At 38.3% G+C, this 144179-nt stretch overlaps 6 protein-coding genes, 1 non-coding gene and 1 pseudogene across 14 annotated transcripts; 6 read left to right on the top strand and 2 right to left on the bottom strand.

Annotated features, from left to right (window-relative positions):
* Positions 1-5473: 5473 nt before the first annotated feature.
* On the top strand, positions 5474-14633 carry LOC103331016 (TMV resistance protein N-like). 4 transcript variants are annotated; one of them, XM_008233624.3, is made up of 7 exons: positions 5474-8367; positions 8501-9623; positions 9736-10014; positions 10141-11220; positions 11316-12711; positions 13893-13949; positions 14054-14633. In XM_008233624.3, exons 1-5 carry the CDS (start codon positions 7856-7858, stop codon positions 12030-12032), a joined length of 3711 nt encoding a protein of 1236 aa, XP_008231846.2. In that variant the 5' UTR covers positions 5474-7855; the 3' UTR covers positions 12033-12711; positions 13893-13949; positions 14054-14633. The 4 variants fall into 4 exon arrangements, with proteins under 4 accessions (XP_008231846.2, XP_016650064.2, XP_008231845.2 ...); XM_016794578.2 differs by having other exon boundaries at positions 14038-14633; XM_008233623.3 differs by having other exon boundaries at positions 13850-13949.
* An 18505-nt stretch (positions 14634-33138) lies between these two features.
* On the bottom strand, positions 33139-37397 carry LOC103331017 (ABC transporter I family member 6, chloroplastic-like). 2 transcript variants are annotated; one of them, XM_016794581.2, is made up of 4 exons: positions 36828-37397; positions 36469-36690; positions 36190-36312; positions 33139-33826 (listed from the first exon to the last, which is right to left on the bottom strand). In XM_016794581.2, exons 1-4 carry the CDS (start codon positions 37263-37265, stop codon positions 33527-33529), a joined length of 1083 nt encoding a protein of 360 aa, XP_016650067.2. In that variant the 5' UTR covers positions 37266-37397; the 3' UTR covers positions 33139-33526. The 2 variants fall into 2 exon arrangements, with proteins under 2 accessions (XP_016650067.2, XP_008231847.2); XM_008233625.3 differs by lacking the exon at positions 33139-33826 and adding an exon at positions 35709-35955 and having other exon boundaries at positions 36828-37395.
* A 7101-nt stretch (positions 37398-44498) lies between these two features.
* On the top strand, positions 44499-45044 carry LOC148916851 (uncharacterized). Its single transcript, XM_089052303.1, has one exon. It carries the CDS (start codon positions 44499-44501, stop codon positions 45042-45044), a length of 546 nt encoding a protein of 181 aa, XP_088908429.1.
* A 25893-nt stretch (positions 45045-70937) lies between these two features.
* On the top strand, positions 70938-73792 carry LOC103331019 (uncharacterized). 3 transcript variants are annotated; one of them, XM_089053519.1, is made up of 4 exons: positions 70938-71112; positions 71725-71808; positions 72394-72758; positions 73173-73792. In XM_089053519.1, exons 3-4 carry the CDS (start codon positions 72426-72428, stop codon positions 73641-73643), a joined length of 804 nt encoding a protein of 267 aa, XP_088909645.1. In that variant the 5' UTR covers positions 70938-71112; positions 71725-71808; positions 72394-72425; the 3' UTR covers positions 73644-73792. The 3 variants fall into 3 exon arrangements, with proteins under 3 accessions (XP_088909645.1, XP_088909644.1, XP_088909643.1); XM_089053518.1 differs by lacking the exon at positions 71725-71808 and adding an exon at positions 71611-71662 and having other exon boundaries at positions 70938-71114; XM_089053517.1 differs by lacking the exon at positions 71725-71808.
* A 26913-nt stretch (positions 73793-100705) lies between these two features.
* LOC148916850 (small nucleolar RNA R71) lies at positions 100706-100812 on the bottom strand. The gene has a single exon (XR_016127616.1). It is a non-coding gene; the product is annotated as a small nucleolar RNA R71 (small nucleolar RNA).
* A 342-nt stretch (positions 100813-101154) lies between these two features.
* LOC148916849 (uncharacterized) lies at positions 101155-102572 on the top strand (annotated as a pseudogene).
* Positions 102573-118542: 15970 nt separating this feature from the next.
* On the top strand, positions 118543-135491 carry LOC103331020 (ubiquitin C-terminal hydrolase 13-like). Of its 2 annotated transcripts, none has more exons than XM_008233628.3 (32): positions 118543-118702; positions 118819-118903; positions 119694-119838; positions 119923-120080; positions 121397-121662; positions 121742-121960; positions 122051-122159; positions 122250-122365; positions 122615-122713; positions 123878-123987; positions 124547-124621; positions 125900-125978; positions 126067-126213; positions 126328-126408; positions 126528-126647; positions 127317-127439; positions 128915-128992; positions 129117-129205; positions 129278-129386; positions 129526-129594; positions 129873-129983; positions 130938-130993; positions 131086-131263; positions 131361-131462; positions 131547-131618; positions 131751-131816; positions 133148-133213; positions 133331-133414; positions 133642-133755; positions 133885-133959; positions 134045-134131; positions 135039-135491. In XM_008233628.3, exons 1-32 carry the CDS (start codon positions 118673-118675, stop codon positions 135078-135080), a joined length of 3360 nt encoding a protein of 1119 aa, XP_008231850.1. In that variant the 5' UTR covers positions 118543-118672; the 3' UTR covers positions 135081-135491. The 2 variants fall into 2 exon arrangements, with proteins under 2 accessions (XP_008231850.1, XP_008231851.1); XM_008233629.2 differs by having other exon boundaries at positions 118548-118702; positions 118822-118903.
* Positions 135492-136487: 996 nt separating this feature from the next.
* On the top strand, positions 136488-138008 carry LOC103331022 (uncharacterized). Its single transcript, XM_008233630.3, has 2 exons — positions 136488-136962; positions 137365-138008. The coding sequence occupies exons 1-2, from the start codon at positions 136630-136632 to the stop codon at positions 137833-137835; spliced, it is 804 nt and encodes a 267-aa protein (XP_008231852.2). The 5' UTR covers positions 136488-136629; the 3' UTR covers positions 137836-138008.
* Positions 138009-144179: the final 6171 nt, after the last annotated feature.

Genomic DNA, 144179 nt, shown 5'->3' with positions numbered 1-144179 from the left:
AGCATTATGCTTAGCATATGTGAATTGTTAAAGGGAAAAGGTTGTTGAGTTATGAGTCTTAAGAACCGAGTGAGTACAAAAAAATGGGTTTGTTGTTCATGGGCTGAGATATTACAATTTTATTTAAAGGGAAAAGATGATTCTAAAATTAACTTGTTGGTATTACTGAAGATAAATGTATGTTATCTGGTTTGGATTATTGATCGAAGAACTATGTGTGACTTGATCCCTCAGTAAAGGTACGTAGGTAGCCTGGGGTCTCACCAAGGTGCAGCTGCGAGATAAATTATAATTTTGGACTTTAATTTGATCATTGGGATCAAATCCTATTTATTAGATTTGTAAGTTTGGTTTTGAATTTGTTGGTGACCTGAAGCTCGATTGAAACTTAGGCGAGATTAAATGTCTGTTTATATTCCAGTTTTTACTAGAGGGATGTGGTTAAAACATGTTTGTGGTTGTGTCTATGCTAAAACCTGTTTTAGATTGATGAATGATTGTGGATTGAGTCTTTAGAACTACTTATGACTGTGCCTGGAGGGTAGAATGTGCATGCTGAAGTTTGAGAGTCTTAAAATGTGTTTTTGATCGGTTAAAAAATTTGACCAAGTCCGTTTTTTAGGGGAGACTCTACTGAAATTTCAGTAGAAGTCTCGGCCCTCTTTTCCTTTGTTTTTTGAGAAGAGGATGTTTAAAATTTGTAAGTTGGCCTGGCATTGGTTGGATGTCGGAAAAATCCACAAGATCCGTCACGAAATAAAATTAGAGATATTTAGTAATATACCCATTCTTAGCACTAAAACTATAAATAAACCCTACACCATTTAATTTCTATAAACAAACCCAAAAAAAATCCGAAAAATGATAGCTAGCCTATTGAATTTAATTTTGATTATCAAATTACTTTGATGCCCTATTGAGTGTTTTGAGCTTTTTTATGAGGTTTTGGGGTTGAGTTTGTTTTAAGAAGTCAATTGTAACAACCCAAACCTAAAATTAATATTTAACTATTAATTTATTTGAGAAAAAGACTAAAATACCCCTAGAATATTTTATTAGTTTAAAAGTTGACTTTTTGATCGGGAAGGAATTTGGGGATTTTAGTTGTACCGTTGCATAGAGCGCGACGAAACGAGTTCGTAGACTTGTAGTGGACTCAAATCGGAATTGTAACGAAGGAGTTACGATCAAAAGAAGTTCAGTGGCATAACCGTAAATATTTCGAAGTTCAGTTTTATAAACCCAGATTTTTCTGGGTTTCGGGCAGAGGAGGAGCCGACTTTCTGAGCTGATTCCTCTCAGCTCGGACCCCCGATTCAGGCAATACCAGTGCCAAATGAACCACGAAACTTCCCTCTTCCAACCCCAGCCCATCTCAGTCTCGATCTGCCGTCGTGGTAGCCGGAAACCGCCACGAAACAGGGTGGTTTGGACAGTTTTTGACGGAATTTCGTGGAGCTCGTTCTCCCTCCTCCGGCCATCGTTTCAGACGAGTGAGGTATGTTTTTCTAGCTATTTTTCATGCTCTAGCTGCTGGTTGGGTAGGATTTCAGAAATTTCTAGCGTAAATAGCTCGATTTACGAGTTAGGTTTCAGCCGGTTTTCGAGTCACTGTTCCGGCCATTTCCGGCCACTTTTTGGGGTTGGTCCAAGAACAAAAGTGGCTCCAAATAGGGTGTTTTACCTAGGATAGGAGTCTTGAGCCGAGATGTTGAGATTTTCCGGCGAAGCGTTATCGCTTTATGCACCACGCGCTGCCAGCGCGTGTGGCGGCGCGTGGGCAGTAAGATGGGGACCACAGTCAGTCCTAGAATGATCTCCTAGTCCTCACGAGCGCGTAGGATTTCGCGGATCTTAATTCGGATATCGTTTGAACCCCGAACGGATCTCGCCTACTGTGCGATTTCCGGGTTCACTATGTTTGAACCGTTTGATCGTAGTTATTTTCAAGTATGTTGATCTAGGTAATTCCAGGATCGTATAGTATTTGACGGATCGTAAAACGGAGTCCCGGATACTCCAGAAATGTCAGTCCTAGAGTGAGGTTTACAGAAACAAACCAGCTTATAGGTCCGGAAGGAGGAAAGAACTACGTGTGGCTTGATCCTCGAGAAAGTGCGAGGCAGCCTGATTACAGGCGCAGCCACGAGATAGGCCCTAGAGTTTGTGTTATCGCCTAGGCATTTTGGTCATTTACGACCCACAGGCACTAGGTGGCGATTTGACAGATTCAACCCGAATTCCAAAGTGGAATTTGGGTCGTCGTTCAATTGGTATCGAGCATTAGGTTAACTTCCTGTAGACACTGCATTACTTTTGCATCCGTATTTTCAGAATTGCTGGACAATTATTAGGTTGTTTTATTCCAATTGTTATTTTATTATGTTATTTTATTTTATTGCATTGGTGTGACTGAGAAAACAGATATCCAGAAGGATTTGAAAAATTTGTTGAGGTTGAAAAAAAATTGTTATACACGTTATTATATGCTTATATGTTGAGAACTGAGGTTTAGCAAGATCAGTATTTAATTATCGGTTTATTCATCACCTTTATATTTGTTTATGTGATTAATTGTGTTGTAAGGGTATAAATTTTTTATTGGAATGATATGCTCAGCAGAGAGTAAGGTGGTTAACCAACTAGCTAAGTAATTGATGCATAGATTCAGGAGTTGAAAAGGAAGAAATTTAATTTTTGGTTTTCATCAGATTTTGGTGTGTGTGTGTATCTATATATATATATATGGATATATTTTATGTTCAGTGGAAAACCAGTTTATTGAAAGTTTATGTAAATAACATATTATGGTTTTCAAACCCACCATAGGATACCCCCAGTTGCCTTGAGACAGTTATTTTGCTCCACGAGTTCGGGACGCCTGAACCGTGTGATGCCGATGTCTGATCGATTATTTTGCCCCACGAGTTCGGGACGCCTGACCGTGTGGTGTCGGAGTTGCGGCTCGGATTGAGAGGTTGTCTCCGAGACACGCCAGCTTATGATCAGGTGACTACGGTCCCCGAGTCCCGCCGGCGGCTTGGTTGACTTTGTGTCACCGAGACGCCAGGAATTGACGGATATCGATTGCGGCTCGGGTTGATTTTGTATCCTCGAGACCGCCAGGAATTGAGCTATCGTGAATTGATGGATATCGAATTGTGGATCGATTATGGGGTATGCCTAGGTGGAGAGAATTTCAGTTTTGAGATGTTTTAAACTAAATTAAGGATTTTATACAGTTACCACTATTTGCTTCAGTATCACAATTGTTTTACAAACATATATATATATATACACATATATGTTTATTTATAAATCTTAAGTGAGGTCGATATAAAGATATTCAGAGCTTGCCTATTTTCTCTTAATCCAGTTTGTTTTAATTTATCTATGATTTTAATTGTTATTATTGGATATGGTATTAAATATGTTGCCCCACGAATCTTACAGTTATCCAGACCGTGGGAGCTAGAATTGCGGATCGGTTGACGGATGTCTCGAGTCCAGAATTACAGAACATGAGGAGTTATATATTCAGTATTTTTCAGTAGAATTATTATTTGATAAGTCATGCATGAATAAGAATGCACAAGTTAGCATGTTGAATTGCCAGAGTATCTTTGTTGATCATGAAGTTGAGATGAATTTTATTAGCAGATTGATTTATTGGAATTGTTGTGGCCTGAGGCCAAAATATTCTGATGCTTGATTATTTGGATATGATTTAATGCATGCTGGCAGATGAGTTATATATATATATATATATATATATCCTTGTTTTACAGCCGAATATTTTGGGAATGCTCGATTTAGGAGACGAATTTTGGTAGAAGTCGCACTTGCATTTCAGATTAATTACGATTAAGAAGGGCAAATTAGTCTTTTGTGCCCAACGTTAGCAGTGTCGATACTCGAGGAGGAAAAAGGGGTTTTAGTTGATTATCAGTTAAGAGCGTGAGTTTTAAGTCTAATGAAATTTAGTAAATTAGCAGATCTTTTGAGTTTTATATTTCCTTAAGCCAGCTCAGGTATTCAGATATAAATGTATGACCCTCAGATTTTATTGATTACCCTATAGATACTGATTATTGAGATGCAAGTAGTGAGTACAAGATTAGAGGGACAGCTTGAGAACCCTGCAATGTAGTAGGCTTAGTACCCTTACCCCCTCCGTTAGAGGGAAAGTAAATTTCGAGGACGAAATTTTATAAGGGGGGAAGATTGTAACAACCCAAACCTAAAATTAATATTTAACTATTAATTTATTTGAGAAAAAGACTAAAATACCCCTAGAATATTTTATTAGTTTAAAAGTTGACTTTTTGATCGGGAAGGAATTTGGGGATTTTAGTTGTACCGTTGCGTAGAGCGCGACGAAACGAGTTCGTAGACTTGTAGTGGACTCAAATCGGAATTGTAACGAATGAGTTATGATCAAAAGAAGTTCAGTGGCATAACCGTAAATATTTCGAAGTTCAGTTTTATAAACCCAGATTTTTCTGGGTTTCGGGCAGAGGAGGAGCCGACTTTCTGAGCTGATTCCTCTCAGCTCGGACCCCCGATTCAGGCAATACCAGTGCCAAATGAACCACGAAACTTCCCTCTTCCAACCCCAGCCCATCTCAGTCTCGATCTGCCGTCGTGGTAGCCGGAAACCGCCACGAAACAGGGTGGTTTGGACAGTTTTGATGGAATTTCGTGGAGCTCGTTCTCCCTCCTCCGGCCATCGTTTCAGACGAGTGAGGTATGTTTTTCTAGCTATTTTTCATGCTCTAGCTGCTGGTTGGGTAGGATTTCAGAAATTTCTAGCGTAAATAGCTCGATTTACGAGTTAGGTTTCAGCCAGTTTTGAGTCACTGTTCCGGCCATTTTCGGCCACTTTTTGGGGTTGGTCCAAGAACAAAAGTGGCTCCAAATAGGGTGTTTTACCTAGGATAGGAGTTTTGAGCCGAGATGTTGAGATTTTCCGGCGAAGCGTTGTCACTTTATGCACCACGCGCTGCCCGCGTGTGGCGGCGCGTGGGCAGTAAGATGGGGACCACAGTCAGTCCTAGAATGATCTCCTAGTCCTCACGAGCGCGTAGGATTTCGCGGATCTTAATTCGGATATCGTTTGAACCCCAAACGGATCTCGCCTACTGTGCGATTTCCGAGTTCACTATGTTTGAACCGTTTGATCGTAGTTATTTTCAAGTATGTTGATCTAGGTAATTCCAGGATCGTATAGTATTTGACGGATCGTAAAACGGAGTCCCGGATACTCAGAAATGTCAGCCCTAGAGTGGGGTTTACAATAGAAACAAACCATTATAGGTCCGAACAGAGGAAAGAACTACGTGTGGCTTGATCCCTCGAAAGGGTATGTAGGCAGCCTACGATTACGAGCACACCACGAGATAGGGCCCTAGAGTTTGTGTTATCGCCGGGCATTTTGGTCATTTACGACCCACAGGCACTAGGTGTCGATTTTGAGATTCAACCCGGATTCCAAAGTGGAATTTGGGTCAGGTCGTTTCAATGACAGTTTTGTAATTTAATAGAAGTTAAAAGCCTTTTTGTTATGTAGATGGGCTTTGAGTGTGTTTATAAAGTCCATTTTATATAGGATATTTTTATAATTTGGGCTCCTATATTGGGTATAATAGTGAATCTCCCATAAAATTAATCCCATTTAAATAGTGGTTTCCCTTGGGTTGCCCTTGACAATGGGTGGAAACACAACTATTCATGTGAATAGTGCCTACCCTTACTTGCCCTTGCCCTTTGCCATGGCACCATGGGTGGAAATGCTCTTAATGGCTTGTGCTATGGTGATGATAGTTATACATTCTTATTGACTTTGATTCCAATTGAACACGTAGTTTTCCATCTCTCTTTGTCTTTCTCTCTCTCTTCCATTATTTCCTTTCCTATGTCCCTTACACTACTTTCATTATCTGTATTGTGTTTTTGACGAAGTATTTATGAATTTGTGCTAAAATAAACATTTTAAAAAGAGGAGAATGAATTTAGCATTAAAGAGAGAGAGGAAGCAAAGCAGTCATGAGTTTAGCATTAAAGAGAGAGAGAGGGTTGTGAGTTCCTAGGAGAAACAGGGGTTTCAAAGTAGAGGAGAATGAATTTTAAGAGGGTTCGTTGAAGAGAGAGAGGTGGGGGAAGAACAATGGCTGTGTTGAGTAATTTCCGGCAGCTTGACGAAAGTTTTGTCAAGCTCTGGAATATCATAAGAGAAAATGGGAGGAGATGGAGAAATAGGGCTCGAAATTGCAGGGTTTCAAGGATGAGAGATGATGCTTGCTCTCTGGATGTATGTTGTAGCTAGTGGTGAAGTAGTGGGTATGGTTGTGTTTAATGGGTAGGAGGTACCCCCTTTTATAGCCACTGGAAGCTCCTCCTTCCCAAGAAACCCTAGTTGGTTCTCTTCAATTTTGCTAAGTCTTCTCCTTCATTTCTCTTCTCTTCCTTCGATTCAACATCTTTTGTGAAATTTTCCTCCGTCCAAATACTCAAAGACAAGATTTTTGGAGGCTCTATAGCCTTCCTGCAGATGTTCTAGTGGCAATCTCCTATCTTTGGTTACCATATCTCTTTCTTTCCTCCCCTATTCATGGCAAGAGCAACGTTGGTCTGAAGGGTGCTGCGCACGCTAATATCCTTTGGTTCTTCAAGTGGTTTGCCTTGGGTTTGTTTCTTGGCCATGTGCTGGAGACTGCTAGCAGTCCACCTTCGTGAGTGGCTTTTGGCTTCTGTTGTTGTTTTGTCTCCAGCCATGTGCTGGAGACTTTCAAATATTTTATTGGCCATTTGGCCCTTCCTAAGGTGATGGGTTAGTGTACTATAGGAATGGGCCAACCTCCTAAAGTGACGGACCATTTTTATTAGGGTGATATGCCAATTTTCTAAAGTAATGGGCTTCCTATTTCTCTCCTTATGCTTACACACATATTTGGGCTCAAGAAATGGGCTCAAGTTTTTGGGCTCTCAAGCAACCCAAAACTTCCATTTCTCGGCTCATCAATGGGCCTCATGAATGCTTGTTACCATCCATACCACAACCCACTCAGCAAGCCCCGAGCATTTGCATGGATTGAGCCCACTTAAGTTTGTAGCGTGGCTAGGTGTAAAAATAATGATTTTTCACTTGGCATTGCATATCGATTGACGTGCTTGAATTTTTTCGTCTTTGAAAAGGGATATGATGCTTGATGGGATAATTAGTATGGGCTTGTAGAGTCAGTGCCTTTTATAGGCTCATTTCAATTCTTAGTGTGACAGATTGCATATTTATTTGGCAAATTGGCATGGCACGTGGTCGTGGCTCGTGCAAGCGTGCATGACGAATTTCGCGTTCTCCAAACCAGGTTTTTTCTTAATGAGATGTAACACTGAGCCGGAAATTTATTTGGGCCAAACCCTGGATTTTTTGGGCCTCAACACCATGTTAGCTAGAGGTGTGAAAGCATTTAATGACATCGGGGTCATACTTGACTTGTGGAGGCTGCTGCAGACTTGTGGAGGCTGTTAGGTCGTGTGAAAGCAATAAATGTTGGACTTGGAGGTGTGAACACAAGAAATATTCGTTTGTGTGTTGGACTTGTGGAGGTTGCTGCTGCAAGTTATGGCCGACCTTCTTAGGTTGGGAGGAAAAGTTGTGTAATTAATGGCTTGGAGGATACGGTTCCTCCTTGTATAAATCTGCTAAGGTGAATGGAGAAGTTGAAAACCAGAAAACTCATTCTCTCATTCTCTCATACACTCAAATTTCTCATATTTTATCACACTATACCATCTTCTTCTTCTATGTTTCTACCGAGTGTGTTCAAAGCCAGATTTTGAGGAACCGTCTTTTCCAATGGCCTTGAGCACCCAAAGAGCCTCTGCATCTCTTTCGGCTGAATCGGCTCCTCCTCGATGGAAACATGATGTTTTTCAGAGTTTCAGGGGTGCAGACACTCGCAGGGGTTTTATGTCTCATTTAGACAACGAACTGCGGTACCGGCAAACAATTAAAACTTTCAAGGACGACCAAGACCTTGAAATAGGAGCAACTATTTCTCCGGAGCTGTTGACGGCAATCGAAGAATCACATCTTGCCATCATTGTTCTCTCCCCAAATTACGCTTCTTCCACTTGGTGCTTGGATGAGCTCTCAAAGATTCTTGAATGCATGGAAGACACCAAGAGAATTCTGCCAATCTTTTATGACGTGGATCCTTCCGATGTACAAAACCAAAAGGGGAGATTTGCGGAAGCATTCACTAAGCATGAAGAAAGGTTTACTGAAGAAGCAGAGAAGGTGAAGCGGTGGAGAGCTGCTTTAAGAAAAGTTGCCAATCTCTCTGGCTTAGATTCAAAGAATTATAAGTAAGAATGCATGCATGAACAACTAATTTCTTGTGTCTTAACAAGAATCCTACTTGGATTAGTTCTTGCTTTAATGCAACAGCCTTGGATGTTGTATTTATGGATTAATGGTTATTTTATTTCTTCCTTATAGGTCGGAAGCAGAGCTTATCAAAGATATTGTCAAATGTGTGTGGAGGAAAGTGCATCCAACATTCATGTTGTCAGGTTCTCCAGAAAATTTAGTCGGAATTGATTTTGCACTTAAACAACTACATTTGCAATTAGCTCCTGAAGAAAATGACGTTCGCTTTATAGGGATATGGGGGATGGGCGGGGTAGGCAAAACAACCCTTGCTAAGCTAGTTTTTGAGAGAATTTCCCATCATTTTGAACTTAGTTCGTTTCTATCTGATGTGAGTGAGGTTTCTGCAAAACATGGTACACTAGTTGCTCTACAAAGACAACTTCTTTTCCCAATCTTGAAGGTAGAAAATATTATCCAAGTTTGGGATGAAGAGTCGGGAATATTGTTCACTAAGAAATGTTTATGGAATAAAAAGGTTCTTCTCATCCTTGACGATGTGGATCAATTAAATCAGCTAGAAAAACTGGTTGGAGAGAAAACTTGGTTTGGTGTAGGGAGTAGAATTATCATCACAACTAGAAATGAACGTCTACTAGTTCAGCATGATATAGCGATACGACATAAGGTTGAGGTTTTAAACAATGGACAAGCTCTTAAGCTCTTTAGTCGACACGCCTTTAAGAAAAAACAGCCTGCCGAAGGTTTTCTAAAACTGTCTCAGCGTGTCCTACATTGTGCCAAAGGCCTTCCATTAGCTCTTAAAACTTTGGGGTCTTTTTTGTATTCAAGAGATCAAGATGCATGGAATAGTGTGCTGCATAATCTAGAGAAAATTCCTGATCCAACAGTTTTTCATTCACTCAAAGTAAGTTATGATGGACTAGAAGAGATGGAGAAGAAAATTTTTCTCCATGTTGCATGTTTCCATAAAGGGAAGGCTAAAGAGAAAGTAATTGAAATACTAGACAGTATCTGGGACATTTCTAGTCTTATTGGGATGGATATTCTTATTGACAAATCTCTCATAACTATTCAGAAACTCCACTTTCGTAGCAACGTTGTTGAGATGCATGATTTGATACAAGAAATGGCATGGGAAATTGTTCGTCAAGAGTCTGTCGATGAGCCTGGTAAACGCAGTTGTTTGTGGCATCCCAACAACATTTCTCCTGTATTCATGAACAATACGGTAGGAACGTATGTTAAAATACTAAGTTTAGAAGATAATATATGTCATTTATTTTAAAACGACATTATAAACTTGAATGTGCAATTAATTTTTCCGTTTTTCTTAATTACAGGGAACATCCGCAATTGAAGCCATAGTCTTACGTTTGCCGAAATTAGAAGTGGTGCACTGGAATTGTAATAAAGCCTTCTCTAAGATGCGCGAATTGAGGCATCTTGAATTTGACAATGTAATCTTTTCTTCAGGCCCCAAAGTTCTTCCAAATTCGTTAAGAATTATTCGTTGGAGCTGGTATCTTCCCAAATCACTCACAACAAAATTTCACCCACGCTTCCTTGTTAAACTAGAGATGCGTCATAGCAAACTTTTCCAGCTTTGGGATGGAGCAAAGGTAAGATTATGGAAATATAGCATTTTATAATTCTTTTTTTAAAGTATTTTGAATATAATTGTAACTGGTTTAGTTTGTAAGGTTTTTATTATACTAATCATGTTACAACTTTTATGTACTGTACAGGACTTCCCAAAGTTGAAATACATTGATCTTAGTTACTCTGATAAATTGACCAGTACGCCAGATTTCACACTCGTTCCTAATCTTGAGGAATTGAAGCTGAAAATTTGTACGAATTTAATTGAGGTCCACACGTCTATTGCAGTTCTCAAAAGGTTGAAACGTTTGGACCTTAGTGACTGTAAAAGTATCAAGAGTCTCCCAAGTAAAGTGGAAATGGATTCTCTTGAATATTTCAGTCTTTGGGGCTGCTCAAAAGTGAAAAGGCTTCCAGAATTTGAGGGACATATGAAAAATTTGTTCAAGCTCATTTTAAAAGGTACTGCTGTTGAGAAAATTCCTTCATCAATTGAAGGTCTGGTTGGCCTCGCTATATTATACTCTGGGGGGCCCTTATACAAAAATCCCCAAAGTCCCGAAGGTCTCTCTGGTCAAATACTTTATATGCAAAGATCCTCAAAACTTGTGAAACTGCCAGGGGTGTTGGAGTGTTTAGAGGAGCTTGAATTAAGTGAAAGTGCTATGAGAGAGCTGCTTGTTGTTATGAAAAATACCAAATATCTATCCCTTCTTCGATCATCAACTTCAAAGGATGGCAGTGCGTGGTTTAGAATTAGAAAGAGTCACCCTGACCCTGCACCTGACCCTTTGGGTTTGGTGTTGTCTTCTCTAAATCGTTTATGCTCTTTGACAAGTTTAGAACTAAGTGATTGTAATATTGGTGAAGGAGTCATTCCTGATTATATTGGCTGCTGCTTTTATTCTTTAGAACATTTAATACTTAGTGGAAACAACTTCGTTAGCCTTCCCGCGAGCATTAGATTCCTTTCTAAGCTTTGTTATCTTGATTTGAGTTTGTGCGAAAGGCTTCAGCAAGTGCCAGATCTCCCGTCAAGCGAATTCTTATACGTAAATGTAAATGATTGTACTTCCTTGAAGAGGTTGTCAGATCCATCAAATTTGAGGGGAGCCAATATGTATGATTTTATTTTCAATTGTCTAAATTGCTTGAGATTGGTTGAAGAAGAAGGCTGGATTAATAGAATATTTGCAATGATAATGAGATTGGCCCTTAACTCTGAGGTACTCTCTCTCTCTCTCTCTCGTTGAATGAATACATATCATGATTTTCATTTTCTATAAAAAATAAATATAATATGGTAATTCTTTGGGTACAGATAATCCGTCCAAGAAGTGATGGTAAGTGTATTGTATGGCCTGGAAGTGAAATTCCAGAGTGGTTCAGTAATCGAAGTATGGGAGATTCAATAACTGTGGAGCTGCCTGTACCTTCACCTCCACAATCATCATGTAGCAGCGACTGGCTTGGGATTGCTTTATGTGTTGTTTTTGAAGATTCTGAGTACTTGGAAAATCCAGCCGCCCTTGTTGGATATGATTATTTCCAAATTAAATGTTTTCCGATTGAGTCTGAGATTTTCAGAGTGGGGTATCTTAGGTCACAACACCTTTGGGTTTTCTATTTGCCTCGCAGTCATCGTAGCCTCTGGAATGCCTCAAGCAGTCATCGGTTTTCATTCGAAGCGCATTATGTTCGACTTGAATCTTTGTTTAACAAAATGGGGAGCAACATGCTCAAAACAAGCTCGAATATAAAGGAATGTGGGGCACGTTTGGTGTACAAGAGAGATTTGGAAGAATTCAGCGGAATACTGAAAATCCCCAAGAGAAACCAGTTCTGGCGACAAAAATTCTGCCGAAAAAGATTTTTTCGTTTTGCCGAGACAAAAATTTTCAGTTTGTTGCCAGAGGCAGGCCCAGTTGGTAGTGGACTGTGGAAGTGGTATGATGACAAAAGGTATGCAGGAAGTGAGCACGCTGATGAGGCCGATAAACCAGGAAGCGATAGCTGTGATGACAACCATGATCCATGAAGTGGTAGTGTTGATTTTGGTATAAAAACGTTTATGCAGAGGAGGAAAGGAAAAAACCAGAGAGTATATGAATGTTCAGTATTCTTCTCTATTCAAGACTGAGCAAAGCATGCTCAAATACATGACATATGCTGCCAAAACCAGGATCCTAAATTTTAGGATACAAGGACTCATCTCCTACCATTCATAATGATTGGAGGCTACGATTCTTACACCTAGGCTAGAATCTGTTATCACAGTACAGCTTAGAAAAAGACAAAAAAGACAGCTGTAGGAATTATCCCAAATTAGAATAGAGCAGATACCGGCTACTTCCTAGAAAGGAAGGTTCTTCATTTCTTCAATCTTCTCAGCACTAATCTGCAGGATTGTCATCTGCAGTTTGTATTAAGCTCAGTAAGTAGCTTAACTCTCAACAGGTAGCTCTGATGACGACAATGAACCAGGAAGTGATAGCTCTGATGACGACGATGAACCAATCAGCAAAAGATTCAAGAAAGTCTAAATTATTTTGTGCTTGGTTCAATCATTCAATGAGGTCTCAAACTAAGACTATCTATCCAGAGTTTCTGCCACAGTGCTGATGATTTTAAGGGCATTATGTGCTGTTTGCTTGAATCTTTAATAGGTGGAGGCTGCTCTTCTTGCTCAAAAGTCTCTTCTTTTACTGCTTGTTCAGGTACTACGTTAATCAATCCCAAAAGTCTCTTCTTGAAACTCCTACATTTATGCAATTGAATTATGAGGAATTCCTTTTCTGGTAATTTTTTATGCACAATAGTTTGAAGAATACTTTTGTTAATTGATTGTTGCCCATAAACAAGCGTGTGGGGTGGGGAGGGGGGTTTAGGTGTGGGGCCCGCTTAGGTTTCAATTAGGATTTTTGGATGGAGTGATTCCAAATGAAATCGACAATTTATAGACTTTTAGGACCCATCCAATATAAGGTTAAAATGTTTTTTTAAGACTAACAATTGCTTCCTTGCATGTAGTTATTTCAATTTTATTTTGAAAGCATCACATCTAGTTATATCAAATTTATTCAATCTTTTCTAGTTTTTGTATTTAGCCTTTTTGTCAAATCCGAATCCTTTCTTCAAATTACTCCGTCCAATTGGAGCCTTAGGATAACAGAGTTGAAATCCCTGTCTAACAGAGCATAATAGCTCTACCGAGGTTAGGGGGCTAGCATTTTCAAATTTCAATAACTAAATACGGTAAGCCCTCTTAATTTATATCCTTAGTGGAAATGAATATAAGACTTATCAAATCTAAGTGTTCTATTCAAGTAGCTTCCTTGAAAATTTGTCAAACATAGAAATTTTCTAGATTGAGGATATGTATGATAATACGGGCTACTGGTGAAGTAAATGTTCCTGTAGAATTATATCTTTCCTTTTTCTTTCTTATATAAAGCTTTCAAATTGAACTGTTTTCTTTTCCAAAATTGAAGCATTGATTTCTCTTAAAAACGTATCATAGGTGCTTCATTTCTGCTGAAGCAAATTAATTTTGTCGAGCAAGTATGTTTGGCTTCATTCTTATGGAAGTAATTTGTTACATGCTCTAGTGGTGATGGGTTTAGCTTCATCTTAGTTATAGTAAGAAAACTAGTATTCAGATGATCTTACTCTCTAAACATGTATTGTTTGATCTTCCTGAAGAAAAATTACTCTCTCTATTTGTAGTTCATTTTCTCTTCGTTTTTTCTATTTTCTGTTAGCATTGAAAAACGCTTATTTTTCTAAGTATTACCATTCTGTGATTACGTAGATAGACATAAGCAAGTCCTAACAGTCCATCTTCTTTCGTTTTAGTTCTCTTCACTAGCTGATGAGGAACTTTTCTGCTTGCTTTCAGTGGAGATTTCTGTGAAAACTCAGTGAGAACATATCAGAGGAGAGAACGACATTCTGGGTATTTATAAAAGTTTGAATTTTTAGATTTCCTTCTTTTATTGTTTTTTATATGTTCATGGTATGGGGGATGCAAAGTGATAGGGCAGTGCGACTGCATTTCAGGTTTTCACACAATCGCAGCAACAACAACTCTGGCAAAAGACACGAACGACTCAAGACTTCTGCTCTCTCTCATAAACTATTTCAGCTCTCTCTTTATGATGAGATTAGGTTTAGAGAATGTGTCTGGCAAGAGCAGAGTCTTAAGCTTATATAGGGCTAGGTCAAGTCATCTCTACTCATCACCAAGGGCCAACTTGACTAACACTCTAAGCCCATCAAGCAACGGTTCACGCAAAAGGAAATAAATAGGACTCCTTTAATTGGCTTCAAAACTTTCCTTATTTCACAAGGTTTTGGGATATAACTTAGTATCTAGTGCACCGATCTAAATATGAATATAACATTCTCCCATTAGATCAAGCACTAAGCTTTTGTATTGCAAATGTTTGATAATCTTTATTGGCCATGAGTTTAAAACAGTTAAGGGTCGTTTGGTACATCGGACTGTTATGGGCTGGACTAAATCCTGAGACTATCTTGGATTAGTTTGGATTGGCCTAAGCTGGATTAGTATTGACCTATGTTTGGTGTTGCGTCAGACTAAGAAGCTGGATTGTAAAAATAGTGAAGACTTATGTTTGGTGTTGTGTCAGACTAAAAAATAATTATTTAAATATTTAAATTTAAAGATTTTTAGATAATTAAATGTAATTTAATAAGATCTTAAAACTATGAACATATTTTCTAGATACCAAATTTACAAGTAGATGTCAAAGTCAGAATTTCTCCAAAAAGTCATAACAAATCAACAAAGAGAGCATTCCAAAAATGCCATCAAGCCCACTCATAGCAATTTATGAATGCCACTATATGTAAATTTCAACACCCATTCAAGAATAAATAATAAAAATCAATACCCATGAACGAAAATTTCATTTCAAGTGGAATACATAAATTTACTCTCATTTGTCCATACAAACTACTAATTCTTGGGCCAAATTGTAACTAGCATAAATCTAGTATTTTGCTAGTTCTCTTCAGAAGTCATGATCCAAAAGTTTCATTCATTGACAAAATATAAGTGCAAGCAATGTAAGCCCTTGATGTCTTCTTCAATCACAAAAAGCCACCTACCAAAGTTAAAATAAAATAAAATAAAATAAAAATCTTTCTTAAGTATGTGATTACATTTCATCAGGCAAAGCTAACAATATAAATTAGAAATAACCTAGCCAATGATGACCGTCCATGGAAAGTAATTGAATACTGAACATAACAAGATAAAACTTTACTTCTTATAGCTTTGATCTTCAGTCAGGATACCAAACAATCAAAATACCTGAATCCGGATTGTAAGAGACCAAACAATCAAAATCAACAAACTCATGTAGACATAGACACCACATCCTGCTGCTTAGCCAATTATAAGAGGCACTTCCAGCATCCAACAAAAAATGGCCTTTACACTGAAGCAAGCAGCTAAGCTAACCAACTATGATTACACCATCAGCTTAAACTCTGAAATTATGCATGGCTGCCTACCCAAGTTGTTTTGACCTCCAAACAAGGGAAAATCTCTCAAGACTGCAAGTACACATAAACATCTCAAGTCTCATAAAATAGAACTTTACACTTAAACGAATAATATAATATGTTTTTCGTTCCAAGAGATGACAAAAATAATGCATACATTCTTCAAACATCCAATTGTTGGAAAAATTAAATTAAATTAAATTTGGACCATGAAATAAAATTTGGCACCATGAGATACATGAAAAATTCAGAAATTTGGTCTTGCATCTATTTATTACAAAACAAGGGACAAGTTATCTAATAGATAAGCTAGACTACTCAACACAACTGCAAAAAAGACTAAAATTTGGCATGTTTTGGTGTCAAAGCAATGACTAAGCATGTCAGTAGTCCTCCAATGAAGCAACTCTTGAGAAACTCACCACTACCTTTGTCTCGAATGCCCATGTGGTAGCCAAGATCAAAATCAAGAATTACATTACAGCCCCATTGCATAACCCAACTGAGCTCCACATTTTAGCAAATAGTTGGAGTGCATGTTGCGCTATGGACTCTTGCACAACACTAGAAGCATTAAGCCCCCAAACCCAATTCTTCAAAGATTAAAACCTATTAATCTTATGAACAAAACCAATGGACTCTGACCTAGCAATAATGGCAACAAAATAAGACAAAGAAACAAGCACACCTTTCGTGCATTTGGGTTCAGGAATCTGCAGTGTTGTTGGTATCCACGATTGAAAACCCACAAAGCCCACTTCAAGTACAAACAGAGTCATTCAATTGGTTCATGACCATGTAGTTCACAACATTCATAGGCTCTGTAATTTCACTCTTGCAATCAAGATCCACATGTTTCATAAATTCGTAACCCTAGAAAACATAGTGAACTTTATGTTCGGGATTGAAAAAATATGAGTCAACTGTGAGTTGTGGCACACCAAATTGAGAAGTAACGGTGTTTTGGGTGAAGTGTTACTTTCACTACTACAAAAAGTAAAAAAGACGACAAAAAAAAAACGACAGTTTAACGGAAAGCCGTCGTTGTTTTTTAAAAGACAATGGTTTTATAAAACTGCCGTGTAAGAATAACTTAAACACCTAAAAAATGGGGAATCCAATGGTTGTTTTTAAAACACGACACACCTATTTTAAAAAGCGACGTCTTATTGAAAAAGGTTTTCTATATAGTAAACTCAAAGCAAACAAACAACAGCAGAAGGTATGAATCCACCGATGTAGAAAGTAAAGACGATGATTTAAAGAAACAGCCGCCGTCTTTTCTCCGAAATAACCACGACCAAGTTTTCGTATCCGGCGTCGCATAATTTCAAAAGAATCCACGGCGGTATATTACAAAATACTACCGCCTTAAATACATGTACAATGACGTAAAATATAATTTTATCGACTTATTTCATGTTCCATATTACAACGGTATGGTATCTTTAACTCTAACCACGTTGCTTTGTTCAATTAACGCCGTGTAATAAAATTTACTACGTCGTGAAGTTAAAATTACCGTCGTATTTATTCACTTTATACGTCTACCCTTATACCTAAACGGTCGTCTTAATTACATTATTTTTTACTATTTATTTCTTGGATTTTGGTATCCTACGACGGTAGACCAACTTAATGACAAGGATTGAGAATAACCACGATGGTTTATATAGAAAACCGTCGACAGAATAGATTTTTCTGAGATCCAAGATATACGTCATGAAGTTAAAATTACCGTTGTATTTATTAACTTTATACATCCAACCTTATATGTAAATCGTCGTCTTAATTGTAATTTTATTTATTTATTTATTCTTGAATTTTGTCATCCTACGTCTGTGGATCAACTTAATGTCAAGAATTGAGAATAACCACGACGGTTTATATAGAAAACAGCAGACATAATTAGATCTGAGATCTCAAGTGTTACGAAATCTTACCAGATGGAACTCTGTTCCTCATCATAATCGGACCACAAAAAGGCAATATTTTAGAGGTTGATGATGTATGTGTCTTCGTGTCTTTGAGACACACAAAGGCACATACACATCAATATCCAAAAATTTGCCTCTAAAATTTGACGACGACAGCCACAGATTTGCATTTAGAAAGGCAATTTTTTGGAAGTTGATGATGTGTGTGCGTTTGTGTATCTACACAAACGCACACACACATCAACATCCAAGCAATTGCCTCTAAAATTTGACGACGGCAGTCACAGATTTGCATTCAGAGAGACAATATTTTAGAGATTGATGATGTATGTGTATTTGTGACACAAATACACACACATCAACATCCAAAACAATTGCCTCCTAAGAGGTGAGACAGAGGGCAAGAAGAAATTGGAACCCTAATTGAAAACTGAAACTGAAAGAAATCATGGAAAAAAACTCAATTTATACAAAAAATTTCATCCCCACGTCGGTTACATTTAAAATAACGTCGTTTCATAACGAATCAACTTCGGTTCTGTAAAAAAGTAGGACGTATTAAACATACAAACAACGTTGGTTATTAAAATTAAGTCAACGAGGTGTTTGAAAACCACGTCGGTGTAATATAAAAAATGACATGGTAACTTATAATATTACTTATTTAAAAGTAAACATAGACGTCTGTTAACAATAAAGTGAGGTCATATAAACATAATTAACCACGACGCTATATGAAAAAACCGACATTGAAGATAATATCGTCATGGAATTATATATAAACACGGCATTTTATGAAAACCAAGGGTCGTTAAAAAAATTTACTAGGGTGGTGGAAACATATACCGACGTCTAATATATAATACAAGGGCACTTTCTATTAATCGCGTCGTTTTATGAAACGGTATGTGAATATATTCAACTTTTCATCTACCTGACTTGCACTATTTCCAAACCCGAGAAAAAATTTCAATCTCCGAGAGAAAACTTTTCTTCTTTTTTCCTTCTCAGAGCACTGTCGGTGTATCTCATTGTCTTCCTCTCGTCTTCATCGTCGTCTCTGAGCTTAAACATCAAACTCCGAGAGAAAGCTTTCATTGCACACAAAAGGTAAGCATTTCTCACTATTTTTGTTGCTGTTTTGCATGCTCTTACGGTTTTTGTTTTGAAAATCTTTTTACCTTTTTTTTTGGCCAAAATCATTTTAATTCTTTCCAAGTTTGATAAAATATACAGACAAAGAGGGAAAGTTTCCAACTTTGAATACAACTTTGTTTATTCTACTTCAACTAAATAAGATGACGGTAGCTTCTTATTTACGTGGTTAGATTTATAGACCACGACAGTTCGTCAGTCGTCCTAGCGTCGTCTGAAAGTTGTTCTAAGTTGTTTTTAAAATGACCGTCATTTTTTTGTTTGATTTCTCTGAACCATGGTTTTTGCGTTTCCTAATTTGATAAAATACAAAGACAAAGAAAGAAGGGTTTGGAACAACTTCACTGTTTTTGTTTTCCATCTTATATAAACGACGGTATCTTATTATTCACGTCGTGTGAATTTTCATACCACGACGTTATATTAATATTAACGTCGTTTGAATTTCAATATCACAACGAAATATAAATATTGCCGTAATAAAGTCTTATTACGTCTTCTGTTATATTGTTACGTTGTGTGAATAGAAGTACTACATCCAAATTTTTTTTAAAACGTCGTTGTTTGAAATGAAAATCTAAAATATTTTCACCTGAATGTTTGAATCTGGAATCACTTCTCTGCTTTTTGTAATTATATTATAAGACGTCGGTGGTTTAATATTGATGTCGCTTTAACGTATTAACCACGTCATTTTTTAAGTACCATCGTTTTAAAGATTTATTATGTCTGATGTTATGTTATTGCATCGTGTGAAATGTTATCATACGTCGTGTTTTATAAATAACCGTCGTTTGTTTTCTTAATTTTTTCCTGAAATATTTTCACTTGCAGGTTTGATTTGTCTGTAACCATGGTTTCTCAAGACCAAAGTAAGGACTCTGGCTCGAAAAAAAATGGAGGTAAGGAGCTTAGATTGGTAAATCCTCAAGACAAGTCCTTGAAGAAGATGAAGTTTGTTTCATCTGCTGAGACAGAACCAAGCAGCACGACAACATATTCTGAGGAGCCAAAGTCAGGTCGATGTATAAGCACAATGCCTCGTGTTGTGAAGAGAAAATATCATAAAATCAAGCCAGTTGTTGAGTACAATAAGAGGGGGAAAGCATGTGGCCCTGTACATACTGAGATGCAGTCCTACATTGGTGTGTTGGCACACTCCAGAGTCTCACTTGTGGACAAGAAATGGGCTGAAATCCCCAAGGAAATAAAAGAGCAGATTTGGGAAGCCGTTGACATGGCTTTTGTGGTAGGTCAAGGGGGCAAGAAACTGGTGTTATCTTCTGCTGCCAAGAAATGGAAGGATTTCAAGTCTACACTAACGAGGCATCATATCCTTCCATTCATCAAGGAGAAGGAGAAATTAAGCCAACCCCCTGAACTATATAAATTCATAGAGAAAGCAGAATGGGATGCCTTTGTAGCTTCAAGTTTATCCGAACAATTTGTGTCTGTGCATTTTGAACAATCACAGAGGAGGGAGAAACTTGAGTACAATCATCGATTGTCTCGAAAAGGATATGCTGGTTTGGAGGAAACCATGCCCGGGGTAGAAATTGATTGATCTACCTTATGGAAGAAAGCTAGACAAGACAAACATGGTAACATCCCGGATCCAAAGGTGGCAGAGAAAGCAAAATTAATTGTAAGCCTACTCACTCTGTTTTAAATTTTTATTAGGTATTGCCCTGATAATTCTTATTACGTCTTATGTTATATTTTTGCGTCGTGTGAATGATATTACTACGTCGAGATGTTTTAAAAACGTCATTAAAGGTCTAAATCTGGAATCACTACCATGTTTTTTTTGTAATCATAGCATAAGACGTCGGTGGTTTATTTATAGCGTTGTTTGAAACTTCAACCACATCGATAGTTAAGTATGTATGATGACGTCAATTGCTATGTTATTGCGTCGTGTGAAATGTTATAATACGTCGTTTTTATTAAATTTTTATTCAACTGTGTATTGCCGTGATAATTCTTATTACGTCTTCTGTTATATTTTTGCGTCGTGTGAATAATATTACTACGTCTAAATGTTTTAAAAAATGTCGTTAAAGGTCTGAATCTGGAATCACTACTCTGTTTTTTGTAATTATAGCATAAGACGTCGGTGGTTTATTTATGGCGTTGTTTGAAACTTCTAACCACGTCATTAGTTAAGTACCGTCGTGATAAATTTATGATGACATCGATTGCTATGTTATTGCGTCGTGTGAAATTATATAATACGTCGTTTTTGTATAAATAACCGTCGTGTGTTTTCTTGTGCTGACCTTTTTATATATCTTTGTTTTAGGATGAATTGTAAAAACAAGTCTCTGAAGGCGGTCTTACTGTATCTGGCAGTAATGATGTGTTGACAATGGCTTTGGGTCCCGAGCATCCAGGGAGAGTTAGAGGGGTAGGTGCTGGGACTTCCCCTAGGCAATACTTCAATTTACCAAGACAACAGAGGGTAAAGTTTGCTGATCAATTAAAGGAAAGTATAAGACTTGTCCTTCAAGAAGAGACTTTGAAGATGGAAGCTAGATCAAGGGAAGAGACTTTAAAGATGGAGGCCAGAACCAAGCAATTGGTAGAGGCTGAGATGGAAAATTTTCTGAGTCAGCTTTCCCAACTCATCCCCAATTTTGATCCAAGCATGCTTAAACCGAAAACTAGCCCCTATCAAAACCAAGGTCAAGAGCAAAGTCCCAAAAATCCAATGTCGGACAAAGCAAGTTGGTCTGGGGCTCTTGATGGGAGATCCCTACATTTTGAGGATGATATTGCCAAGAATGGGGAAAAGCAGGATGAAATGGTAACATCTCTGAACTTTGACTTCTCTGTTTTTTAAACAAGCTATTAGACGTCGTTATTGTGAATCAAACCGTCGTTTGAAATAGATACCACGACGATTTTATTAATAAACCGTCGTTTGGGTTTCAATACCACGTCGTATTTAGTTTACTTGTTCTACACGCCGTTAGACATAGTTATTTTTGAAAACTTTTATGGTGATTTAGACGACGGTTTTAGTCCTTACCGACGTAATAGATAAATCCCCACGACGTTTATTATTTACCATCGTTTAATGATTTTAAGGCATCCGTAATTCTTACATACCGTCTTATGTTATGCCTTACCACGACGTTTAATTTAAATTTTTTACTTTTTGTACAATCTGTCTTATATATATATATATATATTTCTTTATTTCTTAAAACAGAAACCTAGGGATTTAGAAAAGGAAGATGAAGAAAAGAAAGATGAAAAGCAAGATGAAAAGGTAAATTCTCATAACTTTGCCTTTTTTATTTGTTTTTCAAATTTCAGACGTCGATATTTTCTTTAAACCGTCATTTGTTTTAAATTTCCACGACAGTTTTTTTTAATTGAATTTTTAAATTGTTGTACAAGCTTTCTTATATATCTCTCTTTATTTATTAAAACAGAAATCTAGTGGTGGAGAAAAGGAAATTGTGGTAAATTCATTATCTATGAATTTTGCATTTTAATTAGATGTCGGAATTTGTTTTCTATGACGTAATAAATTATTCACCACGACGGTGTTTTGTTACCGTTATTTAAATTATTTATCAGACGACGTTGTTTTCTTTAAACCGTCGTTTTTATTGAATTACCACGTCATTTTATTTTGCTTTATTTCTTTAAACAGAATATTAAAGTAGTTGATTATTCAAAGCTGGAGGTGCCATCTTCTTTACAATCCCTTTGTCGTTATGTGGAAACGACACTAAATCCTCATGAGAAGATTGTGACCTTTACAATTGAGAAGAAGGTGTTTGGTGAAGATCGTAGTACCTTCGTCTTGCATGAAGATATTACACAGTTTGCAGGCATGGAAGAAATTGGGCCTACTGTGGTTGCAGTATATATGAGCTTTGTCCTTATCAAATATTTATTTCACACTCTCCTTTCTATTGAAAAAAAAAAAAAGTCATGTGATCATTTCATATATATATTTAGGTGCCTATTTGATAATTTGAAAGCTGCAAATATGTTGAACATGGTTGGCTTTATCGACCCTGCTCAAGTTAGTGCCAACGCTGGGTCATTAACTGAGAGATCACGTTTGGTACCTAATCGACTTCAACAGACAGATGCTGAACAAATTTTCATGATGCCTTACAATCCAGGGTTAGTCTCCTCAACAGGATTTTGTTTGTATGATGCACTGCGTATAAAACTATTTAACCTTTGTATTAATTTTGTGCAGCTGTCATTGGGTCTTGTTCGTTGTGAGAGCAAAGAAGGAAACTGTCTATTTTCTGGATCCTCTACCCGGAAATCGAGTGGTTGATGAGGAGGCCAAAAACATATTGAACAGTGCTATCAAAATGTATAATTCACACATAGGCAGACAAAGTCGTAAAGCAACCATTTGGAAAACTCTACCAAGCACACCAAAGCAACCAAGCAGTGTAGAATGCGGCTATTATGTCATGCGCTTCATGAGAGACATCATCATGGATCCTTCCCTGGAGTTTGAGAAGACGGTAAGAAGAAAATTTTCATATTTATTTTATGTGGTTTTTTGTATTATCAACGACGGTCCTTTAAAATTACCATCGTTGAATCGATATACTACGTCGGTTATGAAAAATAGCGTCGTTTGTGATTGAATTTCTATTTATTTATAAAGCTTAATAATCATTATTTATGGATTGCAGTTTGCGAAGGGAAAAGATCAAGCACCATACCCTCAAGCAGCCATTGATGAAGTTAGGAAAGAATGGGCAGAGTTTGTTTGCCTTCATATGGAGTAGAGGATTTTTAGAACACTTGACATTTTTATATAATGTACACATTTTGTTAGAATTAGTAAAGTTTTTGTACAAATTTTGTTAGAATTAGACAAGTTTTTGTACAAATTTTGTCTATAATATACGTCCTTTTTTTCCCTGAAAATTTGTTGAGGTTTTCGTAAATTAAAAAAAAGAAATTGCGTAACCGACATGTAATAACGTTCCAACGACATAATTATATCAAACACCATCGTTTTATGGAGTACAAAAGTTTGTAAAAAACTAAAACTAAAGGAATAAAAAACACGGCTATACATTACAGACGACGTCTAAAGCAAGTATAAGTGACGTTTAATGCATGTTCCATTACAACGGACGTTGTAAAAAATAACAACGTCATCGTTTGAAACAAATCCGACGTAAAAGGATATTTAGATGACAGAGATGACGTGGTAATTAAATTACACGGTGACACCTTTTTAGTTTAAGTTGTGATATACAGTTTGTACGTCAATGATAGCCATTTAAGTTGTGTTTAAACGAAGTCGTTTGAGTAAAAATTTCACCATGGTTTCGCTTTTAAACGACTTCCTTTTTACAAGTAAGTCATTTATTAAAATTTACAATGTCGTTACTCTCTTAACGCCGACGTGGTTTGTTGGTGTTTATAAGAATATTTTATTATTTTTAATTCAAAATAAATTTAGACAGTTTGAGTAATACAAATTTAAAATGACCACCCAAAAAAAAAAATTTGTTTTGATGAGTCACAATATCACTTAGAGTTTGATGGTTTATGGTTTGGGGGGTTAAAGGAATATTTTTGGGGTTTAGGTTTTTTGGTTTAGATATTTTTGGCCCTAAAACCCTAATCCCTTTTCTAAAATTATTTTAAAATATATATATAATTTGTGTTTGCTTTGTTAGTGTTTATTTTTTTTATTTAATTTTCTGTTCATTCCACCCATCGCGCATGAGTTCGAATCCCAGCAAAACCAAAACCCACTTATTTAATTAGTTTCTCATACGTCAGTTTTGTTTTTTGCGTCGTAAGGAGTTACCCCGACGCATTTCGTGTAATAAGCGTCATATTTCGTTTTTAGTTTTGATGACGGTTTTTTGATTTTACGTCTTTAATGTAATAAGCGTCATGTTTAATGTGAAATTTTAACGACAGTTGTTTTTTTTCCGTCGATGTTTTAAAGAGCGCGCTTTCTAAAAAATTTCGTGGCGACCTAAAATTTTCAAATTTCGCTCTAAATCCCCTTAGCATTTCGCTCTCTCACTTCAACTCTAATTCAAAGTTGGGCTCTCCAGGCTTCGTCAAATCCAAGTAGGCCATAATCTGTGAGCTCTGCCAACCTGTAAGTACAAACCCTTATCGTCCCCTTGTAAATTCATTGAATGATATTCAGTTGTTTTGTTAAAGGGTTTTTAGATATATGTTTTGCGATCTTTTAATAATGTTGTCGGAGCTATGGGTTCATGGATTTTCTGTTTAATGTTTTCATGATCAATCGGGAATGGATTTAATGTTGTATGATCTTTTAATCACTCTCTGTTATGTTGAATTGGGAATGGATTTATTGTTTTCATGCTTAGTATACGTGTTCTTAATACCCAACATAAAAATTAATGTATATGTTGTGTTCTTAATAGGGTTTTGGGTTCTTGAAAATAAACTGGGATCTCGACGCTTTTTTAGGCATATGACGACGGTTTTTTAACAAACCGTCGTCTGTATTTTTATACACGACGGTTTTCTTTAACTACCGTCGTGGTTAGCATTAGACGACGTTTGTTGAAAATCTGTCGTCTATATATGTCCAATACGTCTGTTTTTGTTTAAAAACCGTCGTCTATATAATATATTACTTGCTATTAAAACTTTATATAATCTGCTATAATAAGGTCATTGCTTGTCTTTTCACTTTATTATAGATAATAGGGTATAGTGTCAGAGATGGATAAGTCATGGATGCACTCGAATAGAAGATCGAAGGCATATGAGCTAGGGGTGGAAGCATTTTTGAACTTTTCTGTAGAAAATCTTCTAACTACAACACATATCCGTTGTCCATGTGTTAAATGTGTGAATTTGAAATTGTTTGGGGTTGGAATAATAAGGGATCACTTATACTTTAATAGAGTTGACCAAAGCTATAAGAATTGGACATTTCACGGAGAACCTTAGGAAGCAACTACTAATGGTAGTAGAAATGTTGAAGAAGATGATGACCATAGTAGGTACAGTTTTGTGTCTGAAGAAATAGAGATGGATGATAATGATTTTGGTGATTTTGGATCCGATCCTTATGAGTTTGCCAATGTGATTGGGGATGGAGATCAACCATTGTACCTTGGTTGTAGAAAGTACACGAAGTTATCGGCATTAGTGAAGTTGTATAATTTGAAGGCAAAACATAGGATGAGTGATGTCTGTTTTACAGAATTATTGATACTTCAAGGCGATTTGCTTCCAGAAGGAAATACAATACCATCCTCTATGTATGAGGCAAAAAAGACTTTGTGTGCATTGGGGCTGAGTTATGAGAAAATGCACACATGCCCCAATGATTGCATCTTGTATAGGAAGGAGTATGAAGATTCAACTAATTGTCCTACTTGTGGTATCTCAAGGTAGAAGGAAGGCAAAGATTCAATCTTGAAAGAGGGTGTGCCAACGAAGGTAGTGTGGTATTTTCCTCCAATTCCAAGGTTTAAAAGGATGTTTCAATCACATGAGACAGCTAAGAGTTTGGCTTGGCATGGCATGCTACTAGAAAATCAATTGGAGGTCAGATGTCTCATCCGGCGGATTCCCCATTTTGAAAACTTATTAATGATAAATAGCTCGAGTTTGGTAATGAGCCGAGAAACTTGAGATTGACTCTTTCATCTGAGGGATTCAATCCCCACAGTTCTCTGAGTAGTAGATATAGTTACTGGCCAGTTATCTTAGTTACATATAATCTCTCTCCATGGCTGTGCATGAAACAAAAGTTCTTGATGTTGACCTTATTGATTTCCGGTCCTAAACAACTCGGAAATGATATAGACGTCTACTTGGAGCCCTTGATTGATGATTTAAAATCTTTGTGGGATGGGATTAGAGGAGTTTATGATGCACATAATGGAGAATACTTTACACTCAGAGCTGCATTAATGTGGACAATTAATGATTTCCCCGCCTATGGAAACTTATCTGGTTGTGTTGTTAAAGGATATAAAACTTGTCCAATATGTGGCGTTGATACACCTAGTCACAGGTTGAAAAATGGCCACAAAATTTGTTACATTGGGCATAGAAAATGGTTACCAATCAATCATCCATATATGAGGCAATATGCAGCTTTTAATGGGAAACCTGAATATAGCACGCTTCCCGAGTCATTAACCGGAGAATAAGTGCTGCATATGGTTGAAGATGGTGATAGAGTTTGTTGGAAGAATAAAGGAATATTCTTTGATCTCGAGTATTGGAAATACCTTTCTGTGAGGCATGTCCTAGATGTTATGCACATTGAGAAGAATGTTTGCGATAGTATCATTGGTACATTGCTGGAGATCCCTGGAAAAAATAAAGATGAGATTACTGTTCGATTAGATTTATTGAACATAGGGGTCAAAACTGATTTGCAACCCGAGTATGGAGAAAGACGTACTCATTTGCCTCCCGAGCCTTGGAATTTGTCAAGAGCAGAGAAGAGAGCGGTTTGCAATTCTTTCTATGGTCTGAAGGTCCCTGAAGGTTATTCTTCAAATGTAAAAAATCTTGTATCTTTACAAGATTTAAGACTTCTTGGCCTTAAATCACATGATTGTCATACCTTAATGCAACAATTGCTCCCTGTGGCAATTCGTTCTGTTTTGGAGAAGCCTGCAAGGTATGCAATAACTCTTTTGTGCTTCTTCTTCAATGCTATATGTGCAAAGACGGTTGATGTTTCCAAACTAGATAAGTTGGAAGAAGATGTAGTAGTTACTTTGTGTTTGCTTAAGAAGTATTTTCCCCCTTCATTCTTTGATATCATGGTTCATCTAGTAGTACATCTTGTCAGAGAAGTTCATCTATGTGGGCCAGTATATTTTAGATGGATGTATCCGTTTGAAAGATATATGAAAGTGCTAAAGGGGTATGTTCATAATCGTACTCGTCCTGAAGGTTGCATTGCTTTGAGCAGTATGTAGCTGAAGAAGCTGTAGAGTTTTGTACCGAGCATTTATTTGATTTTAGTACAGTTGGAGTGCCTTCAAGCTAAAAGATGGGAGTTTCAAATCCATTATTAGGTTGCACAGTGAGCTTAGTTGATCAGGACCTGTTGAACCAAGCACATCTATATGTCTTGGAGAATACGGAGGAAGTCCTACCTTATATCGAGTACGTATGAGTTTTATTCTTTAAGTTTTCATTTTAAATTATTTCTTATGTTTATCTTATATGTTTGGGACCGTAATGCTTGAATTTTTCGTGTCATGTAGGCAACATATGACCCACATCAAGACCGCTTATCCAAAATTTAGAAAGAGAACAAAGTGGCTGAAAGATAAGCACAATAGCACTTTCATTTAATTGCTACGCTTCAAAGTATATGTTATTGAATAACATATTGGACTTTTAATTTTCTTCTTTCTATGTTAGATTGAATTAAGATATGATTAATTTGCAGGTTCAAAGTGAACTTAATGAGAAAGACAATCCTGGTGTATCAGAAAATTTAAGGTGGCTAGCAGCTGGTCCAAACATGGCAGTGCCATCATATAAGAGCTATCTTATTAAAGGTATTAAATTTAACATCAAGGCACAAGATGATGTGCAGACAACTCAAAATAGTGGAGTTTATTTACTTGCACATACCATGCAACTTGCTAGTGCCAAGGATAAAAAGCCAATTCTCTCAAATATGGGTTTCTATGGTGTCATTTAAGAAATTTGGGACCCTGACTACCAAAAGTTTACAATCTCAATCTTTAGGTGTGATTGGATAGATAGTACTTCCGGTCTTGTAGTCGACGAACTTGGATTTACCCTTGTAGATTTGAGTAAAATTGGACATAGGAATGACCAATTTGTTTTAGCTTCTCAAGTCAAACAAGTATTTTTTGTTGACGACCGGATGCATCGTGGTTGGTCGGTAGTGTTATCAATGCCTATAGAGAATATAATGATGTTATTGGTGATGATGTCTTAGGTGATGTGAGAATTGAGTGTGAGTCATTTACTAGAGGGATGCCAAATGTTAACACATTTGATTTACTGGTGGGTGAGTTTGGGAGTCAAAATATTCGAGATGGGTGTGAAGATATATGGATTGAATGATGCTTATGTAATTTATGAAATTACTTATACCCTAAACGGCAATGTATGACATTAATTTATTAATATATTGTAATGTGATTTCTTCACTTTCATTATTCAGGTTTTGGCCACAAAACAATCAGTACCAAAAATACTGGTTCAAGATTACAAACACGACGGTCTTCATAAAACTGAGAAAAACATACGTCTGTTTTAATAAATTGTCATAAAAAACGATGTTTTGAAGCATTCAACGACCGCAATATATTTACCGATGTCTTAAAGCAACGTAACAATGAAGAACCACGACGCTATTGTGAAACAGTTATTAAGGATATCACGTCGGAGAAGCATAAAGAGCCGACATGTAATTCCAAATAACACGACTCCAATCCCATGACGTCTAAAAGACGAGATATCTAACCTGAATGTTACAAAAGACGACGTCTTAGATTATGAACTCGTCCGTATCAAATCAAAAATCGTCGTCTTAATTTTACCACGTCGTTTGTTCTCTCGTAAACGAAGTGGAAAAGGATTAATTCACTAGGGTATTTGAAATCCATTGGTAAATTTGTCGATGTAAAGGTATATTTGGACGTCGTTCCTTTACAAAAACAACGTTATATGAATGTATCCACGTCTCTTTTCTTATGATCATGTCGTTAAAATGACTTTACATGGCGAATATCGTATAAACTGCGCCGTCTAATAGACATTAGACGACTGTAATTTTAGTAATGATGAAGTATAAATTTTGAAACACGGCTGTCTTTTACATGATAACGACGTTGTATATTTACGACAAAGTCCTCTATATAAATGAATGTGTCGTAAGTGACCTTAACATATTTTCCACGTCGTTTATTTTCAGATCATGTCATTAAAATAGTTTTACACGGCAGTTGACTGAGAAACGTTGTCGTTTCAAATGCATTAGACAACGATTATATTTTAAAAGATAACGTATAAATTATGTAATACGGCTCTCATTTATTTGGATTCGACGTTGTTTATTCAGTACAACGTCGTCTGTAGAATACATGCGTCGTAAGTAATGACCCTAACATCTATTTCCACATCATCATTAATGGAAAAATCGAAGTGGAAAATTTATTACGATGGTTGTAGAAACTGTGGTGACGTAGTAGGAATCAATAACGTCGTCGATTATGTATTTAAAGACGTCATAGTTGTATGTGTCGTGAAACGTATATTTAACGGCTGTGGATTTTAGTTCTCGTCGTTGTATGTATCTCTTGTGGCCATGTTCTGTTAAAATATGTCATATGTTGCCTTTTAAACGACGTTTGTATTTTACAATTGGTAGTCTATTCTTATCCTTGACTTTTTTTTAGCTCATTTTTCAATACACAGACATCGGTTATTAGTTGTTAATGTCGTTATTTGTTTTAACAACAATGGTGATTTACCGTCGTCGTTTGATTTTGTAAAAGATGTCAGTTGATTTCACGACGATTTGAAAACCGAATACACGACGGTGAATTCCCGTCATCTTTTGCCTATTTTGTAGTAGTGTTTATTCGTGTGGGCTTTAATGTCGCGATTGACAGGTGTGGAAATAGTTAAAATAAGCAAATCACTTAGGAATACATATTCTTCGAGGCATTTAACTGTACTTCTATGTCATGAAGGGGTGCCAAAAGAGTACTTCAAGGAGTTATTTATGAAAGATCTGGAAGATACTCATGGTGTTTTTTGCAGTATGGTGTGCAACTTTCAAAGTTGCCTATAATCATGGTGAGATGGATGATGATTACAATTTGGTAAAAATGATCCTTTCCGGTATTCCTCTCGAAGAATCATATTTACAATATCGTTTGTCAATTCTAAAGAAATAGGAAAATAACATTCTTAGAAAAGGCAAAATTCGTAGTCCCCAGCATTATATGTTGATGGGGACAACTAATCCAACATATGGAAAGAGATGAAGTTTGCGTTATTCTTGACAGTGGACAAATGTCGGGAGAGGTACCAGTGTATCGGCATCCAAGTTTGCATTTTGGTGATATTCATGTTTTAAAGGCCAGCTTTTGGGATGTTTCAAACCGAGTGAACCTTGGATCGAAGCTTCATCATCAACTCCAAAAGTTGCGAGTACTAGACCCAATGAGCTTTCGCCTAATCATATAAAGGATGACATTGGCAAAGTCTAAAATGATACAATACCGATAGAAATGTTATGCAGATAATTAGTCCAAGTGTATTGAGTTGTAGTTGGTGAGTGGGTATTTTTGGAATTATCTCGTTGGAAGGTGTGATGAGGTTCGGGGGAGAAGTTAAGTCCCCGTCATGTCAAGCCGTTGAGGAAGCTACTTGGGAACCCAAGGAGTAGATGCGGGCCCAGTACCCATACCTTTTTGAATGGCAGGTACGAAATTTCAAGGATGAAATTTTTATAAGGGGGGTATATTGTGATACCTCAACCCAAATTTTAACCGCTTATTTAATCTATTTAATTTATTTATTTGTGAAATTACAAATTTTCCCTTGGAGTAAGGTCACTATAGTCACTTTTTGATCCATAAGGATATTTAGGTTTTAACGAAATCGATATGAGTTCGTAGACACGTAGTGTACCTAAATCGGAGTTTTAACGAAGAAGTTACAATCAACGGAAGTGCTGTGGTACAACCGTAAATATTTCAAAGTCAAATTTTAAAAACCAATCAGCCTCTCTCTCTCTCTCTCTCTCTCTCTCTCTCCTCGTGAAACTAGCATAATCGACCATTGTTTGGCAGGCAGCTCCTCCATCCGGTCATCTCAGGCCACATATCGGTCCCAAAAGAACCGGTTCCACTCCCTCTTCGCATCACACTCCTTCTCCGACGAAATCAGCAGCCTTGGAGCCGGCGGTAGTTCAAAAACCGTTCAGTTTTCTTTGAAATTTTTTGGCGTTGTTTCCAACCACTCCGGCAATGGAATTTGGTGATCCAAGTATGTTTCTTCATCTATTCAACATGATCTAGCTGATGGTTGGGTTGTTTAGGATTGATTTTGTAGTTTTGAAGCTCGATTTATGATCTAAGTTTTGACTCATTTTTGGCTTAATTTTTCGGCAAGCTCCGGCCACTTATTGGCCGTGATCATGTAGGTATAGGCATTGTCGGTGTTTTAAGAAGTTTTAGGTTGCCAAAATTTTCTCAAGACACCGGCTGCATGTGGGTCAAGGTTGGGTGGCCCATTTGGTTCTAAAATGTTCCCCATGTCGTCTCGAGAACGATGGTATGCTCAGATTTGAATTTGGCTATCGTTTGACGATCGAACGGATTTACGCATATTAGGCGATATCCGAGTTCGATATGTTTGAACAGTTGGATTGGCTCCATTTCCAAATATGTTGTCCTTTGTACCTTTAGGATTGTGTAGGAACTCACGGATCTAGAATCAGAGTCCCATATACCTTGAATTATTAAATTTAGGGTTAAGTAAACCTGTTACCATCCGACCACGCAATCGACAGTGATCTGACAGCTTGATCGAGACCAAACCCTCAGGACTTGTTGTGTAGACCTTGTGGGACCTTTAGGAAAGTTCGGATCGAAAATTTGAGGTCATGGGCCTGGTTGACCAAAAAGGGGAAGTTTGACCAACTGTTGACCCCGGGTCTTTGGAGACTGTCTCATCCTTCGGGAAGGTACTAGAATGGCTCCAAGACCTTTCTAAACTTGTGTGCACCCGTTAAGTTTCCTGTAACTAGGGTTTGAATCTAAATTTTGGGTTAAGGTCGACTAATGAATAGTTTTGGTGGGTGGACTTTTATATTGAAGATGCATTACTTTTCCCAGTATTGTACGACATCCATATGATGAGATTTCTTATGATTATGGGATTGTGTGTATGTCTTGATTGTGGTCTTACACCTTAGAAGACGAGGAAAGGGTAGTTGTTTCCTCAACTTCGTCATCTTTTTCTTCAACAGAAGTGCTAGTATTTTTCTTGGGCCTCATCGACAAACAATTCAACAATTTCTTCAATGTTTTCATCATTGTCACCCCAACTTCAAAAGGGTTGTTGCTTGTCAATTAGAGTTCGGCAGAGAAGTTGCACATCAACCTCCAATTTACACATACAAAAATACATATCATTAAACTTATTATTTTTTCATATGCATAACATAATCATTACAAACAAAACTAATGTCACAGTTTTCGAATACTTGGCTCATTAGCTCGTGAAAATGAGCCGAAGTATTGCTCTCCATTATAGTATATGGGGGATATGGCCATTCCCTTCGTGCATCACAAAATGCAGTGCAGCCAATGCTGGAAACACCTCAAAAGCCCAAATCCATTTTGAACAATAAAACATCAGTCACTATAAACAAATTAAATTGAACTTATACATATATGGATATTTGCTCAACTAAAGTGCAAAGCCAAAACCTTTTATGTGGTACTCTCTTGGCCTACTACTTGCTGTTGTCTTTGATTTCTTTTCAGATTCTTTTGTTTTTATAGTTTTTTGGGGAAACTTTTACTCGATGGGAATCTGCAAAAAGTGCCCTCAAAAGTGAGGCATTTGTCTTTGCATATGAAACAGCGACATATGGATACTTCTGAAACTCTTCAAGGTCTTCCAACAATTTCAAATACCGCATGTCAATGTTGACATGTTTTTCACTACCCAACAGCACAAAAACAACAAAATATAGAAATCCAAGCTTCACGACATCCTCCTCATCCGCGCAGTCGATGAAGGCTTTTTCTAGTTTGGAAAGGGTCACAGTTTTATTGTTGCAGACATATTTCTTTTTCAATAAGTAGTTTTCGTTAGTCGCAATCAGAATGAAAGGAAGGTTTCCGAACCTTAGCCCCGTGATGGCGCAAAACTGCTACGCCGTGAATTGTATCATCTTACTACCAATAATGAATTTTATCCCGTTCACCTGGGAAACTGTCTTCGGATCAGCCTTCCTTAACAACAACTTGGGGACAATTTGTGCAGTCCACTTAAGGTCCTCAATCAATAATATATGATCAAAACAACTGTCTTGGAACCTTTGTAACTGTTGCAGACTCAATTTCTCCTTAATTGTACTAATGGCAGTCTTTGTATGGGAAAGGGACAACGCCTTGCTTTGAAACTTTTGATCCTCATTAGTCATCGGCTTTACTTTAGAAACCATATTTCCCTGTACACCAATATTATACAAATAATTTCAAGCCGTTGAAATATAGACAATAACAAAGCAATAAACACATAATACAGAGGCAAATCAAGGCAATAGGCACGAGATATATCAGTGATAAAAGTACAATAGAGGGGCAATAGAACCTGATATGCAATACATGTATGTCCACCAATATGTCCCATGATAGAAAAAATATGAGTACAATAGAGGGGCAATATAACCTGATATGCAATACATGTATGTTCACCAATATGTCCCGTGATAGAAAAAATATGAATTCCTTGTACCTTCAAGACTTATATTTTCTCTCCACAAGGCTTGCTTTGATATTTTTCCCATTTCCTTCTGTTATATTTTCTCTCCACAAGGCTTGTTAAAAAAATGCCACAAATCCCATTTGATACATCACTTACATTACTATCATTCCAAAGTTTAATCCAATAAACCAAACACTGTTAATCCCTCGAAATGTGAAATAATACCAATTGCACTTTTTACCCAAGTTCAGTTTCTTATCTACTCTTAAACTCTCTCCATGCTCCACTCTTATCTACACTCCATTTTACAAAATCTGGATCACATTTCATCCACAAACCAAACACCACCCAACTGTCAAAGTGATTTGATGACCCAAGGATCAACTTCATACACAGTTTAAGAGAAAAAGCCAAACGAACTAGCCCAACTGCATCAATGCTTCCTAAAATCTACTCATCACCATATTGATATACATGTATGTCATAAAAAGAGAACAAATGAAATACAATACAAATGGAACATCAAAAGAAAAATATGGACTCTGTCTATATAGCAGAATAAATGGCCATTTATGTACAAACTATAGACATCAAAAAGCTACTACAACTGCAAAACAAACTATAAAGATTTATGTGGCTAATGTAGAGACTATAAATGAACACCTACAATTTCCCTTCTTTGGATGAAAGAAAACAACAAAGAAACACAGAATCCAATTGCATAAATCGCCAAAACCATTAAAATCACAATGGAACGGGAATAAAACCGTAATAAACTAGCAATACAACTTCACTACAATGACAATACAACAACAATACAACAGCAGTAATCAAGCGAATTCCAAATCAAATGTGCCGTATAAATCAAGAATTTGAACGATATATAAAATTTTCAGCATCTATGGTTTATTCTTGTACTGGAAAAACTTAAACAAATTGAAGCTTTTACGACACGTTTTTTTGTGCATGTTGTTACTATCTGGTACTTACGGTATATGGCAAAGCACGCCTTAAAAAGATAATAAAGCGTGCTGTTAATAACTGATATTTATGACATGTGAAAGCACCCCTTAAAAAGGTAATTTTTGTGTCTTTTAAAGGCGTGTTTGGATATACGCTGTGAAGTCTAAATTTTTTTTTTTTTTTTTTTTATCTATTACAGCGTGCAGCTGAGTACGCCCTGATTATTATTATTTTTTCTTTTTTACGGAACCCCACATCACTTCTCTCTCGCTTTCGCTCTCCCTCTTCCTCTCTCACAATTTTAGGATTCTCTCTCACTGGACCATTCAAGAGCTCAGCTCCTTGTTCGCTAGAAGACTATTGCTCGAGCCCTATTACTTCAAAGTTGAATGCTCAGTGACAGTCCCAAGGTGCGATTCTCTAAAGCTCTAACACCCAATGTTGATTATGAGTTTTCTTATAGTTTAGAATCATGTTCCCTACTGCATTCATGTGGTTTGAGGCCTCATTGTCTTCTATTCTTGATTTATACGGCACATTATTTTCGTTCAAATTCAGAAAAATTGATATCGTTAACTATTTTTATTGATTTATTTAAATATCCATTGTTTCAAGCTCGATCTCTGTACGTCTTGGATTCAGTGTTCAGTTCTGAATCGGATTTCAATATTGGAGCTCCTGTAGAAACTGATGTGAAAAAAGAGTAAACTGTAATATTTTGAACTGAAGTGTAAAGTTTAGAAACTTCAATGGGTACCCTTTCAAGGTGTTATATGGTGATAGATTACATGATGCATAGCTCTTATTTAGTTATAACTGCTCTCCTGTAAATTCCAATATATTTTTGTAACTGCAAAAAAAAAGTATTCGATATGTTTCATCTAATATAGCCAATTCTGCCCCCAAAACCTGCATTAAGACGACGCATATGAATACGGAAAAGACATGCAATGAAGAAAGTACAGCTTAAAGAAATGTGAAGGGATGACAACCTATTAAAATCTTACTACTATATTTTCCAAGAAATACAAATATCATAACTGCACTATATATGCAACACACACTAGACATTTTCTTAAGAATAAAGTTTTGTTTTATCAAAATCACGTAAGCAAGAAGATTAACTACGAATGATAGCCATACCGCCAGTTGTAAAATCTCACTGCGCTTCTTTTCACCTCCACTAAAGCCTTCATTAACATTTCTATTGAGGAAGTCAGTCTTCATGTTCACAAGATCAAGTTTGGGAAAGATATAAGCATAGAACTGCAATGAGGATAAACAAAGACATGAATGAACATAAACAAGATCAAGTTTGGGAAAGAAATAAGCATTAGAACTACAATGACATAAATAAAAATATGAAAGAAGCATTAAACCACCAGAGTCAGCTGGTTTGAAAACAGTGAATGTTTTAGCTACCTCAATTGGTCCAAGCTCAGGCAGTCCTAATTTTTTTCTGCGGGCATTGTAAGCCATGTTGAGAAAATCAATGTTGGTGACACCAGGGATCTCAACTGGAGACTGGAAACTCATAAAAAGCCCAGAAAGTGACCGGTCTTCTGCTGCCATTTCCAGCAAGTTTTCCCCTTTAAACACCACACTGCCTCCTGTAACTTCGTATTCCGGATGCCCAGCCAGAACCTGAACTAATGAATCAATAAATGAATGTACGGATGCACATTTTCATTTTCTTAATTTTATCTTTTATATGAATTAGTTGATTAATTGTTCCGAATTAATTCCAAACAAGACAAAGACAAGGCAGGGCTAATAGGTACCTTGGCAAAAGTGCTTTTCCCTGAACCATTCTTTCCCATTATGGCATGAACCTCTCCTTGGTAGACGGTGAGGTTAACACCCTTGAGAATCTCCTGTTTCGATTCGGCAATCACCGCCGTTAAATCCTTGACTTGGAGTAGCAGCTTCTTCTCTCCTTCCTCAACTTGACTGCTATTGCCTGAACCTGAAGTTTCCACGGCGGAGGAGAGGCTGCCCGTCACCTTCACCGGCGTCAGATACCGGAGCTGGTGGTTGTGCTGGTGGTGGTTTGAGCACCAACGGAGAGGGCGGAGGAGGGCAGAACTTGTAAATACTGGAGAACTGGAGGGCAAATTATATCTAATAAGACAAGAAGGAGAAGAAGAAGAAGAAGAAGAAGATTGTGGTGGTGGTGAGGGAAGAGTGCAAGAAGGGTGATTAAATGGCAACAGAGCCATGGAGTTGCTTATCACTGCAAGTGCAAACCCTAATTCTAATTCTCTCTCTCTCTGAAAGTGGAAGCCTGGAAATTAAGAAGATTGGACTTTGGAGGGAGTGACGAGAACTAATAAATAAATAAAAAGACAATAACTAAAAGGGAAAATTGCTGAAATACTCCTCCACTCGACCCCATTCAACTGAACCCACCGAACTAAAAAAATCAGTAAATTTAGCAAGCCTATCCAAATAGTCAATTTGGCTGTTATCGTTAAGTTTTTCAAATTTCATCCAATTTTTCATTTCTAATAAAGGTAAATTTGTAATTTTGACTAAAATAAAAGTCAAATACATAAAACTAAATAAATAAATTTTTTTTGAAAGTTAAAATAATAAAAACTCAGCCCACAGCCCCACCCTTCCTCCCCCACCCATCGATCTTAGGGAGAGGTGACAACAACTTTAGGCCCCGTTTGGGATTGTTTTTTTCGCTAAAAACCTGCTTCATTTTAAAGTTAAGCAATTTAAGGTGTTTGGTAAAAATAAAATATCCCGATTATTTTAAAAGCAGTGGAATTTTGACAATAGCTTTTAAAAACAGCTCTAGGTTGCTTTTCAAATTGCTTTCAAAAGAATCGAGATGAACTTTTAGTGAATTTTTTTAATTCCCAAAATATCATCATTCATTTTAAAAAATGACACCACCTCCACTTTCACATCCAACTCCACCACTTGCACCACCACATTCACTACCACCACCACCACAACCACCACCACATCCTTCTCGCCCTCATCCTCTGCCACCACCACCACAACCACCTCCTCCTCCAAAACCTCCACATCCACAACCAACACCACAACCACCACCATGCTGCCACTACCACCACCACCACCACCTCCATAATCGTCATCCCCACTATCACCACCACCACTACCACAACTACCAACTCCACCTTCATCACCACCATTACCTCCACTCCATCACTACCACTACCTCCACTCCATCACTACCATTACCACCATGATTAGTACATAACACTTACATCATGTCTATTTTAGTAATTATTCACAGTTACAACAATTTTATATTAAAATTTACCAAACGGTTTTGACACTGCTTTTTGTACTAACAGCACTTTAAAAATATTTTTTACCAAGCATGGAGCTGCTTTACTTTACAACTAATTATTTTCAAAGCACAGTGTGGGGACTTTTTCTTCCTGCAGCTAATGGACTGGGCTCTGTAAAAGGGCGGATCGAGGAGACTGTCCCCTTTGCAGGTTCGAAGATTAAGCCCCAAAATACCTCGAAATAGTAGCAAAATCTTAGGAGATATTCTGGCTATCTTCAAAGATCAGAATAATGGTGGCTTACAGATAATTTTGACATGCTTTCAGATAGTCTTTTAGCTCAGCATGGGTGGCATGTGGCATGAGAGCAAAACCAACATAAGTTTAGCACTAAGAGAGAGATTAGGCTTGGTTTATGAGAAAATGAAGTATTAAGGTAAGGAATGAGGTGTTTTGTGAGGGATTTTGGCTGGGAGATAGGGAAAAGAAAGGTAGAGTTCTTCTAGCAGCTGCCAGAAAAACAAATTAGAGAAGAAGATGAACAGTGCATGAGGTAGTTAGATTTTTGCAAGTTTAGAGAGAAAGTTTGCTCCTTGAATTTCGAGTTGCCTCTATTACGTAGGGGAAGCCTCAATTTATAGCTGCTGGAAATCACCATTCTTCAAGAAACCTTAATGGCTTATACTTATTTTGGCCAAGCTTTTTCCTCCTTTCTCCTCCTCTTCTCTGACTTCCCTTTCTTGGCAAAAATTGCCTCTGTTTATTTGCTCGAATTCAGGAAATTTGGGAGCTCAATGTCCCCCCTTTCCCGCAGCTACGTAGTGAGAGCTTCCCTTCTTGGTTACTGTTTTTTTCTTCTTTCCTTCCCCCTGCCTTGGCTGAATCTAATGAAGGAAAGGAAGTGAAAATATATGCTGGTCCAAGGGGTGCTTTTGACAAGGTGCAGGCCAGCATTCCTTGGTTCTTTGGGCGTCTCTGGCTTGGAACTTGCTCCCAGCAGCTTTGCTTGATGAGTCTGCCAACCTCCTCCTTCACGTGTTCTCTGTTTTTCAAAAGAGCTGAAGCTTTTGTGGGCTATTTTGGGTTTTTCTAAGGGCCAAGATGGTTGCCTAAGCAAATGGGCCTTTTGTGAAACATTGGGCCTCTTGATTTGGGCTTATTTTTTTTTGGTTGGGTTATCTCTTGGTTAGGTTATTTTGCTTGGGCTTTTAGGCTACTTTTCTCTTTTGTACTTACCCACATGTTTGGGCATAAGAAATGAGCTTGAGTCTCGAGGCTCCCAAGCAACCCGAGACTTTCCATTTCTCGGCCCATCAATGAGTCTCATGTTGATTTATCACCATTCATACCACAAGCCACCCAAGCAAGCCCCGATTTTTTAAGTGGCTTGGACCCACTTAGGCTTGTAGTGTGATTGGGTGTGCGATAATGATTTCGTGCTTGGCATGGCACATTGCTTGGCCTGTTTTAATTTATCGTCTTACGATGCTTATTTTTGCATGGGCCTGTAAACACAGTATATTTTATCTCAACCCTGAGCGAATTTATTTATTTAGCGTGGCACGTGCATTGTAATTTGCATATGTAGGTTTCGGTGCACTTTGCTTTACTCTTTTTCCTAATGGATCGTCGTTTTGGCTGATAATTTATTCGGGCCCAACCATGTATTTTTTGGGTCTCAACACACAACATAATCAACTTTTTTTAAAAGTGACAGCAATCCCAAACTGAGCCTTATTGCAAATGAGCAATTTCAATTATATGCCGAGAAATTTCAGTGATATGAGTAACAGCAAACACTTCTCTATTTTCAGTAATTGTAACAACAGCATATTCGGAGAGTTCCTGGGGATGGTATTGTTATCTCCATCCCCGAATCCGGCCCAAAAAGTTATGTATTTATTTTTTGTTACAAAATATATTATATTAAACAAAGTGATGAAATTGACATAAACTTTTATTCATGGCAGCTAGTTTAGGCATAAATGGTTTATCCATTTATGAGTGGGAAGATTTAAGCCCAGCAAATATATAAACAAAGTCCTTTAACTTTCAAATTACTTTAACTAAATTTAAAGCTCGTCTAGAAAATATTTATGTATAAAAGCACTTAGAAATTTTACTGAAGAAACACTTCCAGCATGCTAGAGGTGATTTTGATTACATTTTTTAATTACTAAATATATAATATAATATAACAATTAAAAAGTTACCCTAAACTTTGTAAAATGATTGACCAAAAAAAAAAAAAAACTTTGTAAAATGGTGAAACTTTGGACATATGTTTTTTATTATATGATTTTATTAGTTTTGTTAAATGAAATTGAGATGATTTTGAGTAGTTGAGTGAAAATGTATAGTTCAATTGAATGTAATCGAGTGCAATTTAATTTCCGTCATTGCCTTACTTTAATTTACTTTTCGCATTCTCCATTTAAGTTTAATTGCATTTCCTTTCTATCCCCTTTACTTTCTCATTCATTCTTCATCTCCACACACTACTCATTAGGGATAGGAAATCCCCATCGGGTTAGGTCCCCATCAAGTCTCCTACCCTAAGGGGGAGATTTCGGGGAAAAACAAAGCCGTGTACAAGGATCCCCGATTTTTAAAAATACCCAATCGAAGACGGGGCTGAGATGGTATTGTTTTCCCCATCTCCGAACCTGGCCCAATAAGTGATATATATTTTTTAAATTAATAAATATATAACAATTAAAAGTTACCCTAACCTTTGTAAGATAGGAAGCTTTGAAGTTTTAATTATTAGTATATGATTTTACCATAGGAACCTTCGCCTTAGGGTTCATCAGACCTAAAAATTCCACCAAATACTTCTATGGTATATGGTACATCACAATCCCAAATACACATAGTCTTGGTTGCTAACATAGAATCCCAACTTGGTTGCTAACAGACAAGAAGGAGGAGAAGAAGAAGAAGAAGATTGTGGTGGTGGTGAGGGAAGAGTGCAAGAAGGGTGATTAAATGGCAACAGTGCCATGGAGTTGCTTATCATTGCAAGTGCAAACCCTAATTCTAATTCTCTCTCTGAAAGTGGAAGCCTGGAAATTATGAAGATTGGACTTTGGAGGGAGTGACGATAACTAATAAATAAATAAATAAATAAAAAGACAATAACTAAAAGGGCAAATTGCTGAAATACTCCTCAACTCGACCCCATTCAATTGAACCCACCGAACTAAAAAATCAGTAAATTTAGCTAACCTATCAAAATTAGGGGTGGTTGCGGTTCGGTAACCGCGAATTTTTACTCAAACCGCAAACCGACCGACTATTTGCGGTTTGGTGATTTTTGAAACCGCAAACCGACCGCATTTTGCGGTTTATCATGTTACGAATTAGCGGTTTAAAACCGCAAGTTCTCAAACATTCACAAAAATATAAATTCACAACCTAAATAAATAAATACACAATCTCAATTTCTCAAGCATATATAAATTCACAATCTCCTCAACTTCTCAAGCATTCACAATCTAAGAAAATTAAAGTTACAATTCCAAGCATTCCAATTAAAGTTAAACTTCTCAAGCATTCCAATTCCAAATCATTTAAAGTTACAAACCAAAAGGAAAATGCAAAGCAAAATGAATTAAAGTTACAACCAAAAAGAAAAATCCAATTCAAAGTTAATTAAAGTTACAAACTAAAAGGAAAATGCAATGCACCAATGTTACAAACTAAAGTTACAAACTCAAGTGTTGGTGGTGAGTGGATTTGAAGAACCCCGTTGTATTGTTTGAGCACCAATGTTATCCACAAATAAAACAACATAGTTTAGTACATTTTATTATAAGAAGAATAATAAATAACATTATCATAAATAAACTAATTACTTACAAGTTGTCATACGTTTCATTTCCTTGTAGAATTCAACCTCATCATCCGTGCGGCTATACTTTGCGGTTTGCGGTAACCGCAAGTTTTGAAAATCAAATACCGCAACCGCAACCGCAAATGCGGTTCGGTTCTTAATACCGCAAATGCGATTCGGTTTACCACGACTGTGGTTTCATTGCGGTAAATTGTCGGTTGATTTTTGGAATTTTTCGGTTTTTCGGTTTAAAATGTCACCCCTAATCAAAATAGTCTATTTGGCTCTCAAATTTCATCCAATTTTTCATTTATAATAAAGGTAAATTTGTAATTTTGACTAAACTAAAAGTCAAATACATAAAACTAAATAAATAAATTATTTTTTTAAAGTTAAAATAATAAAAACCCAGCCCACAGCCCCACCCTTCCTCCTCCACCCATCTATCCTAGGGAGTGACTACAGCTTTATTGCAAATGAGCAATTTCAGTTATATGCCGAGAAATTTCAGTGATATGAGTAACAGCAAACACTTCTCTACTTTCAGTAATTGTAACAGCAACATATTCGGAGAGTTTCAAACGGAGTCTTCTCTAAGCCGTCGGCTTTTGATTTCTTGCACTTCAAAATACCTGATTGGAGATGGGTTAGGGATGGTATTGATATCTCCATCCCTAAATTCGGCCCTATAAGTAATGTACTTATTTTTAGTTTCAAAATATATTATATAAGGGGGCAGATCCGTGGCACTATGTTTTTGACACAAGTTTTAACACAAATTTTGAACCATTAGATTTAAACACTTTAATGGCTGATATTAAATCTCACAACTAATTTATTATTATCTTTCTAATAACACTTTTATTCAACATTGTTTATTATTATTATAACATAATAATTACCAATCGCACACTATCCATAACTCTCCAACTTTCTTTGTCTTTCTACCTGTAGCTCATTAGGGTGAGCACTCAACACTCAATGGCATCCAGTCTATTTAGAACCCTAATCCAATCGTCCAAATTGAGAATAGCCGGGACCATAAATTTCATCCTCATAAAAAGTCAAATCAGTAACCACACCGCCAAATAGATGCATGATTGCTTTGAAAAGGCGTATTAATTGGAGCCATGGTTGCGGGTTTCTTTTTGCGAGTCTATCTGGTCTTTCCATCCCTCTTTCTCCAACATTATATTTTGCAGGTTTCTTTGCCAAAATTTATAGATTGTAATATCATGAAGAATGTCCAGTTGACCAAAAAAAAAAAGGAGCCACGGTTGCTAATTCACTCACTCAATTAGTTGCTAACTTATTACATATTAAAATAAAGTTAAGATTATTGATAAAGCGGAAAAGCAATTGATTGAGATTCATTGTGATCATCCCTGATGAAATTACACAAAACTAAGAGCATGATTACCCTGCCCTCCCGTGGAAGTCCCCCAAATTCGTTCTGGTTTTGAGCAGAGAGAAGTATTTTCTGATCCTAACAATCCCATGTCCGCTTGGGTATTTTCTCAAACTCCATATGTATTGCTTTGTTTTGATCTAGGTGTGAAAGGTGGGCAAATGATGATATTTAGCACATCAAGGCTATGGAGATTACCAACGCTGGGCATGGAGGAAGGGAGATGTAGAATTTGGGTACTGTGCAATTCATAATTATTAGATTAAAATAATAATAATTTGAATAAATGTAATTATTTGAAAGATAATAATAAATTAGTTGTTAGATTTAATCTCAGCCATTAATAGTGTTTAAATCTAATGGTTTAAAATTTTTGTGTCAAAAACATAGTGCCACGGATCCGGCCTCATGATGAGCACAATAGAAAGCTTCCCAAATCAATGCCTAGTATCAATTTGAGTGCATGTTTCAAAGAACAACGGGGAGCACAATCAAAGGATGGCATTCAAGGAATGGTAAATGCGGGGGAAAAAGTCTCTGTGGCAGAGGAAGTTGGGCCTGGGCAACCTTTGGGCTTCTCTGAAGGTGGAGGAAAAATTTCTGACAAAAGCACCAATTACAAGGCAGGCCCAATTTCTTTACAAAATCTTGAAGCAGTAAACAATGAACCACATAATGGAGGGTTTGAGTTGTCAATGAATATGGACATTATTCCTCTCAAAACTCTAGTGCGAGGAGGAAAATGGAAAAAGAAAGCAAGGGGTATTGAGCATGGAGTGAATACGGAAAAAACTAATGTGGCGTTGGGGATCAAGCGTAAAACAAGCGAGGACGAGATGGACACAACAAGTGGAAGTAAGAAAGGAAGAACTGATGTTTCAGAAAACATGATGAAAGCCAATACCATGGTGGGATCAGCGGAGCTGGCCCACCATGAGCAATGATTGCTTTAAGTTGGAATGTTCGAGGGCTTGGGAACCCTAGAACATTCCGTGCTCTCAAACTCCTTTTAAGGGAGAAGTTCCCTGACGTGGTTTTTCTCATGGAAACCCGTATGACAGAGACGCAAATGGAAAGGTTGAAATATCGGCTTGGGATGCACATGGCTTTTGTAGTGAAATGGGTCGGGATGGGTGGAGGCCTAATGATGCTTTGCAAATATGGATGGAGTATGAATTTGCTATCGTCTTCAGTAGGGCATATCGATGTTATTATTCATTCGCCAAATGGGGATGCTTTCCATGTCACAGGTTTTTATGGTCATCCTGAAGCCCAAAATAGAAAACATTCTTGGGAGTTGCTACGAAGACTGCACCACGGGGTTAATGGACCATGGTTGGTATTGGGTGATTTCAATGAAGTTCTATCAGCGGAAGAACAAAAGGGTTGCAGGGAGAGACCAATTGGACAAATGACACAATTCAAAAATGCCATAGGTGACTGCTCTTTAATCTCTCTTCCTTTTAAGGGCTACCCCTTCACATAGGCAGGGAGAAGAAATGAAAGTATCATGATAGAGGTTCGTTTGGATATAGGTTTGGCTAATGCATATCTTCTTAACCGATTCCCTGATTTGCTGATCCAACATCTAGACACTGTGGGATCGGATCACAAACCTATCCTCACTGAGGGATCAAGCCACACGTAGTTCTTCCATCTGCTCATATCTGTCACACACTGAATATAAGTATTCCATACACTGAACTCCCTTATTTTAGTTTAAGAATATCTCAGAACTGAAATTCTCTCCACCTAAGCGTATAATCCTGATCCGTCAACTCCATTAATACTGTCAATTCCCTCATCGCAGATCGGGCCGCAATCCTCGCAAGCCTCGGAGATACCACTTCTATCTGGGCCGCAACCTATAACTAATTATCTATCCTCGCAGGTTGAGCTGCAACACTTGCGGCCTCGGAGATACCGCTTCTATCCTGGCCGCAACCTAGTACCGCTTCTATCCGGGCCGCAACCTATAACTAACTATATATCCTCGCAGGCTGAGCCGCAATGCTCGCAGGCCTCGAAGATACCGCTTCTATCCGAGCTGCAACTTATAAATGACTATCTATTTAAACCATAATGTGATTTAGAGAACTCGCTTTCGGTCAGGACTCGCTACTATAAACCTAGCTTTAGTTAGATTGCATCCTTAAAAGTTTTTTTGTATCATTCTTGGTCCCTAACGTTAATATGTGTACTCTTAAATAGTCCTTCTGTAAATAATTTTAAAAAAAAACTGTTAAATTCAGGGATATAATCGTCAAATCAGTCCAAAATTAAAAAAAAAATATATATATATATATATATATATAGAAAAAGGCAGAGAATGGTGAAACATTCAAAATATTAGAAAATACCCTTGGTTAATTCAAACATTAAGAATTGAAATTATTAATTAAATGAAGATAATAAGGAAAATGCACATTTTTTTTCATATTAAAACAAAATAAAATTAAAAACAAAATCAGATAATAGGTCTTACTTTTATAGAACATAACTATACATGTTATCTTTTATTAATTCTAAAAATAAAATAAAAAAGAAAACCAATTGGCACATGCATGAGCATGTGCCAAGGGGCTAGTATATATATAATACAAACCGCCATTGTGTAAAATGTTGGACACAACTCTTACATTTTATCGAAATTTAGAGAAAAACCCAAAGGAAACAAGCAGCTTTCAAAAATACCCAAAACATTTTCAAAATGGCACGAAAGCCCTTTCTCTTGAATAACAAAGACATGCAAGCCCTAGGTCTCTCTTCTCCACAAAAGACGACAGCAACATGTGAAGTCCTTGTCTTTTTTCAGCATCGCAGTGAGCAGCAATTATGTAGCAGTGCATAATTCTAAACTTTGTTTGCTTGTACAATCTTCATGTGAATTCTTTGGCTTGTATAGTGTGTGCATGTGAAGTTCATATGAAACTTTAGAGAGTAAGAGAGATAAAAAGTTTCAGAGAAGAACTCTTCTTCTCATCCTTAGCTTCTTCTTTTCTTTTCATCCTTAGCCATGGTAGAGGTCGGTGTAATTGGTGTATATAGTTTGTAACTCCGAAGAACGAAGCAGAACACCAGAGAAGAAAAAATCTCAGTACTTCCTCCTTCAATCAATAAAACTCCTTTTGTTCATATACTTTCTCTTTTCCATTCATTGTACTTACATACTCCGACCACTGTTAATACCGTCTATCACTGTCAATATCTCCGACCACTATTTATACCCGGTGATAACAGTAGTTCCAGCAACATAAGCAATTAAGTAAGTCATTTTTCTCTTTTATTTTTGGTTTTCTTAGTAGACTTCTTGTCCAAAATAGGGAAACACTTTTATAATTATGTTATTATCTTGCTAAACTGACGATCAATACTGTGTTTGAGCACTTGGTCATGTTTGATATTTGCCATAACAATAATTGGATGTCTGTCAGGGAACCTCTGAGTTCAGAGGACCTCTGAGTTCTGCTCCATAGCCCTTAAGTTGGCGTCTTTGCAGTTCCATGTTCTAGTTCCATGTTCTAGGCATGCTGTCTGGTTGTTATTTTGGCCTTTAGAAAACCTTGACCGAGACCCTTGTTCGAAAATGGTATCAGAGCCTTAGTTTAGCACCTTAATAATATAGTTATACCAGTAAAGTACCTTGAGGACAGAAGTCAATCAACACAATTGATAAAACCAACGTTTTATAACCTGTTAAAATTTTGTTAATTACTAGAATCACTAGTTGAAAACAGTAAACCGTTTGCATGTTTGGCCCTTGGTGGACACCTATTAGAATAAAAGAAAGGTTGCAGGAATTAAAGAAACGGAAAGTAGAATACCAAAAAGAAATTAGGAATTTAGAAGAATTAATAAGATCACCAGAAGTAAATAATTATCCTAGAAGAAAGCTAGAAGTCTAGAATAGCATAACAAGAAATCAATATCATTTAGAAGTCTGTAAAGAATCAATAGAAGCTTTTCAGGAGCATTTAGGCATTTTAAAAGAAAAAGGTAGACTTAGATAAATTTTATGATAGAATACCTCAATTTAGAAATCAGTGAACAACATAAGAAAAAATTAACTCTAGATAATAATACATTAGTTTGTTATTTTCCACAAAAAGAACATAAACATCTTTTACATAGTAGTAGTAATCCCTTAGAAAATAGTATTATTGACCTTTTGATTAGTCAAGCAGAGAGTGTAAAATTTGAACACAACAAAAATAATAGAATAATTCAACAGTTACTAGAATATTTTCAGAAAAATTCCTTAAAAACAATTAGACAAAACTTAGACTATATAACATCCCAATTAGAAGATAATAATAGGAATATCCAAAGATTCCCTAGTAAGAAAGAAATAAAAGAATTCATAGATCTTATAGATAGTAAGCCAAAACAAATAGAACTCCAGTCATTAGAAATCATTGAAGCAGTTAAAATTAGAAGTGCAAAAAATACATTTAGTACAAAAAACATTAACTGAACAAGTAGAAAAGTTACATAGTAAAATAGATAGACTTTTAGTTTAATGACTGTAGGGGGTTTTTTGTTCCAGACTGACGAATGGGCACAGGCTCTTTGGGAGAAGGCAACGAGCAAAAATCCCCCAAATGCCTGAGTTCGAAAAACAAGCTCCCAAGAGAGTTTTTAGAAAATCTAATGAGATTTTAAAAGAACACTCTCAGGATCACTTCACTAACACCCAAATAAGCATGAGGATTTCATTAATGGCTTAGCTTGAGGAGCATGTGGCATGGGAGCTAAGCTTTCACAAGTTTAGCAATTTGAGAGAGAGAAGACAGCGTGGGTTTCTTACGGAGGAAATATCAGTGCGAGCCCTATCCTAAGAAGAAGAAAGATGAACAGAAGAGAGGCTTGGGTGGCTTGAGAAAATTCCAGATTTGCTTGACAAAGCTTGGTCAAGGTCTGGATCGTTGAGTTGTGGATGGATTTTCTGGATAGCAAAAGTCTCCTTTTATAGGCGTTAGGAGCTCCAATTTCGTCTGGTTTTCTTCTTCTTTTTCCTTGGCAGCTCCTACCTAGCTCTATTTTGATGAATTTCCCCACCCAAGGAGCATGGGTAAGGAACCCTTTATGGTTCCAATGGTTTGACGCAGCTGGGCTTTCCCATAGAGGGGAAGGCGCCACCTACTTTACTTATGTTCTCTCCAAGGCAGAGCTTACAGAGGAAAAGGGGAGAGATGGAGCCTTTTGTCCGATGGACACTTCCCTCACCCCCATGGATTTCCTCTGGTCTTGCCATGGCTCCATTGTTTGGAATTCAAACGGGAATAGGACTTGACGCCAGATTTTTGTAAGTTGTTGGGTTTGGGCTTGTACATATGGTATTGGGTCCTCTGGCTTTGCTGCTTCTAACGTTTGGCAGGCTTTCGTCAAGCTGCTGGAAAGGCTTTCCCTTTAATTCTATTGATGTGGGCTGGGCTAAATATTTTGGTGGGTTCTTTGGTGTCTTCCTAGAGCATGGGTCAATTTTTCTCCTCTCTCTCATGCTAACCCATATGCTTGGGTTCTAGGAACGGGCTTGAGTTCCAAAGTCCCCAAGTGGCTTTGAAACCTACGTTCCTTGAACCCTCAATGGGCCCCGTGATTGCTTGTCACCTTCCATACCACAACCTTCTCAGTAAGCCCCGGTTGATTTCGTGGCTTGGGCCCACTTAAGCTCGTGACGTAGCTTGGTATTAGAATGCGCATAATTTCTATGCTCGTGCTTGGGGTTTTATTATGCCATGATAGGCTAGAGTCGGGCCAAGTAGCACCGAATGGGCATGTGAGCATGATTTAGTAATATCGGTATGTCCTTGGCTTCTTCTGCACGTGCTTGTTTAGCATGATTCGTGGCTTGTAGCTTGTGTTGGCGGCTCTTATAAATTTCCTTTTATCCCAATTGAGCTTATTTTGCATCCAATTACCCATATTGGGCTAAGGATTAATTTGGGCTTAGCCCCTTGGATTTTTGGGCCTCAACATTAGCCCCCTTGATTATTGGGGCCATGAGTAACTTTGAGATGGGTCAAATAATCAAACCTGGCCCAAAAGAAAAGTCAAATCCAGGCTGCTGACGTGACCTTCCCGTTTCGCGCGTGTGTCTGCCATGATTATTTTCCAGCAGTCCCTTGCATTCTCCAAGTACGCTTCCATCAATCCTGTTTTATTTTATTTTATTCTTCTTTCCTTTTCTTCTCTTCTTTTTTTTCTCTTCGTCTCGACTCCCCTCTTACGTACGCGAGCCCTAAAGCTGGTTGCCCCCTTTTCGCTTTTCTGGTTTCTTCTCATACAGTGTCTAGGGAATCCTTGGGAAGCGAAATCTCGGTGAGGCCCCATCCACAACCGCTGGTTGGTTACGTTCAGAAACCGCTCGCAACGATTGGGAAAAGCCACAATTCTTCTTTAAAATCCCTCAAATTTCTTCAATTCGCTCTTCAATCCGTCCAAAACCAAGCTTAGCAGAGTCACTTGGCAAAATGTGGAGCAATTTCTGCGGTGGAATCGCAAGGCAGTTCCCTCCTCTTTCGACTTGACAAGCTTTGGAAGAATTCCATCGATAGCAGTGGTAAGCATCGTTCCCCCATTTTTTGTTTTCTACTTCTTGTTACTCTGGGCACATGCATCTACACACATGCACACATACATACGCATATATGTGCATGTGGAGGCACCATTTATATTTTTCGAGAATTCCTCATGAACAGGGCACCTTTCTCGGTCTGAGTTTCATCTAATTTCCCAAACCCTAGGCTCGAATTCCGGGCATAGACCTCAACAATTCGTGAGGGTGCTGGAACTTATGCATTTTGTTCTTTCTTCCTTTCTTGCAGGTGTCCGTGACTTAGTAGGCCTGCCATGGCGTCCACTGACCTTCCGCCGATCATGCTAGACCATCTCTACTCCATGGATGACAATCTTAAAGCAGAAGGGCCGCTCCTGTTGCTTGAAGATGCCCGTAAAAATCCCGTTGTTGGTGATGAGCCATCCCAGATGCTCCTGTAATTAATCCGCCTCCATATCAGATCTTGCATTGAAAAGGGCCTCTTTCCAGCCGTTCCCCTATTCTTCCAATATCCTTGCGGCATCAGTAAAGGTTGGTCAGAATGGGTCGACCGTGAACTGCGGGATCCATCCACATGCAACATCCTGCGCAGAGCACAAGTCCTTGATGCCATCTTCCTTTCCAAATTGTGGGACATCCATATCGAAGCGAAGATGCTTCGTCACGTGGTCCGGAGGTGGAGCACCGCTACTCACACCTTTGTGTGCTCATGGGGAATTTACCTACCCTTGAAGATGTGGCGAATATCTCTCGCCTTCCTGTCTGTGGCGACCGTAGTCCTTTCGGCATCGCCCTCACTCCAGAGAAATAGATAACCTTGCGAGTCTTGCGAAGGCGCTCCCACCTCTCCCGGCACTTCACTCCGATTTAGCAACTTGATACAATATTTTGGGGATGCAAACAGACATGAGTCTCTGCCGTTTGGCTGCCTTTATAGCTCTGTGGCTTGGGCGGTTCGTGCTCTGTGACTTTTCTCGGGACTGCCTTCATGAGCGTGTATTTCCCTTGGCTTTGGCCATAGCCCGAGGCGATACCATCCCCTTAGCCCCATGTTCTGGGACATCTATACCATTTTCTTAATCGAACCCAGCGTCTGGAAAAGAGTGCATCAGGAACCATGGGCGTAGAGACCCTCCTAAATTCTGGTTTCTTGCAGGTGTTCTTGTGGGAGCGTCTCAAAGGGTTGGATGTGCATTCACTCCCTCATTCGCATGCTATAAAGTTGGCTGACTGGGGCAATGGTTCCTTTATGCCAAACAATCTTCCATCGGTTTGCAGGTGGTTCAAGAGAATGCAGAGGAAAGGCCAAAATTTCTTAAAGCTGCTAGACAATGTTGAGAATTTTGTCTTTCGTCCTTACGGCACCTCAGTGAGTCTTTCACTTTCGTGCCCTTCTATCACGACATCGGTGACACGGTTGAGGTTCGGCCGTGTCGCATAGTGACCAGTTTGGAAGCATGCTCGTTGAATGTCGCTCCCATCCCCTTACCTATTCTTGGAGACCACCGTGCAGAGGTTTCCGTGACCTATTCTCCACATCGAGTCAGGAGGCGATTCGAGCTTGACCAAGGGGTACCAGCAGCCTAACCATGATGACCCTTTTGCTTTACAGGATCTTGGAGTAATGACCACATACCAGCCAGTTGCAGGCCCATCGTTCTAGCAAGCAAGGCGAGGTTGATGGCTTCTCTAGAGGCTACCAAGCCTCTGGAACTGTCTCTCTTCCTTTCGTGAGTTCCAATCCTTTCCAGGGACAATGCCTCCTACAAGCTCATCTTGTGGGCTTGGTTTGGAAGAAAGTCATCCCTCTTAGCCAAAAAGCATAACTTGCCCTTCATTTCCAAGAGTGGTGACATTGTTGGGAATTTCCTCGGCCGGCGAAGTGCAGAGTCTGGCGGCTCGGAAAAAGTCTGCATGTCGAGCAAAAGGCGAGAGGAGGAGCGAAATGTGAGTGAAGCGGATGCAGTAAACCCAAAGGTTCATTCGAAGGTAGCCCAGTGGCCCTCCTCGAACCAAAAAGCAACTCCCCAGACAGCCACAGTCTTGGCCAGTGCATCCGGGAGGTCGCTATGGCAAGGTCTTTGAAACTACCCTCTCCGCCGTAAGTGTTCTTGACTTCAGTACTTCTTCATGTCCCTCCTTTGGCTTTGCGTGTATGATATGTGGGTAGATACTTATTTACATATATACATTTTTAATAGGGAAAATGGGTGCCACCCCAAAGAGAAAGAGAAGTGACACACCCCCGGTATCTCCTCGGTGACCCTAAGCGTCGAGCGTGCGCATTCTACATGCGATATTTTCTGGAACACGCACCGATCTTGTTGAGGCTGCTGGAACCCCAAGCAGTAGTGATTGGCGATGATGATGATAGTGACACCACCGAATCCGAGACTAATGTTCGAGCAAGGAACATTGACGATGCTAGTGAAGATTCTGACAGGGACCTCAATGAGGGTTGCGGTGAGGATGCATTTGCTTATTCCAGTGACTATCCGGGAGGACAAGGTGGTTCGGATGTTTTCTTGAGTCCAGCGATAGCGAGTGCGCCGTTTAGCGAAAGCGTAAACGCTGCGTTTTAAGTTTTGTCCCCCTCTTCTTCCTCACACCATAATCTGTACACTCGGCGTGCTCATCCTGCAGGTTATTGACATTGCTGAGGACCCAAACCTTGCTGCGGCCATTGCTAATCCTGCCCGGACCCCCCTTGAGGTATCCGTACCGATAATATTCTATTTACCTTCTTCTCCTACTCATCTGCCAATGCCCATTACCTATCAATTATCACATACTAACCCTTGCATGCACCCCTTTCTTTTTGCGGTGAGCATCATGCTTCGAATTTGGAAATTGTGCCCGTAGTACCTTCTTCCTTCAACACATTCGATACACTGGTCGAGGCAGCCCTCACATGATCCTCTCCAACCACGACACCAACGGATTCTCGGGATGAAATGCCTACGCTCCAAGTTACAAGCCCTTTACCACCTATCTTCCAACATTTTCTCCAGAGAGACCTTGATCCGCCATTTCGCCGCCCTTCCAGCATCATTCGAGCAACACCCTTGTCGTCCATACAACCCTGCCCGTTCCATCTCACGTTCAACCACTTCTCCGGGCGCATGGGCCTAGTCCTCTAGCACTTCTTCCGGCGGTTCAGCGTGACAATGCGAGCATGCTGGCGCCCGAGCTATCATTCAGGTGCGGAATCTGCTGCAGAACACCCTCGCGACATGTCTTGGCTGAGTGGAAGGAATCATTTACTACCTTCATGGCTTTCTTTGACAGCGGTGCTCAGGTCCTTCGATCCGCAGATGAACTCTTGCCGCTCTACCATCGGTTTAATGGTTACGCATTCTTCCGGGAATTCTTGTTTATCCCGAGGCGATTGCGGCTTTGAAGAAATTTCTGGACAAAGTGCAGGGATTTCATGGACATGAGTGGTATTACCTCTTCATTCTCGCGATGTGCTGCTTTCCGGGCCCTCGGCTTGGTGCTCCATGGGATGGATACTATGCAGCTGCTGGACATTACCGATCACGAGCTCCTCTGTGGCGGGATCACGTTTGCGAGGCTATGACTGGCTTTCGAGCGAGTCTCTTCAACTGGTGAAGGGTTTGCACGTGCCGTATTTAGAACACGGGCAGTTCCATAACATGAAGTCAAATCCGGCCCGATGAAATAAGGGCAGCGGCGAGGCTTTGGTCTTCAAGCGCCTTGGCTGGAAAACCGGCCACGGGAATTGCATGGCCTCCTTTCGCTCAAGGTATCTCTTCCGACAGTGCTGATTGTGTGATGGAGGCAGTGACAAGATCTTCTCACGGGGCCTCCTCCGTTCCCTTCTAGCCATCCTTGGTGGTACTTTGAGGTTCGTTACTTTCCGTCCTTCCCTCATGTTTCCTCATTCTACATATGTTCAATGTTACTCTGATTTCTCCTGACATTCTCTTTTTTTTTTTGTTCTGTTTTGCAGGTCGCATTTTGCTTGGTGTAGGATTGACTAGCTTGACACATTCTAGAGTTTCGTTCGGGATTGAAGCACACATTACTTCTTAGCATGTATAGCTTGAACTTGACTTATGTTGTAAAACTTGCCTTTGTGGCAGCTTGGCATTTTAGTCTTTGTTGTGTTCAATTTTGCGGAACCTATGTTCCCCTTTTTTTCTTTTGCCAGAAACACATTGTAGTTCTTATTTCGACATGTATAAAATGCCTGGTTGATAGAATCCTTTGCTTGAATTTTAGATCGGGTATCCTTTTGAAGCATGGTGGTTGTTGCCAAAATTTTGTTAGGATGGCCCCTTAACACTGCCTGTTTTCTTTGAAGGTTCTCGGATCTTATGAGCATGCTAGCTTCCCTTTGGGTGCTCAGCTTGGCTTGTTCCTTTTCATTTTGCCCAAGCGTGAAAGCTGCTACAGACCTAGGATCCCATTCAAATGGCTTTGCTTGGCATGTCTTTTGCTAAGTAATATTTTCCTCCACTTTTTTTTAGATATCCCTGTATATTTATATGTAATTGTATAGCTTTGTCAAAAGAAATTCGAGTACGAAAAGGAAAACTTCAGAGACAATTTTTTTTTTTTGAGCGAAATCTTGAGAGCTTCTTTTGCATAACTTATCTAGATTACGGCTTGACAAAATAGCTTCCCACCTTCCCCAAAGGGTCGAACCAATATGTGCATGATTTCTACTCGGGCTTTATAAAGCTTCCAGGTGTTGTATCGTGTTGTTCCAGCATCATCCAATCTTTTGATGCCTTGGAAGAAGATCAGCGAAGCGGCTCCGAATCGAGCCCGGATCGGCGAGCGCTCGGATCAGCGAGCGGCTCCAGATCAGCAGAACTAGCTCCAGATTCAGCTCAGGAGATCACAGAGACCTAAAAGGCCAGCCTTGTCAAATGACCACTTTGTTTACCTTGCATTGCCAATCCGTTCCAGCATCTCAAAATTGCATGTTTCTTTGCAACACGGCTTATGCCCTTATTATTTTTTTTTTTTTGCTTAAGCGTGATGCTTGGGGACCCTATCTAAGTGACTTTGCCCGGCATGTTTTACTGCTAAGTAGCATGTTTATATATACATATATAGATATGGAAAATTTGATAAAGGGTTAATAATAGTAAGGTTTTGGAGACTCAGTATATATTTTTTTCAAAATATTCCTTCATCTTCATTGCAAAAGCCCCTTGCTACCATAATGGTGCATCATACAAAAGTGTCTTTTTTTCTTTTCAAAACATGAAAATAAGACAGAAGGAGTCTATTTTTTTTTGACAGAGAGAAAATACAAAAGTACTAGGCATAAAGTTAACTTAGCAGTAATAGAGCTTGAGCCACTTCCCATTGACGGGGTCGGTCAGCGTGCCTTCCTTGACAGAGACCAAGCGATAATAGCCGCTGCTGTGAACCTCCTTGACTGCAAACGGGCCTTCCCATTGCGGCGCAAACTTGGAAGGTCCCGACACCTGTCTTCTTATATGCTCCGCAACTTTTAGCACGAGGTCTCCTTGCTTGAAGGCGCGAGGCTTGACTGTCTGTTATAGGCTTGAGCTCTGATCTGTGGTACAACGCTGTCCTCTTTTCGGCTTCCGCTCTTTTCTCATCAACTGCTTCGAGATCTAGCAAACGCCAATCTGAGCATGTCTTTGCATCCCATTCAAGATCATTGGCTGCTATCATGGCTGTCGGGATGGTGATTTCCACGGGTGAAATAGCCTCAGATCCGTACACCAGTGAGTAAGGTGAAAAACCTGTAGCGCTCCTTGGTGAGGTGCGATAAGCCCACAAAGCATCCGGCAGGTGAACACTCCAGCCTTCTTGATACTCATATACCATCTTGCTTAGAATCCTCAATATCGTCTTATTGGTAGTTTCGCTTGACCGTTTCCCTGCGGGTAATAAGGCGTAGAGCGACGATGCTTGATACCATACCCACTAAGGGTTGAACTCACTTGCCTGTAACAAAAGGTGTGCCATTGTCGATGACCATCTTGTATGGGATTCCGAACCTACACACAATGTATTCCCGAATGAAATTTGAGACGGCAGCTCCTGTGGCCTTTCGAAGGGGAATTGCCTCAACCCATTTCGTGAAATACTCCATAGCGGTGAGGATCCATATGTAGCCATTGGAAGGGGGATGGATTGTCCCAATCAAATCAAGCCCCCAAGTATGGAAACGCCAGGGAGTGCGCATGTCTTGCAGCAATGTAGGAGGTTTGTGGCTTAGGTTAACATGGATTTGGCAGGTGTGGCATTTCTTAACAAAGTCATGTGCATCCTTCTTCATGGTGGGCCAATAATACCCAATGCTTAGTAGCTGCCGGTAAAGCTTCTTCATTCCTTGGTGCTCTCCGCACTCTCCAGCATGTATCTCTTGCATGGCTTGACGCGCTTCTGATTCTCCCAAGCACTTTAATGGCTCACCATTAAACCCCTTCCGATAGAGAGTTGACCCATCAACAAAATACCTCTTTACGGTCTTTTTGAGCTTATAGGCAAGCTTGGGGTTAGTCGGCTGAGTTCCTCCAACAAGGAATGCCAAGTATGGAGCCCGCCAATCTTCTGCAAATGAAACAGTGAATGACTCCTCCGTAGAGGGTATCGTAGAACAGGTGGGACAATCGAATTGTAGTTCAGCTGCTTGCTTCTTCATCTCTGGCCAATAATAACCTTTGCGTTGTGTGCTGATTCTGGTTCCAAGCCGCAAGTGGCATTGTGTACCTCTTGCAACCTCCTTCTTGCTTCTGCCATCCCAACACACCGGGTAGAACACCTCCCGGAAGACGTCTGTAGAGTTCCCCAAAGATAGTCACATAGTCTTTCAAGTCTTTAATGCTGCTCTCTTCACCTAACTTTTCCTTCAGTGGCTTTCTCCAATCATCCTCTTCCAGCAGGTTCCCCTGGGTCATTGCTTCGACCACTGGTGTGCTTCTCCTTATCACGGTGATGTTGGGCTGCTCTTGCACAAATGAGAGCTTCGATCCCAACGTGGCCAGAGCATCAGCGTACCTATTGGTGGCTCTTGGAATGTGCTCCATCATGATTTGCTTGAAGGAATTAATGAGCCTTTCAGCAGCTGTCCGATATGGTGCCAAGGTTGCTTCCTTCACCGCAAAGCTTCCTTGCAATTGACTTAGTACCAGGTTCGAATCGCCAATGATCTTCACCTTTTCTGCGCCCATTTCTCTTGCTGTGGACAATCCCGCAATAAAAGCTTTCGTATTCTGCCACGTTATTCGTGCATGGAAAGTCTAGCTTGAATGAGAGAGCCGTAGCTTGCCCATAGGGATTAATGAGCACAACACCTGCCCCTCCACCTTTTGATGTGGAAGACCCATCAAAGTAGTCCATGGTTCCTCCTCTGTAACAGTAGCAACCATTTCCGGCAGCTCTCCGAGGACTTCCTTGGAAAGGGTTGATCCTTCTATTTCGGGGAATAGAGCTAGCATGTCAATCACAGCTTGTCCCTTGATGGCCTTAGGAGTTGTGCATATGATATCAAATTCGGAAAGCTGCAATAACCAACGTGCGAGACGTCCGGATAATACTGGCCTTGTGAGCAGATATCTTACGGGATCGGACTTTACTATGAGTTGTAACTTGTGAGCAAGGAAGTAGTGTCGCAAGCGCTGTGCAGCATAGACAAGAGCAAGGCATAAGAGTTCCGTTTTTGGGTACCTTGCTTCAGCTCCTCTCAGTTGTCGGCTTGCATAATAAACGGGGCTTTCCTCCCCGTTATGGCCATCCTGCGCAAGCAAAGCTCCAACCGCAGCATTCGTCGCAGCCAAGTAAAGCTTGAGTGGAAGCCCAGGAATAGGTGCCCTCATCGTGGGCAGCTTTGTGATCAGTTGTTGTACCCGCTGGTAAGCTTCTTGGCATCCCTGGCTCCATATATATGGCTTCCCTTTTTAAGGAGAGGAGTGAAAACACTCATCATTGCAGCAAGGCCTGGAATAAAACGCCGAATGTATGACAATCTTCCCATAAAACTTTTCAATTCCTTTGGATTCTTAGGTGGTGCAAGAGAGCATATGACTTTGGTTTTCTCAGAATCCACATCTATACCACGTTGGTGTACCTGAAAGCCAGGAACTTGCGGATGAGACTCAAATGCGCATTTCTTTGGGTTCATTTTTAACCCATACAGCCGGCACCTTTCCAGCACCCGCCTCAGAACTCCCTGATGACTTTCTCTGGTTTTGGATTTTACTACGAGGTCATCCACATAGTCTTCCACCTCCTTTCCCATCATATCATGAAACACTGCCGTCATGGCCCGTTGGTAGGTAGCACCGGCATTCTTGAGACCAAATGGCATGACCGTGTAGTAGAAATTTCCATAAGGTGTTCGAAAGGCTGTTTTCTCGGCATCCTTGGGAGACATCTTGATTTGGTTATAGCCATTAAATCCGTCCATAAAGGATAGCATGCCTTGACCCGAGGTTGAATCAATCAAGATATCCATGTTGGGCAGCGGGAACTCATCTTTTGGGCAGGCCCGATTGAGATCACGATAGTCTGTGCATATTCGATTACCCCAGTTTTCTTCTTTACGGGTACGATATTTGCTAGCCATGTCGGGTGTTTGATTGGCTTGATGAATCCAGCGGCTAGCAGCTTTTCGACTTCCACCTTGATTTGTTTCTCAACTTCTGGGTGAAAATTCCTTCGTGGTTGTACAACAGGTCTTGCACCGAGCTCAATATTCAGCGTATGACTTACCAAGTTTGGATTAAGGCCGGGCATCTCTTCATAACTCCAAGCAAACACATCTCGAAATTCTTTCAATAACGACACCAAAGCTTCCCTTTCTTCCCCCGTTAAATGAACACTGACAGAGATGGGTCTTGGGACAGAGGGGTCATCACTTAAATCAATTGTTTCCAGCCGCTCAGCTACTGCCGCTGAGCCATCTTGCATGTGCTTGGGTGCTGTCATTGGTTCTTGGAAAGGACAAGGCAAGGGTGCCTTGCCATCTAGACTCTCGCGGCTATCTGCTTGCATAGTTTCTCCACCATACTCGGGGCTTTCCCGTAGGATACGGTCAAGCCCCCAATCCCGTCATAAGCGATATACAGTGCGCCCATCTGGCAGCGTGACCTTTGAGCATTGAGGGTGATCATAGGCATGGTTGTTGGCCTCCGAGTGCCTTTTTCTTTCTCGATCAACGATGGTTACGAGCTCCTCGTTGCTCAGATCACGAATCTCGATCCACAATGGCAGGTAAGTCCCAGAATTCTTGGATGGGTTGCTTCCGGCGCCTGTGCACTCAGTGTAGAATTCTGCCTCGGAGTAGTGAGCTTCGCTTTGATTGAACGGTGCTTGATTCCCTGGTATACGGAGTGGTCTTAGCCCAATTCTTCCCTTTACACATTGATGGTACGTAGAGACCACAAGTTTATGTTTGTTGAGCCATGGCCTTCCCAACAAAGCATGATAAGCCACATCTACGTCCACCACATAGAACTTGGTGAGTGACCGGATGGGCCCTACCTTCAAATTTACTTGCATATATCCAACCGTAACCTCACTTTGATTCCCAAAACCGCTAATGCTCGTTTGGGACTGCACGATCTTGGATAGTGGAATACCAGCTGCTGTAAGTACAGACAGAGGCAAGATGTTAACTGAAGAACCCGTGTCTACCAGAGCCCTCCGTATGAACACATCATTGATTTGTCCCTCCAGGTAAAGCGGCCTCCTATGATCCGGGTATGGAACTTCCATGTCCTCGTCTGTGAAAATAATAGCGTTGTCATTTTCCAAGAATGACCTTTGAGGTTGAGCAGTGAAGCAATGAGGGTTGGCTCCGCAGAAATATTCATAAGGGCTACAAAGAATGCTTCCTCGCTGAGGCCCGAAACCAAGTTGGTCAAAGAGTGACTTAACTCTAGGATTCCTCTGGAGGGCCTGTGAAGTGTGGGTCCTTGCTTCAACCAGATATCGCTCCATTACATCGCCTTAGCTTCGTAAGGGAGTGAAATGTCACTGACAGACATTTCTGCTGTCCGGACGAGGCTTTCTGCATTGTTCTTCCGGCATGTCCAACATGAACACCCCATTGTCTGCACAGTCATCCCATCCATCAGCGAGTGGCCATGGCGTGTCATAGCTTGACGGTTTCGAGTACTTGCACCAGTAAGCTTTATCCATGTTTCCACAAGGCTCCCAAATAGCCTCCGGTGACTTTGGATCATTCCTCCATGGGTGGCATAATTCGTGATCGTCGAACAAATCATCTGAACACGTAATAACAGCAAGCTGTTTCTTTCCCCCTTCGTTTTGGCAAAGGGTCCTCATCAATAGCCTGCTTCCTAGAGGGAAGCTCAAGAACTCCCTCGTGTATTTTGCCATGTAAGATCCTTCTTAAACTCTGACAAGCGATGGTCGGATGTCCTACAAACTGGTGATAGCGACAGTATCTGGGATCACTTTTTTCTTCCCTGGTGGGGACCTTGTAGGGCCTGAGAGGTTTGATTGCGCCGTCAGCAATCATTGTGTCGAGGATGGCATGAAACTCTTCATCTTTGCAAGGCAATGGCGGGTACGTCTCCCTATCTTTTCGTTTGCGTGAGCTGTAGTCGTTAGATGGCTTCTCATCCGTGGCTAACACCTGATGTGATTCCTTCTTCTCACTCCTCCAGCCCCTTTGTCCAGTCGGTTTGACAGACATGCTTGTCTTTCTTACCGCTTCCAGCAGCCGGGAAAATTGGCTGATGCCGATATTTTCCAAGTATACTCTATAGTCCGCCACAATGTTGCTGATGCAAATCTCAACAAGTGCCTCCTCATCTTTTTCGTCATAGCAATCGAGAGCCAAGTCCCGGAATCTTCTCACGAAGTCCACGGGATCCTCCCCTTGCTTTTGGCGAGTGTTGTTGAGCTGCGTGGTGGTGACCCTCTCCTCGTGCTGAAAATATTTTTTACAAAACCTGCTCGCCAAATCGTCCCAGGAACGCATAGAGCCTGGTGCCAACGTGGTGTACCATGTATAAGCCCGATCGGTGAGGCTCTTTGAGAATTCTCGGAGTCACAAATTATAATCACCAGCGTGCGGCCCCAAAGCATCAAGGAATCGGTTGACATGTTCCTTCGGGCTTCCTTTCCTCCCATCGAAGAGAACAAAGGTTGGTGTTTCGTAACCTTTGGGATAGGGCTGCTGGAGTAAACTTGCTGGGTACGGTGGCTGAGGAATGTACTTCCAATCCTCCGACTTCGACTAAGCTCCTTTTCCAGCATGGCAACGACATCCTCCTGAGTGACAAAAGACGGTCCCCTTTGTTCGACCCTTTTCCAGCAGCGGCAGATTCTTCTTGCGGACGTCTATCCTCTTCGTTTGGCTTGGAAGCAGCATTTTTAATTCTTTGATAGTGTCCATCATCTCCTTCTGGGTTTCCCCATGGCCTGCATAGCCGTGATGAGATCAGTGAGGGCGAAGGCTTCCTCACTTGCACGCTCTTGTCCTCTAGAGGAAGCATTTTGCCTTTGATTCAGAATCACCATGGTCAGGTCCATCTTGGGAGGCCATGGTGTTGCTTCGGGTTTTCTTTCTTGGAGGCATCAGTAAAATGGCAGCTTGTTCCCCAGTGAAGTCGCCAATTTATGTAGGGGGTTTTTTGTTTGACTTGACGAATGGGCACAGGCTCTTTGGGAGAAGGCAACGAGCAAAAATCCCCCAAATGCCTGAGTTCGAAAAACAAGCTCCCAAGAGAGTTTTTAGAAAATCTAATGAGATTTTAAAAGAACACTCTCAGGATCACTTCACTAACACCCAAATAAGCATGAGGATTTCATTAATGGCTTAGCTTGAGGAGCATGTGGCATGGGAGCTAAGCTTTCACAAGTTTAGCAATTTGAGAGAGAGAAGACAGCGTGGGTTTCTTATGGAGGAAATATCAGTGCGAGCCCTATCCTAAGAAGAAGAAAGATGAACAGAAGAGAGGCTTGGGTGGCTTGAGAAAATTCCAGATTTGCTTGACAAAGCTTGGTCAAGGTCTGGATCGTTGAGTTGTGGATGGATTTTCTGGATAGCAAAAAGTCTCCTTTTATAGGCATTAGGAGCTCCAATTTCGTCTGGTTTTCTTCTTCTTTTTCCTTGGCAGCTCCTACCTAGCTCTATTTTGATGAATTTCCCCACCCAAGGAGCATGGGTAAGGAACCCTTTATGGTTCCAATGGTTTGACGCAGCTGGGCTTTCCCATAGAGGAAGGCGCCACCTGCTTTACTTATGTTCTCTCCAAGGCGAGCTTACAGAGGAAAAGGGGAGAGATTGAGCCTTTTGTCCGATGGACACTTCCCTCACCCCCATGGATTTCCTCTGGTCTTGCCATGGCTCCATTGTTTGGAATTCAAACGGGAATAGGACTTGACGCCAGATTTTTGTAAGTTGTTGGGTTTGGGCTTGTACATATGGTATTGGGTCCTCTGGCTTTGCTGCTTCTAACGTTTGGCAGGCTTTCGTCAAGCTGCTGGAAAGGCTTTCCCTTTAATTCTATTGATGTGGGCTGGGCTAAATATTTTGGTGGGTTCTTTGGTGTCTTCCTAGAGCATGGGTCAATTTTTCTCCTCTCTCTCATGCTAACCCATATGCTTGGGTTCTAGGAACGGGCTTGAGTTCCAAAGTCCCCAAGTGGCTTTGAAACCTACGTTCCTTGAACCCTCAATGGGCCCCGTGATTGCTTGTCACCTTCCATACCACAACCTTCTCAGTAAGCCCCGGTTGATTTCGTGGCTTGGGCCCACTTAAGCTCGTGACGTAGCTTGGTATTAGAATGCGCATAATTTCTATGCTCGTGCTTGGGGTTTTATTATGCCATGATAGGCTAGAGTCGGGCCAAGTAGCACCGAATGGGCATGTGAGCATGATTTAGTAATATCGGTATGTCCTTGGCTTCTTCTGCACGTGCTTGTTTAGCATGATTCGTGGCTTGTAGCTTGTGTTGGCGGCTCTTATAAATTTCCTTTTATCCCAATTGAGCTTATTTTGCATCCAATTACCCATATTGGGCTAAGGGTTAATTTGGGCTTAGCCCTTTGGATTTTTGGGCCTCAACAATGACATATTCTAAAATTAATAATAAATATATCAAAGCATTAGAAGAAGTTGGTCAACTAGATAAGGAACCAGTAGGTCTTACAGAATTTACAACATCTGTAGCAAGTAGTAATATCCCTATTAGACAAAATAATTTACTTATCCAATTAATTTTAAATTTAGCCGAAAAAGTAGATCAATTAGAAGAATAAATAACAGAAATTAATCAAGTAGTACACAATACCACTTCTACACTACCCAAAGAATTAGTTGATAAATTAGAAAATTTAACCTTAGGAAATAATCCTCATAGAAGAAAAAGTAGAATAAATCCATTTGATAATAGTAAATGGAACTCTTTAGAAGAAAAGGAAAAGAAATAGTTAGAACAGAAGATATATACCCTACTGAACAAGAAGCACAAGAATTTCTTAGAAAAGGCTTTGAAAAATCACAGAAAAATAAATATAATTTATATCAATTAGGAAAATTTGAAAATAGGCATCATATTGTAAGTAGTATCAGTCAACACGAAGTTAGTTGTATAGATAAAGAAGTAACTCTTAATTTACTTAGTAACACAGCAATAGAACACCTTAAAAAATCACACTATCAACAAATCCATATAGGAACAATTATGATAGGAATAACTGGACTCACTAGAGCACAAGTAGGAACCAAAGCACTAGTATACATATACGATGACAGATGGGATAACCATCAGCAAGCAGCCATAGCTACAGCAGAAGTAGAGCTTAGCACAAACTTAGCAGTCATAGGATGTATTCCCAATTATGTCATGAATATTAGAGAATTTAGTAAACACATTAAAATTAGCATAAGAACAAAAAATTATAATATGAAAGGAGAGTACAAAAATTTAAGCATCAGTCTTATGTATGTAGGAAAATTTTCAGATACTTATAATTACAAATTTAATGTAGAATTCCAAAATTTAGTACAAACTTTTGGTAGTAAACACGTTAATATGATAGAGGCAAAACCAGTAGATAATAGTTTTTTAGAAGGAACAGAATGGATTTTACCTAATTTACAAGTAGCAAAAAATAAACAACCTGATAAGGCACAAATTTTTGAAAATCATATAGGTGAAGCAGTAGTAAGATTTACTAATTATAAACAAATAAATGATATAGAAGACTTAGAAAGTGAATTAGATGAAGAGATACATATGGCATTTGATAACTTAGAAATAAATATGATAGAACATAATTTTGATAATATAGTTGATAAACTCATCGATGACATAGATAATTTAGATGAAGAAGAATATCTAGCAAAATATAAAACTTATGAGTTAGGATTACATAGATTATCAGATAAAGAAATGAAAGATTTAATTTTAAATATAGGATTAGAACATATTTTAGGAGAAAAAGAATATCAAAATATGTTAATTGAAGTAGACTGCATGCCAGTAGAAGACCAATATAGTTCATCCGGACCATCTGTAACCCCTGCAAGTAGAACAGATCAGCAAAATCTTAGGCAAACTAATGAACCATATAGAGAAAATAATGAAGAAACAGGTAGAAATGCTTTTCAACAAGAAGCATTTGGAATAAGAAAAAATAGAATCCCTTATAAAGGAATTGAACAAATTAGTTTAGCAGGAAATATATTAAATTTAGATCATGTAGACCCACAGGATTGGGAAAAAACTATAGAAAGATGGGAAAAAGGATGTGTACATGCAGCATTAATGTTAGATTTTAGTAATAATAAAGATATGTTAGATTACTTTGAGCATACTTTAGATGGAATGGTTTTTGATTATTTTCAAGCATGGAAAACTAAAAATCCAATAGAACATCAAGCAGCAAAAGAAATGTTTAATATAGATGCGTTTGTTAAATTAATTAAATATAAATTTTTAGACCATAATAAATTAGATGGTAGAAATGAACAAGAACAAATTAGAGCCATAAGAAATTTAGAACAATTACAAATTTGTGATTTACAATATATTAGTGAATATACTTCAGACTTTTTCAAGTATTTAGGTAGAACATGTAGGATTGATGACCTTAATTTGTTAGATACTTATATGACAAAAATTAAAGGACCAATAGGAGAAAGAATTTGGAATGAATGGCAAAAACACCCTAGGAAATTAGATGTATCCATAGGTGCAAGAATACAACATGTATATGACATATTACGATCAGAATGTAGTCAGATAAAAGCAAAAAGACAAATTAGAAAACAGTTTTACATGAGTTGTAAAAATATAGATTTACCAAAACAATATGGATGTCATAGGAAATTTAGGCAAAAGAAGCCATATGGAAAAAGCCATAGAAAATATAAACCTTATAAACAACAAAATAAAAATTTTAGAACACAACCTTCCAAAACTTTTAGAAGAAGAAAATATATCCCTAAGCAATTTAGGAAAAGAACAAATAAACCATGGATTAGAAAGTATAAAGTACCTAATAAAAGTACATGTAAATGTTATCTTTGTGGTGAAGTAGGACATATTAGACCTAAGTGTCCTAAATTAGGAAAACAACCTAGAGAAAAATTACAATTAATTGAGCAATTTCAATTAGAAGACGATGAGGACTTAGAATCAATCTATAGTATAGATGACAATTTAAGTGATAATGAAAGTATTTATAGTGTTAATGCCTTAGACTCAAAATCAGAATTAGATTACTCTAGTAATTCCGATAGTGAATTAGATGAACATATGTGTATGTTTGAAGAACAAACAGAGCATGAAGAATTTAAATATGTTAATTTAGGATGGCCTCAAAAATGTAATCAATGTAAGAAAGTAGTGGTAGAAAAATATTACACTAAGACAATAGTTTATTGTAAACCTTGTTTTAATAATAGACCAATAGAAATAAATACAGTTGAGATAGATAATCAAAAGAATAATTGCCCTAGTATAGAAAAACAGAAGACTAGTTCATTAATAACAATTAATTGTGAGTTAGAATTATCAAAAGAAAATAAAATTCAAACAACAGCCATGATAGATACAGGAAGCACAAAAAATGTAATAAAAGAAGAGTTAGTGCCAGAACAATATAGGCAAAAATTAGCTAGACCAGTAAGAATCATACAGTTTGATACAAGACCTGTATACTTAACACATTGTATTAATAATATACCAATTAGGATAGAAAGACAACAGTTTAATTTACCCATAACCTTTATATCCCCAGTAGGATCATATCCCTTTATCTTGGGATTAAATTTCTTAAAAAGTTTACAAGGAGGATTTTTATATACACCTCCAGACATTACATTTTTTAAGAAAAGTATAACCACAACTGATCAAAGTAATATATTAGAGTCTTACAATAGTATTAACATAGAAGAACAAAATTTTAAATATAATACGGAAGAATTAGTAGAAATAAGTAAAGAAAAAATAGATGAACAATATAATCTAGAATATGATGACATAATATTTGATCATGAGTATCCACTTATAGGAAACGTAGAACCTCTAGAAATCATGCAAATAGATAGACCAAAAAATTTACAAGAATTGTTACAATTAGCTGAACAAACTAGAATTATAGGAGAAGATCCCCAATTACATTGGAATAAGAATAAGATATTAGCAAAATTAGACATTATCAATCCAGACTTAACAATTAAAACAGCATATATGCCTTGTAACTTGTTAGATAAGCAAGAATTTGAACAACAAATAAAAGAACTTTTAAACTTAAAAGTAATTTGACCTTCAAAATCTAGACATAGATCAGCAGCCTTTGTAGTTAGAAAACATTCAGAACTTAAGAGAGGTAAAGCTAGAATAGTATATAATTATAGGAGATTAAATGATAATACTTATGAAGATAGTTATAAATTACCAAATAAAGATGAGCTTATGAATAAAATTCAAGAAAGTAAATATTTTAGTAAGTTTGATTGTAAATCAGGATTTTGGCAAATTAGATTAGCGAAGAATCAATCCATTGGACAGATTTACCTGTATGAAGGACATTTTGAATGGCTTGTAATGCCATTTGGATTAAAAAATGCACCATCAATCTTTCAAAGAAAGATGGATCAAATATTTAAGAAGTATGATAAATTTTGTAGTGTATATGTAGATGATATATTAGTTCATAGTAAGAATAAAAATGAACATAGAAAACACTTAGAAATTATTTTGAAAGAATTTATTGATAATGGTATTATTATAAGTAGAAATAAAGTAGAACTTGAAAAACAAGATATAGAATTCTTAGGTATGTATATTAAATCAGGAACTATACAATTACAGGAGCACATAGCTAAAAAAGTGTTAGAATTTCCAGATAAGTTAGAGGATAAAAAGCAATTACAAGCATTCTTAGGTTTATTAAATTATGCTAGAAGCTTTATCCCTAATTTAGGAAGGAAAATTGCAGCTTTACATAGCAAAACTAGTAAAACAGGACAGAAATATTTTAATAGTGAAGATATTAAGTTAGTTCAAAGCATAAAACAAGATATAACTCAACTTAAACCGTTAGCATTACCATTAGATAATCATTACAAAATAGTTGAAACAGATGCATCATCAATAGGATGGGCAGGAATTTTATATCAAAAGAAACATAAAGAAGAAACAAAATCAGAAGAAAAAATTTGTAGATATGCATCAGGAAAATTTAATGATATACAGGCTAGACTTCCAGCCACTGACTTAGAAATTTTAGGAGTCATTAATTCTCTTGAAGCATTTTCATTATTTTTACATAATGAAATATTTACTATTAGAACAGATTGTCAAAATATTGTTTCTCATTATAATAAAATTACTACTAATAAACAAGCAGCCCGAAGATGGGTGAATTTTGTTGATTCTATTACAGGAAATGGATTTAGACCGATATTTGAGCATATTAAAGGTATGGATAATACTTTAGCAGATATCTTATCTCGTATTATTCATTAAACAGGTATGCAGTATTTTGGACCATCATCATCTGGCAGCAAAAATAATGGTATACCATCACCTGGTGGTAATCCATTAAGCATAAGTAATCAAGCACGATCAGTAGCAAATACTTATTTTTATAATGGAATATCAGTACAAGAAGTTAGAAATCCTTCTTTAAAGTATCGTACTCAAGCATCATTAGCAGAAAAACAAAAAGTTCTTTTAGATAACTTTTGGAATATTAGAACAAATACTGAAAGCATGAAAAGAGGGCATGAAAAGCTTATTAGAGCACTTGAGCAAGAGTTTTTAGCATATAATTATGATTATAAAATAGCAAAACAACACCTTTCTTTTTTGCAGGAAAAATATACAGAGCAAAAAGGAGAATATGATACAATAGTTAGGCATTTTAGAACTATTAATATAAGATGTCAAATTCTACAAGAAGAGGCTAATAAGCCCACCGTAATTAAGCATAATTTACAAGAAAAAGAGGCTAATAAGCCCAACTTACTTGAGCATAATAGTGAATTTTCTCTTGAGCAAAAATCTAAAAATCCCTATTTTCTTCAAACTCTAGCTAGAGAAAGGTATAAGTTTTTACCAGTAGATGTTAAGAGTCACATAATTGAATTAGAATATGAGCAAAATACATCTCTTCAACTGTACATTCAATCTTTTCTTTTCAATTTAAAAAGTAATCCACATCCTGGCATCACCATTATTACCAAAAACTGTTCCCATTACACTATTTACTTAGCAAGGATTAACATGATTGAATATAGAGAATTGCATTTAGAGCATAAACAAAAAACAATCATAGTTACTCCAGCATTTTTAGCAAAATTTGGTTATCTAGATCAACTTTATGTTGAAAGTAGTAAGCATTTAGATTCATTCCCCGAAAAATTTAGAGAAATTATAAGTTTTTATCTACCTCTCTGGAAAAATGTAAAATTAGATTTCACTAGTATACCCCCAGAGTGGTTTAAAGATAGCATTTACCCAGATTTAGCACAACATAGGATTATTATTTCTTTTGATGAATTACTTAGTCCGGGAGAATCAGCACAAACAGGAATGCCTACCAAACAAGACATCCAACAATACAGAGGAGCAATAATAGCCGAGCAACAGTTATTTAATGATGATCGTCGACCCTCCTGTCAGTCCAAATTTATCAAGGTGTATTCAGAATCCACATCCAGGAGACCAGATGATATATATGAATACAAAATCAGCACTACAGGAGCAAAAGTTTTTGATGAAATCTACAATCAGATAGCAGCAGATTACAGCAGAAGATAATGACAACTCATACTGGAATAGCTTAGGAGAAGAAGAGCTACACAACATAGATAACATGATGGATGCATGAAGACCACGTGAAGAATCCATCCAGCAGAATAGTCGCCAAACTATTTGGCTCCATACGGCCAGTACAAAGCAACATATGAAAAGAAGAAACATTTTGGTTTCATCCGGCTAGCAGAAGCAGAAGGATTCCCTAGGAAATTTAGATATGAATAAGGGCATTATTGTCCAACCACTTTAATTTTGTCCTTCTTTATAAATACTGTACCCATTTTGGGTTTATTTATAAGTCTCCCTACATTTTATTATTCAAACTCAATCGGACATTGTCTTAGTAGAACAATCAGAAACCACATTAGTCTTGGGTCTTTTTGTTGTTGAGGCTCAGTTTATGAGATTCACTCGAGAGTTTGCCAAGGCCATGCTAGTTGCTAGCTGCTCAACTGAACGAGGCATGCCTAACGAAAATAGCAGCATTTGCTGATAGGTTTGTAAGCATCTATGAGCCAATAAAACATTGGCCAATACACCAATAGCATAATCAAATGGCTAAAGGAGCAAAAATAAATGAGGAAATATAAGAAATGAGCATTTCCTTCATTTGATGAAAAACTTGCTAGTCAGAATCAATGAGCAATGACCTTACAATTATAAGTCTGAAGTTGATATGTTAATTTGACTTTTAGTGACGAAAAATCTGAAGAACACCGTCGCAAAAAATGTATAGCTATGAAAAATCTTATGAACATCCGTCTTGGTAACGAAATTTTTTCAAATTTCTGGGCAAAAGAGCAACTGGGTTCTTTGGGTTTTAGGACCTTTTTTGAGCTTCAAATCATCCTAAAACGTAATTTAGTCAACTACTGCACACTATTGTTCAATTTATGTTGTTTATAGTTCAATTTGTTTATGTTATTCCCTTCCATTTTCAGTGCTTACCTTTAGTTTCCTGTCAATTCCAACAAGAAATGGAGGGAAATGGTTCCAAATTGGTGGCAAATGGGTCTGAGGCATTGAAGATGTGAAAATGGATTCATTTGACGATTATATCCTTGGATTTAGCAGTTTATTTAAGATTACCAATATTAATGTTAGGGATCATGGGTGCCACAAAAAAAACTTTAAGGATGTAATCTGATAGTTTCATAAATGTTAAGCACGTTTTGTGATAAAAAGCGTTTTTTTTTTCCTTTTTTACGGAACCCCTTAATTATAATTGAAAACCCGCTAAAAATATGACTTTTTTTAAAAAAAATTTCCGTTCTCCATTTGGAGGAATTAAAAATTACATAGAATTCTAAAATGACGGAATTTAGATTTCCATCATTTCAATTTTTGGCAATTGAAGATTTTAGTGTTTGGATTTTATGTATGTCGAATTTGTAAATAATAGAATTTTGTAAACGATACTATAGAAATTGTAAAATGATGTCTATTTTAGTGGAAATTAAACTTAAAAATTTGATACTCTAATTTCTACAATTTTTTTCATGCATTATTTAATAAATTTTTGCCAAACAAGGAATTATCAACTTATCCTCTTAAATTCCTTTAGACCAGAACGTTATCATCACTTCTCTCTCGCTTTCGCTCTCCCTCTTCCTCTCTCACAATTTTAGGATTCTCTCTCACTGGACCATTCAAGAGCTCAGCTCCTTGTTCGCTAGAAGACTATTGCTCGAGCCCTATTACTTCAAAGTTGAATGCTCAGTGACAGTCCCAAGGTGCGATTCTCTAAAGCTCTAACACCCAATGTTGATTATGAGTTTTCTTATAGTTTAGAATCATGTTCCCTACTGCATTCATGTGGTTTGAGGCCTCATTGTCTTCTATTCTTGATTTATACGGCACATTATTTTCGTTCAAATTCAGAAAAATTGATATCGTTAACTATTTTTATCGATTTATTTAAATATCCATTGTTTCAAGCTCGATCTCTGTACGTCTTGGATTCAGTGTTCAGTTCTGAATCGGATTTCAATATTGGAGCTCCTGTAGAAACTGATGTGAAAAAAGAGTAAACTGTAATATTTTGAACTGAAGTGTAAAGTTTAGAAACTTCAATGGGTACGGCCTACCCTTTCAAGGTGTTATATGGTGATAGATTACATGATGCATGGCTCTTATTTAGTTATAACTGCTCTCCTGTAAATTCCAATATATTTTTGTAACTGCAAAAAAAAGTATTCGATATGTTTCTTCTTGCTTTTTGGTTTCTCGGTTTTGGCTTTTCATTTATTGTGTTGGGAGCTGCTGTTTGGAAGATCTTTGGAGGTATGCTTTCCAATTTACGAACTCTTTTACACATTTGTATTGAAATTGGACGTTGTATTCAGTTGGTTGATGCAGGGATATACAATGTAATGGTGAATGGGTTTGTTGTTGGGAATACTTGGAGGTCGAGCTGTAGTTTTGGACAGGTTTTAGTGATAGCGTTGTCTTGGTCATTAATTAGAATTGTTATCAAGTTCAATTATATTATGGTGTAATGGAATAAAATTTACCGCATACTGTCTTTCCATGCTTTGATGGTGTATGGAATCTTGAATTATGCATGTTAGTATAACTAAGTTGGTACGCTTAGCTGTTGATTCAGTGAAACTCTACTTCTCTGTTCGAGTTTAGTTGTGTTAGAAATTATATTAATAATATAGTATTAATCAGAGGTTGTGCCTTCTGTCTTCTTCTTTTTTTCTTTGGTAATGGTTGCTTCCTCACAAATATTTTGCTACTCATCCTTCATAAGTGATAACAACAATAGACATAGGAGTGTCCTACTTTACATAGTACTTCTTACAATGTTTTTATATACCTTGAAATTTGTTTTCTTCTTCTAATTCTAATAGTGTAGATGTGATGAGAATTGATAAATCTCATACCTTCATAAAGAATTTACTATTTTATCAGCTTATTCATCCCAAAATTTAATTCACAAAAGGAGAGGAAAGTGTTTATCTGCTGGCATTTATATTTCCTAACAGCGTATTTGTCTGTGTTCGTTACAGAACTCTAGGGAGAGAAATCAAAGGCTAGTTACATGGTAGTCACCACAATGTTGACATATATTTTCCCACCACCTCCTTCTCTTTTCGTCACAGCAATGACAGTGATTAGCTTCACATCATCCGCTAATCTTGGGCTTTCGGAGCTAAGGGGAAAGCACTTACACTATTCGAAGTTCTGGAATTCTGGTTCTAAAACCTCTGCTGCAAAGAAAATTAAACTATCTAGTAGAACAGGCATGCTAATAGCTTATAATCCGGCATTTCTTGCTGGTGTCGCATCATTTGTGCTTTATCCTCAAGAGAATATCAGAATCTTGTTGCTTTGTTCAGTCCTAACCATTCATTTTTTCAAAAGGATTTTTGAGGTACGACTCTACCCTCATCTTTTCTCTGATTTCTTGATTATGTATTCTTCAGTGATCTTCAAATTGGAACTAGTTGCCATCTGTTTACTATCTGGTTATACCAACTAGTGATTTTGCTTACTGAGCATTTCTACAAGTTTAATCACTTGACTATTCAAATTCTAAAACCTCTTACTGAGCATATGTAAACTGCTTAGCTTGTGGGCTTTTCCTTTATATCCATTTTCATGTTAGAGATTTACTTTTATGTGTTTTAATTCAAATAAATAAGTAAGATAGAATACAAGAACATTTCAACGGGGGAAGGTTTAAGCAACTACATGCAAACAACAGTTACTCTATGATTCAAACTCAGAATTTTGTTAATTTTTCTGATGCTTCTCATTCGAAAATATGTTTTTCCATGTTTCATAGGTTCTGTTTGTTCACAACTATAGTGGAGGGATGAATCTTGATGTTGTGTCGGCCATCTCTCTCAGTTATTTTCTGTCTACTGCAGCTGTGACTTATGCTCAATACTTAGCACAAGGGTTTCCGGAGCCATCAGTTGATTTGAAGTACCTTGGATGTCTGCTGTTTCTAATAGGGATCTCTGGCAATTTCTATCATCACTACCTTCTTTCTAAAATTCGGTCAAGGGGTGACAAGGATTATAAGATTCCCAAAGGCGGTTTGTTTGGACTAGTGATATGCCCCCACTATCTTTTTGAAATCGTAGAATTTGTGGGGATTTCTTTTATTTCTCAAACTCTGTATGCATTCTCCTTCACCATAGGGTCAGCTTTATACTTGATTGGAAGGAGCTGTGCTACGAGAAGATGGTATCTTTCCAAGTTTGATCATTTTCCCAAAAATGTCAAGGCTCTCATTCCATTTGTTTTATAGATGTTTTGAATTCAAAAGTGTACTACAGATTATGTATAATCAGTCTAGTGAGCATGTGCTGAATAACCCAAGGCATTTCTACTTGGCTACTGGATCTTTAAACTATTCTCTCGCTGAGTGATCCAGAAGTATTTTTATTATTCTGCTTATTTCTGAATGTGGTTCATACAACAATGATCAAATGTACATTTAATGTAGTTTGGTACTCAGTGGATATTGTAACAATATTTAGAATGATCTATGACTAGTAAAGAATTTTCAGAATTTAGTTTACAAATGTCAAATAATTAGTCACAAAATTACAGGACTAGTTTCTTGATTGCAGGGATGTCGTTGGATCTAATCCAACGACTCTAAGAAGACCACTTGTAAGCTAAAGACTTGTACTGGAATCATCCTCTCACCTTGCTCAGTATGTCTCTCCCTCCATCCAAAGCAAGTTCTTCTCTTTCACGAAGTGCACATCTCCCATTCCCCTTCCTGTTTCATTTTTCTAGTTTGAACATTCAGTCCTCCCCTTGTGAGAAAAGCATTATATACCAAATCTTTTGGGAAATAGCACTTATTGCCACTGCTTTCCTAATTTTATCTGGAAATACTACCTTTCCGCACACATTTTGCGAATAGAATCGATAAATACATACTTATTGCCCACTTATTGGCTAGATAACACTTTTGGTCAGTTTTTGTTCTCTCTTAGCTCTCTCAATTCTCAGTTCTCTCTCTCTCTCTCTTCCTCTCTCTCTCTTGCCGTTGTATCCCTCTCGCCCAGCTCTCTCTAGCTCTCGCAGCTGGTTCTCTCCTAGCGCTCTTTGTTCTAAATTGTCCCCATCTCTTTATTCTAAATCGCGAAACACACATCCCCCTCCCCGCCCTTCCTCCCCATCTCCTAGGTATGTCTTTCGAATAGCGTAAGGTCGCAGCTGCTTGCTCAACTCCATCGCCAACCTCTAATAGGTAGTCTTGATGGTCATTTTCTTAATTTCTGTGGATTTTTGTTAAATTGGTTTTACTTTGATTGCTTGTGGTGGGTGACACGATGTGAATGTGTTGCCTTCGTTTTCCCTTCGCATGATAGTATTGTTAGGGTTGGGTGTCAATTTATTTTGAATGTCTAAATTGAAGGTAGTCTGAAATGGATGTCTGCATATTGTATGTATATTGACCTAATATTGCTACCTTATTGTATGTATTTTGCGTCTGTTGGTGCTCAAAAGTGCGTCACTTGTTTGTTTATTCTGCGATTGTAACCTTATATTGTCTATATATTGCATAACAACGACGGGCCACTGTTATACCTCTATAAGGAGAAAGTATAGATCTGTTTACATATCGAGCTGTACGAAATAGCTCAACTAAACAATATAAACAAGAAGTATGCTAATGATGACAACAACTCCAAAACAAAAGCACAATTTGAAAACCAAATTAGAAGTACATCCCTAGTGGTATTGATTAGATGTACTACCAAAATTTAGTTTCAAAAAATGAAAATTGATGCATATTTCTACTCCGAAATGAGTACAATTTATCTGCCATGTCTACAAAATGGATACAGTTTATCTATCATGTCTACAAAATGAATACAGTTTATGTGCCATGTAAGGCAATTAGCCATTGCCACCGACTATACAATATTTCTATCACCATGTACAACATGGCCGCAGACCATGTAAATGATTTCACGTTGCTACATAGAATAACTAAAGCAAATAGCTCTATCAACCTCGATGGATCACCATATAAAGCAGCTCCACCAAAGCTTCCATTTCTGCATATTCATATAAAGGATAAACTGAAATAATTAAATTCAAACTGAATTCCCAAGTGATAAGTGAAGACTGAAATCAATTGAGAAACATTATCACATTTACCTCATATATACTCCTTCCCCCTGAAAGCCTATATCGCAAGCTTCAGTCGATAATAGGTGATCATGGATGGGTCAACTTTATCCAAAGAAATGTCGGCATTGAGATACTCGATGAATTTGACTGTCATGATTCTGCAAGAAATGTCAGGCCAATAAGTTCATAAATTAGAACTGCACTTATTTTCAATACCGATAAACTCCACTAAATTAATATAGTTTAACCATCACATTGTTGCGGCACATCTCCAATGCTGCAAATTGTGAATGTATTAAACTTGGACATCTTCATCCCCTTTTGCTTCACCTCTTCAACCTCAGAAGCTTCATAAAAGTGCATATCGTACAACACCCGTGCTAGAGTAGCACTAATAGACTCAAGATATTTGACCAGCTTGAAATTTGAGGTGAAAGCAATATAGGAGACATACATAGTCGCAATATGTCTCACGAAGTCGATTTCTACTACCACCTAATGGCACCCTTGAAGATTATACGGGAAATACACCTTCCGGACTTTGCTCCGTGGTTGCGCATACCCATGTTGCCATGTATTGTGCACAAAGTGATCTATCTTTTTTAGGTACCTAGGTGGAAGGTTAATGGTTTTTGGAGCAGCTGCCTTCTTCGATACTCGTTTCTTTATAGGCGGTCTTACCGGCTTTAAAAATTACTGCAAACAATTTTGAAGGCGCATTTCATAATGATTTAACCAATGCAAATGAAGCAATGAATTTAACTGTTGGTCCGTCTCAAATCTCGCGGCCTAGGGCTCTAGGCCGAGGGGATGTGCGTCAACACGTGACGCCCTTCTTTTGGATGCGGTGCGGTTGTGCGCGGGCGTGCCAGCACGGTCTATCGTGCGCTGAGATGGTGATGGGGTTTGGGTAGAAGATGTTCAAATGATGTGCCTGTTTGGAGTTAGACTTCTAGTCAAACGATTGTGGCCTAGAGAGGAACTTATCTCGGCCGTTAGGTTCACGGCCTGAGCTACAAGGCCGTTTAGCGGTGGTGTTGGTGGATTTTGGGCGGTGCTCCGGCGCGTTGTTCGGAGAGCGATCGTCGTATGATATATGGGGTGAATGAGGTGGTAACAAAGATGATGCTCCGGCATCTTGAGAAATCAAGGGTCGTATGATATATTGATGAATGGATTTTCCTTACAATCTATCACTACTCCTAGGAAAGCATGTAAAGGTATTGAAAGTGCATTGCAGAAAATATAAGTTGCTCCGTGGGAGGCCTTTGGTTTGGTGTTTGAACCCCTTGAACGTGGTCTTGAGCTCAGTATTTATGGGAGGAGTCCTGGAGGGCCAATCGAGGATGAAAAAAGATCTGCCTGATGGCTTAAAAATATCTGTATGGTGGAGTTTGATCTGGGCAAGTGGGTAGTCAAATCGGCATTTGGGACAGTGAAGCATGGTGGTATGGGTTGAGAAGGATGGTGGTGTGACCCCTATAAATCTCGGCAAATCTCGGCCACCGCCCTGATCGTGGGCTCTACCCTTGGCCGTGGGAACGCATTTAATGCTCTAGTCCAGTGGTTGGTAACCTGACCTCAAGCTGTGAGAATGCTTTGTGAGAATGTTTGCGCCTAACCACTCTGATTCCTGTTACCAAATCCTCGACTTCAATCACTTTTCTTCCGCCTCGCATTAAATGCTTCTTACACCTAGTGGTTTTGCTGTGGCGGTCGAGGCACTACTTCATTAAATGGGGCGTGGGATCTTGAGGCCACGTGGCGATTTGACCACAGTGATCTTCGGTCGGGTCTTTCATGGACCTCGGCCTCGCCCATAATGCCGTGGTTGTGAGGCCGAGAAGATCCAGCCTTCGATTTTCTTCGCTTTCGGAAAGGCTAAATGTCCGACGAAACGTGGCCGCTTCGATCCATGAGCAAAGTGCCACGGCCGAGAAGAGGTCATTTCGGACGACCGTGATTTATCGAGCACAAACATTGCCCCCACATCCCTGGATTCTTCGGTCGCGGTTTGGGCAAAGGCCGAATGGATTCCAAGGGATGGACTCTCTGCCTTCCCTTCAAAGTGATTGATAGTTGGCATCTTAAATGCGAAGGTCAATCGACGCATTAAATGCGCAGGCACGTCCCTTAAGCCATCATTGCCTTGATTTGCTCGAGCCGTCGCTTTACCTCGTCAATTGAAACGATAGCCTCCGGGCTTCGACATGTCATCGCGTATTCGAGCACACTATCAAACCGTTACGTCTCTCGAGTGGATTGTGCCCTTTCGTTTTCAAATTCGAGCGCCAGTATAAAAGCCTATCCTTCTTCATTCTCTCCTCATGCTTTCAGATTTTCAGACGCCCAAACTCTGCCAAAATTTCTCTCAATTCCTCAACCCTTTCGAACTCACTTAAGCACTCCGCCTCTGCCCTTAACCCTTTATTTGAACGCTTGGCTTCCCAGTGTTCTTCGTGTTTATCATCCTTCCTCGACTTTTCCTTTTAAAACACCCTACCTTAATTCGTTTTAATGGCCTCCAACACTTCGCCTCCACTCAAGCTCTGTCCCAAGTCTTTCAGACTCGGTTTGAGGACATCTGCCGAGACATCCAGGGCCTGGTCCTTCGATATTATCGCGCCTGGACCGATGATGACGGTGTCACCGACTCCTGCGTCCTAGGCCCTCTATGGAAGGAGGAATGCCGAGAGGCTGGCCGCTCATCCGAGGGACAACCCGGTGAACTTCGGCTTTTGATGGGGACTTCCAAGACGGAATGTCACAGCCGCAGCCCCATAGCCGACTTCGACCGGATTGGGAAAAGTGGCTGCCGAGGATGGAGCACTTCTTCGGCTAGCAATGGAAGGATCAAGGCATCTACCACTTGATCAAGCTGTTCGATTGGCCACTTGCCATGGATCGGTCGCTCTTGGCCGCGGCCTTATGCTTCTGGTCGTCGGCCATAAATACCATGAACTTTCGGTTTGGTATGATGACGCCGACCGTTTTAGACATGGTCGCCCTATTCGCCTATCCTCTCGGCGTGGAGGTGAATGCCGCTCTGACCGCCCCCGAGGCCGAATGGAGGTTTAAGGCCACATGGCCTACGGTCGCCAAGCTTGCTGGGAGCAAGGCAAAGAACATGCTCAACTACTCCAGCTTCTACAACAACTTCGGTGTGGAGGACAGCGCCGATGATGATTCTATCGCTCCCTTGGGCGAGGTCGAGCATGCCGCATTGTTGCTATCGCTATGCAAGTTCGTGTTCGCACCCAGCGAATAAAGTTACCCCGAGTTTGCCCACCGGCCGACTATCTCGCGCAAGGAGGAAGGTGGCGCCGCCCATTCCTCCTAGGTCATGTCTACTGCGTACTCTTCATGACGTGGTCACGCGATGGGATGACGCCGAAGCACGGTGGTCCGCTATGGGCCTTCGATTCTGGCTGTAGGCTTACTTCCCGTAATCGAGGGCACAAGATCTCCGACATCGAAGTCGGCTAACGACTCGCCCGCCCCTAGGAAGCATAACACCTCGGTCTTCGCTACAAGTTCTTCTATGAGTGACCGAGAGGGTCGGGTCGCAGCTGGGTGTGCCTTGCTAGGCCGTATCCTTTGTACTTGGCGCACGACCTTCCATAATTCCCGATGGCGAGATGGAGAACGACACGAGGGAGATCTAAGGCTCCTTTCGTCGCGCGACCTTCACGCGGCATGTCCAAGGTCGGGCCGAGGTTTATTTGCCGCATTTCGTGGCGCGCAATTCTGCTCGATTCGACAGCCGCCCTCCTCGTCGATCAACCGGCTCTCGCCCCTGGAGGGCCAATGTCGCTTAGCAAAGACGGCGTGGTGGGATTTCCTTCCACTTCGTAAAGGGATGTCCTTTCTTACGCCGAGGCCGTGAATGCGCCAAACGCGGCCGACGAAAATGGAAGGCTTTGGCACGAGGAGTGCATCTCGCCAGATTCATCCGCCTTTGAAGAGGCCGTGAGGGGGCCTCAAGAACGATTGGGACCCCTCCTCAAGGCGCAAAGGAAGAAGGCCCGCCACGCCTTTCTGACCAAGTATCGCCGCCGCCGTACCAGGTGGCGGCCGCTCCTTCGTCGAGCGGTCTTGGCTTCAACCGCGACTTCAACCTCCGTAACCCCTACCGAGGTGGGGCGCGAAAGATATTGGGCATAGGACCGTGCCATCTTCCCCGCCGGCTCGACTAATTGCTGCCGGTAAGCCCCATTTTTTTTCTGTCGGTCTTTCTAAGTCGCCTTTGTCCTTGTTTATTTATTTACCTAACTTTTTGCTTCTTTCTCTGCTCATGTAGCCCCGGGTCGCAAGAGGGTCGGGAGGCCTCAAGCACCGAGGTCGCAGTGGTTGAGGCCGCGCCGGCCGAGACTGCTGTGGTTGAGACGGAGGCGTTGGAGCGGCCGAGAAAAAGGGTCTGCTTGACCTTTCGGAGGGCGAGGGCAAGGAGGAAGTCCCTTTGGTGGTCGTGAGTGAAGCCCCTCCCGTGACCGTAAGTACTTCTCCTTGAACTTTCTTCTCCTTTTCCTGTCCCTGTGCCACGCCTTCCCCTCATTTATTTTGTTGATCCTGGTCTTTTCTCGTGGCGAGGAAGAGGTAGAGGAAGAGGTGCCGCCGAGGCGCGGGCGCCGAGGAGGCGGCCGACCTCGAGGAGGTGGTGAGGGTGGTGAGGAGGTGGCCACCGCGAGGCTACCAAACGCTGGGTGCCAAGAAGTGCCACCATCGAGGAGCCTGCTGCGGACATGCCGATGATGAACTTCTTTGTCAGAGAAACGACGCAGACCACCCCGGCGGAAGTTCCTTGGCCGCCCTGCTCGCCTTCGCGCCTCATCGCCCAAGCGGCATCGTGTTTCGCTCGGTAGCGCTTTGCTTTTACTATGTTTCATTTTATCTTATTTTGAAATTGTGGCCCGCTTTTGACCGAAATTTTGCTTTCACCTCCCGGTCGTCGTTATCCACACCATTATGAGCATGCCCCGCGCCTGCAGTGGTTGAGGCCGCAGCTATCGATGCACCGAGCTCACCGTCTCTTCGGCGGTTATGACCGAAGCTTGCTATAGCAGCCCTTGGTGCGCCGCCGGCCGCCAAGTGAGGACTAGATTTTCCTTCTTGTCATTCCTTATGTCCCAACTGGTTGCTTTCTTTCTGACCCCCTTCTTCCCTATCTTTAGGAGACCATCTCCTGCAATGATCTCGAGGAGTTATACGCCAGCCTCCATGACGAGGGAGCCAACTCGACCTCGGGTCCTTTGGACGAGGATTCGGTCGTTGCTGGAAAGCTCCGGGAGTTCCTCTTCTTTGGGGTTCACCAAATGACCACGGCGGAGGCATTCATGGAGTTCAGGTCTTGCCTGGATATGGCCATGGCGATAGGCTGTTGGATTCGGCTCGGTGGATGAGCTCCAGGTACGCTTGGCCGAGGGCGAGGAGATGATTGGTCGATACATTGAGGCCAACCCGAGGATGGCCGAGGGGTGCTCGCTCGAGCAGGAGCTGTCAGCGAACAAAGAACAAGTCCAACCTACCATGGCTCGTTTAAAGGAGAACGACCTCGTTGTCCAACGAGAGAATGAAGAACTTGCACAGTCGAGGCTCAGATTGCCGAGCTCCAGCCGTCGAGCCCTCACCTTCGGCCAGAGATGGTGCGGTCGCAGGAATCGAATCAAGTCTTCGCCTAGACATATTCTCAAAGCAACGATCGAGAAAAGAAGGCCCTAGCCGAGAGGAAGCGATTCGGGCGAGGTGGCGGTGGACATAGATGGTGGGAACATCGCCGAGAAGGATAACCGCCTGATCCGGGATGTTCAAGGCGCTTGGGGGTGGTGTATGATTTTCGTAATAGTTAGATGTATTCTTTTCCTACAGACTATATATATATATATATTTTGTTTGATCAACCGTGACTGGCCGTTCCCTTTTCTTCTTTGTAGAAACAATATTTCTCCTCTAATTATAAGACACAGGCCCTTTTTCTACGAATGAGTGTACGCTGTTTTCATTTTGGCCGCGCCGTTTGTTTAGTTTGCTTGGCTACTTCGCCTCTTTTTTTCTTTTTACTTTTTGGTCGTAGGCCCTCGGTGCCATTTCTTTTGAACTTGCGCCAAGTGTAAGCGCCGAGCCCTAGTTGCCCCAAATTTTCAATCCGGGCACGGCCACCTGAGTTCTTCGCCGCCAAGCCGCTTAAAAACCCAAGAGGTCGAACCCTTAGCCTCATCACTTATTAATGTCACGGCCAGGCAAAGACATATGGAAATGTGCCCATGGCGAATCTTTTGATGCGCGACGTGCCCAAAACGCCTTGGGGAACAATTCGCGCCAAGTCTTGATCTCCGAGCGGTACGGCTCGATATAGCTTGGCGTCTTCGACCACCTCAGGTTAAGCCATCCTCGATCGTGCGCGGACCTCTTTGGTTCGAGGGTCCCGAGGGGTAACTCAACCTGATTGAAGTGGCCGCAGGACCCGTACATTATTCTCGTGGCTCAATCTCTGGGTCATTTGAACAAGGGGTTCACCGTTGCGGCACCGAGCCGGGCAGCTTTAGGTAAGCGCCATAGGTTTGGCCGGGATGCGCATGTGTCGTTGTTGGGCGCTGCCAAGCATCGAGGGTGAGATCCCGATGGGAACAACGACGCTTGTGATAGTGAAACGGTTGCATCGCTCGACCGTGTCGCTGTGGCGGTTGCGGTCGTGTTGGGCCAAGATGGGCGTGGACGGCCGAGGCGCGATCTTGAGCCGAATTTCGGGCCGCGGATACTTGGGGCTGTTCGCCTAATGATACGCCAAAGCATGAAGTGGGCCGTGCCCGTTTTTACGGGCGGTGGGTCTAGGATTTACCCACGCCGGTGGGATTGCCCCGACTTTTGGCCGAGAGTGCGGACCATAGCCTCGAGGTGTGGGTAGGCGTTACGCATCCCCTCCCGGAAAAGCGCCCGCAGTTCTATAGAGAATTTGCCCATCGCGCCATAAAGGATGTCTCTATCCAAGGCCCGCCGCCCATTAGATCCACCATGAGGTCTTTTGACAAGGATCCTACGGGCGTGCCAAAGTGTTGGTCCGTGGCAAATCTCGCGCCTAGGGCTCCGCCAAGGGGATGTGCGCCAACGCGTGACGCCCTTCTTTTGGATGCAGGCGGTTGTGCGCAGGCGTGCCAGACGGCTCATCGTGCGCTGAGATAGTGATGGGGTTTGGGTAGAAGATGTTCAAATGATGCGCCTGTTTGGAGTTAGACTTCTAGTCAAACGATTGTGGCCAAGAGAGGAACTTATCTCGGCCGTCAGGTTCACGGCCCGAGCTACAAGGCCGTTTAGCGGTGGTGTTGGTGGATTTTGGGCGGTGGGCGTTGCTCGGAGAGCGACGATCGTATGATATATGGGGTGAATGAGGTGGTAACAAGGATGATGCTCCGGCACCTTGAGAAATCAAGGGTCATATGATATATTGATGAATGGATTTTCCTTACAATCTATCACTACTCCTAGAAAAGCATGAAAAGGTATTGAAAATGCATTGCAGAAAATATAAGTTGCTCCGTGGGAGGCTTTTGGTTTAGTGTTTGAACCCCTTGAATGTGGTCTTGAGCTTAGTATTTATGGGAGGAGTCTTGGAGGGCCAATCGAGGCTGGAAAAAGATCTGCCTGATGGCTTAAAAATATCTGTATGGTGGAGTCTGATCGGGGCAAGTGGGTAGTCAAATCAGCATTTGGGACCGTGAAGCATGGTGGTCTGGGTTGAGAAGCATGGTGGTGTGACCCCCATAAATCTCGGCAAATCTCGGCCACCGCCCTGATCGTGGACTCTGCCCCCTTGGTCATGGGAACGCATTTAATGCTCTGGTCCAGTGGTTGGTGACCTGACCTCAAGCTGTGAGAATGCTTTGTGAGAATGTTTGCGCCTAACCACTCTGATTCCTGTTACCAAATCCCGACTTCAATCACTTCCTTCGCGCCGTGCATTAAATGCTTCTTGCACCCAGTGGTTTTGCTATGGCGGTCGAGGCACTACTTCATTAAATGGGGCGTGGGACCCCGAGGCCACGTGGCGATTTGACCACGATCTTCGGCCGGTCTTTCATGGACCTCGGCCTCGCCCATAATGCCCGGTTGTGAGGCCGAGAAGATCCGCCGCATTTTCTTCGCTTTCAAAAGTCTAAATGTCGTAAACGTGGCGTTTTAGTCCACGAACAGTGCCACGGCCGAGAAGAGGTCCCTTCTGACGACCGTGATTTATCAGGCACAAACATTAACATGTTCACATTTTTACCTGCAAACAATAATCTGCAGTTGTCCAGTCCATTCCAAACACCAAATGATGAGAAAGTTGTCTTTCCGTATTAGAAACATTGTCATGTCAAGGTGCTGAAAGTTCAAGTAAATAATACCACCACAATTTAATACAAATGTACACATAGTGAAGGTGAGAAAAGAATTGAATTATCCTAATGAAATAGGGTTCAAATTCTTACCCTGGAGCTAATCCATTCTGTATCATCTATAAGTTTGTAAAAAAATTATTGGCCAACGAACATGCTTTGAGCTGCACCTCCGCACTACAATCGGTAAACTTCCTACGGTCGATTTTGTAATCATTCAATAATTGGAACATTGTATAATATGGCAAAGATAGTACAAACACAGACATGTCTATTAAAGGTAGCTATATATTCTTATTGGTAAATCACTGCATACTACAACAACATGAATATTGGATTTCCAAGGTTAAAAATCCTAACCTTAAATCGGTTTTTCCAAGCAACGAAAAACTCTATTACTGCCTTGACATTGTCAATGGGCACGGGTTTGTTGGATCAAAACATGGCAGGGTTGTGTCATCATCCGAAATAGTAATCGTCCTCTTTTTCCTCAAGGGATCGGTAAATGAACTCAACAATGTAGTAGTTGGCCACTTCGTTCTGCCCCATTTACCTTCCATATCTTGTTTTTCAACAGTGGCACTACCTTTCTTAATCGCTTCATCACCAGCCACAGTAACATTGGTTATGATTGGAGGATTCATCTGACCTCTCAATGCCTTAATGTCGCTATTTTTCCAATCCTATAACAAAGATAACAGTTTTTTGCAGATTACCCCGCACCCGTCCACATCTTCGAGTAAGAAGCTTCTCAGCTTCTTGCTGCACTTATTTGTTAGGAACCTGAAGTGCCAATTTCTGCCTCTTGGACTTGCATGGCTGCGTAGGCTTTGGCTCCATCACCAGAGACTTGTGCTTCCATTTCGGTCGGTTCTGTAATCGGAGTAATATATTCATGTAAAGGTGACATGTCATTGTCGTCTCCTTCATTGATATGAGGACTACCCACTTCTTCATGTCCTTCATCATGTTCATTCAACCCACCATTTCGTTTTTTCAACTTCTCTATCTCTAGCTTAAAATAGTGTTCCATTGAAGTGAGGGTCTTGCAGAAATCCTCCACAAACTTTTTATTTTTTTGACACTCCTTCTCATGTTTCAAAGGCTCCTTCTGTGCCATCTCTTCTAAGTTACGCACTCTCTTTCTAAACACTCAATTTGAATTGGCTACCTTTGCCAATTCATCCTTTGTGGTTTGAAACTTACGCTTCAAAGTGCGTAACTTAGTCGACAAGAGTTTACCCTGCATACATTTATAATGCAACTGTTATAATACTGAAAATATAACTCAAATATTGCTACTGTATTGCTATCGTGTTGCTATACATTGATCATATAATGATTATATAGTAGCGTCATTAAGTTTATTATGACCTGTATATTGCAAAAAGGTCATGCTCACCTTAGAAGACGAGGGAAGGGTAGCTGTTTCCTCAACTTCGTCATCTTTTACTTCAACGAAAGTGCTGGTATTTTCTTGGGCCTCATCGGCAAAAAATTCAATAATTTCTTCAGTGTTTTCATCATTGTCACCCCAACTCCAATAGGCCTATTGCTTGTCAATTAGAGTTGGGCGGAGAAGTTGCACATCAACCTCCAACATAATCATTACAAACATAACTAACCTCACAGTTTTCGAATACTTGGCTCATTAGCTCGTGAAAATGAGTCGAAGTATTGTTCCTCCATTGTAGTATACGGGGGATGTGGTCATTCTCTTCGTGCACAACAAAATACAGTGCAGCCAACGCTGGAAACACCTCAAAAGCCCAAGTCTATTTTGAACAATAAAACATCAATCACTATAAACAAATTAAATTGAACTTATACATTTATGGATATTTGCTCAACTGATGTGCAAAGCCAAAACCTTTTATGTGGTACTCTATTGGTCTACCACTTGCTATTGTCTTTGATTTCTTTTCATCTTTTTTTTTTTTTTTTTTTTGTAGTTTTTTGGGGCACTTTTACTCGATGGTAATCTGCACAAAGTGCCCTAAAAAATGAGGCATTTGTCTTCGCATATGAAACAATGCCCCATGGACACTTTTGAAACTCTTCAAGGTCTTCTGACAATTTCAAATATCGCATGTCAATGTTGACATGTTTTTCACTACCCAACAGCACAAAAACAACAAATTATAGAAATCCAAGCTTCACGACATCCTCCTCATCAGCACAGTCGATGAAGGCTTTTTCTAGTTCGGAAAGGGTCACAGTTTTATTATTGCAGAAGTATTTCTTTTTCAATGAGCTGTTTTCATTAGTCACAATCGGGATTAATGAAGGTTTCCGAACCTTAGCCCCGAGATGACGCAAAACTATTGCGCCGTGAATTATATCATCTTATTACCAACAATGAATTTTATCTCATTCACCTGGGAAACTGTCTTCGGATTAGCCTTCCTCAACAACAACTCGTGGACAATTTGTCCAGTCCACTTAAGGTCCTTAATCAGTAATAGATGACCAAAACAACTGTCTTGGAACCTTTGTAACTGTTGCGGACTCAATTTCTCCTTAATTGTACTAATGGCGGTCTTTGTATGGGAAAGGGACACCACCTTTCCCTGAAACTTTTGATCCTCATCAATCATCAGCTTTCCTTTAGAAACCATATTTTCCTGTACACCAACATTATACAAATAATTTCAAGCCGTTGAAATATACACAACAACAAAGCAATAAACACACAATACAGATGCATATCAAGGCATGGGCATGAAATATATCAGTGATAAAAGTACAATAGGGGCAATAGAACCTGATATGCAATACATGTATGTTCACCAATGTGTCCCATGACAGAAAAAATATGAATCCCTGTACCTTCAAGGCTTATATTTTCCCTCCACAAGGCTTGCCATTATATTTTCCCATTTCCTTATGTTATATAGTCGTCTCCTACATTCCATCCATAAACCAAACACCGCCCTCTATCAAAGTGATTTCATGCCCCAAGGATCAACTTCATACACGGTTTGAGAGAAAAAGCTAAAAGAACTAGCCCAACTGCATCAATGCTTCCTAAAATCTACTCATCACCATACTAATATACATTTATGTCATAAATAGAGAACAAATGAAATACAATACAGATGGAACATCAAAAGAAAAATTATGGACTCTGCTTGTATAGCATAATAAATGGTTATTTATGTACAAACTACAAACATCAAAAAGCTACTACAACTGCAAAACAAACTATAAAGATTCATGTGGCTAATGTAGAGACTATAAATGAACACCAACAATTTCCCTTATTTGGATGAAATAAAGTAACAAAGAAACACATAATCCAATTGTATAAATCCCCAAAACCATTAAAACCACAATGGAACATGAATAAAACCATAATAAACTAGCAATACAACACCACTACAATGGCAATACAACACCACTGCAATGGCAATACAACAACAATACAACATCAATAACAATAGCAAAACAACAGCAGTAATCAAGTGAATCCCAAATCAAATGCAAGAATTAATCCATAAAGAATGAACCCATTCACTTTTTCAAATAAGGAATCATCAGAATTAGACAATTTCAGACAAACCCTAAACCCTAAACCAATTTCAGAGAAACCCTTAAAGTTTAAACCGATTTCAAAGAAACCCCTAAACCCTAAACCAATTTCGAAAAAACCCCTAAACCAATTTCATATAAACCTATAAACCCTAAACCAACTTCAGAGAAACCCCTAAACCCTAAGAAAATGATGATGAATAGTACCTATTGGAGGTGAATGATGGAGTTGAGCTTCGATGAACAGACACCACTGGGAGAGGAAGAGCATTGCGTTAGAGAGAGAGAGAGAGAGACCGAGAGCAGTGCACGACAGAGAAAGAATGAATAGAGAGTGAGAGCTGAGCGACAAAGAGACAAAGCGGAGAGAGAGTGAGAGCTGCGTGATAGAACTCAAAATCGGAGGCATTGTCATATTTCTTGAAATACGAGGCTCAAAATCACTTACAAGTTAATCCTCTATTTCTGGATTTGAGTATTGCATCGAATTGTTTCACTATGTATGTAGGCAAGACTTACACCAGTTTTCATTGAGGTTTTAGAATGTTTCACTAGAGCCTCATCCCCTAGAATAACTCTAACTCAATCCAAAATAGTTTCACCAAGTATAGAATAATCTTTGCCTAAGTATATGGGTTACAGGGTTCTATTAAGGCTTAGTCAATGTTTCAATTAAAGGCCATTAGATATTTATTGAACTTCTAAAATAAGCTTTCACCAATAGGTCGGGGTGACGTTTCAACAAGTTTACTAAATCTACGGTAATGCTTCACAAAAATATATTAAAGCATGTGCCAATATTATTAGGATAGTTCTTGTGTGGTTTGAAGTTCATATGGTATTCATGGTTATACTGCAAGTTTTGGGAAATAAATGTATGATGGAGAGGTGGAGAATCATGTTGATAGGCCCCAAGATAGGGAGATAGTAAATCTTTCACTGTATTATATTGTTGGGGTTAGCCCCTAGGTTTGACTTAAGTTATCGTCAGGGTCTTCGATAAGTTTATAGAGGCATGTGAGTGTACAACAAGGGAGCTCGACTTCCAATGAAGGAAAAGAAATTCTAAGATATGATTCTAAGAATCTTCTATTGAAGTTAGAACTCAATAGATAGAAGAATTTCTAATTGTGCTCAAATTCAATCAAATAACCGAGAACGATCACGTTAGGGATATGACGTGAATTCCATATCCTATTAACGAGATCAAGGACATTGATGAAAAAGAATGATCAAATTGCATTGTAATTCCAATTGAATGGGTTCTCCAACCACAAAATATTTAGCATGGGTAACCGTGACATGTTGCTAAATTGTTAGATTTCTAGTGTCCATGATCTTCCACACAATCTGAAATACATATAAAACATACCTGGCTGCTCGGGAAGACAAGAGAATTAACTAGGTCCAAAACTAGTCACCGACACCCGGCGCAAGCGTCGCCATGCACCGTTGCCGATGCTAGGTGTCTTGAGTGATTTTCCGGCCATAGGAAAACTCCGAATCACTAATTGATACATATACCAAAAGAACCAGAAGGATAAGGGGAGTAATTTATATCTTGGGTCGAAGTCCAATTCAACTGTTAAGAACCTCAAATCGCCAGTTTTCTCACTAAAAAACTTAGAGGAGAGGAAGTAGAACAACTTTCATGAAGAGACCTCGGCCGTTTGGTGGCCGGAAAGTGGTCAAAACTTGCCGAAGAGTGACGTCATCACTATTCACGTGAGAGAGAGAAAAGGAAAAGGAATCTGACTTTCCAGCTAGGGTTTTGGGGCTTTAAACCAACTTCCAAAATTTCCATTTTACCCAAAATGTTTTTAGACGATAACTTTCTCAACTTAACTCGAATTTGGGCCCTCTTCATGTCCATAAACTCGTGAGAGCAACCTCTACACAATAGTGCAACCCAAATTCTCAAATTAACTTTTGAACCAAAGTGACCAAAATTCTCTTAATTCGAAGGGTTAAATGCAACTTTTCGAAACATAAATAATTAACTAGGTCAGGGTGTTACAACCGGCCACTTTGGAGAGAGAGAGAGAGAGAGCGAGCGAGCAAACTAGTACTGTTTCCTCTCCCAAGTTCTCATTCCCTTAGCTCCTTCCATCCTTGGTGAAGAGCTTTGGGGAGGTGCGCATTGTTGTACATATTGAAGAAACCATAGTGGAGAATCAATAAGAGAGAGACCAAGCACACTACTTGAATACCTTGTTAGGATTTAAGATTCTCTCCAAGGTAACTAATCCCTTTAACTCTCTCTTTAAAAGTAGTTTAGAGAGTCAAGGGTGCAACCTTTTCATAAACTTAAAAAGATTTGGAAGTTATATGATTTGTATGAGTTTCTATAGTTTACTTTTTCTTCCGCTTATTTTTATTTTAGAAATGTGTATTAGACCATGCAAAGAATTGACGTTTGCTTTAAGAAAGGCAATCATGCTCACCTTTGGTGCCAATCCAACTCTAATATGCACCATCTTGTTTGGGTGTTCTTCGCATATAACAATATTTTTGAGGTATTTGCTCGTTCATGACCGAACATGAGCATGGTTAATTCGAGGATCATATATTCTGGGTAGGGTGTCCCCAAATTTAGAGATCGTGTAGATCTCTTTATGGTTTTGTCAGTTGTACGACATAACATGACATAACATTACCTTGAGGGTTTTTGGTTACCCTTGATTGTGATTATGCCATTTGGGGTCGGTATTTTCATCAATAGGCTTCGTTCCAAAATATGACGTTGTAGCTACTCACCCTAAGATGACATTGTATGTAGTCAGGCAATGCATGACCGTGAACTCAATCTGGATTGTTGTGCATGCTGGGTATTTACCTAGAGTAAATGGGAGTTCAACTTGGCCCATGGGGGTTGACAGCCATGAGAACCTATCTAGTGTGGTCGCCGGTGATTTCATTACTTTGCAAAGGTCATACATTTCTCGTACACGTAGTTAAACCAAATATTGATGGAGCTATCAGTATCGATCATGATGCGGCTAACTTTATAGTTGCCTATAGTGCCTATAGAAGGCAATTATTGATATTGTGAAGGGTCTAGTTGATGTTCCGAAGCGGGGCTGGGAAGTTTTGCCTAAAGTGGCTTTTTGCAATTATATTATCATGCACACTACAGGAATCACCCTCAGCATCCCCCTACTCAAATTTGGGCCTATCCCATCAAACTGATGCTTTTTCAAATCAATGAATTCACAGTAGTCTTAGTATTGCACCTTCTCGAATGTGCCCATTATTGAATAACTACTCTAGGATGTTTAGAAGGTAACGGCTCGTTCATCTATGTTTTAAGGCATCTCAGCTTGCTCGCTCTTGGAAGGGGCCCTATAGATGTTTTGGAAACCAAGTCATTAACTTCTCATTGATCTCTTAAAGCCTCCTATAGTGCTAATGAGTTTGGACATTTGGTTATGCATGACTACAATTTCGGGAAGGCTCGTCTATCTCTAATATTCTTGTTACGCCGGCCAAAAGGGGACGTCTACTCCACGGGAGCATTGACCTTGGGTTCTTGATGTTCTTCAACAATGGAAGGAAATGGAATTGACCAAAGGATATGCTCACCCAAGTGTAGGATGTAAGCGAGCTAGTTATGAATCGTTCCCACATACGGTACCAAATGTTGATGCATGAAATTCGCATAACCAATCAGAACAAGTCAAACCAAGTCAACCCTTCCTCAAGGATGAACTTGGTTGGGTTATGTACTTATGTTTGCTTTTTGGCCTTACTTGCAGTGGCCAAGTAAGACGACCATCCGTCCTTGTTTCTGAAAAGAAATAAGAGACGGTCATTGCAAAGGTGGTGTGGTGGGTTTAAGGGTAGATGTGGTTCGGTAACCGCAAATTTTTAGTGAAATAGCAAACCACCTGACTATTTGTGGTATTGCAATTTTTGATATTGTAAATCGGCCACCTATTTATAGTTAATCATGAATCAGTGAAACCGCAAATCAGTCAATGTTGCACACAAAAAAAAAAAGGGTATCCACCGATTGGGCCGTTTTGGGCCAAAATTCAACATTTTGAGTCTTTTTGGGTCAAAAAATCTAATATTTTCCGTACTTTTCTAGGCCTAGTTTTGAAGCTTATTTTGAAGCATTTTAAGTCCAAGCATTTTGAACTTTACAAATTTAAGCAAATAAACTCACAACCCAAATAAGCAAATTTAAACCCAAGAAAATAAAGTTAAAAGTTAGTTACAACCCAAAAGAAAAATGCAATGCAAGTTTAATTAAAGTTACAAAAAACAAAGAACTCAAGTGTGGGTGGAGAGTGGATTTGAAGGACTCGGTTGTGATGTAGGGCCCTCTACAAATAAAACTACACAAGTTTAGTAAATATGAACTAAGAAAATTAAAATGAAATGAGCATATGAAAAAATATTGTAAGAAGCATAAAGAACATGAAAATAATAAACTAATTACTTACAAGTTGTAACCTCTTCCATTTTCTTGTAGAATTCAATCTCATCATATGTGGGTTCCTTGAAAAGGAAAATTCGTCCGCCTTAAGACAATCAGAAGAACACACTAATGCCTTTATCATTTTAGGATGCAATGAGCTTCTAAAAGGATCCACAATCCTCTTGCCTAGGCTAAAAGCATTTCTACAAGTAATCGTAAAACTAGGAATTGCAAAGATATCATTGGCAACTTGTGAAAGAATAAGATATCTTGTTTGGTTTCCTTTCCACCAATTCAACAGATTGAATTGTTTGCTCCAAGGGCTCTCAAAGGATCTACCAAGTACTTATCCACTTCATTGGATATCCCAATGGATTGCTCATCCTACCTTCTTTGCACAAGTTGTTGCAGTAGTTGAAATGTGACATCAACATCCTCACAAATTTGTGCAATCTCATCCACATAAATTTGGCTCACAACACCACCCCAACCACTTTATACTCATTATACAAATCAGTCAAACACTTTACAACTTCATTAGCAATCACATCTTGCTTTCTAGCATTCGCCCCAAGATGCAATGACAAACTCTCTAAACTTGTCCAACCTCGCCGGAGAAGAGTGAATAAACTTCACACAATTTCTTATACCCTCAATTGAGGTATAAAGCTCCTTCAACCCATCCTTAACAATTAAGTTAAGAATGTGACAAGCACACCTCCAATGCAAGTAATTCTCATCGAACATTAAAGTATTCATTGCCTTTAGGCTTTGGGCCATGTACTCAACCGCCTCATCATTGGCGGAAGCATTATCAATGGTAATTGTGAACACCTTGTTTATACCTCAATTAGTCAAACATGCATCTAGGGTTTTCCTTATGTCAATGCCTTCATGACTAGTGATCTTTGTGAAGCTAATTATTCTTTTGTGCAAGTTCTAGTCACTATCCATGAAATAGACCGTCATGTTAGATATATGCTCTAGAAGCCAATATAAAATTGGAAATTCTAAGGATATAATATTGAATAGGCTTATTTGTTCAAATACCCCTTGTTATTTACAAATTGTCTCAGATTGCCCCCCAACTTTTATATAATAGCTCAAATTACTCCCGAAACTTCCATTCCATAACTAAAGTTGGCCCATGCCGTTAATTTTCAATGAAAAATCATTAACTCAGCTGATGTGGCAGGAGTAGTCGAGTAATTTCATACAAGTGACAAAAATTGATTAGCTCTTTCAACTTCAATTTGAAGAATAAATATATAATCGTACACAATAAAAACTTTATCACTATAAAAATCAAAATCTCTTTCCTTTTCGTTGTTTTAGCTTCAATTGGTTCTTTGAATTTTGAATTAGGTGTGAATAAAAACCGAAGCTTAAGCATGTAATTCGGGTGTCTGGTTGTTCTTTTAGCTATATCTCCCCTGTTCTTTCGGCTGCAGGATTTGGATTTTTTAAGCCATGAATCTGAGTAACGGGGATCAATGTCAACGACTAGTTCAAGTGGTGCTTGGAAATCAGCTGATGTGGTCTCGACCAGTTTCCTGTGGGTTTAAGAGTCCTGGTGGTTGACGATGATCCCACTTGCCTTATGATCTTGAAGAAGATGCTTAGAACTTGTCTATATGAAGGTACCCTTTTATTAGAGTTCATTGAATTGTAATTCTCTCTCTCTTTTGGGTTTTGCTTCATGGGTTTTCTTCAATCCTTTGAGTGATTTCAATTTCACATGTTGGGTATGGCTGAGGTTTGAATTGGTCTAAGAAGTTATAATTCTTGCCACCTTTCTACAGTAACATCGTGAAGCCTGCCTTGCCTGCCATCCTTCTCCCACTTCCATATCTTCAACCTTTTCAATTGAAGCAAAAGACAGATTCACCAAAAAGCAGAACCCCAATTGCCAGCAAAAAGAACTCCAATTTCGAGCAACGAGGACACCAATGCTAGGCATCTCCAGTTGCTTTGTTGCAGGGGGAAACTCGGGTTGTGATTTTGGAAACAATTGGGCGAAAATTGGCATGCTTGAATGGAATGAAATTTTCAGACCCCTAGCCTAACATTACATAATCTCTCATAGACATTACATAATCTCTCATAGGTCTCACCAATAGCCACGTTGGATGGCACTTTCTAATCAATTTTTTTCACTTGTATGAAATTACTCGACTACCCTTGCCATATCATCTGAGTTAACGATTTTTCATTAAAAATTAACAGCATGGGGCAACCTTAGTAACGGAATGGAAGTTTAGGGAGTAATTTGAGCCATTATAAAAGTCAGGGGGCAATCTGAGACAATTTGTAAACCACAGAGGGGATTTGACTAAATAAGCCTATTGAATAACTATAATTTAAGGCATGAATGTTACTTTAGCAAATGAATATATACAAACTACAAAGTAACAAGTCTATGGATAATGATATAAATGGAAAGCAATCCAAAGAAGTTAGATTCACGAGACTTTCTATCATATGTATATCGTATCCTAAAATATTTATAGTCAAAGGATCACTAATTGGACAATGGTGATCCGCAAAGACTAGTACACACTACGTCTGCTCAATTGGAAGGATAACTAGTCTTAAGTCATTCGTATAGAGACACTGAGACAAGTGTGTAGGTGCTCAATAGAGACGGAGTTCATTGAACATGATCAAACTAAGAATTATTGTATGGAAGTTTTACTCACAAGTGTCAAACAAGTAATTATAAGTTACGATAATGCAAATTAGTCCTCAGACTTGAGACATCACAGTTGTCTTGTGTATGAGTTGTTTGTCTTTGAGAATACTATACAGTTACATCAAAAGATGTGAGTTAAAGATGCTCCTTGGGATATCCATTGTGTCCATATAGGCATGTGAATTTACAACAAGGAATCTTTACTCTTAGTAAGAAGAGAGAATGCTCTAGAGATATGATTCCTTGAATCTTTGGCCAAAGTATAGGATGAGAATTGAAACAATAATGTTTGCAATCACATCCAAGTGAATCATATAACCTAGATATATCGTATTAGCAATTTGACAGGAGTTAACCGTATCCCAACAATACGATATAGAGTATTGTGTTAGAGAATGACCGAATTGCATTACAATCACAAATTGACTAGGTTCTCTAAATGAATTTTATTTAGCTTGGGTAACCATGACATATTGCTAGGTATCAACCATAACTTACGGAAGCCATGTAAGGACTAATTATAATTAGCATTCGCTAATAGGGAGAATTGTATAGAGGGATAGAATTCATATTCGATTTAGAAGAAGTCATACTTACCCACGGCCTCACTAATTAGAACATATAAGATCACACACCGAAAAAGAGTGGATTGAGAATTAGAAGAAAAGAATAAGATTTTGTGGCTTAGTCAAAGTCAAAGTCAAAAGTCAACTGTTAACCCGACACTTGACATGGTCAACAAAGGTTGACTAGGACCAATACTTGCTAGACAAGTTAGTGACTTAATAAATTTAAGCCATTAAACTAATCAAACTAATTAGAATAGTTTAATTATTCAATTAAAGTTATAGAACTTTGATTGGGTCCCACATGACTTAAAAGAATTGAAGAAATGGACCATATGACTTTAGACACATGTGACACATTATAAGGATAAATGTAATGGACCTAGATAGCCCAAAAATAGGCCACTAAAGGGGAGGTGCAGCACATGTGTGGACTTAAGTCCACATGTGTGACAAGCATGGGTCTATATAGTAGAAGCCATAGCACTATCTTATTTTCGGGGTTTCAAGTTGGAAATTTGGAAGAGAGGAAATATCACACCTTTCTCAAGACCCCCTTGGCCGGGAACTTGGTAGAGTGAAGGCTAGCACTCAATCATCCTTGGTGAAGAGCTTTGGGGAGGTGCACATCCTTTGTACCTATTAGAAGAGCCATAGTGGAGTATCAACAAGCAAGAGATCAAGTCCATTACTTGAACACCTTAATAGGGTTCAAGATTCGCTCCAAGGGTAACCATCTTTTATCTATTTCCTTAAAAGTAGATTAAAGAGTCAAAGGTGCAATTTTTTATAAGGCTTATTTATGTATATGCCCCATGTTCTTCTAAATTGTCTCAAATTACCACCTAGGCTTTGAAACGTCTCAAAATACCCCCCACACTTTTAAAAACAGTCTCACGTTACCCATTCATCGATTATAGACGTTCCGTTCGTGCTTTGGGCCCCACTTCGTTTCAATCCTTAACATTAAAGAATAAGGGTTTTTCAACTTCAGAAAAAGGGAAAAAGGGTATTTGGGTGAGAAAGGGAAATTTGGAGAAGAAGGCAAGGGCTTATCCATTCAATCCCTTGCCATGATAGTGGTTGAAATTAATGGAAGATACCGATGTGACCGTGTCTTAAATGACAGTAGAAAAAAACAACTGCAATGCAATTTGATGATGGAATTAGTGTTATAGCAACATTATTTGCAATATTGGGTAGAAAGGAACTGACCCTTCTAAGGTGAATGAGTGAACAAATGTTTTTTGGTCTTTGGTGCTTGATTTTATGTCTATCCTTTGAATTGAGATATGAATGCATGGCTCCATGACGGAGGCAAGCTTTAAATAGAGTTGTCATGAGCTTGCATTCATTGGGTTCTACTGTTAAGAAAAATCAAGCTCTTGTGTTTTTTTTTTTTTTTTTGGTGACTCAGTTTGCTAATGGAGTGCTAGTCTGATTTTGTTTTATGTCAAAGGTCTCGTAAAACTCTCTAAGTTGATGACCCAAAATGATGTCTTGTTTGTAGGCTTACCGGAAATAAGTCTAGAATAACAAAGGAAAGGCCCAGCCTAAGTTTTCTGGTTTGTACATTTTTAATTTGGAGAAGTCACTGCATAAGAAGTAGTTGAAATTCCTTCCTTTTGTTCATTTAGTGTTGGCTTGGCTCTATCTATTTCTTTCCTTTGTTTTTCCCCTCTCTAGTCTTCACTCTGAAAGTAATAAGAAGAAGAGCTTTGCTGGTTGTTGATTGTTTTGTTTTCTTCTATGTTAGTCTTTTTAATTGATTGGTGTAGTTGGAGGAACTAACCAAGCAAGGCATGAAGGAGGTTGAGAAAAGGAAAACCCCAAACAATAAAAACACCAAGCGCTCAGGAAGAACTGAAAGGAGAAAAAATAAATTGAATCAAGGGAATCCTGGCAAGAGATTGAATGGATAAGCCCTAGCCTTCTTCTCCAAATTTCCCCTTCTCACCCAAATACCCCCTTTCCCCTTTTCTGAAGCTAAAAAACCCTTATTCTCCAATGTTAAGGATTGAAACGAAGTGGGGCCCAAAACATGTAACACAACGTCTATAATACTGACGGAATTGGTAACGTGAGACTGTTTTTAAAAGTGTAGGCCATGTGGTAATCTGAGACAAGTTTGAAAGCACAGGGAGCATGTACATAAATAAGCCTTTTTATAAACCTAAAAAGATTGGGACTTATAGAACTTGTATGAGTTTCTAGTTTTTTTTATTTTGCTTATGATAATTTAATATGAGATATGTTAACACTAGATAATTCATTTTCCTATATCTAATGGGTTTTGAGAAATACCCAACACATAATTTTCCCTTCACGTCACAACCATGTAATTTATGTTTTGGATCGATGACCAAGTATCAATTGTGATACTAACCCTTTGGTCAGCAATGACACTCATTATCTTTGCCTTTTCAAGCATGTACAACTCCCGAACTCCATCAGCAACCTTCTTCCTACTTGGTACCTTCAACCAAGGTTGCATCTCATGCATTATTTCCTTAAACCTTGAGCCCTTAACGAGTATAAAAGGATGCTCATCCTTAATGATGAACCTCATAATCTTTAACTCACTCTTTTTTTGATTAAATGTGTAAGGGACCAATCCACTACCCATTTTGTCTGAAGTTAAGGTTGATTTGCACCACTTTGTTGATAGAGAGGAAATAGCTTGCATCTCATCTCCAGGTGAGTTTTTAAACATGTTGTCCCACTTTTTTTAGGGTTTGCCAGCATCTCCAATTTGCAATAATTGCAAACCCCTATCAAATTCAACTCAAAAATAGCCTAACAAAATCAAATTAAAGCTTAAAAACACAATTAATTCAATTCACATTTTAAAACCCTAAAACAAATCCAATCAATTCACATCAACCCTAAACAGATCAATTCAATTCAACAATTTAAAACCCTAAAACAGATCAATTCAATAAAATAGATCAATTCAATTCAATGTTTTTAAAACCCTAATCAATTCATTTCAACATTTTAAAACCCTATACCCTCAACAAATAATCAAAACCCTAAATAGATCAATTAACAAAACAAAATTGCTTAATTAAACACTAAAATCGAAACCCTAATTCAAAATTCAAACCTTCAATTTCAGATATTAGGGTTGGGTAAAAAATTTACCTAAGGAGGAGGAGATTGTGATGCAGAGAGTCCGCTGATAAACTCCAAATCGATGTCACTTGAGGATGAGATTGATCAGTTCACAATTGCATATCATTTTGTACCCTTCTAACTTATGATTTGGTTATGTTATTGAGTCAAACGTGTGCTTTTAATCCCTTTTCTGTTTATCATTCAGTTCATTGAGCCTTAGGTAGCAATGGTGCCTTTGGATAAGAAAAGATGCAAAATGGTGCAAAAACGAGCAGACTGGGTTGGCAACTCATTTCGGCCTTAACGTCTTTCTCCCAACTTTGATTGGCCCATATAATATGTGCTTGGAAAGATGAGAGTCTGAACTTCAAGATGGACAACTCAAATGTATCAATTGATTAAGTCAACCCCAATCCGTGAGCCCATCAAAATGCACACCATGCTCAGGAATGCAACTGCTAGCTGTTGAGCCATGTGCTGACAAGACAAACATGGAAACTCAGAAGGCATGGGCAGCTAACATTCCTAGAGGCATGGGCTACACATCAAATCAGTAGCATGGGAACCTAATGGGCAGCTCAGACAAATGGGAACAGCTAGGAATGGGTGTGCTTCACCAGCCAAAGGAGGAGCACGAATTTGCACTCTATAAAATGAGTGATGCACACTCATTGAAGGGATGTCACTCCATTCAGCCTAAAATTCACTTCAGCCATCCTCTAACACTCCCATCCTTCCCCAAACACTTCATTCAGTCCCAAATCACCAAAACAGCTCCAACAAGCCTTCCTTCCATTTCCCTACGAATTTCCTCTTTCTCTGCCATCACCACTCACCCAAACTCATCCCAAATCACCTCTTTAGTTGCCATACTCTAGATGTGAGGAGGGTCTTGGAGCAGCATTAGGTGTGGAGAAGCACTTGGAGAAGCCTTGGACACCACAAGTAACTTCAGAAATGGGTTTTTCCACTCTTATTACATTCATTATGTTTTCTCATTTCTGTTTAAGTTTCATTTCCATTATGAGTAGCTAAATTCATAACTAGGACTTCGATGTAACCTAACATGAATATTCTGGGTTTATAAGTTGAAGTTTTGAGTTTCAAGTTTGATTCATGATTCATGTTCTTATTCATTATGCTTATCAGTTAATATGCTTGTTTGGATGATTGATCACCATTAGAACTTGTATATTAGCTATCTTGGTTTGAATCAAGAGTAGACACCATGCTTTGATTCAAATTGAACTATGAATAAGAAAAGTATGGATGGACATTCGACAACAGGGATTAGATACATGCTTGGTTGTTTAAATTGTTCTTCTATGCTTAATGAGTTCCTAATGTTTAATTTAGGTTAGACAACAAATGATCAAGTTAGGGAATTAGGAACACAAGGTTAGGACCAGACACCATGGCCTAATTATACTTTAGCTAGAATCAATCTTTGAATCTGAATTAGACTTGTCACTTGACTCCTTATAACCTATAATTGAATTGTTGTGGTGAATCGAATGCCCTAGTCTCCCAATCTGTTTTCCAGCCCACAAAAACACTCTTTGTTACATTTGCTCACTTTGCTTTTGTTTGAAATTTCGTTTTGCCTCATTTGTTCAACAATTACAATCACTCTTGCTTTAAATTCTATTTTAGACTTAACCTCCTACTTTCTTGAATTTGGTAATCTAAGTACATAACTAATTTTAACTTCTCAGTCCTCGTGGGTACGACCTTGTACTTGTCTTGCTATATTACTAATTGGCCCGTACAATTGCGAGTTAACATATTAACAACAAATTTTGGCGCCGTTGCCGGGGATTGAATGATAGTTCTTCCCTGGTTATGTGCCCAAGGTTACCCTATTCTTTTAGTAGTACTAATTAACTCAAGTTATTTTCTGTTTCAGGTAGTTTATGTCTAGAAATCCCTTACTTGAGCAAGTGAGGTCTTCATTCCAACGTTCGAGATCTTTGAATACAGGACCATCTTTGCAACCAAACCGTGTGATCAGAAATTCAGAATCGTCTAGAAAGAGAGTTGGCAAGCGAAAGAGCAAGCCATTGCCACATTTGAAGGTCTTGCTATCCACACTGACCTCCCAGGTTCTTCACCTTCAAATACGGAGTCAAGTTCAGACCAAGAAGAAGAAGAGATGGCTGCCAATGAGTTCATGGGAGACCTTGATATCCCAACAATTCCAGCATCCCCTTCAAGCATCTTGCTGCCCACTGCACTCGAAACTATGAGCTTAAATCTTCTCATCTTAATATGTTGCCTTCCTTTTATGGTTTACCTAATGAAGATCCATTAACCCATATAAAGGATATTTTTAATGCTGTAAGCTCTTTTCCCTTGACAGGTGTGACGGAAGATCAACTTCGAATGAGAGTGTTTCCTTACACTTTGAAAGATAAGGCAAAATATTGGTTGAATTCTTTGAAGCCTGGTTCACTCACGACTTGGGGAGCCATTCAAAAGAAGTTCTTGGAGAAATACTTCTCCACGCAAAAAACCGACATGCTTAGGGACAAGATCTTACTATTTGCACAACAAGATGAAGAGTCGTTTTGTGAAGCATGGGAGAGATTCAATGGGCTGCTCAATCAATGTCCTCATCATGGGATTCCATTGAAGCTTCAGATGCGTATGTTTTATAAAGGACTAACCCCCTCTAGCCATAATATTGTCACTAATTTTGCAGGTGGTTCTTATAAGACTAAGACTCGAAGAAACATATGAACTCTTTGAGGAGATAGCAATGGAGACCTAACATACCGATACAAGAGGTAAACGTATTCTTGGTGGTCCTAATGATTCTTCCGGTGTCCAGATTTCCAAATTGGAACAAAAGCTAGATGCCCTCCTTGCATTGAACTCAAGAATCCCTTCAAAGGAAGTGTGTAGCATCTGTGAAACTCATGATCATCCTACCATTTCTTGTCCCCTTGGGGCTGTATATCCAGAATTTGTGCAAGAGCAAGCTAAGTTGGTGAATTCCTACAACCGAGGTCCAATAAATGATCCATATTCTCAAAGTTATAATCCAGGTTGGAGGAATCATCCAAACTTTTCATGGAGGAATACACAGAATCAAGCGAATCCCCCTTCACTCCAAAGGCCACAACAATCATCATCGTTGGAGGATATAGTGAAGCAAATGGCAATCAACCAATCCAATTTCCAGCAAACTACACAAGCTGCCATCTCCAAGTTGGAAGTCCAATTAGGCCAGATAGCTACTGAAATAGCTCAAAGAGAACCAGGAAATGGCCAAGCCAAACCGTGATCAATCCAAAAAACCAAGAAGCCAAGGCCGTTCATGTGCTCGGATCAGGTAAGATTGTTGATAACAAACTTGGTTCTGATCTATCAAAGGATGTTGTGGTTGTAGAGGATGAAGATGAAGAGGAAACCACAGCTATGGAAGGAGAACAACCCAAAACGTCCCAATCTGCTCCTAAGGCCAAATCTGATTCTCGGAACCCAATCCATTTCAATTGCATAAAAGAGATGACAAATTTGTGCCATCACATCTTCATCAAGATAGATACATCCCACCTCCTCCATATATTCCACCGATTTCATTTCCAGGCCGTTTGAAGAAAGCGAATCAAGATAAGGCTTTTAAAGAGATTTATGATATTTTGAGTAAAGTTAATATCAATTTGCCATTGCTTGATGTTGTTAAACAGATTCCTACATATGGAAAGTTCATCAAGCACTTGATGACTCACAAGCTCAATTTTGCTCCAAGTGAAGAAGTAAAGCTCAACAAGAATGTGAGTGCTTTGTGTTGCAAAGGAAGCTTCCACCAAAACTAGAAGATCCTGGCAGCTTTGACATTCCCATTAACATTGGAGATAAGACGGTTGGAAGAGCCATGTTGGACTTGGGAGCAAGCATCAATGTAATGCCATATTCAGTTTATCAGGAGCTTGGCTTAGAAGGGATAAAGAAAACCTCAATTCGTCTTGAACTAGCTGATCATTCTATCAAATATCCTAAAGGTATTGTAGAAGATATTTTAGTTCAAGTTAATACACTCATTCTTCCGGCTGATTTTGTAGTTATGGATATGGAGGATAACCCATATGGAGACCGTGTTGATCCCATTCTCCTCGGGCGACCATTCATGGCCACTGCAGACACAATCATCAAAGTGAAAGATGGCACCCTCTCCATGACTGTTTTGGGTGAAACTGTTGAATTTAAAGTGTTTGATGCTCTCTCTCAACCTTCTATCACTCTTGATACTTGTTTTTCAATTGATGTTGTGGATCATGAGGTTTCTTCTAAAATTGTGCAGAAAAAGTCTAATGATGCTCTAGAAGCGGTCCTAACACAAGAAGAGGAAGATCTCTATGAATCGAGTTCCAAGAAGTGATGGCTGCCTTAGAAGTGTTTCAGCCATACCCACCATCCTTTAGGCCACCACTGGAGCCTCTTGAACCATCCTCCACAAAATTGGAGCCATCCATTATTACCCCACCAAAGCTAGAACTTAAACCTTTACCCAATCATCTTAAACATACTTATTTGGGTGCTAATGAAACTCTCCTGTTATAATTGCTGCAGGTCTCACCTCACATGAAGAGGACACTTAATTGAAGTTACGAAAGAGCATAAAACAGCCCTTGGATGGACCATAGCAGACATCAAAGGAATTAGTCCAAGCATGTGCATGCACCAATTTTAATGGAAGAAGACAGCAAACCATCTCGTGATGCACAAAGAAGGCTAAATCCCAACATGAAAGAGGTGGTTAGGGCTGAAGTTTTAAAGCTACTTGATGTGGGAATCATCTACCCAATTTCAGATTCTAAGTGGGTGAGTGTTGTGCAAGTTGTTCCTAAGAAGTCCGGAATCACCGTTGTAAAGAATGAGAAGAATGAGCTAGTTCCAACACGAACTATCACCGGTTGGAGAGTTTGCATTGATTACAGGAAGTTGAACACATCCACAAGAAAAGATCATTTTCCCTTGCCTTTCATTGATCAAATGCTTGACCGTTTATCGCCATGCTTACTACTGTTTTCTTGATGGATTTTCAGGTTATAATCAAATTCCCATTGCTCCGGAAGACCAGGAGAAAACCACGTTCACATGCCCATTCGGTACATTTTCTTATAGAAGGATGCCATTTGGTTTGTGCAATGCTCCAGCAACTTTCCAAAGATGCATGATGGCAATCTTTTCTGATATGGTGGAACGATTCATGGAGGTATTTATGGATGATTTTTCAGTTTTTGGTTCATCTTTTGATGATTGTCTTCACCACTTGTCTCTAGTGCTTAAAAGATGTCAGGAAACAAATCTGATTTTGAATTGGGAGAAGTGTCACTTTATGGTAAGACAAGGAATTGTGCTAGGCCATGTTGTTTCAAGCAAGGGAATTGAAGTGGACAAAGCCAAGATAAATATCATCTCAAATCTACCACCCCCTTCCTCTGTTAAAAGAGTTAGAAGCTTTTTGGGCCATGCCGGATTCTATAGAAGGTTCATCAAAAAATTTTCGAGCATTTCAAGACCATTGTGTAATCTCCTTGCTAAGGATGCTGTTTTTGAGTTTGATGAAACTTGCATGGAAGCTTTTACGACCTTGAAGAAAGAGCTAACTTCCCTATTATCATAGCTCAGTTGGTCTTTACCATTTGAAATAATGTGTGATGCCTCGACTTTGCTATTGGTGCAGTTCTAGGTCAAAAGAAGAACAAGCTTCCCATGTGATTCATTATGCGAGCCGGACCTTGAATGATGCCCAACTCAATTACTCCAGCAGAGAAGGAGTTGCTTTGTGGTTTTGCTTTAGAAAAATTTCGTTCTTACCTTGTTGGTTCTAAAGTAATTGTTTATTCTGACCATCTGCTCTTAGATACTTGCTCACTAAGAAGGGCCTTAAACCACGCTTGATCGGATGGATTCTCTTGCTACAAGAGTTCGATTTGGAGATTGAGACAAGAAGGGATGTGAAAATGTGGTGGTGACCATTTGAGTAGAATTGTGATTGAAGAGCATGGAGAAGTGTACTACCCTTGAATGAGACTTTCCCGGATGAACAACTATTTGTTGCCCAAGTCAAAGAGCCATGGTATCTGATTTTGTTAATTATCTTGCTTGTGGTGTTCTTAGAAATGATCTAACTTATCAGGACAAAAGAAGCTCTTTTCCATGGTGAAACATTATGCAGGATGAACCTTTCTTATTCAAGCATTGCCTGATCAACTCATTAGAAGATGTGTTCCGGAAGAAGAACAAGAAAGCATCCTTAGGCATAGCCACGAATTGGCTTGTGGAGGCCACTTTGGAGCTAAGAAAACAGCACTTAAAATTTTACAATCAGGTTTCTTTTAGCCTACTCTATTCAAAGATGCATTTAATTTTTGTGTTAAGTGTGATAGGTGTCAAAGGATGGGAAACATAAGCCGCAGGAACGAAATGCCATTGAAGAACATACTCTTTGTGGAACTCTTCGATGTATGGGGTATTGATTTCATGGGACCATTCCCGTCTTCCTTTGGTTATACCTACATACTTGTTGCTGTTGATTATGTGTCTAAATGGGTGGAAGCCATAGCCACCAAAACCAATCATCATAAGGTGGTGCTGAAGTTCTTAAGGGACAATATTTTCACAAGGTTTGGTACTCCAAGGGCTGTCATTAGTGATGGAGGCAGCCACTTACTGCAACAAACCATTTGAAGCACTCATGAAGAAGTACAACATCACCCACCGAGTCTCTACACCACATCATCCTCAAACTTCTGGTCAAGTAGAAATAAGCAACAGAGAAATTAAGCAGATCCTAGAGAAGGTAGTGAATAGTACAAGGAAAGATTGGGCTACCAAGCTCAATGATGCATTATGGGCTTATAGGACTGCATATAAGACTCCCATCGGAATGAGCCCTTATCGTCTTGTGTTTGGGAAAGCCTGTCACTTGCCAATGGAGCTTGAACACAATGCTTTTTGGGCCATCAAGAAGTTGAATTTTGATCTGGACAAGGCCGGCCATGTTAGAAAGTTTCAGCTCAATGAATTGGAAGAAATTAGACATGAGTCCTATGAGAATGCAAGGCTTTACAAAGAACGAACCAAGAGTTACCATGACAGGAACATTCAACGGAAAGAGTTCACCAAAGGTATGTCAGTTCTTTTGTTTAACTCACGTTTGCGTCTCTTTCCAGGAAAATTGAAGTCTAGGTGGCTTGGCCCATTCACCGTGGTCAATGTTTCTCCCTATGGAGCTGTGGAGATTCAAAACCCTAAAGATGGCTCGACTTTCAAAGTAAATGGACAACGTTTAAAGCCATTCTATGAGGGAGTGTCAGTTGGAATTCAAACTGGTCATGTGGTGGATCATCTTCCATTCGTACAATCAAGTTAGCTAATCGCATAATGTCTTGCCAAGACATTAACTAAGGCGCTTCTTGGGAGGCAACCCATGTGTTGAAGAATAAGGTGCTTGGTAGCGGTCGACCTAATCGCATCAAGAGGGAGTTTCTCTAATCCTTGGTCTTTAAACTTTCCCCTTATTATTTACATGTTCTCACTCATCTTTGTTATGCTTTAACATTGAGGACAATGTTCAATTCAGGTCTGGGGGGGAGGTTTTCAATTTTTGTTCATTTGTGTTTACAATTTTCGTCCGCTTGTCACTTTTTTTTTTTTTTGAATTTTTTTTGAATTTCATACAATCAATGCTATGGAGCTGCCATTGAGATTTTCATATCAGAAATTTTACACTTCACAAAGCTTTTGCTCTTAGAATTACAGTGGCTAAGGTACCATGCTCAGATTCTTGAAGGAGAATAGTGGAGACTACCCTAATGAGCTATTTCGAGCCTAATTGCATTCTTGAGAGGGTTTAAAGTGTTTCTATTCCTCATCACTACTTATTTTCTTCAATTCACTCTAAATGATCTCATTGTTCCATTTTGATTGAATACTAAGGACGATTCTCTTTGCAGATATCAGGTGCGTGCTCTCATTCATGAATGAACTCATTGAAGTGATGCTAGGCTATGTGTGTATAACCATTCTCTGTGCTTTCTTTTCACCCTACCCATTCGTGTGTTCCATCAGCTCTCTTGCAGCCAAACACTTCAAGCCTTTTTCTTCTATCACCCTCATAATTCCCCTAACCTTGTATCTCAATCTGAGATATTTAACCTATTATAGCCATACCCTATAGCTTAGAAATATACCAAGGTGTGCCAAGATAAAGTTTGAAGCAAGGATGTTGCTGCCACATGCCTAAATGTAAATTGGTGTGAATCGTGCAAAGAAGTTAAAGAAGAAGTAGATCAAGTCAGCAAATAAGAAAGATAAAGAGAAAGTGTTTCGGAGAAAGTGTTTCGATTTGATCTAAATGTGAAATATAAGGTCTATGCCAGATGATGCTATGAAGTTGCAGCCATATCATTCTAAATCAATGATACCTTGCAGATCAATGAAGAATGCAACCTTGGTATGTTCTTAAGTTAATTGTGTTCTTTCCAACTCTTCCATTTCCCCTAACCTTAGCCATTCATTACAACCTTGTGAAAGACCTAGCTGATCTTTGAGGATGTATTCATGGGTGCTGGTATGTATGTGTGCATCTCTATTCTTAGTATTTGATTCCCTTCATGAGATCTAACCAAATATCCTGCTTCTATTTCATATACTCACTTATGCTTGTTTGAGAGAATAAAACCATAGGTTCTGAGTGATTGAGTGCTATATGTGAGAATTAGAGTTGAAGCATGTTCTTCTTTCAAGATTTGATTATGTTTACTTTGAAGCCGTGTGCCTTTGAGCTATAGCTTCCACTTTACACACTTATTGATCATTTATCTTGGCAACTCTCTGGTGTTGGAGGTATGATTAAAGTTTTCTTTCATTTTCAATAGTTGTTTTCAAAGTTAGTTTTCTAACCTTTTGTTTTAAAGAGTCAGTAAAGCGTTTGTGGGTATCGTTTCTGTTAAACCCTCAGGAGACACAACTCCTCCTACTAGGGATGCCTACAGGTTTAAAGGCTTGTTGCATATGCTCAATGCAAACGAGTTACCCGAAGAAGTGGTTTAGTTAAACTTCTTGTTTTGTTTTTAACTTTGTTTTCTTTTGTTTTGCTCGAGGACTAGCAAAATCTAGGTCTGGGGGTATTTGATCAGTTCACAATTGCATATCATTTTGTACCCTTCTAACTTATGATTTGGTTATGTTATTGAGTCAAACGTGTGCTTTTAATCCCTTTTCTGTTTATCATTCAGTTCATTGAGCCTTAGGTAGCAATGGTGCCTTTGGATAAGAAAAGATGCAAAATGGTGCAAAAACGAGCAGACTGGGTTGGCAACTCATTTCGGCCTTAACGTCTTTCTCCCAACTTTGATTGGCCCATATAATATGTGCTTGGAAAGATGAGAGTCTGAACTTCAAGATGGACAACTCAAATGTATCAATTGATTAAGTCAACCCCAATCCGTGAGCCCATCAAAATGCACACCATGCTCAGGAATGCAACTGCTAGCTGTTGAGCCATGTGCTGACAAGACAGCATGGAAACTCAGAAGGCATGGGCAGCTGACATTCCAAGAGGCATGGGCAGCTAACATTCCTAGAGGCATGGGCTACACATCAAATCAGCAGCATGGGAACCTAATGGGCAGCTCAGACAAATGGGAACAGCTAGGAATGGGTGTGCTTCACCAGCCAAAGGAGGAGCACGAATTTGCACTCTATAAAATGAGTGATGCACACTCATTGAAGGGATGTCACTCCATTCAGCCTAAAATTCACTTCAGCCATCCTCTAACACTCCCATCCTTCCCCAAACACTTCATTCAGTCCCAAATCACCAAAACAGCTCCAACAAGCCTTCCTTCCATTTCCCTACGAATTTCCTCTTTCTCTGCCATCACCACTCACCCAAACTCATCCCAAATCACCTCTTTAGTTGCCATACTCTAGATGTGAGGAGGGTCTTGGAGCAGCATTAGGTGTGGAGAAGCACTTGGAGAAGCCTTGGACACCACAAGTAACTTCAGAAATGGGTTTTTCCACTCTTATTACATTCATTATGTTTTCTCATTTCTGTTTAAGTTTCATTTCCATTATGAGTAGCTAAATTCATAACTAGGACTTCGATGTAACCTAACATGAATATTCTGGGTTTATAAGTTGAAGTTTTGAGTTTCAAGTTTGATTCATGATTCATGTTCTTATTCATTATGCTTATCAGTTAATATGCTTGTTTGGATGATTGATCACCATTAGAACTTGTATATTAGCTATCTTGGTTTGAATCAAGAGTAGACACCATGCTTTGATTCAAATTGAACTATGAATAAGAAAAGTATGGATGGACATTCGACAACAGGGATTAGATACATGCTTGGTTGTTTAAATTGTTCTTCTATGCTTAATGAGTTCCTAATGTTTAATTTAGGTTAGACAACAAATGATCAAGTTAGGGAATTAGGAACACAAGGTTAGGACCAGACACCATGGCCTAATTATACTTTAGCTAGAATCAATCTTTGAATCTGAATTAGACTTGTCACTTGACTCCTTATAACCTAGAATTGAATTGTTATGGTGAATCGAATGCCTAGTCTCGATCTGTTTTCCAGCCCACAAAAACACTCTTTGTTACATTTGCTCACTTTGCTTTTGTTTGAAATTTCGTTTTGCCTCATTTGTTCAACAATTACAATCACTCTTGCTTTAAATTCTATTTTAGACTTAACCTCCTACTTTCTTGAATTTGGTAATCTAAGTACATAACTAATTTTAACTTCTCAGTCCTCGTGGGTACGACCTTGTACTTGTCTTGCTATATTACTAATTGGCCCGTACAATTGCGAGTTAACATATTAACAACAGAGATGGCTCTCTAGAAGGATGTGACGAGACAGGGAGAGACTAACATGAGACTAGAGAGAGACTACAATGAGACAGAAAAAGACAATGAAAAGGTAAACGAGGTTGAGAGAGACGATGATGAGTGACACAGAGAGGAGGCGAGGTTGACTGAGAGAGAGAGGTGGCAAGGTTGGTTGACTGAGAGAAAGATTTGACAAGGTTGAGAGAGGTTGAGGAGGTTTTCACACAAAGGGTTTGAGAGAGAGAAGTGAGATCGATCGAGTATGAGAGAAAGGTGAGATGAGTGAGATCGATCTAACGGCTAGAATTGATCGAAGATAATAAATCCTAGCCGTTATATTCATCTAAAGGCTGTTAGTTAATATAAACTAATTATAAACATTTAATTAAATATATTTGCGGTATACCACAATATTTGGATTTGTGAAACTGCATCGACAATCGCACATTGCGGTTGGTCCATGATAAGCTCATAATTATATATCATTTGAGTACTCATTTTCTTATTTTTTTATCCTTAGTTTCTCTTATTTATTAGTTATTTACCTTGTTTTATTCTTTTGTAGGTAAAATTAAACAAAGGAATTAATTTGGAGATTTTTAAGGTAGTCTTTGGTGCATTATACACCATTTTCTCAAAAACTGCCTGTGCGGATCATTCGACTTTACAAAATAGTTTGTACTTTCTTTGGATGAATCAGGTTACAATCCTAATATGGTTGGAACTTGGATGTCTAGTTTCTATAGAATTTTACGATTTGAGGTTCTGAAGTATGAAGAAGAAGATATCGCGTTTTGTGTGACTACTGTTCAAAGTTGGAGTTTCTGTGAGGGAATTAGATCAATTACTCGGGTTATCTATTTATCTAAGTAATTAATTGGGACTTAATCTGCTTTCCAAGATGAAGATAAGGCTTATTAGAAGATTCTAGATGAGCCCAATGGGATGGGTGTGTCTTGGTCTAAATTAGAAAGTTGAATAGGTCAATCTCCTTCTCAAATAAGGATTACTTAGTTCTCAAGAAAAAAAGAAAAGGACACAAATCATATTTAAAGAGGGATTCTACTTGCTAATCTTGGAAGTTTTGAGAGCCTATAAATACCTCTCTTTTTTGTGCCATAAGACACATTGACAAGCCTACATGGTGAAATTGTGAAGGAGTGGCCGGTCTCTATTGAGACTTCAGTCAAAGGATGTAATATTATTTTTCTATGCTTATTTGTTGTGATCCGATGACTATATCTAGCTAGGCCTCTTGGCCAAGGCTAAGAGGATGCCTTAGTTTAATTATTTGTTTTATTAAATGTTGAGTTTTTGATTTAATGAGTTGTGTTGATAGATTTATAATCTCTATTTAAATTTATTCGAAGTGTTGAATTCTTTTGATTGGCCATTTGTAGGGCTTGCATCTAGGTGATAAGATGGATACATGTAGACCTAATAAGTTGCATGTTTCAAAGCTTCTTGGGATTATAAATTGTGAAGAACTTGATGCTCTATTAAAGATTAAGACTTCATACGATTCCTTGTTTCTAGAAAACTTAATGAATCTCATGTGTTTAACCTATGCCATAATACGCATAGTAATCATATCTTAGGGAAACTTGGCTTAAGTGCGTTAAAATAGACTTAGGTACGGAATCTTTACCAATTAACTCATTGGATTAATCACTTGCCTCGATAATATGAGTAAGAAGACTAATGATTGAATATGAAGCCTTGGTATTTTATCATATTGTTAACAAACTTTTCCAAAACCATTCTTTTATATTTTATTGAAAAATTTCTTTAATTTTCCTTGTTTGCTTTTATTTGCTTTAATCAAAATCAACTTTTGCCAATTCACTTTTCAAAACTTCCCTTGCCATGTACCATCTCTCTATCTTCCACCTTTGTTTCCGTTTCTCTTATATTTGATTAATTGGAATTTTACTCAATCCTTTTGGGAACGACCTTGTACTTGCATATCTATACTAACAATTGATCTTTTATTTCCTTGTGCTTGCACATTGCGGTCGGTTTTCGCGACATTACAGTTTGGTTCTAGTGAAATTGCGATTTTACGGTATCTCGGTAAAAAATGCCAGCTCTAGATGGGTTCCACCAACCACCATCCAATTCCTAAGTTAGTCTTTGTGCCTTAAAGAAGATGGCTAAAAGTATTGTACTTAAGTATAGAGAAAGTTCAGATTACCTTTTTAGGTGAAAAATACTTCCCTTTTATGCAAGGAAAGTTTGAGCTTACTCTTTTCCTGTTTCGATGTGAGAAGGAGCTCTTGATGATGTGGCATCTTTTGAGTGGGTGATCAGTAGTAGCCTGACATATGTCCCTCCATTTTGGGGAAATCGTGTTTAGTTAAATATTATGTGGGCCTTTATTGGCATTTAAATAGCCTATACGTAGGCCTTTGAGATGAGGCGTAAGAAGTTTGGGGGCATCATGCCCAATTGTATAGACCTTTGTTGGGCATGATTGGCATTCCTTAGGTGCAAGTAAGGTGTCTTTGGCTGATTTTTAGCAAGCTGGCTTCAATTACCTCTTCAGGTAATTTTGGGCTTTATTGCTTGGGCTCTTTTTGGTGGGTCCTATGAATATTTGGTATCAACAAACTTAAATTCCACCTTTGCACCATGACCAACAAAAACACCTTCAACAACATAACCTTCCAAACTACCTTTTGTTGAAGCAAAGAAAATTAAAAGAACAATATTACCCGGAAAAATTCGATATGAAGCTGTGAACGATTCTTAGGATGAGTCGCGTACTAAGTTGCTTTCTTTAAGACATTTTGTTGCTCTGCCCAATTTGTGCAAGCAGTTCAGAAAATGCCACTACGTCTCCATGACAAAACAACCCAGAATCTCCTTTGTCTAGGTTCTTCCTTGCACTGAGGGAGGACCCGAATACAAACACCTTTCTATGTTGCTCAAAAAACTTAGTTTAGGAAATGAGGGAAAATATGAAGAGGAAGAAGGCAGCAGCTATCATCTATGTCTTTTTCTCTCCTAGTTATATCAAATATATATATATATATATATATATACATCATATACCACAAAAGAGACGTTGGTGGGCTTTAAAGACAACAGATACATCATTTGAGAAAATCAACCCATATTAATATAAAATAACTCCTATTAATAAAGGTAATTTAAGACAATTATTGAATTATTGAATTAAGGGGCAGTTGTTCCATGAATAATACCAAGAGATTTATACAGATCAACAAACACACCAGATTCATATTGTTGACCTCTGTCATTGCGAAATCTCTTAATTTTCCTATTAAATTGATTTTCAATTTCAATTATGAAAATCTTAAACATATCAATTGCTTCACTTTTATTTTTCATGAGATAAACAAAAGAATAATTAGAGCAATCATCAATAAAAATGATCGTTTCCCTTTTCTAGTTAACACTCCATCATATTCGCAAATGTCAGAATGAATTAGATCAAGTGGTTTAGATACTCTAGTAACAGATTTATGTGGGGATTTGGTAATTTTAGCTTGGCTACAAAATTCACACTTCTCAAAGTCATTTAGCGACATTTCAGGAATAAATCCTAATTTACTCATATTTTTAACAAGCCTTTTGTTAATGTGACAAATTCTAGCATGCCAAGTATTAAAAGAACACAACATATAAGCAGAAGAAGAACTTTTATTAGCATCAACATTCAATTTGAACATCTCATCAGTAGCATAGCCCTTACCAACAAACATACCATTTTTTTTTAAGTGTATACAAGTCTGCTCCAATTGTTTGAGTAAAACCAGCCTTGTTGAGAAGATAGCCTGAGACCAGATTCTTCCTTATTTCTGGAGTGTGTAGAACATCTTTGAGGATGACTATCTTTCCCAAAAGTAAACTTTAATTCTACTTCCCCAGTTCCAACAACAAGTGTTGTGTGAGAATCACCCAACAACACTCTCTTGTCATCAATCACATAATAGGTCTTGAAAAAAAGCACGATTATAGCAAACATGGTGAGAAGTGCCAGTGTCTACCCACATGAGGAGCAGGGCGAGATCTATTCCTGCAGTTCCCGGAAAAGTGCCTTGGCTTGTGACAGTTATGACATAGAAACTGTCCTGAATCATCATCACGTGAGGCGGGTTGACTCCTATTCTGATTCTGATGAAGATTTCGATTCTGATAGTGTTGAGGATTCCGACTTTGGTTGTGTTGACCATATAGATTCTGGTTGTTGTTCTTGTGGTTCCTATTTTGATTTTTCATATTCTTGCTATTTGTCTTCAGAGTAGCTGGGGTTTGATTCCTGTTGGAGTTGGTGACTTTTCTTGCTGTTGGAGACGAGCAAAACTTCTTCTTTCATGTCATGTTTCCTGGCCTCCTCCTCAATACGCAGAAGAGTAATCAGGCTTTCCAAGGAAAATTCTTTTGGTCTTGTGAAGTAGAGCATTCTTGAAATCTTTCCAGCTAGGAGGCAGCTTGTCAATGATAACAGCCACCTGAAATTGTTCATCTAAATTCATGCCTTCAACAATAATTTCATGTGCAATTTTCTGTAGTTTATGATATTGTGCTTCTACTGATTTTTCATCCACCATTTGAAACTTCAAATAGCGACTGACAACAAATTTCTTTGCACCAGCCTCTTCTGTATCATTTTTTTTTTTTAAGCACATCCCACAATTCTTTAGTAGTATGATAAGAAGAATAATAAGCCTAAAGATAAACCATTCAAAATATAGTTCTTACACAAGAAATCATTTTCAGTCCATATCTGCAAGGCCCAAGTTTGTTCAAGAGTGGGATTGTCAAAGGCATATGGTTTAACATATGTGTAGATAGAAGCTAATTTTTTCGTTGTAAGGTAAAACAACATCTTTTGCCTCCGTCGTTTAAAATGAAGACGCTTAAATTTGGAAGGTTTGTTTAGGTCAAGGGTGAATGAATTGTTTACAGCTTCCATGGCAAATGAATCGTCTTAAAATTGTTGAAGCAGAGAAAATTAAAAGAACAATATTACTTGGAAAAATTCGATGTGAAGCTGTGAACGATTCTTAGGATGAGTTGTGTACTAAGTCACTTTAAAACGTTTCGCGGCTTTGTCAAATTTGTGCAAGCAATTCAGAAAAGGCCACTACGTCCCCAGGATAAAATAGCTCCATAATCTCCTTTGTATAGGTTCTTCCTTGCACTGAGAAAGGACCCAAATACAAACACCTTTCTATGTTGCTCAAAAAACTTGGTTTAGGAAATAAGAGAAAGATATGAAGAGGAAGAAAGTAGGAGGTATCGTCTGTGCCTTTTTCTCTCCTAGCTATATCATATCTATATATATATATATATATACATAATATACCACAAAAGAGACGTTCGTGGGTTTTAAAGACAGTAGATACATCAGTTGAGAAAATCAGCGCATATTAATAGAAAATAACTCCTATTAATAAAGGTAATTTAAGGCAATTATTGAAGGGAAATAGCTCAAAATACCACCCATTTTATAATTTTTTGTGAAAATACCACCCCTCCCCAAAAATTTTAAAACTACCATCTATAAATACATATTTATTGTCCACTGATTGCACCCATATCACATTTTCAGAAATTTGGTTCTCTCTCAGCTCACTCAACCCCCTTTTCTCTCTCTGTTTGTCTCTATGTCTCTCTCTTTGCTCTCTCTCTAACGCAGCTCTCTGTCTCCCTCTTTGCTCTAGTGCATATTTGTGTCTCTCTTTGCTCTCTCTCTCTCTCTCTCTCTCTCTCTCTCTCTCTCTCTCTCTGACGCAGTGGTCTTCCTCCCTCAGCGATGTCTGTTCATCCAGAAGGTACGGTTCATCATCATTTTCTTTGGGTTTTGAAGTTGGTTTAGGGTGTATGGTTTCTATGAAATTGGTTTAGGGTTTAGGGGTTTCTCTGAAATTGGTATAGGGTTAATGGGTTTCTATGAAATTAGTTTAGGGGTTTCTCTGAAATTATTTGATTGTGATGATTCCTTGTTTGAAACAGTGAAAGAGTGTGTTCTTTGTTCTTTGTTTGAAATTGATGTTGTTATTGGTATCGTATTGCTGTTTTATTGCTATTTTATTATGGTTTTATTCCCGTTCCATTGTGGTTTTAATGGTTTTGGCAATTTATGCAATTGGATTATGAGTTTGTTTGTTGTTTTGTTTCATCCAAAGAAGGGAAATTGTAAGTGTTCGTTTATAGTCTCTACATTAGGCACCCTTCGAAGATCACATATTACTGGCTCAAGCTTGCGATTGAGGCTTTAAGGGGGGAGGCATATACATGAGGTAAATATGATAATGTCAGTGAATTGAGTTCAGTTTTCACTTATCACTTGGGAATTCACTGTGCTCCTTAATTATGTCAGGAAATCATTTATATGAAGATGCAGACATCGAAGCTGTGCTAGAGGTACTTTATATGGTCATTCATCCATTTTGATAGAGCTATTTGGTTTAGGTATTCTGTGTAGTAGGGTGAAATAATTTCCAAGGTCTTCAGCCATGTTGTACATGATGAAATATAATATTGTACAGTCGGTGGCGGTGACTAATTGCCTTACATGGGACATAAATTGTTTCCATTTTTGGGTTTTTTTTTTTGAGTTGCAATTGTGGTTAGCATACTTATTCTTTAGATTGTGAAGTTCAACTATTTCGTACTGCTCAACATATAAACATACTTGCTCTTTATGGAGGTATAACAGTTTACTTGTTTGAAACAACGTGTTCGTTTCCACTGACTTCTACTCTTTTTTGTATCCATTTTTGACATTTGGTCAATGTAGTTTTCTTTATTTTTCTATGCTCAATCCAATCATATATAGAACTTGGTGTAATTATTTATCCTCGCTCTATAGATATAAAAGATATAAATAAATTATTTTAATACGTAATAATTAGAATGCAAATTTTATTTAAGTTTTATTTTATATATCTTAATTTTTTTTTATTAACTGACCCCTTTCAACAGAAAACAAATAAGAACCGGTGAATCAGAAACAATTAATTAAGAAAAATATTTTATTTTTTAATGGGTAGAAAACTTAAAGGTCAAAAAATGGACATATGGCAAAACTAAAAAACAGAGGAAGTGCATAATTCGTTTCTGTCTAAAAAGCAATAAAATGGCAATACCTTGGTGATACAGTAGCGATATAGTGGCGATAAAAGGGTACTAGAAATTGTTGTTTGTGTTTATTTTGGGTTTCTTGTTTTGTTTCATTTCATTTACTTATCTTGACTCATTACTAGTTAATAATGGGATGATTACGAGATTAATTTGTGTCAATTGTTAATACAAGAATTACATATATGAAGATTAAGCCGAACAACATCCATTCCAGACTGCATTTTAGACATGCAAAATAAATCGTCACCGAACCCTAACAATACTATCCCGCAAAGGGAAAACCAAGGCTACACTTTTAGATCGCTTCATTAAAAATTTGACATCATCATCGTCCTCAATATTTATGTGCTTCTACTCATTCGAGGCCAAAACTGAGAACTTTAAGCAAACCTTATCTTCCCTGTTGTTTGTATTACTAATCTGATGCACACGATCCAACAGTTCAGCAAATGTGATGGTTCGTGGAACTATTAAGCCTTTTGATGCACCCCCTTCATATTTGCATATCTTCTTTGAGGTTACCCATTTTCCATTGTAGCAAACCAGAATAACGATTGTTTCCATTTCTGACCATGAAAAAAATTATTTCATTAACACAATACAACCACAATAATCAGGCAATACAATGGAAATATAACAGCAATATAACATCAATATAATAGCAATATAACAGCAATACTACAGCAAAATAACAGGAACACAACAGCAATACAACACTAACACAACAGTGAACAAGGATTCATCACAATCACACATACAAATCCACTACATCAAATGGAAAATCCAAAGTTTCAAGATTCATATATCCAGAGCAATCTAAATGCAATTGGTAAAAACCCAGAAGGATGAGCATGAAGATTCAAAAAACCTAACCCAAAACAATTACAGCCAAAACCAATTTCACAGAAAACCAAGCAATCAAAATAAAACCAATTTCACATAATCCAACAGATATTAAGAAAATAACTATCAACACTACCTATTCGAGGTCAGCGATCCAGTAGAACTTCAAGGTTGCAAGCAGCTATTCAGAAGGCATACCTAAAATATGGGGTCGAGGGAGGGGTTCATGATTCAGAACAGAGAGCAAGACAAAGCTGAGAGAGAGAGAGAGAGAGAGAGAGAGAGAGAGAGAGAGAGCTGCGCTAGAGCAAAGAGAGAGACAGAGAGAGAGACAGAAAGAGAAAGGGGTCTGAGCAAGTTGAGAGAGAACCAAATTTCAGAAAATGTGATATGGGTGCAATCAGTCGACAATAAAGATGTATTTATAGGTGGTTGTTTTAAAAATTTTGGGGAGGGGTGGTATTTTCACAAAAAAATTATAAAATGGGTGGCATTTTGAGCTATTTCCCATTATTGAATTATTGAATTATATATATATATATATATATTTAAATAAGAATACCAATTTCAACACCTTTAGTGTGGTACACTCAACCGAAGGTCACCATGCCAACATGAGTATGTTGTCTTTCTTCTCTTATGGCTTTGCAAATTTATGTTTATAGTCAAATCCAACACAATTGTTCTAGAGTCGACCACTTTTGTTGATATCTTCACATCATGCACAAAACTAGCCCTTACTACTTTATCCTTTCTCACGAACCGTTCATGACATTGTCACTACTGTTCCTAAGTCATCACACTGCTGCTTCATTGCCTAAGGGCATTTTTTTTTTTTTTTCAGTTTTTCTATGACCTAACTAACCGCACTAAAGAACAATTCTTTGTTATTCATGACCTCCAACATCCAAGTGTTTTAACACATGAAATTTCTAAATTTCTTTATTTATATCCAAATAAGAAAATTGATGTATGTTAATTGAGGAATTGACTTGTATCTGAATTTTGAGTTTATTTCTCTGGTTATGAGGATGGAGATTTTTTTTTTCTACACATACTATCAAGGTACTACAGAGTTCGAACATGAGCCCAAAGGTCTACAAATTAGAATCATTATATGGTGAGGGTGCCATATATGGACCATAGATATAGACCTTCATATTAGCCACATGATTCATCTTAATAGTAACTTCACTTAAGTTCAATGAAATGATCATGTGACTAATATAAAAGTCCACATGAGTAGTCTATATATAGTCCCTCACTATAAAATTTCGCTAACAAGTTAATACAATTTTTTATTGGGCTAGACCCAATTGGCAGTGGCATTTGACACATAGCTCAAGTTTGATTGGAAAAATTGGAATGGGAAAAGTTATAAAATTAAAAATTAAAAGAAAAAAATCAAAAGTAAAGTCTCAATAATTTTGATTTATTGCCTTTCTCGTCTCCGGTCTCCTCCTCTACCATTTTACGAAATCCCGAAACTGTCCCATCTCAAGCTAAAACCAGCAGCAAAGCCCTTTTCTCTAATGTTCTAAATTTTTAATAACTTGCAGGCTCAATATCTCAGTCTCTCTCTCTCTCTCTCTCTCTCTCTCTCTCTCTCAGCAGCTACACAGGTCTCTCGGATTCGTCGATCAGACGGCCTTCCCGCGTCCATGACTCTGATGACTCCTCCGCCGCTAGATGTAACTACTAAACCCGTCAAAATGCGATCTCAAAACGATTTCGTTTAGGTGTACGAATGTTTTCCTAGGGTTTCAATTAGCAGATCGGAGCTCTCATTTTGACCTTGTTTTTGCAGCAGCAGCAGCAGCAACAGCAGGAGGACGATGAGATGCTGGTCCCGCACTCTGAGTTCCCCGATGGTCCTCAGCCCATGGAGGAAGGTTTTTTTTTTTTTTTTTTTTCCCTCTTTCTATTTGTTTATTTATTTAGTTTTTGCTTATACCCAATTTCTCTCTTTCTTCCTTCCTTTCTGTTTGTTTCCCGAGAAACTTCTGAAAATGTTAAGCAGTGAAGTTTTATGTCAAGGTTCCATCTTGTTTGGCTCTAGGCACAGCAGAAGTAGTTTTTGGGCATAGTTGAGGGTTTTTTTATTTGTTTTTTACTTTCCATTTTTAGTTGTGAACTTTTTGTATTGGTTATAAAGCTGCAAATGCTGATAATTATGCATTACAGAGGTGACTGAGAATTTGTGAGTCCTTTTACCGCTTGGCTGCTGAGAAAACTGAGGAATACAGAATAAGAGTAATACAAATTAGCGAATTAATTATAGAAAGTCAGAATTCACTTCCCCTAAGCCAATTAATTATATGGAATGGGCAAAGTTTTACTACTCACATGAAAAAATGAGGATTATAATTTCAAGGAGGAGTAATCAAAAAGTTAGGTTACTATATCATTTTCTTTTATGAATTTCTTAGATGAAAAATGGGCCACTAGTGTACTGGGGTTGTGCTCCTTGGGCAGTTTTTAACCAATTTTTTTTTTTATTATAGAAAGAAACGAATAGAAAAGGCATAACTAGGACTGCTTACCAGATTGGTTTATTTTGCCTTAAGTTGTGTAGTTTCTTGGGTTTATAATACAAAAGTTGAGATATAACACTTAACTGGTTTTTCTTTTCTTCTGCTGTTCTTGACAATCAAACATTTCTTGGTTAACTACTTTTGGCAGCTCAAGCAGAAACTAACAATACAGTGGATGCTCAGTCAGTGGATGATCCATTGTCAGCTAGATTTACGTGGACAATTGAGAGCTTTTCAAGGCTTAATACCAAGAAGCTATATTCTGATATTTTCCTTGTTGGAGGCTACAAATGGTATTTAAATCTCTTTTGAGTTGGTAATTTTGATATAGGTACTTGATTTGTTATGACCGATCATATTTCACATGCACTGTGCAGGCGGATACTAATTTTCCCAAAAGGGAACAATGTGGATCATCTGTCAATGTATCTAGATGTTGCAGATTCGGGAACTTTGCCTTATGGGTGGAGTAGATATGCCCAGTTTAGCTTGTCTATTGTCAATCAACTTCATAGTAAATATTCAATTAGAAAAGGTACTTTCTCTGCCACTGATGTTCCTATTAGAAATAAATTATAATGTTTTAGTAGTTTTATAAAATTGGACTGCAATGCATCTTTTCCTTTAGACATCTTCATATCAAGTCCTAATGGTTGAAGTGCAATGAATGAGGGGATAAAACTGTGGTGCATATGATGTGGTACCTGTATCCATTTTATGCTGTATTTGCTGAACAGTCTGTGGGAGTTATAAACTCTTCAGATGTGCCTCGGTAAATTGTTATGGCATTTCACATATATGTGTAAATTGTGTAAATAGCCGGATTCGTTAGTCTCACATCGTGAGTTTATTCAAGAATACATGTGCATTACTTCAGATTCTCACCAAGTGAACAAAAGGGGCGTGAAAAGAAAGAAAAAATTTAAGACATGCACCTGTTTTGACATGTTCAGCCACACTACTTTCTTTTTTGGAAGAAATTAGAACAAAGAAACTTTCTTTCCAAAGATGAGGCATGGGGAGCTGACCAGAGTCATCATTGTATCATTGAGATGTTGAATAAAATAGCAATTAATGTAGTGTTTGGATCAAACCTGGATCCTTGCCTACCTGTTCTTCCATGACTCTAGTTAGGAAATTAAGGGCAGTTACCTATATATAAAAGATGCAAAACGTAAAGGTATGCTCAGTTAACATGTGAAGAGTAGTTTTCTTGCCTTTTCTGACCAGATCTTGTAAATATGAAACATACATGTTTTGGAGAAAAAAAAGAAAGGAAATAAATAATGTTAGATTTTGTTTAATATGGCAGAATGGGACCAAGATGTGTTGTTATGATGTTGCTTTGATTTGTTTCTTTCAAGATGTGTGTTTGTGTATGTGATCTTTGTTAAGATTATGCATACATTTTATGTTGTGTTTGATATGATATTCCACCTTACTCTTTATTGATTAAATGCCTTTTTGACACTTGTATTGCCACATCTGCATCCAATCTTGTAAGTCCTAGCTAGACAAGGACCAAGAACTTTACGAAGAAGAAAATGACTTGCATTTTTTTGTCATGGAAATTTCTATAATCTGACCCTCTTTTAACTATTTCATTACGTAGAATATTAGATGATTTCAGTATCATAGCTGTTCTCCCAGTGTTACAGGTTTGTTAAGTGATATTAAAAATATCCTTGATTTTTTTGTAACAAGATGGAATATTTCATATTGTTGAATGAGAATCAGTTTTTCATCATGTGGGCCTTAGCCACTGCTTTGTCGTTACCTTTCTGATTGCGTGTGTATTAAAATTTCATATGTAGTTATTTGTATTTACTTCTTTGTGTTGCGTTATTGCAGAAACACAGCACCAGTTTAATGCACGGGAGAGTGACTGGGGTTTCACTTCGTTCATGCCTCTTGGTGAATTATACGATCCTGGTAGAGGTTATATTGTGAATGATACATGCATAGTTGAAGCTGATGTTGCTGTTCGTAGAGTTATTGATTACTGGTCACATGACTCTAAAAAGGAAACTGGTTATGTTGGACTGAAAAACCAAGGAGCTACTTGTTATATGAACTCTCTCCTTCAGACTTTGTACCATATTCCTTATTTTAGAAAGGTTAGCATAATTTCTGTACATAATTTTTCCCAATAACCTTGTGTACAAGGAAGCCCCATATCTCAAATTGTAATTTTAGGCTGTGTATCATATGCCAACAACGGAGAATGATAATCCATCTGGAAGCATCCCTCTGGCCTTGCAAAGCCTATTCTACAAACTTCAGTACAATGATACTAGTGTAGCGACCAAAGAGCTGACAAAGTCATTCGGATGGGATGCATATGATTCATTTATGCAGCATGACGTCCAAGAACTTAATAGGGTTCTTTCTGAAAAGCTTGAAGACAAAATGAAAGTATGGAGTTCTTACTATATCAGACTTCATGCTTTGCACCTTATTTGTCAATTTTGGAGGTTATGGATTGAACTTTGTTTACTGGAACAGGGAACTGTTGTGGAGGGTACAATACAGCAGTTATTTGAAGGGCACCAGATGAACTATATTGAATGCATCAATGTGGACTATAAATCGACGAGAAAAGAATCATTTTATGGTAAGTGATTGAGGTTGATGTAGATTACTGTGCAATTGAACAAAAATACTGTAGGTCTTCTTATGGAAGATTCCATATATTTATTTGTAGATCTTCAACTGGATGTCAAAGGCTGTCGGGATATTTATGCTTCATTCGATAAGTATGTGGAAGTGGAACGCCTTGAGGGTGATAATAAGTATCATGCTGAACAATATGGTTTACAGGTAAATGACATTGAAATTTTCCTGTTGGTTTATCTGTTTCTTTTGGAATGTTGACCAACATTAGTGACTTTACCGGGATCATCATCACCATTCAACCCATGTTTTTTTTGGGTGGCGGGGCTGTTTATTGTAACTGTAATTGTTATATGTCCCACCTAAATTCATTGGAATATCAATGTTTGTTATTTTCTGAAGGCTTGAAGTTGGTTTCTAATAATATTTTGTATTTTTCTTTTATTACCTTTTTAGGATGCTAAGAAGGGTGTCCTATTCATTGATTTTCCACCTGTCCTTCAACTTCAGCTAAAACGTTTTGAGTATGATTTTATGCGGGACACCATGGTAAAGGTGAGTAGTTGATAGATTAATCTGTCTTCACAAAAACCTTTCATACATATTGTGTAACTATGAGTTGGGGAATGCATGCACGAATAAGGAAGCGCATGTGCGCGCACACACACACACACATATAAAATATATCTCAGGGTTTCATATTACACTAGGGTATCTTTGATATTTTATTATAATTGGATATATAAATTTAGGGTTTCTTATTACACTATGGTATCTTTCCTGGACATTAGCATATTGATTGGATAATTTAGAGTTGAGTTCTACTTATTGATACGAAGAATTATGAATGAGGTTATAAATTTTTGTTTGGATTTTTTGAGTTTAGTATCCTCTTCCCTTTTACTTTGGGCAGTTGTGTATTCCAACTACCATCAATGCACATGGCCTTCAAGATCTTGGAATTAAGCCAACTTGATTTCCCTTTATTATAAATACCTTGTATATTTTTCCCTATATTGGGGGAAGTGCTATATCAAATATTTTATTCTTGTGGGCATGCTCAGTCTTTGGAAGTAAACTACTCTTCAAGTCATTCAGTAGGAACCGTAGAGTGCTGTTTCAGCACAAATGAGTTGCAAGGCTCTTGATTTTGTGCTGTTTGTTTGAGGGATCCCAATTTACAATAATGAGCATTTCACCAACTCTAGTTTACCTACCTTGGCGGCAAAAAGCCTTTGCCAACCCCTAGCATGCTGTAGCCACTGCTAGAAAATCTTGCTCATTATAATATTTTCAGGGACATATTAATAAAAAACATTCATAGGTTGGTTGAGGGAACTGTTTGGTTTGAAGAAAGCTATCTAGTTTCTTATAATTGCATATTGCAACTTCCCATTTGTTAGGTCTATTTTAGCTCTTGTAAATAGAAGATTTGTTTAAATAATTAGAACTTTATGCCCTTAATCAAGTTACTTAATGTTTTCAGAAAATCATGTAACCATTGAGCAATATCATTCTGTGAAGATTTTGAAGTCAACTTTAAGATATTGTTTTTCTTTTAAAATTTGATTTTCTTTGCCCATATGAATTAAGACCAACACATTTGATATGTCTCTTATAACGTAATTTCTTAGCTGGTATTTTTTTTGTTTCTCATACTTGTATCATTTATGTTACAATTAATTACTTGGAATCGTATGGTGTGCTGATTGCCAACAGATAAATGATCGCTATGAGTTCCCCTTGCAACTTGATCTTGATAGGGAGAACGGGAAATATCTATCCCCGGATGCTGACAGGAGCGTTCGCAACCTTTACACTCTTCATAGGTATTAGTAATCTAACTTTATTTTTATTTAAGACTGCTATACCTTCTTTTGGTGGAATGTTTTGTTTATATGGTATGTATGTCTAGTTCCCTAGATAGACTGATGTAGATGGTTGCATCATTTCCATGTCTACTTTTGGAGAAAGTGACTGGTTGTACTGCAATCCAATTCTGTGTTAGTTATGCATAAACTAACACATCTTTTTATTTTATTCTATTTGCATTGCTGTTTTTCTTTTATTTTTTATGAGAAACGAAGTTTTGTAAAACATAAATGGGGTACAAACATAATTTATGGATAATTAGGATCACGATGTAACAGGGCTGTATTAATATCTGGACTATCCATGCTTCAAGTGGTTTTACCATGACACCTGCTCCTTGTCTAACCATACTGCAATATAGAATGTTCATGGTTAATGTTTTCTGCGTCAAAATTAGATGTCGGTTATACTATGGCCATTTTTAGTGATTGCTACTGCAACAAGTTCGTATATGCATGGCCATTGCATACTGGCTGTGTATGGAGGTTACTAATGCTTGTTCTTATTTGTTTGCAGTGTTTTGGTGCACAGTGGTGGGGTGCATGGTGGGCACTACTATGCATATATCAGGCCAACCCTTTCTGATCAGTGGTGTGCACATTCTTTCTTTCTGTAGTCACTATGTTTAAATTGTTTGCATCAAGAACTTGTCACATATCTGGTTAATATTTTTCATTAGTTTTTTTTTTTTTTTTTTTTTTTTTTTTTTGCCCTTTTGCCTTTTAAAAGCTTGTAAACAAAATAATGTAAGTTTGTACCTATAGTGCACTTTAAGAACTACCCAGATTAACGTGATATCTACAACATCAACAAAACTGAGTTTTTCCGAAGGATAGCACTATTAATTTTTAATTTTTAATTTTTTTTCAGATTCATTTTTCTAAATGTAGGCCCTTCTTCAATTTACTTGGAGACAAAATGTTAAAGTTCATTGGATCAAATAGTGGGATAATGAACAAAGTTGTTTCGCAAGTAGAAAGGTGAACAAGTTGATGAATAAGTTGAAGGACGAGGAAGGCAATTTAATTGAGAGAGAGAGAGAGAGAGTTGAATTTTCAGGCGGATGGATCGGACTGGTCCCTTAATAGTGATGAGGGAGCTAGCTGTTTGGATTTGAAAGATTGATATTAAGAGGGCAACACTCAATTGTGGTAAATGACAGACCCAATGACCTTATCTCTTTGGTGGACCTGTATATAATAGATAAAGACGGACCGATTGAAAGAGGGATGAGTGAGATAAGGATAAACAGGGAGAGCTTACCAAGTAATGTTTGAGTTTTGCTGCTCTAGATTAATGTAGCATTTTTCTATTTCATTAATTTGAATATGCTAGAGTGCCATATTGTGATGGCTAGTGGCAAGCAAGAGTCTCTTGATCCCTACAGGTCTTCTGCAATGAAGAAAAGTGTAGTGGGGTTGTGGACCAATGAAAATTGTTTTTGGATACAATTGGTTAATGTTGTGCTTGAATGAATTTATGCTTGTTGGACTTCTAGGGAGTCAAAATTACTGCGAAAGAAAGCAATAACTTTGCACCAAAGTGGCACTGACTAGGCTGAGCAACAATAATCTTTAAAGTTGACCCACAAGAATATAAAAAAGAATAGTATGTGAGACGGTTTTGGAAGTATGCTAATTTAGGAATGGAGCTGCTTCAATTTTTTTTTTTTCCTTTCCAAAAATCCATTGTTATCTAGTAGCTGGGAGTGTGTTATGGAATTTTGCTACTGGAAGGGTTGATGTGATATAAAGAAAGTGCTTAACTAGTTTGATTTTACCATTGAGAATCACAAATGAATTATTGCATACCATGCCTTGTCTATTCAATTATGAAGATTTAACGTCCCTTGCAATTTGTTGCTTTCAGGTTTAAATTTGATGATGAACGAGTAACAAAAGAAGATATGAAGAGGGCTCTAGAGGAGCAGTATGGTGGTGAAGAAGAGGTACAATTTTCGGTTATTTATCATGTTTTATTTGTACTTTCTTTGCCTCTACTGATGTTCTCTATGTTTCACTGTTTGCATTTGACAGTTACCACAGACAAATCCTGGGTTCAACAATGCTCCATTTAAATTTACAAAATATTCAAATGCCTACATGCTTGTTTATATACGTGAAATTGACAAGGAGAAGATAATTTGTAATGTGGATGAGAAAGACATTGCGGAACATCTGAGGGTAAGAGGGATTGACAATATTTCTGTCGACTTAGAATTTTATTTATTTTATTTTTACTTTGTCTTGCTGGTAAATCATGCTGTGCTTATGTGTCCTTTGAACACCATATTCCAGATAAGGCTGAAAAAAGAACAGGAAGAAAAGGAACAAAAGAGAAAGGAAAAAGCTGAAGCGCACCTTTATACTATCATAAAGGTTAAAAAATTTACAACCCCTTGTCGATTCTTTTCTGTCCCCCGGTTCTTTTTGTTTGAGATATGTAAACTTTGATTTCTGTAACGTTATTTAATTCAGATTTTGTTATGGGTTTCTAGGTTGCACGAAACGAGGACCTGCTTGAACAGATAGGAAAGAATATCTATTTTGATCTTGTGGATCATGACAAAGTTCATAGTTTCCGTATTCAGAAGCAGATGCCCTTCAACCTCTTTAAGGTACTGCGTTTACCCACTTGAACTTTATTGCATTGAAAATGTTGAAAATCTTCAGGTGTAGGTATACACCGTTTACTCCATACTGTCTTACTAGTTTCTGTACTGAAAGTTATCAATATGGATATACATTTCTTGACTTATCTTAAACTAATTTTATATAAGTTGGCTTTGGCATCGTATTCTTCTTGGGGTAAGAATATAATAGATTTTTCAATAGAAGACAAATTATTATTTTTTGCTGTATTGTCTAAATTCTTTCTGTCTCATAATCCATGCATCTAGAGCTAATTTCATCAATTAGATCATCACAAATTTATTAAGTTCAGCAATCAAAATCGTAAAATTTCTCATCAAGTTGAGAGGCTTTTTGATTCCAGTGCAAGCTAGAGATTATAGTTGGTGAGATGCCTTGAATACTCGTTATCGTAAATCCAGAATGTGAAAATACTTAATAGGATGCACAATGTGATGAACAGTATTGAAGAGGAACAGCAAGACCTATAGCATATAAAGAAGTGGGGTTTCAGTTCCAGTATATGATAATCATAATAATTATGGGATATTCCCAGTTGAGCTTAATTAAATGAAATTGGAGCTATAGCCTATACGTAAAATTGTAGTTGTTGGATCCAAATGATCAGTATCATTCTAATTGAAGTCCACCCTCAGGAAGAGGTTGCCAAAGAGTTTGGTATACCAGTTCAATTTCAACGTTTCTGGCTGTGGGCAAAGCGTCAAAACCATACATACCGGCCAAATCGACCACTGACACCTCTTGAGGAAACACAATCTGTAAGTCCTATAGCTTGTTACCTGTTATGTCACTGATTCTGTTATATGTTCTACGAGTTCGTGGTTCTTATGCTATGTGTAAATGTAATCAAGCGTAATTCCATTCATGGTTCACGAGTAATAAAAAAAACTGGTGTGATCTTGTCCAAAGATGAAGACTGTACATGTATTTGTCTCCACACTGATGTGTTCTATGCAAAATGAGTAAGGAAAGCGTGGATCACCTTTTTTTTACAGTGCCCCTTTTCATTAAGTCTTTGGCGGACCTTGTTGAGGGAGGTTAAGACTGTTTGGGTTATTCCAAAAGGTTGCTATGATCTTATCTGTTCCCATTTTGTCATTTGGGACAGGGGGAAGCGTGCTTCAACCTTATGCGGTTGCTTGGTAGTCTGTATTTTGGAACATTTGGATAGAGCATTACAGGATGATTTTTTATGAGTATGAGGGAGTGGGTGTTGGTGAATTATGGGATGGAGTTAAATTCTGGGCAGCTTTATGGGCTTCTGTCGCTTCAGATTTCAAAGATTATTCTTACTCCACTATATTGAGGGATATGGCTGTTGTGTGATGTGAAGTGTTTGTTTTGCTTCTTGGTTTCTTGGGGTCTTTCTGGTGTAGCAGTCTTTGTGTAGTTTGGCTGTTGTCTTTGTCTTTTTAGTCTGTTTTTCTGTTGTTGCTCTTTTGGCTTGTGGATTTCTTATCCACTTGTGTGTTCCTCTTCTTTTTCTTTCAATAACTTTCATTTCTATTATTAAAAAAAAAAGCGAGTAATAAAAAATTTTTGGTGGTTGTAAATTCATTTAGTTAAATTACAGTTGAAATCTTGATTACTATTAGTGGAGGTACTGATTCCAAGCAGTTTTCTATTTCAGTATACAAAAGGGCATTTTGGAAATTAGTGAAAGTAACAAGGTTAATATTGTCCATGTAAAAATTCATTAAACATGAATACTGCTATCAACAAAAAAGCTATTTTAAAGGCTTTCCAGAGAAAATATAGATTGAAGCTTCTCCCCTATTGACTGGCACCCACAAAAGTTTGTAATTCAGTGGTATATTCTAGTTAGCATTTTCTCGTATAATACTCGTATTATACATGCACTTATGTATTTTTTTTAAATACTTATGCTTTCCATACATGTATGAAAGATTTGTTAAAATACACATTTTTTAAAAATCAAACATACCATACACGTACGTATGTATTCTTCACGTTTAAGACACATGTTTTTTACAAAATTTTCAATAATACAAATAAATTTCACATATTATACACGTATTTTTAACATATTATTGAATAAAAATAATATATATTACAAGTTTTAATTAAATTATATTCATATATTATATAGGGTCTGAACTTTTCATTTGTCTTTTTCAAACATTTTGCCGAATTAATCATGTACGTATTTTATTCGTACTTTTCCCGTTCCATATTTTACGAACTATTTCTCTTCCCTGTATGGTATTTGTAGGTTGGACAGTTGAGGGAAGTTTCCAATAAGTCAAATAATGCAGAGCTAAAGTTGTTTCTTGAAATAGAACTTGGGCCGGTAATGTTACCCTCTAAAGCTCTTTAATTTTTTCCCATCTGAATTGTTGTGTTATTCCTTGACAAACCATAATCATCTTATTTCAATGTTGGTATTCACTGGTTGTTCTATTGCTGATATGCAGGATTTGCTGCCTCTTTCTCCTCCGGAAAAGACCAAAGAAGAGATTCTTCTATTTTTCAAACTCTATGATCCTGTGAAAGAGGAGCTCCGGTATGTTTTCTTCTTTCGTCCATCAAAGTTAGAGCTAAAATTGATTACTTAGGTATTTCTCTTTGAAATCAGGTATGTTGGGAGGCTGTTTGTGAAGGGAAGTGGTAAGCCTGTTGAATTATTCGCAAAACTAAATGAAATGGCTGGTTTCAGTCCTGATGAAAAGATAGAACTTTTTGAGGTAAGTCTTCTGCCATTTGTGTTATAGTATTATAGCTCTGCCACCTGCTTAACCCATTTGTGTTATAGTATTATAGCCATTTGTGTTATAGTATTTTAACTTGACATGCATGCACGCAAACGCTTACTCATGTTTTCAGGAAATAAAGTTTGAACCTAATATCATGTGTGAACACATTGATGAGAAGGCAACCTTTCGTGTTAGTCAGGTATGATTTTCAAAGTCTAATGTTTTCATTTGTAAATTGGTGTGAGCCATACGAAGTTATCCTTTTTCTTTTATTTTTGCTCTTTTTTTTTCCTCTGTTTCTGTGTCTCTCTGACCCCCTACTTTCCCCTTTTTTCTTTAAATGGGTGCGGGGACTGGATTATGTATAATATTATACACGTCTTAAATAAGTACTCATACTATGATTTTAAAATTTGAAATTTCCTATGTTCTTATTCTGTTGTGTAATTTTTTAATTTTTTATTTCTTTTTTTTCAGCTTGAAGATGGGGACATCATTTGCTATCAGAAATCTCCTCAGGCTGGAAGCAGTGAACAATTCCGTTATCCAGATGTTCCTTCATTCCTTGATTATGTTCGTAACCGTCAGGTATATTTTCTTCTTTTTATTTTTAAAGCTCAGAATCTCCCAAAATGTTAATTCAATGTGGGAGTCTCCATATTTTAGTTTACCTGTCTTATGGGTTAATCTTCTATAAGTCTCTGATTCAGAATATAAAAAGCCAGCTAATAAGGAAAACTTTGCAGATCACCGATGACAAGCAATTAAAGTTGGGATAACTTAGTATTTCTCTAAATGAATATTTAGTTTGCATGATTAGGGAAACTGTTGCTCATGTTACTGGGAATGAGTGGCAAAGAGATGGGGAATGTTGGGATTCCCTCCTGAAGTGGTGGATGGTATTTTAACACAATAAATGGAAGCATGGATTAATGAATCACATGTTGCATGTGTTTTAAAGGGGAATGAACCAACATCATGGGATGTACCTAGAAATGTGAAAATGTATTCATTGGCCTTGGGTACAATCTTGTCCCCTCTCTTTTAAACAGCATAAACCCCCTAACCCTTCATTTCTCATCATCCACTAGTTTACACATAAGTGCAAGGGACAGAGTGGGAGCTAGTGAATGGGAAGTAAATCCTCTTGTATACAAGAAAGGGTTCAGAACTTCAGAATAACCACTTTCTTGTAATTTTTGTTTTGTAATCCTTTAGTGCTATCTAGAGATGAACTTCTGGTAGTTCCATTAGGTGTATGGTGGAAGATTTTGCTCCTGCAGCTCAAACACCAAATCTCATAAATAATAGTCTCTTGCTTATTTGTTTACTTGTTGCTTCATATCGTCTGCTTATTTTAATCCCACAAATGTGGAAAGGGTTTGATGTGGGGACTAGTAATTATTTTATGGGCTTTTATTAGGCATCAACCTTCCAACAGGGGGTTGTGGGTCATGAGGGCAGGGGTGGGGTGTTGCAATGGTGCTCTATTGTTTTATTATTTTTGTATTGTGATTTTTTCAATTCCATGACAATTTACAGGTTGTTCGTTTTCGTTCTTTGGACAAACCGAAGGAAGATGAATTCTGTCTTGAGTTGTAAGTTTGTCATATGATGTATTATATTCTTCTGGAAGGGGTGAATCAGTTAAAATGCTTTATTATTGATATTCTTTTCCTGTATCTTATAGGTCAAAGTTCCACACCTATGATGATGTTGTGGAAAGAGTTGCTCAACATCTTGGCTTGGATGATCCAACTAAAATTAGGCTCACATCTCATAATTGTTATTCACAGCAACCTAAACCCCAACCAATCAAGTTTCGAGGAGTAGAACATTTGTCTGACATGCTGGTACACTACAATCAGGTTGTTTATTACAAGATTCTTAACTCTGTTTGAGAAGTGTTTTCTCCCTCTTAACCATGTTCTGACTGTAGAAAAACATTCATTTTTTCTCTTTTAGACTACGGATGTACTGTATTATGAAGTATTGGATATCCCTCTCCCAGAGCTGCAAGGCCTCAAAACTCTGAAAGTTGCTTTTCATCATGCTACCAAGGATGAAGTGAGTACAGATAACGATCAAACCATAAATTATTTTAGTATGTCAAGAATTTTCTCTTACTTGGAAATATTTTTATGTTGACAGGTTGTGGTTCATACTATTAGATTACCAAAACAGAGTAGTGTAGGAGATGTGATTGATGACCTTAAGACAAAGGTAATTCTTTGCAGATTCCGAATTTATATATCTGTTGTACAGTTTGTATAATATTCTCATGGAAGTATTTCAGAGAACTTTACATAGATGAATTATGAAAAGACTTATATTTCCCTTCCTCCATCTGAACAGGTGGAGTTGTCTCACCCTGATGCTGAACTCAGATTGCTAGAAGTTTTCTATCACAAGATCTACAAGGTATTGGATAACGTACATGTAAATGCTTTCTATGAAGAGAATTATGCGTTACGTTCCTTAAATGTCCTAAAGAATAAATTTGTGTTATCTGTCAAGAGGAACCCGCCATCCAGAATCTCTACGTTCTCAATATGTTGAAATTCTTATTATTATTTTATTTTCAAATTCCTGGCAAGTCTGTTACAGTTGAGTATTGATATATATAGTTTATTTTATAAGAGAGAATTGTATTAAATTCTCAACAAATTAAACTGAAAAAGCCTAAATATTCAATTCCACCCAATGACAAAACAGAATACATGTAACTTAAAGTGTCACTGTTCTTGATAATTTATTAATCATTTAATTGTTAAATTGTTAAATTTGTAGCTGAACTATTCTTATTTGTAATATTGCAATTTCAGTAAGAATTCAGTATCAGGGTATGGTTTGTGATAATGTTTGTTGGTTTGCATTGTTTTAGAAGCTCAAACCATTAGGACGTGGACCAAAAATTAGTTATATCCTGACACTTCTGCCCCTATGTTGGCCTCATAAAACTACTAGAGCCCAAAACATGGAATTCAACTTAATATTACAACGTTGCAATTGCAGGGATATGAATTTGGGATCTCCTACCCTGATACTATGTTAAAGTTAGTCAGTTTCACATCTTTCCCAAAATCTTCTGTTATGACGCGAGTCACAATTATTTTATATTCTAAGCGATTTATTATTAAGAATTTTGAAATCTTATTTTGATAATCCCTGTGGTAAAGGCTTGGTGAGAGGTTGAAGTATCAGAATGAATGTTCATATAAGTGCTCAAATAGTTTTGACCCTTGTAAGGGGCTACATGTCATTGTTTGATTACAGGCTTGTTATAAGGTTTTAATTTTGGTCTGAAAGGCTTGTTATAATGTTTAATCATATGTCGTTCATGTTTTCTAGAATGTCAAGTGCTTAAGGCATCATCATGTGTTTTACTACTAAGGAGCTGCCTTTTTGTTTTTTAATATTCTTGTTTAGAGATAGAGTTTGAGAAAGAAAAAAAATGTGGTGTCTCCTTTGGGGAACCATAATATTTGCATGTGGTATGATGCTTTCCTTTTGTTTTATTCTTTCTGTTTTCTTCAGAAGGAAATTAGTAGACGTCCTGTTTGTGTAATACGGAAAACATGAAATTGTGTTATCTCTACCTGTGTTAGGCAGAAACAGGACTTGCTCATTGCTTCTTGCATATTGTGATCGGGGGCCTTGCTGCGGCTGCAGGCCTCTATTTTTGTTTCTTCTATCTGCAACCTTTTAGAATTTTCATTCATTTCTTTCATTCATTAATTGTTTCCATGCAGATTTTCCCACCAAATGAAAAGATTGAGAACATAAATGATCAGTACTGGACATTACGTGCAGAAGAGGTTAGTCTGCACAGCATTGGGGTCATAGTTAATCTATGTTTAGTCTTTTATTTTTAAGAAAAAAGGAAATCTGTCTTTTACACCTTTTCTGCAAAATCTTTATTGTCTCTTGCTCAGATCCCTGAAGAAGAGAAAAACTTTGGGCCACATGATCGCCTGATCCATGTTTATCATTTTATGAAGGACACAGCTCAGAACCAGGTAGGATATTTCTTGTTTTTCTTTTTCTTTCATCTTTCTTTCACTTCTGTCACTTTCTCACATCTTTTTTGCTACAACACTAACACACAGATACGTGAATACATGCATATATAGTCAACAAGTTCTTTTAGTATTTATTGTTATTATTATTTATTAACATCCTTTTGAAAAAAAAAAATTTATCATCATCGTGGTAATCATCTTAATTTTTATTTGTGAATTTGCAGGTTCAGAATTTTGGAGAACCATTTTTCTTGGTCATTCGTGAGGATGAGACATTAGCGGAAGTGAAAGTGCGTGTACAGAAAAAGTTACAAGTCCCAGATGAGGAGTATTCAAAGGTATTCTCTTTATTGAAGAGGACATTATACCAAGGCTGATGCAGTTTCAGACCAGTGGCCATTCGTGAAATACCATAAGATTTGTTTGCTTTGAAGTGTAATATATCCTTTTCTTTTTGTTTGGCTCAGTGGAAATTTGCATTTTTGTCCATGGGTCGTCCTGAGTACCTCCAGGACGATGACATTGTGGCCAGCCGATTTCAGGTCTCTCTCTCTCTCTCTCTCTCTCTCTCTCTCTCTCTCTCATTTATATGGAATGCTTAGTTCTATTCTGAAATTTCATTTTCAGAGAAGGGATGTGTATGGAGCATGGGAACAGTACCTTGGTTTGGAACACACTGATCATGCTCCTAAAAGGTCACATACAACAAATCAGGTATTTCTTGCGAACTTCCTTCACTATATTAGCTTACCAAATTATACTGTTGAGAATCCAGGAGGTAAGCTATTAGGAAAATGAGGTAAATCCAAGATTGCTTGAATTTTGGATTTCTTATTCATTATACCAGTAGACAAGTCCAAGATATTAGGCAAAGTAGGCCAATGATGATGATGATTTATAGACAAGTCCGAGTCAAAAGCTTTAGATGGTTATTCATTACACCATTAGTTTTATTAGGATTTGAACCTATGGATAGATTTTGTTTGTTGAGTTGAGGGAGGAGGAGCAAGTTAAAGAGTGGTGGGAATGGTGGGTTTGGGTTGCTTAGGTTTAATGAATTTGCATTATGCTTGAATGTCAGAAATCTATAAGTGGTCTTATTATTGTCAGTGATAATCTTATGGTTGCTTCCTTCATTCTATTGCTAAATAATGAGCTAATTCTTTGACAGTAGACGTCCTTCAATGTGGTACTTTATCTGTTGAAGTTTAAGACCTTTCATCATGTTTAATATTTTCAAAGTTTTTGTAGGAGTTAAATTGAGTTATTGTCGGGAAGACTAAGTTCCTCTCATTTCCATGTTTAAGACATGACCATTGTATGAGGTGTATTCCCTACATGTAATGTAGAATTACCAACCTCTATTTTTCACACCGTTGTTACGGCTGTGGTGACCACTACAACCACTGTGGCACCTGATCGCTGCCACCTTCACAATGCCCAATTGGTCTGATACACAGCCTCTGCCAATCATGTATCCGCTTGGTTTTTTGCTAACTAGCCAAATAGAAAAATTACAGTGACAGTAGTGGCAATTTTAAAGTCGCAAATTGCTATTGTGCAATAGAAATTTATTATAAGTATTTGTCAATCCTCTGCTTACTCTGTTTGAACCATGCAGAATCGTCACACATTTGAGAAGCCAGTGAAAATCTACAACTAAAACTACTGCAATGACTTTGTCAGCTCATTTCACAGATTCAACCTCCTATACATATGCAGAATCTTGTGAAGAGCCCGAGATGCACAAAGGAAGCTTTGTTACAGTTTGCCATAGTTATTGACCTTACTGCGCATAAAATTCTTTAGTAGAGTGACAGGGCAATTTTTAGCCTGAACTTTTGTATCCTCGATGGTTCGGACACTTCTCCCTTTCAGGCACCTGTCGTTGAGGTGTGAGGTAGGAGGCATCTCATTTTGAATCCATGTAATTCCGTATATAAGATTTTGGGGTGAGCAATGTATAGAGGGTATAGGTGCAGGTTTAAATGCAGTTTCTTGTCCAGTTATATTGTGTTGATCTTTTTGAATCCTTGATGGAAAAAGCTCTGTATAATATTGGATCGTTGGCTTCCCTGGTGTTTTATTTGTTTCTGTATGTTTGGAGTGCAATGGTAGGCTGCTGTTGCTGTGACCTGTGGAGGTTGGAATGACACTATTATTTTGCCAATATGAAACTAGTTAGCTGCCGTTACATTTGGCACAACCAGTCTTACCAGTTTTTATTCATCCTACGTGAGTTTTCGAGTTTTTTTGTGTCCGATTCGTATGGGTTTCTCTATTGGGTTTGTGGGCTTTGTTTGGGCTTATAGTTAATTGTGGTGATGTTGACTACTAGTTTTATTTTTAACATGTTAGTTTGTTGCCCTCTTGGAATTGTTATTTTAGATGCCATGTTGATGTCTTTGATTAGTTTACGTTTGATTTTTTTTTTTTTAAATGGTCGGAGTGAATTCAATTGGGAAAATTCTATATGCACCCATGAATCTAACTAGTGCACCAAATTTGGTACAACAGCCTTGTCTACACATTTAAAATACAATTGGCTACTCATTTGTTACAACAGACACAACCTTGTATCTCACAAAATACCTTGAAAATAATTCTAAAATTTTTATGAATTTAAATACTGAAATGATTTTCTCAAGGGAAAACTCGATACCAGGAAATTATAAATTGTTTTGCCTTTGATTTTGGTAAGAGGAATTGAGCAAGTTTCAAACGAACAATTTTTTCTTATACAAGTGGTATTGAGGGGAGTGGGGAGTTCGAACTGAGGATTTTGGGATGCAAGAGTAAATGCTCTTAACTATTTAGTACAATGAGCAATTTTAATGGTTCAAACCAAACCTCTTAAACATAATTTCCTTTTTCACCAAAAAGAAATTAAAAGAAGAGGACCACACGAAAGAAGAGGAGGTAGGCACTTGAACCAAGACCTTTGGTGGCTTGTCTGGTAGCCATTCAAATTTGATGCATGGCAGAAAAACTGGTGGCCTGGAAAGCAGTCTTTTCATTCGTTGATTTTGGTTGTGGTGGTCGTTTAACAAGCGTTTAGCCACCCATCTCCACTAGAACCAACAACAAACACTAGATTCAACAAGAGAGCTACAAAATTTTGTAAGCCAAAACCACCCAAGAACTAATTACTTTTTTACTCTTCTAGTCCTGGATTAAAATCAGACTTAGAATGTTATTAGACCCTTTTCATAATGTTGTTGACATTAATTTTCCCACCACCTCCTTCGATTTTCATGGCAGCAATGTCAGTGATTAGCTTCACATCATTAGCCAATGCTGGGTTCTCAGAGCTGGGAGGAAAGCACATGCAATATTCCAAGTTCTGGAATTTCAATTGTTCTCAGAAATCAGCAGAAAAAAAGCAGCAAATTCCACAACTATCTGGTAGAACAGGCATGCTGATTTTGTATGCTCCTGCGTTTCTAGCCGCTCTCTCATGCTTGCTGTGTTTTCCTCATCACAGTACCAGGCATCTGTTGCTCTCCTCAGCTCTAACCCTTCATTTTCTTAAAAGGCTTCTTGAGGTACTAATTTAATTTAATTTAATTCCCTCCCCTCATTACAATTTCTTGAGTATTTGTTTAATATTCTTAAAGTCATTTTAAATACATGCATGTATGCATGGGATGGGAAGTTCTAATTTTATAATCTTCTTTATAATTTGTCTGGAATTATAAATTGGGGTTGGGGTGCATCAAACCAAATGCCTATACTTTTCTTAGGGTGTTCATATTTGAACCCCAATTTCTTCACTTCTTCTTCCCCCTATTTATTTATTTATTTATTTATTTATTAATATATATGGTACAACCCAACTTTCTTTTCTTGATCAAATTAAGTTCCATTAGCAATCACAATAAACATTTCAAATATTAAATTAATCAAATTATAATTCTTCACAATATGGTTTCTACCTTGTTTTCTAGGTTCAGTTTGTGCACAGCTACAGTGGAGGAATGAGTATTGACACTGCAATCCCTATCTCTCTCAGTTACTTCTTGTCAACAGCAACCATGATTTATGGTCAAAACCTAACCCAAGGGCTTCCAGAGCCCCTAATTGATTTGAAGGAGACTGGGATTCTCTTGTTTCTGATAGGAATTTCTGGCAACTTCTATCATCACTACATTCTTTCAAAAATGAGGTCAAAGGGTGACAAGGAGTATAAGATTCCAAAGGGTGGTTTGTTTGAACTTGTGATATGCCCCCACTATTTCTTTGAGATCATGGGATTTGTTGGGGTTTCTTGCATTTCTCAGACTCTCTATGCATTCTCCTTCGCCATGGGAACCGCACTCTACTTGACGGGAAGGAGCTGCGCCACCAGGAAATGGTATCTTTCCAAGTTTAAAGAGTTTCCCCAAACTGTCAAGGCTCTCATTCCATATGTTTTGTAGATGTCTTGGATTGGAAGTGTGTTGTTAGAAGAAATTTTAGAGTTCATGTCATTTTTAAAGTATGAATAATGTTTGAAACTTTAGGTTAATTGTATGAAGGTAGGAGTTTACAAGGGTACTTTACAAGGAAATGATACAATAATTATTTAGGAGAATATCTCCTAATTATACAAGGATGTGTTAACTATATGAAACAAAGAAGTAAATCACTTAATTAACTTAGGAAATAAATCTCCTTGATTTAGGTTAACTCACATCAACACTCCTCCTCAAGTTGGAGCATACACGTCACCAAGACCCAACTTTGGTAAGTGAGTCATAAAACACTCGTCCACAGACAACTTTTGTCAAGGCATCTGCTAACTAATCTTCTGGTTTTACAAATGGTAGTCAGATGATCTTGTTCTCAATTTTTTCTTTGATGAAATGTCTATCCACCTCAACATGTTTTGTTCGATCATGTTGAACTGGATTATGAGCAATATCATTCGCTAACTTGTTATCACAATGTAACTGCATGGGCTTCTCTAGTTTAAAACCCAATTATGTCAAGAGTCCTTTGATCCTCAATAATTCACAAACTCCTTGAGCCATATCTCGATACTTTGCTTCTGTGCTAGACCGAGCAACCACATTTTATTTTTTACTCCACCAAGTGACTAGGTTTCCTCCAACAAAAGTAAAGTAACCCGATGTAGAACGTCTATCTGTAATGGAACTAGCCCAATCAACATCTATATATATCCCACAACTTCAAGATTTCCATTCTTTGAGAACATTGATCCCCTTCTAGAGGCTGACTTTAAGTATTTTAAGATCCGATCAACCGCATTCCTATGAGAAATACTATGTGAATTCATATACTGACTAACCACACTCACAACATATGCAATATTTGGTCTTGTGTGTGCCAAGCAAACGGTATATGTCTTCACACAACTTATGATTCATCTCAATGGGTATGCCAACAAGCTTACATCCTAGCATTCCTATTTTAGTGAATAGATCCATCACATACTTCCTTTGAGATAGAAAAATATCATCTTTTGACCTTACTACTTCAATTCCAAGGAAGTATTTCTGAGCACCTAAATCCTTCATTTCAAATTTCTGAGACAAATACTTTTGTAGCTTCTCTTGCTCTCCCGCGTCATTCCCAATTACGACCATGTCATCCACATAAATAATTAATGCAGTGATTTTCCCTCCATCAAGCTTCAAGAACAGGGTGTGGCCTGAATTACTTTGAGTGTATACAAAATTCTTCATGGACTTAGTAAATCTTCCAAACCATGCCCTAGGAGATTGTTTTAACCCATATAATGACTTTCTGAGCTTGCAAACTTAATTCTTCTTGTCGTGAGCTAAATTACATCTTGATGGTAAATCCATGTATACCTCTTCTTCCAAGTCTCCATGTAAGAAGGCATTTTTAACATCGAATTGATTTAGTGTCCGATCTAGATTTGCTGCTACAGATAGTAGGACTCTGATAGTGTTGATCTTGGTTATTGGGGCAAAGATCTCCTGGTAATCCACCCTATACCTTTGTGTATACCCCTCGCCACCAATCTAGCTTTATATCTTTCAATGGATCCATCTACTTTGAGTTTCACAGTATAGATCCACCTACATCCCATCATCTTCTTTCCATGAGATAAATGCACGAGCTCCTATGTGGCATTCTTCTAGAGAGTTCGCATTTCTTCATTCATGGCTTCTTTCCATTTTGAGTCCTCTATTACTTCATTCACACTATTTGGGACTGATATATTGGCTAATTGCTTCACAAAGTGTACATGTGACTATGATAATATGCTTATAGATATATAATTATTGATGGGGTGTTTTCCTTTGGCTTTAAGATCTGCTTCGTACTGTACTCAAGGTTTACAACAATTCTTCCTTTCTGGAAGTTGGTATATAGGGGTATCTGTATCTTCTATGCTTTCTGAAATTAAATCATCATGATATATTTCATTAGTCTTATCAGTTTCAAGGGGAGATGTTACTTGAATGACATCCTCAGCAGGCAATTGGTGTGGTACTATAGCTGAAGATGGGTTCGAAGCGTGCAAAATCTCATAAAACATGTCAACTTCCTCCTCTTGATTTTGGCAGAGTGGACGTTACCGGTCATTTGGCACTAGCGACAAGTCATTTTGAAGCAGAGGAGTAGGATGTGCAAATCCAAGTGACGGCGATTGGTCTCGTAGGGAGGGTGACCAGTCATTTTGAGTCAAATTCTCATCCTGTGTACAAAAAAGGGAAAGCGACCGGTCGTGTGAAAGAAGCGACCGATCGCTTAGACTCTGAGACGCGTCCACTTTGAAAAAATCCAGAAATTATGAGGTGTTTGGTTTGAGATTCTCCTCTTGTGCTTTTGAAAAGTATATGTCATGTTCCTAGAACACTACATCCATGGAGTTATATACCTTCTAACTTGGAGGGTGATAACATCGGAAACCTTTCAAATAAGGGGCATAGCCAATGAAAACACACTTTTTTGCACGATGATCCAATTTGTTTCGTTGGTGATCATGTAAGTGTATGAATACAACACAACTGAAAATCTGTGATTCAAGGTTTGGGGTAGGAGGTATATGGAGTTAGCGGTGAAGTGTTTGAAGAGGAGTTTGGAAATTCAAGATTCTTGAGGGAATCCTATTGATAAGGTAAGCTACAGAGAGTACGACCTCACCCCAAAAAGATCGAGGCATGTTGACACCAAATAGAGAGGTACAAACGACTTCCAGTAAATGCCGGTTCTTTCTCTCAGCCACCCCATTTTGTTGATGAGTATATGGACACGAGCGTTGATGTATGCCATAATCTTGTAAAAATTTGTTGAGATCATGATTAAGAAATTCTCCGCCATTGTTGGGCATGAAACTGAGTCGCCACCATTTTATGGAACTGTTGAAACGTTAAACTAACTTCCCCTTTGATTTTGAGAAAGGAAACCCAGGTTATTAGGGTGCAGTCATCAATGAAAGTGACAAACCATCGAGTTCAGTTGAAAGTAGGGATTTGTTCAGGCCCTTAAACATCAGAATGAATAAGGAAGAGGAGAAGCAAACTTTTATTTGTACTTAATGGGAACAAAACACAATGGCTCTTAACCAATTCACACATATCACACGGGAAGCTGGAAACATCAAAATTGAAAAACAATGGAAACAACTTCTTCAAATAACCAAACGAGGCATGCCCAAGACGTTTATGCCATAACTAAACTTTGTCTCTCTACCTCTCAGAACTAGCTCCACTTGTTGTAAAAGCTTGACCAACCTTGGTCTCATTATCCGGTGCCTAGTCCAAGTAGTGGAGTTTGTCCCGCCTAGTACCATAACAAATCGTCTTTCAAGTGAGGATGTCTTGAAAAACACAATAATTCTACCAAAATGTTACAGTACACCCTAAAGTAGTAGTAAGTTGTGCAACAAACAACAAGTTATGGTCCAAGGATGGAACAACCAATACAAAATCAAGATTGATGAAGTTAGAGAGAGATAAAGAGCCCAACCCAACCACAGGGGAAGGGATACCATTAGCATTAGACACCACCAAATACGTGGATGGTTTGTGAGTAATAAGTTGGCCGTGATCAATAGTCATGTGATTCGTAGCACCCGAGTCAATAATCCATATGTGTTTTGGAGATGACGTATGGAAAGCAGAACCTTTGGTGGTGGCTATAGAAGCATGAGCCCGTGTAGCCTATTTAGTAGGATTGACAGCATGCTTCTGTGAGTCTGCAAGGAGGGAGAGAATCGTAGGTGGGTTTGACATCGCAGTGGAAGGAAGATTTGATATGAGTGTATGTTTGTGGTTAAGGAGTTGATTTGAGAATTTGAGGAATTTTAATTTAAGAAATTTGATTTAGGAATTTGATTTGAGGGGTATGCGTTTAAGGAGTTTGATAAGAGGATTTGAGGGAAGGAATTTGATTTAAGGTTTAGGTTTGAATTTGAGGATATGATTTGAGAGCTTAGAGACCACCTAGGATTGGCCGCTCTGATACCATACTAAATTATGAATATGGTTTGAATACTTTAGGTTAATTGTATTCTTCTCCATAAGAAGGTATATATAGGAGTTTACAATGGTGCTCTATAAGGAAATAGATTCAGTAATTAATTAGGAGAATAGTTATACAAGGATGTATCAACTATATGAAACAAGGCAGTAAATCACCTAATTAACTTAAGAAATAAATCTCCTCGATTTAGTAGGTTAACTCACGTCAATAGTTATTAGAGGTGTTCATATATGTTGTAACTTGTATCTAAGTTATTTCATATTTACACTTACATCTCATCTTTTTATGCAAATATAGATTGTCTGCAGTATTTGGCAATTACTAATTTGTAAGAATTACTTCAATTGAGCTTAAAGGCTCAGTTAAAGGTCTAGGACACTTCATTCCTTTCCTTCCTTGGTTACCCTTTACATTAAAGGTGTATTGTAATGAAAGGAAAAAGTTAACTGAGCCTTGCACCTGAGTTCAGTCCCTTTCCCTGTACATAGCTTAGAATATCATCTTGTTCGTGATGGACTTACAGTTGAAGTGGTTAAGAGCAGTTACCCTTGTAAATATAGTTCTGTGTTTGAAACTCTCCTTCACCACTATCATTTATACGAAATAAAAAAAAAGTCACCTTGTAAAAATAAATAAAAAAAAGTTAATTGGCTACTTAATTATCATTTTAAGTTGAAAAAAATACGACAAAAGATAGGATAACATTTTGTAATTTTTTTTTTCTTTCATTATATAAATTTCAGAATAGTTAGTAAGACTCATGTCATGTGGATGATAGTGGACCTCAAAAATGATAAAATAATCTCCAACAAGTGTTAATTACATTTTGCATCCTGAAGTATGCACCAAATTTCATAATACACCCTAGTATATAAAATGTTACAATGCTATCTTAAAGTTTGTAATTAATTTCAAATATGGCAAGACTGTAAACTCATTCGTTCATTTTACGGGTTTTGATGAAGCATTGCACGAGGGCACAATTTGTAGCTGTATAGCAAATAAGGCAAAACGACACTTGTAGTCCCTGTGATTTCCAACTTTTACCACTAAAGTCCCTGTGGTTTCAATTTCGTCACTTTTGCCATTGTGGTTTAAGATTCCAAGCAATTTGAGGACACTTCTCAATTTCCGTCAGATTCCTTGTAGTTCTATTAGGGCCTGAGCACGTGCCCTTCACATGGAGGGGCATTATGGTCAAATCAAGCCATGTTATAAACCTAAAATACTGGCTTAGCCTTACCCATTCGAATTGGGCGATTTCAGAATAGTTAAAAAGACTCATGTCATGTGGGTAATAGTGGATAGGCCTGGGCACAATTCGGGTCGGGTCAAATTTTGGCCGACCCGCAGCCAAATCAAGAAAGCTCGGCTCTCGGGTCGGGTCCGATCTTGGGTGAAACCAGAAAATGGGCCAAACCAAAAATGGGCTCGATTCTCGAGTCGGTTCAGTGTTCTGATCGGTTTGGGCTTGAGCCTATTTTAACCATTTTCAAAAGCCCAAATCTTATTTATTTTCAGCAAAAAAAAGCTCAAATCATATTTTTTTAGCAAAACAAAGCCCAAATCATATTTACTTTCAGCCAAAACCCTTTTTTTGTTGCCAAATTGCCAAAATCTATTAAATTCTTATGAACAAGCCCAAAACACTTTTTACTTCTCTTTCAAAACCTGAAATTATGTAAATTCAACCTATAAAAATCCATCATTCCAATCCAAGTTTCTAAACTAAATAAATCTCACAAACACACATTCAACCAACAAACCAGGGAAAGGAAATATAATCTCTTACAAACCATTACAAAAAATAATACACAAACCAAATTAAACTTATGAAATTAAAGATTACAACCCATCACAAAAATACACATAAAGATAATATCCTTGCAAAAAAATCAGCTTCATCCATTCTTCCAAAAGCCTTAACAAAGCAACATACACAACACTTAAAAGCATTAACACAAAGTTTCACAATCAACAAATCATAATTAAAATAAGATGCAAGAAAAATACCTTCCAACATATCTTAATCACACTAAGAAGGGAGAGTCTTTTTCAAATTTTTCGTGGATGTTTTACTCTCCATTTCTACAAAATATAATAAAATAAATCAAACCAATTTGAGTTAGAACACATAAAAATAAGAAAATAATCGGATTCAAATATACTTATAGAAATGAAAATATTACCCATTTCAATTGATTCATAGAACTCTATCTCCTCAATGCTTGGCACATATTGCATTGAAGATATATCTTCGGACCTTATCCAATTTTGAGAGCAAATCAAAGCCTCAACCATC

The sequence above is a fragment of the Prunus mume genome, linkage group LG5 (assembly GCF_029339155.1).
Source record: "Prunus mume cultivar Tortuosa linkage group LG5, ASM2933915v1, whole genome shotgun sequence".
In the NCBI taxonomy this organism is placed as follows: Eukaryota; Viridiplantae; Streptophyta; class Magnoliopsida; order Rosales; family Rosaceae; genus Prunus; species Prunus mume.
Note: the sequence above shows the minus strand (reverse complement) of the source record. Positions and strands in the feature narration are given on the sequence as shown.

Bases quoted from the DNA above. Each gene is read 5' to 3' on its own strand.
- LOC103331016 (XM_008233624.3), top strand. From the start codon at position 7,856: ATGGCCTTGAGCACCCAAAGAGCCTCTGCATCTCTTTCGGCTGAATCG. The intron at 8,368-8,500 runs GTAAGAATGCAT...TCTTCCTTATAG, and splicing joins TTAGATTCAAAGAATTATAA to GTCGGAAGCAGAGCTTATCA. The intron at 9,624-9,735 runs GTAGGAACGTAT...TCTTAATTACAG, and splicing joins CTGTATTCATGAACAATACG to GGAACATCCGCAATTGAAGC.
- LOC103331017 (XM_016794581.2), bottom strand. From the start codon at position 37,265: ATGGCTCTGTTGCCATTTAATCACCCTTCTTGCACTCTTCCCTCACCA. The intron at 36,313-36,468 runs GTAGCTAAAACA...TCCTCATTGCAG, and splicing joins CTGAGCTTGGACCAATTGAG to TTCTATGCTTATATCTTTCC. The intron at 33,827-36,189 runs GTATGGCTATCA...ATTGGTGTACAG, and splicing joins GTGAGATTTTACAACTGGCG to GGAAATATGGTTTCTAAAGT.
- LOC148916851 (XM_089052303.1), top strand. From the start codon at position 44,499: ATGATTGCTTTAAGTTGGAATGTTCGAGGGCTTGGGAACCCTAGAACA.
- LOC103331019 (XM_089053517.1), top strand. From the start codon at position 72,426: ATGGTAGTCACCACAATGTTGACATATATTTTCCCACCACCTCCTTCT. The intron at 72,759-73,172 runs GTACGACTCTAC...CATGTTTCATAG, and splicing joins TTTTCAAAAGGATTTTTGAG to GTTCTGTTTGTTCACAACTA.
- LOC103331020 (XM_008233628.3), top strand. From the start codon at position 118,673: ATGACTCTGATGACTCCTCCGCCGCTAGAT. The intron at 126,648-127,316 runs GTACTGCGTTTA...GTCCACCCTCAG, and splicing joins TGCCCTTCAACCTCTTTAAG to GAAGAGGTTGCCAAAGAGTT. The intron at 131,463-131,546 runs GTGAGTACAGAT...TTATGTTGACAG, and splicing joins ATCATGCTACCAAGGATGAA to GTTGTGGTTCATACTATTAG.
- LOC103331022 (XM_008233630.3), top strand. From the start codon at position 136,630: ATGTTGTTGACATTAATTTTCCCACCACCTCCTTCGATTTTCATGGCA. The intron at 136,963-137,364 runs GTACTAATTTAA...CTTGTTTTCTAG, and splicing joins TTCTTAAAAGGCTTCTTGAG to GTTCAGTTTGTGCACAGCTA.